The 142,675-nt window shown below is 42.0% G+C and overlaps 8 protein-coding genes across 12 annotated transcripts; 2 read left to right on the top strand and 6 right to left on the bottom strand.

Moving 5' to 3' along the window:
- Positions 1-36,859: 36,859 nt before the first annotated feature.
- Positions 36,860-44,094, bottom strand: wnt11 (wingless-type MMTV integration site family, member 11). Its single transcript, XM_076102292.1, has 5 exons — positions 44,012-44,094; positions 42,123-42,367; positions 40,374-40,651; positions 39,505-39,797; positions 36,860-37,034 (listed from the first exon to the last, which is right to left on the bottom strand). Exons 1-5 carry the CDS (start codon positions 44,092-44,094, stop codon positions 36,860-36,862), a joined length of 1,074 nt encoding a protein of 357 aa, XP_075958407.1.
- Positions 44,095-52,939: 8,845 nt separating this feature from the next.
- Positions 52,940-64,593, bottom strand: LOC142959725 (uncharacterized). 3 transcript variants are annotated; one of them, XM_076101127.1, is made up of 11 exons: positions 64,515-64,593; positions 62,430-62,550; positions 61,678-61,785; positions 61,538-61,574; positions 59,594-61,386; positions 59,474-59,504; positions 57,413-59,184; positions 57,253-57,301; positions 55,321-57,119; positions 55,173-55,209; positions 52,940-55,053 (listed from the first exon to the last, which is right to left on the bottom strand). In XM_076101127.1, the coding sequence occupies exons 2-11, from the start codon at positions 62,442-62,444 to the stop codon at positions 53,516-53,518; spliced, it is 7,179 nt and encodes a 2,392-aa protein (XP_075957242.1). In that variant the 5' UTR covers positions 62,445-62,550; positions 64,515-64,593; the 3' UTR covers positions 52,940-53,515. The 3 variants fall into 3 exon arrangements, with proteins under 3 accessions (XP_075957242.1, XP_075957240.1, XP_075957241.1); XM_076101125.1 differs by having other exon boundaries at positions 64,234-64,592; XM_076101126.1 differs by having other exon boundaries at positions 52,940-55,050; positions 64,234-64,592.
- A 2,394-nt stretch (positions 64,594-66,987) lies between these two features.
- Positions 66,988-71,821, bottom strand: thap12a (THAP domain containing 12a). Of its 2 annotated transcripts, XM_076101129.1 has the most exons (6): positions 71,613-71,742; positions 71,123-71,194; positions 70,291-70,408; positions 69,911-70,009; positions 69,762-69,798; positions 66,988-69,642 (listed from the first exon to the last, which is right to left on the bottom strand). In XM_076101129.1, exons 3-6 carry the CDS (start codon positions 70,300-70,302, stop codon positions 67,826-67,828), a joined length of 1,965 nt encoding a protein of 654 aa, XP_075957244.1. In that variant the 5' UTR covers positions 70,303-70,408; positions 71,123-71,194; positions 71,613-71,742; the 3' UTR covers positions 66,988-67,825. The 2 variants fall into 2 exon arrangements, with proteins under 2 accessions (XP_075957244.1, XP_075957243.1); XM_076101128.1 differs by lacking the exon at positions 71,123-71,194 and having other exon boundaries at positions 71,613-71,821.
- Positions 71,822-77,239: 5,418 nt separating this feature from the next.
- On the top strand, positions 77,240-79,674 carry LOC142960440 (cytoskeleton-associated protein 2). The gene is made up of 6 exons (XM_076102281.1): positions 77,240-77,322; positions 77,403-78,178; positions 78,275-78,560; positions 78,644-78,701; positions 78,858-79,053; positions 79,177-79,674. The coding sequence occupies exons 1-6, from the start codon at positions 77,278-77,280 to the stop codon at positions 79,433-79,435; spliced, it is 1,620 nt and encodes a 539-aa protein (XP_075958396.1). The 5' UTR covers positions 77,240-77,277; the 3' UTR covers positions 79,436-79,674.
- A 1,691-nt stretch (positions 79,675-81,365) lies between these two features.
- Positions 81,366-88,803, bottom strand: stt3a (STT3 oligosaccharyltransferase complex catalytic subunit A). 2 transcript variants are annotated; one of them, XM_076101319.1, is made up of 18 exons: positions 88,729-88,803; positions 87,890-88,010; positions 87,744-87,804; positions 87,525-87,646; positions 87,180-87,325; positions 86,398-86,488; positions 86,204-86,310; positions 85,955-86,119; positions 85,579-85,759; positions 85,286-85,441; positions 85,075-85,166; positions 84,669-84,824; positions 83,384-83,572; positions 83,110-83,226; positions 82,929-83,031; positions 82,315-82,503; positions 82,074-82,189; positions 81,366-81,729 (listed from the first exon to the last, which is right to left on the bottom strand). In XM_076101319.1, exons 2-18 carry the CDS (start codon positions 87,975-87,977, stop codon positions 81,691-81,693), a joined length of 2,118 nt encoding a protein of 705 aa, XP_075957434.1. In that variant the 5' UTR covers positions 87,978-88,010; positions 88,729-88,803; the 3' UTR covers positions 81,366-81,690. The 2 variants fall into 2 exon arrangements, with proteins under 2 accessions (XP_075957434.1, XP_075957435.1); XM_076101320.1 differs by lacking the exon at positions 88,729-88,803 and adding an exon at positions 88,607-88,625.
- A 722-nt stretch (positions 88,804-89,525) lies between these two features.
- On the bottom strand, positions 89,526-98,674 carry ei24 (EI24 autophagy associated transmembrane protein). The gene is made up of 11 exons (XM_076101322.1): positions 98,544-98,674; positions 97,271-97,407; positions 95,345-95,490; positions 94,683-94,743; positions 94,356-94,422; positions 94,161-94,285; positions 93,189-93,308; positions 92,629-92,740; positions 92,427-92,538; positions 91,103-91,177; positions 89,526-91,002 (listed from the first exon to the last, which is right to left on the bottom strand). Exons 2-11 carry the CDS (start codon positions 97,310-97,312, stop codon positions 90,840-90,842), a joined length of 1,023 nt encoding a protein of 340 aa, XP_075957437.1. The 5' UTR covers positions 97,313-97,407; positions 98,544-98,674; the 3' UTR covers positions 89,526-90,839.
- LOC142959833 (beta-galactosidase-1-like protein 2) lies at positions 98,015-107,754 on the top strand. The gene is made up of 19 exons (XM_076101321.1): positions 98,015-99,411; positions 99,930-100,115; positions 100,190-100,258; positions 100,689-100,784; positions 101,161-101,269; positions 101,364-101,456; positions 101,588-101,669; positions 101,769-101,833; positions 101,963-102,047; positions 103,055-103,192; positions 103,394-103,474; positions 103,570-103,679; positions 103,784-103,930; positions 105,102-105,173; positions 105,293-105,371; positions 105,474-105,561; positions 105,648-105,759; positions 105,873-105,989; positions 106,654-107,754. The coding sequence occupies exons 1-19, from the start codon at positions 99,320-99,322 to the stop codon at positions 106,738-106,740; spliced, it is 1,908 nt and encodes a 635-aa protein (XP_075957436.1). The 5' UTR covers positions 98,015-99,319; the 3' UTR covers positions 106,741-107,754.
- Positions 107,755-109,130: 1,376 nt separating this feature from the next.
- Positions 109,131-111,458, bottom strand: b3gat1b (beta-1,3-glucuronyltransferase 1 (glucuronosyltransferase P) b). Its single transcript, XM_076102324.1, has 4 exons — positions 111,347-111,458; positions 110,030-110,541; positions 109,565-109,861; positions 109,131-109,217 (listed from the first exon to the last, which is right to left on the bottom strand). The coding sequence occupies exons 1-4, from the start codon at positions 111,456-111,458 to the stop codon at positions 109,131-109,133; spliced, it is 1,008 nt and encodes a 335-aa protein (XP_075958439.1).
- Between the last annotated feature and the right edge of the window lie 31,217 nt (positions 111,459-142,675).

The following is a 142,675-nucleotide window of genomic DNA, read 5'->3' as shown; positions in this document are numbered from 1 at the left end:
AATTTCAAAGGATGAAACAGCTGCACTATATTCACATCTAATGAATGTACAAATGACAATAAGATGGTAATAAAAAAATAAAAAAACATTCGGTTATAATAATACAACTTATAGGATCAATTTGACCCATCGCCATTAGGTTTCCACCATAGAACTCAACTGAAACCGACACTTCCACTTGGTTATTTAAAGCTGCCTCCCAATCCATGACGTGTATAAACATTAATGACATCTGGTCTGTAAGACGGAGCAACAATTTTTGCAACCCATTAAAGTCTAAATTTCTCTCACAGACAAACAATGGCCTTCTGAGCTCTCTGAGTGTCCTGCCTGTAAAGTGTGAATGCCTTTTCAGCAGGTCATCCGTTGGCACTACATTTTATAGTCCTCTTCCTGTTCCACATTTTCACAGCCAATTCCTGTCAGCTTCATCGCACCTCCATTGTGCTCCCTTGAATTCAGTCCATACAGTGTAAGCAACGATTGACAAATCAGAGGCCTGGTCAGTATTCCTGTGCTTTGCTGTGATCAGCAATAGATTTAGATACTAAGTGTGAGTGAGAAAAACGGTACGTTTACGTGCACGGAATGTTCCAAAGAGAATATCCAGTCATCTGTGTGAAACTGGACAAGCAATGACTGGTCCCCGGTTGCAAATTAAGCTATCAACATTAAGACTTGACATATTGTAAACCTTTAATAACCTCTAGGAAACAAGCTGTGAACACAGCACTGACATATTATTGCCTCATAAAGTTGGCCAACTTGGCAAACGGACGCTCATTTACACGGAGCACCATTAGCAGTTATTTGGAGCGGCGTCTCTGTGAATGTAGGTATCTACTCTCTAGTATTTACTCTCTCTATTTCGCTCCATATTTGGTTTCCACCGACCCCTAAAAAAATATCGGGCTCTTTCGCAAAGTGATCCTTCCACGATGTTCCCTCGCTAGCTAACTTTGACTGTCTGCTGTCTGGTGCTGGGTATGTAGCGTACACTCACACACTGAGAGCTTTATTGGTGGAAAAAGATGCTGATGAGAATTGTCAGACTGAATCGAAAAACTGAAGTGGCAAGCTGTAAAACTAAAACAATGAGCTGAAACATGCTTATAAGCTCTGTAGAGCCACTGCAACCTCTTTCACATACACGTAGTGGTAATTATTGTTATTGATTATGGCTGCTTTAAAGGAAAGCAGTGTGTGCAGGACTTTTACCGTGTCGTTCACTATTGATGGTGTATGAGTGGCCCCTTTCTACCACTGCCAATACCAACAGTCCCAGTTAGAGAAAGGGTGAAGAGTAAAGCAAGACGGAGTTTGCCTGGGGCCCTCAAATCACTAAATCTGCCCCCGAAAAATACACTAAGTCAGGGTTACTCGCAGTGAAATACACATAGCAGAGGTAATATCCAAATATTAGTATTAGTGCTTTGACATGACCACTGCGGTTTAAAGTAGAGCATGGATTTAGTTAGCAGAGGTATTTTGCTGGCGGTAACGGTATTAGTGGTATAAGTTAGTATCAACTTTTACACCGAGGAAATACAGTCTTACCCACCCGAGTCGCCGCTCACGCACATTCGCAGAGGTTAATTAGACTTTGGTTCGATTCTACATCTAGTTGGCTATCCACTCGTGTTGACTTCAGGGAAGAGTTCAGTTGTAAAGTCAACTGCAGACAATGAGCCACATTAGTCTGCCAGCCATGCGGACGACATGCTGGACTGCAGAGCCCTGGAGCGCCGCCCCCGCTGCTACACACAGCGTTGTTCGCTTGTCTATTCAAAGTTTATTTATATAACGTGTCGTGTGTCCAAATTGCCCCCACTTCGACAAAGCACTCCCTTGGGTCCCGAGCAATACACCCAGAATGGATGGTATGCTGGGATTGAGGTTGGGTTAGTTGGTTCTTAGAGGGTCTTGCTGTGAATTCCCTAGTGTGTCAGAACTCTTACTTCTTAACTTCTAACGTGGATTAAGTGCATCCTAGAAGTCAGTGAAGGGGTTGGTTGGTCAGTTTGGCATGTTTAAGCAGCTGAAGTCATGGAGAAAAGTATTCAATTATTATTAAGTATATGGTTTCGGTCAGTGTTGGCCTTGGTTCCAGACCTCTGACCATCCACGTCTTGGATTTTATGAAATAATTCTAGAAATGTCCGTTCAGTCTGTATATCAGACTGGGTCAGCGTCGGATTTGCACCATAGTTCCAAGGGATCATGAACACTGATTGTCCTGGAAACCTTTTGGACATTTTAGGAACATTTCTGGCCTCTTGTCCTCTACTAGAAACACAGCCAAGTCAGATCGGAGTTAGAACTGGAAAAACAATAGCTATTGGTACCATATGCGTTTTTGGAGCTGCAGTCAGTTTGAGAGTGTTATAAGGTATTCATTTCAAAATATTTGATTTTATGGTGGGAGCTCAGATTTTTGTGATAAATCATGGCCTTTTTTATGGAGAAAATCAATTCCTATGGAGGTATTAGTTTAGGGTTTGACAAGTGCGGTTTTTAAACAGGGCTCTGCTTCTTACTAAGTCAGTGTGGGGAACTCTCTCCTTCCACAGCAAGTACTCATCATACAGTGTCCTTAGTAAGGCATTTAACTCCAACTGCTCCAGTCAGCAGGAACAGGTTTAAATCTTGTGGGAAAGCGGTTAGGAGTTCGATGAATATACAAAACCGTCCCCTGACACCATTGTTGAGAATAATATTCAGGCTGCAGCATTATTGGTCCCAATACCTGAGATACATGAGAGCGCCCCTCTGAAATAAAGGTAGCAAATACTTTTACAATCTGTAAAAACGCTTCACCTCTAGTCTACCTCAGAGCCAGACATGTTTCCACTCTTTACCATCCCTGCTTTTTAATACGGTCCCTCCGAAGCTGTTCTCCGAGATTCTTTTCCTCCATTTGTATTTTCCTCTTCAACAGAAAGAGGTATCACCTAACGCCCGACATGGCGTTTAAGGGACCAGCTGCAGGAAAGAGAAGAGGTCACGTCTGGATATGACCTGCAGCAGTGGCGGAGATATAGACCAGATCCGCCATCGTGCTGCCAAAGACAGGCGTGGTGTCCGTCTCTCAGCTCCCCAGTGACTTCTGGGTAGAAAGAAGCATTTTTGGTCTTTTTCAACATGGTAATGGAATCTGTTCTCATGTCCACTCGTTTATTTAAGTTCCTCTCCAGACATTTAGGAGTGACATTGAGTCAACTAAAACGGTTTATTTGTAGATTTATATTTGTAGTGTTGGAATGGTATTGGTCCAAACATTACTTCTGCACACACCCTCAACCTTTTTACCCTTATCACAAAATAACAACATGTCCCGTATGTCCCGTGACCGCTCTGTCTCCCTTTGACAAAAATGTGATAGGGTAATTATTCCAGGAGGAGCACTGTGGGCTCCTGTGCTCCTGCAGGCTGCACTCGGAGTCAGGGAGCACTAAATCTCTGGGGATTTTCTGTGCTGAGCTGTGCTGTGTCCTCCCTCAGAGCAGACCATGTACTTTTGGACGGGGATGAATCAGACTATTATTAATTATCCAGCACGCAGGTCAGCGGCACCATAAATAACCATTGACTGACAGACGGATTTTAACCAGAAAAACAGGCAGGGTTTAGGGGGACTGCAGGGTACGTGGTGAACTCTGAGAAATTTGGATTATACGGATATTGCTACAGTGAAACACTGTCTTTTTTGATGATTCTTGCTTTGACTGTAATCAGTAAAGAATGAGAGAGGTCAGCGAGAGGAGACACAAGATAAAGTAAACCTCTTACCCTGGGTTGAAACCTGTGATTATTAGGGATGCACCGATCTGACTTTTTCAGTCCATACCGATAGCTGGGCTTTGGATGTCTGGAAGGATCATTCTGTCATGTGGCAACACCAGACATCTTCACTTAAACATTTCTTTCCTAACTTTTTAAAAACAAAATTGAACAAATTTAGATTTATTTTTAAAGAAATCGAGCGCCAGCAACAAAAATCTTCAAAATCAACAGAAATTACAATACAAAGTGTAAACCTTTTTAATGCGGCACCAGATTGGTCAAAACTAAATCAGGAATTGAAATAGTAATCTAACATAATTGAATTGAAAAGAACGGCCCCCTTGTCACTGATACCCGATCCTGCTCTGTGAGTCCACATGGGCCCGACATCTGATATGGGTACCGGTGCATCCCTACACTCTAGTCTGTTACCTAAATAGCTTGTTTTTTTCTGCCTGGATTCAAAACTCTCACCAGAAAATGGAAACATTTCATCTTCAAAAACATTTTTTCTCTAGTCATATTAAAATCTTTTCATATAGAACTTTTTTATTGAATTGAAAACCTTAGTTTTAACTTCAACCTTGAAAGCGATGACTTTAAAAGTTCACCAGAGTCCACCAGAATACAGCTCTCTTAGAATATAGTGTGGTCAAATATTTCGAACCGCACCATTTAAAGGTTATTATACATTAATGAAGGACTCGCTTGTTTTGGATTTCTAGCTGGAATTCATGGCGGCCAGTACGATCTGAAATTTAAAAACCAACAGCGTCTTAGTGTTGTTGCTCCAAACCACCCCTGGGGTGGTTTTGTATTTTCCCCACCCACCAAGGCAAACAGAAGGCGTGGGGGACATCAAAGAGCCAAGATGCCCTCGGGGCACCCAGGGGCCACAGCATATCTGAGTTCAGGAACATTTCACCATCACACAGATCTCCTCCTCTTATCTTAGCTCTTTCCATAGCTGTCTATCATTTTCTGTAAAAAAAAAAAAAAAATGGCGACGACTGTGAGGTCAATACATCTATAAAGCAATAAGGGTATCAGCTCTGAGTGCGCAGCACAGAGAGACACAAATATACCCAGATATCCAGTTTGTTGACTTAGTCCAGGCTGTGATTTGTATGCCTGCTTATGGTCAGCACAAATCAAATATGAGGTCAGTATATTTTGAATCTCCAACCTCCATCTCAATAGCCCCTGAGCTGTGACAGGGCTTTCCGCTTTGGAGCTGGGAGTAAAATAAACAAATAACTCCATCCCTTTTTTGCCCCGAGGTGTTGCTCATCGTTATAAACGTTTAGTGACGGACGATTACGATTTTAATAAAATAAGTGTGAGAGGAGAGAGCCTGTTGGCCTCCTCTTGTCAAAACATTTATACGGCATGTAAAAGGGCCTGTGGTTTCAGCGGCGGTCATGGGAGAAAGAGTTGACTTTTATTTTAGTCCTCAGCCACACTGCCTCAGTCCTCCCAGGGTGGGACAGTGGGAGCATTTAGCGGAAGAGTTGCACGCGTGTGCGGTGGGATGATTCATACTGGGGAGGAGAGAATAAGAGATGGAACACCTGCACAATGTCATCATTGTGCCATCTTGCTAGCTGATAGTTGAGTTCCTCATGCAGGTCAAGGTTTGCTAAAGTAAAGTAAAACAGCACTGTCTTAAGTTACTAAAAACAAGACTTGTCATGCAGGATAGGTCATCAGAAGTGGACACTTCTTTTCCGGACTTTCAAAAAATGTCATGAAGAAACCATTTTAGTTTAAATATAAGTATACATTTATTACAAATTGGGGCTGAAAAATACTTACCGTACTCAGCTCAACTCAACTTTTTTATGTTTTCTTTGGCCACTTGTGGGCAGCAGAAACAAGTTGTGAACACAATGTTGAGACGACAAACTTGTTAGAAAACGTAAATGAATTGAATGAAAGATTGTTCAGCTTTGAGTGATAAGACAAAGTCAGTAACAAATTGAATGTATTATTGGATATTAATTTGAAGTTAAAGCTACCATGAGGAACTCTAAATTGTGTTGATTTTGGCGGCCCCTGTGGACAAAAGTGTCAGTGTTACCGAGCGCCAGAGTCCTGATGGTCATAGAGAAGCACCAGTATTTAATTAAAATTGCTTCATAACAGTGATCATTCATTTAGAGTCGTGTTTTCTGGCCAACTGGTGAGTGTCAGTCCAATAGTCGCTCACGTTTTTGGTCTCTCCATTGCTAAATGCTCCTCCATGGCAGGTAGAGGTGTGGCAATTTCTCGATTCTAAGATGCATCGCGGTGCAGACGTAAAGGATTCCGCATCAATGCAGTGACTCTGTGGGAGACTTAACTGTACTTTGCTCTCATTTACTACCACGCTTGTTTCTCTCCTCTTTTAGCGAGGGCGGAGATTAAATACACTCCATGTGCAGAGAGACGGCACTCGGCAGACCGCTAACTTGTTGCTCTCGCTAACAATGTTAGCCGCTCTGTTTCAACAATGCTCAGCAGAAGAAAAAAAAACGTGCACGCAAGCTGACATTCAACCGTGGTGTTGTTCTGTGTTGAGACTCAGTGGCTTAAACCAAGTAAGAGTAGAAGAGCCATGAGTAAGGAAAAGTCTGCTAGCCGCTAAGCTAATTTATGCAGCGCAAAATGCCATAGGCAGTGTGCTGTCAGTGCTGTCAGCCACAGCTGTATATGTGAAAACCTTATTTTTGTAGAATACAGCACACTTATGATGCACTGCAGAAGGATTTATGTTTTTTTATGTTTATGTATTGAGGTGGCTCACACAGATACTGGTAAGATGCATCTTTTTATATCATAGACTGTTTGAGTTCAGATTTATTTAAAATGCTTGATTGATGAAAAAGTAGCCATGTGTAGTGATTTATAAAATTGAGGATGTAATACATTGAGATGCATAGAGAATTTTCTGACATAATCCAAAATCTATTGGGAGAATGCCATTGACTTCTTTACAAGGGACCCAGGGCGATGTTAACCTCCGTGGTTGGCAGGCGGAAATACGTTGTCCCAGTGGCATTCTATGGCAGGTAATGTACAGTGGGTTTCTAGAGAACACTGCTTCTTTCATTGAGTCCTAAAAAATTATTTTCATGACTCAAGCCCAAAGATGGAGTGATATTCTTTGCCTATTTCCAACAACATCAAGGTTAATTCAATATTTTTCATTTCCTGTACTTGTTTTGTTGATCCTGGTACTTTGATGCGTCTTGTTCTGTCTTGTTTCGAAATTGCAGGATGTGAATAGAAGGATGTGTGTTGTGCAGTTTTGTACCCCGTGGCATTTCTTTGTTGTTCGCTAGCTTGCTTTGTTTAGTTTCTTCGGCAGTGTTCTCAATGATCCGCCGATCCCTACCTCTGTCTTTCTGTCTTTCATCTGTTCCCACAAATAGAGGCGAGAATAATCAGTCTGTGATCATAAATGATAGATTGTTTGGAGCAGCTTGAACCACAAATTCGCTAAAACGATGTCCACATTCCTGTGAAGTCAAACAACCCGTACTTGGATGAGCTGAAAATGAGCTGCAAGTGTTTAGAACACACCACCTCAAATGCCTTTTTATTTTGCGCAATTGATTGACAGCTGTTTACGGCATGCAAACTGATTATTGGTCTTCAGTGTGTTTCGTGGCAATTCTTCTGTGGGATCGCAGTAATTATGGAAGATCTCGTTCAAACAGCTATCCGTCAGTGTGCTGACAGCTCGTGCGTGGTGGGACCGATGCGAGTGGAGCCGGCTGCTTGATTGCTAGTAAGTTGATACAAGATTCTGGAATTGTGGTAACCAATCAATTTAATTCGTAAATCATCATTCTTTAAAATCTAATAAAATCTTTTTTTAATCAGCGACTCAGAATGCACTGTAAAAACAAAGCTGGACATTTTTTTCTTAATGATCCAATAACTATATCTATCTTTTTTTAATTTACAGCCTATTGTGTTTCTGCAATGTTCTCTATTATTCAGTCTTTGGTTTGCATAAAGTTTGGATCTCTTCTCTTCAGCTGTGAGGAAAGTATGATGAGCAGACAAGAAACACTAACAGCTCAACACTTGTCACTCTAACAGGCTGTGTACTTACCCAGTTATTCCGTTAGTCTAAGGAAACTCAGCACTATCTGAAAAGTAGACCTCTCACGCTCGTGGAAAGAGAAGGAAAATGGAAAACAGACAAAGCCTCTCTAAACAAACAGGAACAACTTGTGGGTCGATTGTACAACACAACGTCACACCAGAGCTGGCTGGCACTGTGTTATCATGAGCCTGCGAGATGTTTGGCCAAAGAAAATGAACCAGAATGGATTAAAGCCCAAGACGTGCCTGTTGAATTTTGTCTCTGTTCCATGGGAATGGACTGAACATATGGAGCTGTTGAAAAAACGGCGAAAAGCGTTTGAAATTTGACGCTCGCTCCTCCTTCAAAGAGCGGGGCACCACTGTTTCACGCTTCTGTCATTTTGAGTTCTTAGGATAGTGTTTTATTGTCATTTTATTTTTGTTAAATTTTGGAAATTATTAACAGATTCTGTTTTAGTTTTTTTAGGCCCCGAAGAAGACGTCAGAAACCAAGCATTCGTGTGAGAACATCATAATTGTCAGAATCAAGGCCACAGAGAAGCTGCATGTTCACCATGTGCTGGCAGCCATTTTGGGTGAAACTCCAGAGCTGTGATCCATTTGCACACTGTACTAATCCTGTAAAGTGAAAAGCATGTGCAAATGTTCATAGTCACATAGTCATATTTTGGCCGTTAGTACATAAGAAATCAACATTTATTTTACCGTTTTGTACGAGAGGAGTGTTGAATTTGGGAACATAGCAAAGAGAAAGCACTGCAAAATCAAACTTGTTTTTTTCCTCTGAGATGTTCCTGGAGCCGTCTCACCATTGTCCACTTTGTTTAAATGTTTTCCAGCTGTGAGTAGCCGCTCCATTTCTGTTGTGCATTACATTGTGGGACAATAGAGTCCAACAGCACTCCAGAAATAGTTCTTAAGATATGTGTCTTTATTGTTATATTCTGTTTTGTACTCTCTTATTTATTTATTTGACCACATTTGTAATTGTTTCGATCTGTTTTAGCACTTTGTATCTTATTTGCAACTTTTAGAAACTGATGTGTGGCTCTTCAAAAGCAGCTTTGCGGACCGTTATAGAATTAGAATATGGACGGGATGGAGGGAGCTTGTTAGCAGACTGTCACCCTCTTTTGTAACTAGTCAGTGCGTGAGTCGCAGTCATCGGTTTTCCAACAATATGCGTTACAAATTTCAATGTGTCTCCGTATCTTCAAAGAGCACGGTGAAAAGCGCTCAGAGCGAGCTGCTCTGCCCACTTTCACAAAACGTCAAATCAAAGCCTCAAATTCCTGCAGTTAATCTGTTTCCTGTAAAGTCGCTGCAAAGAACGGGGATGAGTAACACTTAAGAGGTGATGTCTTGTTTCGTGCTAACAAACAACTCCTGAATGGGACTAGATAATCCCATGCAGGTCTCTCACTTTGCCTCACCAGGATCCATTGTGAAAATGCTTCTTTGCGCTCCGGCTCCCCACAGCGGGGGACATTTTGCTGCAGCAGGGGGAACAGAACAGAGGAAGACCGGAGTAGCTGCAAATGTAATCCTCCGTAGCTCAGAGCCGAGATTGAGTCTAAGCTGATAAGACTGTCTTGGGGCTAACGACAGGCCACAGCAGGTACCCGGCCCATCCATTCTGCTGCAATAAAGCCTGACTTGCAGCCTGGTCCCCTGAGGCTTGAAAGAGTCAGCCCCTAGATCAGGCCGACCCTGCTGAGGGTCACAGCCACTGAAAAGAAATAAAGTTGCCAACAGCGGGAGATAGGTGACTGCTTGTATGTCTGGTCATCTATCCATCTCTCTGTTAATGACACCTGTAACATGTGCAGCTCCGCCAAGTGCCGTGGCCCTGATGGCCAAGGTAAAGAGGAGACATGAGGTGCTCCAGGGGTCAAGAGGTCAAGAGGGGAGGTTAGGAGGCTGTATTGATGTAGCTGCCCCCTGACCTTATGTCTTTAGAGGAGGTCGGGGTGCCATTCAGCTCCTGGCAGTGTGTGTCCACAGCCTGACCTGAAACCAAAGTCGTGCAATGGCCAAAGGTCTTCATCAGGCACCTCCTCATAGTGCTTCCAGGTTCCTCTGAACCCGACTCCACTCAGGACAGAACATACAGCTCCCGTTCAGTCCCTTTCTGAAGCGAAGTAAACACTGGGATTCTTACAGAGAAAGAGAGGGTGGCTGAAAGATGACAAAAAAAGGCAGGTTTTGACAAACCAGAGAGGAAATACGACTGTCTGATGAAGCTCTTTCAGGATATTGGGTGGTTGCCATGGTAGTCGGGAAAAGTCAGCCTGGTCTTTTCTTTAAAAAAAAAAAAAAACTTTATTAGGTGAATCATTTTGGTGTTTGTAAAGTCAACACTCAGGACTGACATGACAAATAGCAGACACGTTTTCTGCTACTTAACATTAACTTCCCCCTTTGGCAAAATATATCAGAGGTAGGAGACTTACTAATTATAATTTCCTTAAAAACAGACAGATAAGTCGAAAAATTCAAACAATAAAATATGAATTCAATGAACTCAAAAAAAGAAAAAAATTGTTTCTATTTTATTCCTGCTTTCTGTTTGTCGCTCATTTAGCAGAGTATCTCAAACATGTCCATAGATTTCAGTGAGATCGATGGAAATTTGGGTCATGGGCAAAGGTATGTGTGATTAGACTTTGTTTTGCATCCAGGATTTGCTTGCAGCACGGCTCTAAGGATGGCAATGTGGTCCGTCTGTCTGTGTACTACTTTGGTGCAGACTGAAATGTCTAAACAACTGTTTGATCAATCATCATGTAATTTGCAACAGATATTGAAGTTCCCTTGTGGATTAATCGTATAACTTTGGTGATCTCCTGACTTTTCACCTAACTACAAAGTCAAAATACTTTGTTTTCTTACCAAATACCAAAGACTGTAAATAAGAAGTGGACGTAGTCATTGTGACGTTACCCATTTGTTTTTTTGGACTACGATTTTGATGCCTCAATTTTGGCATTTTTGGTCGTGGCAATCTTGGTGTTTAGCCGTCACCATTTTGTTTGTTTTTTGCAACCAGAAGTGACACGAGAGAATGGAGCGAAGTACAACCAAGCGCTGAATGAGATATTTTTAGGAGACCAGAATGTTACAATTCACTTTTATCAACTAAAAACACTGCGAAAGGGTTAAAGTTGTTAGACTTTAACACGGACAACTCCCAGACCGGACAACGTCATGGTAGTTACATGTCAATCACAAGGTAGCCCCGCCCTAAAGCATACTCTGCTTTATGGTCTATTTGACTCTAAGTGGGACCATAATTTACTAAATGAAAATCATGCTGTATTGAAGAAGACTTGAGACCATAAACATATTTACTTTGTTTACTGAGGTAATAAATCAAGTGAGAAGTAGAGTCATTTTCTTAAAGACTTGCATACAACCAGACTTCTGATGTCTGAGAATGCTAAAGTTTAAGGCCCTACCACATCGGCTTCACTTTTCAGACCCGGAGGTTGCCGCCTGCCAAATAACTACTACTTGTGTTTAGTGCTAATTAGCTAATGTTAGCATGCTAACACACTAAACTAAAATTCTGAATATGGGGAACATTAAACTCGCTAAACATCAGCATGTTAGCATGCTGGCGTTAGCATTAAGCTCAAAGCACCACTCTGCCTGCGGCAAAAATAATTGCAGATCTATCCCATAATTGAGACGGCGTATAATTTGATGCCGATTCGGATGTAATAAAATAAAAAAAGAACAAATTCTATAATTATAATACCTTTTTGAGGAAGTGCAGCCTTGACAGAGGTATGCCATACTCGAGGTATGATTGCTCTCTAGTTTCAGCTCGGTATGCAGCCAGCTTTTTAATTCACAGAAAAAAAAAACAATTTCTCCATCAACACTGTGGCTACATGGCAATAACACGATGAAATTATAATGTAGTATTGCTCTGAAGAATAAACAAAGAACAAAAATAACACAGTCTGTCATACTGGGGTCCTTTTGACAGACTGCTGTGTCATGCACAGACAAACATTCTCTCTGCCATGTTATTTACGATGCATCATTTGGAGCATACAATTAGGACCTGTAAATTAGCTCCGAATTAGCGGAAGAGTCATATTTCGGGACGGAGGCAATGTCCACCAAGCGTGCAAGCGGAATTTGCACGTTTTTGGATTTTGCAATCGTGGGAAACCATTGATTCATACGTAACCGCATTGGATTTTATGATTTGACTCATATAGTGGTTGATGTTCCGTCACAAGGGACCAGTAAAGCTCTTTGTAAAAACTCCCACAGTTTATATAAGCTAAATTCTAGTGGTCTCTCCTGACCAGCAAGGCCTCCTACTCTGTTTTTCTCAGACCCTCGGTTCACCTTATAGAGAGAGTAATAAACGGAGAGGAGGAAGACAAAGAAAAAGGGGATATAACTAATCTTGTACAGATAGCAGAGCTGAGCCGTAGCTTAGAAACGCAGACACACAGGCTGGGTCCAAATTGGATCGGGTGGATTTTGACTTGCGAGTTTGGCAAACTCAAAGATTTGGACTGTATTCAGAAGAAAGAGAGAAGAAAATACAAACGTCAGGAACAATAGAAGATTAGAGACCACTGAAATGTTTGAGCTTTCTGTCTGCTGGAGTTAAACACCTGCTGGATTCAGTCCTGTGGCAGATGCTTACAGTTTCAGTGCATCTTTGTTTGATGAGTGAAGGATCACCGGTTGGTGACCCCTTTCTTCTGATCACTTCAAGCTAAACAAATCATCCCTAAATGTCAGTTCTGGGTGTTCTGGCTCACAAGGGCCAACAATTCTCTGCTAATAAGTCATATAACAGATGGAAAGACACGAAGGCTTGTGAAAGCAGGGAAAGCAAATTGGCAAGGCCTTAAAGCGGCACGGGCAAAAAGCTTCACTGTAAAAACACATCCGTCTGTAAGAGCAAAACTGCAGCATCCGGTGAGACGCTGCAGCCTGGCTAAATGATATTGTGCTGTCAGGTATGGACGCTCCACCCACCGAAGGTGACAAAATAAAAAAAAATTTTTTCTGCAGGTGTTTTTTCTTTTATCTTTGTCCTTTTCCACCGCAGTTATTGCTGCTCATGCTAACTATACATTTCCCTCTCCGATGCATTACAAATGTAAAAACACACCACTACCTGTGAACCACAGGACTTTGTGTTCAACAGAGCAAATGTAAAAGGTTCTCTGCACAGGATATTGGTTGTTTTCCAGCTTTAAAAACATGTTAGATTATTACCTTAAATAAAACGTTATTAGTGATAAAAAAATACAATAAAGTAGAGCTTCAGGAAGTCAGGGATACCAGTTTGCCTGGGACACCTGTGATATGTGTTTGCATCTTTCAGTGACAGTATTGCTTGAAGACACATTGTGCTGCAGAGGAATGTAAGGGGGGGAGGGGGGGAGGGGGGGAGCTTGACCTCCACAGCTCGCTCCAGCAGTGCAGATGGGTCTTCACCCCGTAATCCCACCACACCGGGGAGCGACAGGGACAGCTCAGGCGGCTCAGCCTCTGTAAAAGGCCAGAAACTCCCTGCAGGGACAGACTCCAATAAAATGTCTTTGTTCCCCCAGTGAGCGCTACATCTCAGGTCCTCATCAACGCTGCGGTTTGGGGTTTCAAGAGAAACAAAGTACCCTGTGGCTGCTTTCTCCTCGCGCTCTTTGTCAGCAGAGCGAAGGAAAGACTGGAGTGAGATTATGCTGCTCACAGAGCTCTGAGTTTTTAAAGCAGTCTTTTCACATTGACCTTTTCCTTCATTTATTTCCATTTATTTATTTATTTTTTTTATCTTGACTGTTGTGCTTGTGTCAATATACGTATATTACTTAGCACTCTAGGGCATTTAGGGATGCAGCCAACGATAATTTTATTATGATCAGTCAATCTACATATTTTCTCAATTAATGAGTTAGTTGATTGTTCTATAAAAATGGGCATCACAAGCTCCCAGGGCCCACGGTGACATAACCAAATTGCTTCTTCTCTCTGACCAACATTCTCAAACACTATTCAGTTTATTATAATAGAAGGGAAAAAACAGTGGCTAAAATAAAAGCGAAATAAAAAGATGAGTTTACGGATTTTATGAATAATCAAGTATCGCAATAAAGTTTGGTATCAATTGGCTCAGTGTATCCCCATACAATGGTTCATATGACATCTTATGATAAGTTAGTTTACATTCTCCTACGAATGTCCATTAACACGAGTGATCAGTGTCCCTGCACAAACCCCGGCAGTGCAGAACCTGTTTAGGCAACAAAACTACTTGGACAGCATTGTGTTTTGGGTTCAAATAAGTATGTTTGTTAGGTAAAATAAGAATGTTTGATACGTAAAATAAGCTTGTTTGCTAGTGGAAATAATTTTATTTTTGCGTAAAATAAGCTCGTTACGTAAAATAAGCTCTTTTGTTATGTAGAATAAGTTAGTTTGTTACTTAAAAAAAGGTTGTTTGTTATGTAGAATAAGTCAGTCACATAAAATAAGCTAGTTTGTTACGTAAAATAAGTTTGTTTCATAAAATAAGTACATTTTATAAGCAACTTATGTGTTTACGTAAGCCGTTAAGTACGCAACAAAACTAAGGTAGAATAAGTCTACATTAATCCAGTTTCACGAGGGACATGAACAGCAGTCTCTTGGGTGAATGTCTTGTTTGTTTGACCTGTCCATCCATCCCAATCTCTTCCCTAGATGCATTTTATCGCTCTTTATACTACATGACCTGACCTACTTGGAGGCAGCCTCGTGTGTCCCGGCTCTCAATAACGTGAGCTACTTACAAATTACAGTGCATTGCTTTTCTAGGTATAAGTATGAACAGTGGATGAGAACACCCTAATTGACTAATCTTTTCATCTGTAGTTATGTTAAAGCTTAAGTTTGTTGAACAAAATGTCAAGGAATACTAAGTGTATTCATACTAAAAAGATAATAAATAAGGAATCAGGGAACATTGCCACATAACGTATTGTGTTGTTGTTCACCTCGACTCTGAGGTCATACAGAGAGAATAATATTTGCCGGATGCAATATGTCTCTTGCAATCAATTTGACAAAAGCTGTAAAACAAGTCCCTGCTGTGTATTCTGACAATGACGTTATTTCACCGTCCTCAGGTTTTTCACAGCTATTAAAAAATAATCCCTTGCAGGTAGAGAAGTTTGTAATCACACGCTGTCATCACACTATATGTGTGTGATTACAGAGAAACGTGACTTCTCTGTCTGGTAATTTTTAAATGACGGTTTATTTGTTTCCGTTGCTATGGAGGTGAAAGAAAAGAGCGTTTGTAGATGAATAAAGTCACGGCCTTATCGGCTGCATAGTTTGAGTCGACTACTACCTTCTAATTAGCACTTCCGCCTCTTGGAAGCACTTTTGGGAACACAAGAGGAATTTGATTCGACAGCATGAATTATGGTAATATTTGTTCTGCTACTAAGTACTGCGTGCTATCCTGTAATGATCTTGTGGATGTCAAACGTCTAAATCAGCTGTGAATATATCCTTGTCCGTATCGTTCCCATGGAAACGTATTTTAGAGAGACGGCTCTCCGTGGCCCATTGTGTCAGAGAGGACCAAACGAAGGGGAAAATAGCCTTTCACACTGCCAAATCCCAATTGTTAATGATTCTTCAGATGAATCTGTTTACATCTATCAGATGCCTCAGCATGTGAGAGAGGAGAGAACAATGGGGAGAGTAAATATTTGATCCATCTTTCTTCTCCGCTCTGTCTAGCTGTCATTACAAATAGAGAGCGAGATGCAAAAGATTGCATGGCTCGGGAGCATAATGACTCATAAACAGCTTGTGCGAGAAGTGAAATATGATTTTAATTGAAGTATAAATGTTTGCGACAGTAGAAGAAACATCAAAGCCGTGGCTGAGATGGTGTATACAGCTGTGGCTGCTATCAGAGACCGCTGATAATGTTTACCTCAGTTGATGACCAGAATTTCATTGTTGCATCTCTTAAAGCAAACAAGCACCACTTTTTGAACGGTTGTCCGTCAGTGCGGAGTGTCTCAACATCCACTTCTCATTATTCAGGCCAGATTCCATCCAACTGAGGAGCAATCAGAGAATCCAAGATGGCAGCAGACCCCAACCCACAAGTATAGAGGAACGCATTAACGTAAAGCAACAATCAGCAGCAGCATGTTTCAGGCCCTGATTCACTGAAACAGCGAGACAAAAAGAAGAAGTGAACCAGAGAAAGGCATGGCTGCAAATCACAGGTCAAAAACAAAAAGCCTCTTTGTTCTAGTTAGAGCAATATTCACCTCAAGAGACACTTGCGGCTCATGTGCCTCTGATTTGGAATCATTTTCTAGATTATGAAACCTTTTCAAAATCGTTGAAAGTCCCCCTCCGCTCAAAAATGTGTTTTGCTTATTGTTAATTCGCTGTGCAGAATGATGCATGTGCAGAGTTTCACACATTTGTGTGCTTAAAGTTTCTCTGTGCTCTCTCACAAGGTCATAAACTGGATTTTGTGATGTCACAACCAGCGTGGCAGACAATCGTGGTTCAATATCCAACTTACAGAATTGTGATGCAAGTGTAGCGGGGCCTGGGGGGGGGGGGGGGAGAATGAAAGGGAACCAACAACGCCACCTGGGGAATTACACCCCGGGAAATATAAACTTAACGACCCTAATATATGGTGTAGAATTTGTTACTGGCACACAGATTCGTTACTGATATTTGGACGGAGACGCGTTTCGTAAAAATGAACATAATATTTATTAAAGGAATCAATGAAAATCATCAAAACATGCAGAACAGAAGCAAAATGGAGGCAAAACAAGCAGACAAAATGGAGGCAACAAAACAGCAGCAGGCGAACCTACAAACGATAAACAGAGATTTAAAGGGTGCACCATGCTGCAAAATAATACAAGTTAAGATTGTGACTACTTACCACCTCACACATGGGGTAAGTAGTCAGACGGCAACAAGAGGAGGAACATGTCTGAAAACCACCATGAGCCACCACAGCACCAGGACGAGCCAAAAACGAGTGAGGACAGGACCACAGGTGCGTTTTATCTGCTGGCACTGATTGGGGGGAGGAGCCTAGCATGAGGGCTGAGTTCACAACCCTACACTTCCTTCTCTGGGGAGCATTCCCCACTACATAAGCAAACATTTGTTGTGTGTCATCTAGTAACTACATTATAACCGCAAAGCGAGTTGTGTCGGGATTTGATTCAGCAGATATTGCACGTTCACAAATTCTTTTTCCTCTGACCTATAGCCGGCCCTCGTCAACCGATCAGTAACCGTTAACCGTCAGGATTAGTGTTTGAGTTGAAGAGCCCAACAAGCCGCCCGGCTGCAACGATAACCTGTAATAATCATTTATCTCCAGCTGAGTTAGCAGCCACAATGTTGAGTTAAGCAATCTGGAGGATCGCTTTGGACTCAAGTCAATTCAATGGAAATTAAATGAATTAACAAAATAATTAAGAAAATAACAGAAAATAAAAAGACAAATCAATCCTGAAAATACTTGCTAGCTGAATTCCTTACACAATACATTTCCCCAAAAAGTTAATTACATTATATATTTTTGTCATCAGCGTAAGGATAACGATGATGATAAAATAATCCAAAACAGGATCATGTTTAAATATTATTTAGCAACATAATGTCACTGAAAATAACTATCAGATATAGCTGGCACCAATCCCTCATTTTATCATTATTTTTAATTAGATTAATTAATATGATGTTGCTGTTATTGGTGATCATGAAACCATGGCAGGCTCCCAGCTTCACTGACGATGATACGATGGTGTATAAATTGTATAGATTTAACAAAACACAGCTGTAAACACCACATTGTGCTGAAGCAGTATCAGTATGTTGGAACACAAAGTGTGTTTTGCAGAGGAGACTCTGTCAGGGCCATTTAACATGGAAGCTCCTCTAAGGTGCAGCAAATGCTCTGCAAAAATATTTGATTCAGAACGGCTGCTATTAAGGTTTCACGCGACGAACGACGATGAAAAGAGACATTTTTTCCAATAATCTCAAACCAGATCAGAGGACGCTCCAGTTAACAAGCGGCTTTAGAGTTCTGAGGAGTAGTTTCATGTCTGTAATTGGTGATGAAAGGGGGCTGTTTTTCATCCACAGCACTTTGTTTTGAGCGCTTTTGTGCTGCAAGACTTAATGGACAATTTTGTTAAAAAAAACAAGATAGCTTTGTGCGTGTGAGGAACAGCAGGGCGGTCTGGCATCACAACAACACTCTAAGTGACATCCAAAGACCCAGTCAGACTTGATCCCTGAAGACGCAGGGGGCCATTTGAGTGATATCTCCTTATGTTTGAAGTCAAGATGATTTCACAATACGTGTAAGATCTGAGTACAGCTGATAGACGTGGACACACGTACAGTTCTCTGTCCTACGCTGACATCCTCTCCCGGACACAGACCCGACACACACTGAGCGTCCTCTTCGCATATGCATTTGTTGCTGTGCAGCTTCTGGCGTCTACCAAGGTTTTATTTTCCCAGAAGTGTGGAGTTATTTCCATGAGCATGTGGGCAACCACGTGACCACGAGAGTGCTCAGATTACTGTCAATTTGTTACGCTGTCCAGGTAGCCTACAAGTACGTCAGCATTAACGTGCAGCTCAGCATTAACGTGCGGTGTGATTGGTCGGTGGGCTAGCGTGACTGTTGTGAAGCTGAAAGCTAGCTAGCAGAACTTTGTAGTAGTAAGAGTTAAAGTTTAAAGATATGTAAGAAGTTTTTACGTGACATTACATTTTTAGCGTTTTGGCATGTTGGGCGGTGACAACCCCAATATCTGCTGCCTCTGTCGAGCGGACATTTTCAGCCCTCAAACGCATTAAAACGTATTCAAGAAATACAACTGGGGGGGCTCGACTGTCATCACTGGCGTCCATGAATCGAGAAGGACTTCTTGCTGGAACTGAAAGATGTTCTGTATAACCGTGTCATTAAACTCTTTGTAAACAAAGAAAGGAGGATGGACTTTGTCTTTAAATAGTGAACAGCAGCTTTGGTAAGTGAACTGCTTTTGTTTTTACATCTGCAGTAGCATTACTACTGTGTTCATTTTTCTATCGTGTCGTTTTTATGATATGGTTAATATTGTTCCCTCTGATGTGAATAATATCTGAATGGTGCCCTTGAGTGTGAGACGGAATGCGTGTTTTAGCGCTGCAGTTTTGCTGGAATGTGCAGAGGCCTGTTGAATTGTGTTATTTGGGTTTTATTGTATTCTACCTGCTTTGTTGTCATATAAATATATGTGACTGGTTCTTGTGAGTTTGTTCTTGTCATTGTGTTAATTACATTGATTTTGACTAGTGCTGGGCAAGTTAATGCGTTATTATCGCGTTAACGCATTCATTCATTAACGCCGACAATTATTTTATCGCGCGTTAACGGAGTCTTTTTTTATTATTAAGCGGACATTTTTAACACAAGAACCGGGCAGCGAGCGGTGAACAGCTGTGTTTGTGTGGCGTCACTTCCTGCTGCTGCTGCTGCATGATATGTATTTAGTTATCGCTACTGAGAATTTATCAAACATTAAAAAAAAGGGAAAAAACATGACACAGATGGGTTTGCAGTTTTCAAGGTGTATATTTCAAATTGCATCTCTTACACACGTGAAAATAAAGTTGTGAACAGCGGCTGAATATCTATTATCAGAATCATTATAACTGTATTTTAACTGCTACTGTGTAAAGAGAATACTGCTGTTAAAAATAACCTTATGTGTTAAAAGTGTTTGCAAACCAAATGTTATTGCACTTTTGTTCAAATAGCAGTACTTTTGAATTCTTTATTGAACTTTGCGCATAACAATGTGATTAATCGCAAAAAAGTCATGCGATTAATCGGGATTAAAAATTGTAATCGTTGCCCAGCACTAATTTTGACTATATGCATTGTCCGTTAATAACGAAGCATCCCATCATGCGTGTTTTCATGTATCTGTACTCTGCAGTTGGTGTCCTTGTAGCCCTCATAGGTGTTGAGCTTCATGTAACATTTTATTTCACTTGAATATGCGTTTTTTACACGAAACAAATAATAACCTGTAGCTGTGGCATCATAATGAGGTTATTAGGAGCTGGTTCAACTGTAGTAGGACAGCACTGAAGGCCCAGGTATACAATGCACGGCCCGCCACTGTTCTAAAGCTGTTTCTCTCGTCCCTCAGATAAACTCTGGTGCCAGCTAGCATCTCTGGTAAGTGAGCAAGCTAGTTAGGCAACTTTCCCTTTGGGATTAAATGAATAACTGAAATTAACTTTGAGTTGAACTATCCGACTTTGTGAGTATTTCTATTGCCTCTCAACCGCTCATAAAATTGCTAGCTCGCAGCTAACAGTGCAAATTACTAGGAAAGTGCTGACAGAGCTAACGGTAAAATTATATACTGAACAGATCACCAAATTAATGTTTGTAATGATGTATGGTAGACAAACCTTGATTATTATTTATATGTTTCAGAGACTGCATTAAAATTTAGAAGCAAAGGGTTGTTCGGGGAATTTTAGGTGGCGGCATCTTAAAGCACGTGTGACCTGACGCCACTTACATACCTGTTTAATACAACTAATCCTCTTCCTGTGTGGAACTATTTAAGTTGTTATAAACTAAACTGATACAAAATATAAAGAATACAATATCACAGTACATGCTATGTCATATTACTGTAGCTATATTATAATAGAAGTATCACAGGGACACTTGAATAGAATGGAGCCTTTGTTGATGATGTGCTTTTCCTACTTTGACAAGTCAAAATATCTGCATGGAAATGGTCTGTTGAAAGTATCACTACCATAATATGAAATACTCCATATCATGCATTTTGAATAATAAAAGTGCAGATGTTTTATCAGCAAATTAAGTGCTCATTACATAGTTGAATAGTTGTCACTGTTGTATTTTTATATTTAGTATATTGTTTTAGTTTTTGCTGATTCATTAACATGTGACTATTGGCCAGTTAAATGCAAGTTATATAATGTTGACAATGCGTCCTATGTTTTGTATGTAAAATCCTAATGTGTAAAGGGACTATCTGTACTATATCAAATGAGTTTAGCAAGGTAAAACAAGTACAATAATATAGTATAAGTAAATGTGGGAGTAACATTATTAGCCACAGACTACATCAGTATTCCATTATATTTCATGTCTTTACGCCCCTTGTCATAATATTTCCAAGTCACTCTCTATTGGGCTGTTCCATGTCAGCTTCTGCATGTGTTGTGATATTATTTAGACTGCTGTCATTTCAACAACATCCAAATGGTGCTTGCTAATTTCATGTACTTCATAGTTTTAATGTATTGCATTTCATTTTACAGAGCTTGGACCAAAAGCACATGTCACTTTTCACAGTTTTTATATAACTCAGAGTGAAACAAACGTGGAGAAACAAAACCCCCAATGTCCATCGGGTAATCATTTTCACTGTAAAAGTGATTTTTCTCCCACTGTTGGCAGGCAGCAAGCAGGCAGAGTGCAGCCAGGGGGATTAGAGCCACTGTCAGCAAGAGAAAGGGCAGAGGGGCGCACAGGAAATGATCACGGCCCCATGGAGGCTAGTCAGAGGCCAGAGCCACCAGTCTAAGCTGCTGCAACCTCGGTGCTGAGTGAAACGAGGAAAGTGCAAGGTCAGTAGAGCATTCAGAGAAAGAGCCACAAGAGAAATACTCGGAGAGGCCGACATGTGGAGAGAGGAGAGAAGTTAAAAAAGAAAAGAAAAACACACAGCACGCAGGAGCTTCATGACCTAGATCAGTGGTTCTCAAATGGGGGTATACGTGAACCCCTGGGGGTACGTGCGATTTAAAAAAAAATATATTTAAAATTAGCATCCATTCAAAAATCCTTGAAAAATAGTTATTTATTAAATATTCAATACAATATAAGTGTAAGTTCATAAACTGAATTTTATATTCAGTAGGCTATTCAATTTCATTATCCTAAACAGTGTTGACAGTTTAATAAATCAGACACTGATGATATTTTCAACCAAAAATGCTTTGTGCTGGTTAGGGGGTACTTGGCTGAAAAAATATTTCACAGGGGGTACATCACTGAAAAAGATTGAGAACCACTGACCTAGATACTGATGTTGAGTTTGAGGATTTAGATTTGTTAAGTAACCTTGTCCTCTTGGCTCTACGTGGTCAGGCAGGGGAGGTCGGCGCATAGGTGCTCATAAATCATACGTGCCGGCGATGGCTGCTCAGACATATTGCTCAGGCATGTGGAGAAGGAGGAAGTACGCCAGTCTGATTCCCCGGCACGTCCCTCCATGTAGAACCAAGGCTTTCTACTGACCCGTTGAGCCTTTATTAGCAGCAGCCGCGGCTCCGGAGGTGCTAATTGATTCTGGCAGAAGAGCTATGGCTCACAGTTAGACCGACATCTAAATGTAAACAAGTGGATTATTTTTATTATTTGATACGGCCATTGAAAGGATCACGGCAATAACAGAAAGTCAAAGAGATGGTCTCCAGGTCCGTCATCTTCCACTCAGCCGGCACAGTTTCAGCTCTCCTACATGAACGCGTCAGATATGAAAGAACGGGCAGAACTAAAATAAATTCCATATCTGTCATCTATCAAGACAAAAACAGAAAACAAATAAACAAAGATGCCATTTGAGACACGGAAAGCGCAAACATGAAATAGTTCCTCCCAGCCGAGGCCCAGAAATGATTAAAGTAAAAAGTTTTTCATGTGGGGAAACAAGGGGACCATCTCATGCGCTCATCTCAGCTTTCATGCTTTCCTCTGACTAACGGCGACGCGGACAGACAATTCCTTCCGCTATACCCTCCCCCCCCCCGACCAACAGTTCAGCTCGGGACTAAAAGTGACATTACAAATAATTAGTTTCTCGCTGCTGCTGCCACAACTAACGAAACCCTGGTCTCGTTTGGCAGAGAAGAGGACGAATCTGTGAGCAATTGAGGTCTTGGTACTTTACGGAATTACGGCCCAGAGAAGATTTCCGACCTCCTCCTTCTCGGAATCTGTTCACCTTCGGCAGAAATCAACTGACTCGCAGCTAAGGGAGGAATTTCCTTCGCCAAGGTTCTCAGGCGCAGATGTTGGATTCAAATTTTTTACAAATTGCAACAAATGCATGCTGATGGAGCAACAAGCTGAAAGAGTTGAGGAGGATAATTGAATGATCGCTCTTTTGAAGAAGGACTTCCAACAGAGTGTGATGAACGGAAAGCAGGATTTCTAGTCCTCCTCGGGCAGTCCAAACGATCTCCAGTCCTCCATTCGTCCCCCCGTTAATCAGCTTCTATTAGAGTCATTTATGTGGCATCTGCGCTCTGACCTTCACCTCCATATAAAACCAGCCAATCGAAAGTGTCTGCACATGTGTGTGTGTGTGTGTGTGTGTGTGTGTGTGTGTGTGTGTGTGTGTGACAAAGAGAGCTTGAAGAGTGCACACGCAAAAATAGAAGCTTTTAACCATTCCCATTCTTTTTAGACACCTCTCGTGTCTGCATGCACACCCTGGCTAAGTCATTGTGATGGACCAAAGACGTATCCGTGAAACACTGCAAGGATGAATGATTCAGAGATCCATTCCACGGTCCTCATCAAAGCCTCCTCAAGCACCCCAGTCAAAATAGAGCCGGACACACAGCTGCTCCTCGTTGAGGAGCCGGGCTGATTTAATCTGCGCTAAACATTATCTAATTTAAAGCTAATATGGCCCTTGTGTGGTCGAAAGTGCTGCACAACTTCAGACAATCAAACTGATAAGAAGAAGTGACCTCCGTTGAAAGGCCGCCAAGGGCAACATTCCTCCGTTCCTCATGAATGCCTGGCACCCGCTTCTCCAGACCCTTTTGTTTGTTCGGGTTTGTCAGGTTTGTTTAGTCCGTACTCTCTAACGAGGATAAAATGTGTCCATCCCGGGGCATTTTTTTATTGTGTGCACATATAGATGGGTCTCCTACTGAGCACAAAGTGGCACCTCCAAGCATCAGAAGAGGATGATCCACCTGTCACAGCCAGTAACTGTTGAGCAGAAGTAATCGTTCCACGCTGGCATGAAAGCCCACAGGAAATCCCTCCAACAAAACGCCCGCCAGGCTGGAATGTTGGCACCCCGCGGTACTCGGATCTCTCGGCCTCTGGGCAAGCTTCGGCCGAGCATCGAGGGCCATGTGATGCAGCGAGGAATGCCGGAGGCCGACGTTGGGTCGTAAGTGAGGTTCGCTGGCTGAAGGGTAGCGCTGGAGGACCGCCAAGGTTAGCTGAGGAATCGGGAAGGGGGGGTGGGATTTGGGGCCAGCAGCCGAGGCAGTGGCGCTAATCCCCAGTTGGCAGGCCGAGGAGAAGTGTGAGCGCTTCTGGGATTGAAGAGGCAGTCCATCACTGTGAAGTGCTCTGAGTCCTTTCTGTCAAACGCTCTTGGAGTGAGGTGTGTCTCACTCCAGGTAGAGGTACACGACAAGAAGCCGAATGATGGAGAGGTTGGGATAAAATCTTTCATTTTAGATTAGAAAGAACTGAAAAGAAAGAAGGCACTTCCTAAAAGAAAAGTTTTTTTGCAAAGCACCTCTATTCTGAACGTCACTTGATACACATTTTTCTTCATGAAAAGTTAATACATTATACATACTCATATGACATGTATAGGTATGTTAAGCTGATTCTGGTAAACCCTCATCCTATTAGCATATTTAATATTCAAGGATTTCAGAATAAACACCTGTAGGAAACAACCTTCTTAGCAAAATGTCAATGTGTAACGTCATCTGAAAAGAAGCTGATTTATTTTTGGAAAATTACAGCTAATTTGCATATTACGTGAAATGAAATTAGACGGAGCACATTTGGCCTCCCTTGTTTGTTTTTCATGACATAAAACGCTGTCATCAAAGAGGTTATGGTGACCAAGTGCTGAACCACTACAGCTGTGCATTGCGCTGAAACGGGGAACGAAGATTGTGATGCGAATTCTCGAGGGAACCGATTTGTGTTGGAATGCACTGTGATCAAGACAATAATCTGATTCCACCGCAGAGGAGAGAGAGGGGAAGAAGGAGAAGTGTAAAACGAGAAAAAATCAGTCTCTTGTCTTCATCTCAATTTGTCAGATGTAATAATAAACACACTACGTGGCAAAACTGTACGCTGGACAATCACATACACACACACTTAACTGAGAGACTTGACATGGCGTTCATCTGCGGACCATTCTAAACAGCAGATGGTTAATATTTGATCTTTGTTTGTTAGTGAGACTTTGGTGTCGACAGAAAAAAAAGCTTCCTTAATCATTTACTCTGCGTAGCATTAACCTAAAACGTGACTGCATTGCACACCGCTAAATGGCTGGTTGTGGAATCTCAACTCTATTTGATGTTCTTGTCATTCTGCTGTGAAGTTCCTCGGTCACGCTGCTTTCTGAACAACAGCAGCAAGGATGGACAATAGAAGACTAAATGCTACAATGGTGGCACACAGATTAGTGACTCCATAATACATCAAACTAATAACTAGGATTTTCTGGCTGTGTTCTTCTGGTGCTATGGTCAGCAGCAACATCCTCCAGGTCCTCGGTCTGTTCTTGCACTTCTTCATCTGATCCCCATGGCACTACCTCTGCCATGATGTAGCCGAAACGGTGGCATCCTTATCACGTGATCACGGCCTCAATACTTGCAGTCGGCCTTTACAAGTATTTTGGTGTGAGGCAGTACAGTACATTTTCCACCAAAACAACACAAGCTCTGCTGTTCTCAGAATTAGCTGCATGAGTTATTTTGTGGGTTAACTGGCAAGCTGGGGTCACACACACACACACACACACACACACACACACACAGCTTCGTAATACAAACACCAACCCGACAAACAAGACCGCTCCCGTCAGTCCACAGCCGCGCCCCTCCACAAAGTCACACAAGGCCCTGAAAGGGACAAATGTTTGTTTCCCTCTGCAGAAATAATGAGGGCATCAGTTCCTGCCACCTCCACTCTCCCCTGCACCGACAGACTGCGCCCAGCCACCGCTCTGCCTGGGCTTGAAAAGCGAGAAGTAAATATTAGGACTTGACTATTTAGAAAAGAGCTGGAAATGTGAAGCCCCGCAGCAGGGCCATGAGAAGGGCAGCGGGAGAAACCACTGGCAGGGCATCGGAAAAGCTGCTCCCGGCAGCATGTGACAGAGACGTGCGCTAATTGCTTTAACCCTTCACACCTACTCGCTCCTTCCAGCCATTCCTCTTCAAATTCAGATTAATCTCCCCTCGCCTACACACACACAGGCTACTGCATTTGTTTCATTTTAATAAGAGTGTGATTGGCTAACTCTGAGAACAGTAACAAGGGTCAGCTCCATAGACTGTATATAAGAAGTGAGCGTAGTCATCGTGATGTCACCCATTGGTTTGTGGACTGACGTTTTGAAGCCTTGAGTTCGACGATTTCGGCGTCATTTTGGATTACAGCCGTGGCCATGTTGTTTTATCGCAGTCAATGAATGGAAGTTACCATATTTGGAATGTGGAGGAGAGACGTAGAGACGCCGTATGAGGCTCTGGTAGTAGCAGCGACCTGTCAATCACAGTAAGCCCGCCCTAAAGCATACCCTGCTTTATGATCTATTTGACTCTAAATGGATCATAATGTACTAAATGAACATCATGCTGTATTGAAGAAGACTTGAAACTAGAGATTGAGACCATAAACTCATGTTTACAATGTTTACTGAGGTAATAAATCAAGAGAGAAGTAGAGTCATTTTCTCATAGACTTCTATACAATCAGACTTCTTTTTGCAACCAGAGGAGTCACTCCCTGCTGGTCAGTAGAGAGAATACTAGTTTTAAGACACCTCCGCATTGGCTTCACTCGGCAGAACCGCCTTGATGGCTCATACGTTTAGTGAGCAAAGCAATTGGACTCCTACAGTTGCAGAGCATCTTACTGCATGTGAATTTATTGTCTGATCAGAGCGAGCTTAGCAGCCCGTGAATGGCACAGAACAATAATATTGCTAAAAAGAACATGTGATGAAACAGAGGCCATGTTTAGACCTGGCTAGCTACTTTGTATTGTGTCTGAGCTGGATTGCACGCGGTTAACTCAAGATCCTGTGTCTGCTTCTGAGCGATTTCTCCCCCCAATTAACACACCAAGAAAACATCGACTCTACAATGTGTCTTCATCGCCGATTTGAAACCGTTCACTGAAATCCATGTTGTCTTGTTGTAATTAAATTGCATTGTAGACTTTTCCTTTCCTTTTCCTTGTGAGGGTCCACCGTTGCTCCATCTCTTGCATTCTCTGTAGTTCCGCCTTTGATTGTGTCTTTTGTCAGTATGCCTCTACTCACACAGATAACATGTGTGTCTCTAACGTGGCCAGGAAGTACACTATTCATTCACATCACACTAACAATGCAGTCGTACGTGTCCATGACCACCTCCGAATGTGCTCGGATTCTCAGTGCGCCCGCCCTGTATGTGTTCCAACCTGTATTTTTAACTGCACTCTTTTCATTTGGAGGACCCGAGACAGACGTTCATGCCAGACCTGAAAAAGGCCCACCCAAACAGCGGTGAAGCTATTTGTATCTAGAGAGCGCATTTCCAGGAGTGTTTGTGTTGTGCGAGCGTGTCGGCAGAGTGGATTGGAATGGAGCAGGTTAGTAAGGAGAAGCACTGTGTGTGTGTGTGTGTGTGTGTGTGTGTGTGTGTGTGTGTGTGTGTCTGGGAGTGGTGGAGGTGAGGCCGAGTGCAGCAACAGTGACTGCTTCCCTCTTGGCTACATCAGCGTGTAGATTTAACAGCCCAGCCGAGGGTTGAGTCCATTCCAGCTCTAATGGAGGCCAGTGAATTAGGCTGGCGTCAGACTGCAGGTATAATATAGTGGACCTGTGGCCTGTGGCTGAGGTCTCTGGGTCAGAGGCAGCACGGCGGACGGGTGTCTGCGACATCATCGCTCTTCAGGCCTCCGCCCACAATCGCTTGTAGAAGAAGTCGCTCCCCTCCAGTGAAAAGGAAAAATTTCCCCTCTGGATTAGTAAAGTACTGGTCCTTACTAAAGTTACAAAAGTCATTTAGAAATACATGTGTATACAAGTAAATATAATTTATTTTGAATGTTTTTAATGCTAAGTTCTTAAAGGAATACTAAAATAATTACCATTTGTCGATCCACTACTCTCCCTGTGTTACCTTGACATTTTCGTATACCCCCACGTTGAGCGGAGAGTCAAAAAACAGAGAAGTCTTCACGAATTAAAGTAAATAATGGCCGCATTTAAAAACCGGTGCAGTATAATCAAAGTCTTATTTATCCAGTCGTGTGCTTATACTTCCCAAACACATGCATCTTCTCTAAAACCATACCATTCAAAACACTCACACAGACGAGCAACGCGCCTGAGCAAGCGTGACTGTTTACGCAAAAGCCTTTTAAATTGTAAGGTTTTGGCGAAGATGCATGAGTTGTGGTAGTGGTGAGCATACGAGTGATGAATGACACTTGGATTAGACTGCACGAGTTGTGTGAGTGTTGTTAGTTTTTTAAGAACTCAAGTCAATACAGGTGAGTAACTTATATACAAATGGTCATTTTGGGGGTGAAGTATTATATTTCTGGTTGATTACATCTTGGGTCTCATTTTCATATTTTTTGGCAAAACTTGACAACATTTTGTAAATGCACATACATTTTAAGTAAAGTATGTAAGAGTACCTTAAAAGCAAAAGTAGATATAAAGTAAGCATACCCTATAACTGCTAAATTGTATTTATTTCCACTGTTATTGGGACAAAAAAATATATAAAAATATATAAATTATTGTTTTACAATAAAGAGGAACCACAAAAGCAAAACCAAAGTTGTACTAAACTGAAATGACTATTTAATTTAAATACAGCATCCTTTTTCTTTTTTAAGCATAACATTGTTCAAATAGAATATCACTTATTTTTCTATTATAAAGGAAAAAAATTCTAAGGCGGGAAATGACGGATATTTTAATGCTCAATATCAGCACAAAATATCAGCCAAGATGTATGTTTGCTGATTTGGCCTTTCAAAGCCAGTGGAGCTTAAATATTTCAGCACCTGTTTCACTTTCAGTAGCAGGTTATTGATGATTGATGGTGGCACATAGTTTCCAGCTGGGTATTCTTAAATTGAAAAAAAAAAAAAAAACTCTTTTCCCACAGGCCGTGTCACCAATCAAACAATTCACAAATCAAATCAGTGTTGCAAACAGTGCTAATCACACATAATGGCTTTGCTGGCTGCCCTTCCCACCCACTATTTTGCCAAATAAATGGTATTACCTCATTCAGGCTGAGAAATGTGGGAACAATTAAAGGGGGGGGGGGGGGGGGGGGGGGGGGTAATCTGGCGACCATTCAACATCACCCTTATGTTACATATCAAGGAGAGGTTGAAACAAATATGCGTGTGTATAAAGTCCGTTCCCTCCTTCACATCCATTGCCTTTTCCTCCAATAAAAAATAGTTATTTTAAACCAGAGCTCAAGGTGGAAGATTTGCAAGCTCAAAAGATTGATTCACTACGATGCGCTTGAGCTGCAGCAAGAGAAGAGACGTCTGATCGTTGTGCCTCGGCCATTCATTCGGGCGACTTGAGAGAGCGACGGCGTTTAAGAAGATCAGGGGGAGGGATTGGAGCTCATGTGGTCCATCTGCCTCGAGCCAAGGAGCCGTGTGTACCTTTCAGCCACTCAACAACTGTGACTGTCGAAGGAAGCGGAGGAGCTCTTCTAGCACTTAGGCCTGAACTTGTCCTGGCGCTCCAGCGTTCATCCTGAGCTGTCTGGGTTAACAGAATACTGCAACGAAGCCGAACAGTGATCAGCAGCAGCCTCACGGAGTTAACTGACGCAGTATGAAAACCCCGAAGAAGAATTATTCTCACACATAACCTTTGGGCCGCCGTCACTACGAGAGTGGAATATTTATTAAAAATAAGCAGGGCCCACATCTGTTCTCAATCTATCAATATATGTGACAAACAAAGCCCGTTTCCAACAATATCCACTTGCACATTCATTTTCCACAACTGGACACTGAAACAAAAGGAGCACACAAGCTGTGCTTCAGATGAAGCGGGACACTTAGCTCATTCCAAACGTTTCTACATTTGTGTCTCGTTGAACAATGAACTCATAAAATATTAAAACTAGAATAAATGATTTAACAATACACATCTGTGACACATCAAACGATGTTATTGTAAATCTGGCATACGCCGCTTCCTCTGCACCGACAGATGGAGAAGACAAGTATTAATACGACTAAAAATAACAAGTCTTGCGTAAAATCTTCGTTGTCATGTTTTCCTCAATATTTCTTATTCATATCTGCCATTAACCGGATCCCTTTGATGTGTTTTGCATGACATCAGTCAACTTGGCAGCGCGTGACAGCTGACTGTTAGATGAGCTTATTAGCAGGGGGGGAAAAATGCTTCATGCAGGGTGATGAAATGCAAAGCCAATTGGCCTGATGCCTTGACTGATCTGCGGTCAGCGCGCGGGAGGCGAGCCCGCTGCATTTATCAGATCATCGCGGCTCATCCTAATGCTGCCGAATGGGTGAATGTTTTTCCTCACTGGTCCTCTCGCTCGGGCCTTAAGCAGTGTCTGAAACAGTCTCCGCCATATTCTCCACACACACACACACACACACACACTCTAGTTGAAAACCCTCTAAAACTGTGAATGTGAAGTCGTCTTTACATGTGCGACCCCGATTTCTCTGCTTGAATTTTAGCCTGTTTGCATTGTGTAAGTCCGCCAGACTACTGAGTAAACATGGCGGCGTTTCACTGATCTTCACGTGAATAAAGCAGCCCCACTGCCCTCTTTAACCCCTCTCAGTAATGGTGGTTAGCTCGCTGTTTTTTTCTTCTTTCTTCGGGTTTGTTGACTCCTGGACTGAGGGCGCAGCCTGCTCCATCGGCCCCCCTGGACAGATTTACTGTGATTACGCGGACCAGTGTTTACTTTTCCCAGCGTGCTTAGCCCGCTGCTTCTTTTATTCTTATTAATTCAGTCTCGCTCTTTCTCTCCGCGGCTCTTTTCATCTGTCCCTTCCCTTGATAGCTTATACTGATGATGGTCTGCCATCCAGATACGCACTTTATTCACTGTGCTGTATGTTGAGATTATGGAAGCATACATTTATCTGTTGCAGCGGTTTAAAGTCGAGTTTAGTCTGAAGACAAACAAATTTGTTTTATCCCAAACAATGTGGCATGTATATTAGCTAACATAAACTGAAGCGCTTTTGCTTTTATCAATGTTTAAGTCAAACAAATAAGTTGCTTTGATTTAGTTTCACAGAGTTTTCAAACACGACAGAAAGAATGTGATAGAGATGTTTAACTAGATATGTAAATTGAAGGAATTATCAAAGATAATTCTGGCTTTGCTGTTGGGGTTCAGCTTTAAAAGTTCAGTGTGATACATGTGCGTATATACTGTATGGCCAAGATGTTCAGCTGTCCGCTGGGCCGACCTTAGTCACATACATCCGTTCCTGATTTGTGCGCTGTATTAAATTGTAGCCTTATTGCGATTCGAACAGCTTCTTCCCGTCCGCAGTCGGGCTCATTAACAGAGCCCGGGTCCCCCACTGACTCTGTCATCCCCAGGACAATTTCCTTCCCTCGCTACTACTCCCCTCACATCCCTTCATATTTAAATACACTTGTCACTTTTACATTACACTTGTTTACAGTCCTGTTATCTGTTTGTCGTGCACTTTATTTTATATTCTTTTAAATTATATTGTAAATTGTAATATGTCTCTATTTCTTGCACTGTTGATTGTTGTTATTGTTCAATGTTATTGTCTAATGTTATGCACCACCTGCCATGACTAATTCCTTGTACGTTACATACATTGGCAATAAACGGTTCTGATTCTGATTCTGATTACCTTGAGAGACTCACTGTGACTCATTACAAAAAACTGAAGGACTGCGCTGGAGCTCAGCTCCCGTTTGAAATGTGGAGTATAGTGGTCGTAAAAATAAAAGTGATTCTATTTTAAGGGGAAAAAAGAGTTTACCAAATGAAATCCCATTTAAACTATAATGTATCAATCACATGTTGGCATAGGTTTCATGTTTATTACAGTATATTAGTGCTGGGCAACGATTAAAATATTTAATCGCGATTAATTGCATGGATTTTTTGCATTAATTGCATTGTTATGGCAAAGTTCAATAATGGATTCAAAAGTAGTGTATTGCGCACTTTTATTTTAAAAGTACTGCTATATGAACAAAAGGGCAATAACATTTGGTTCACGAGATGCAGGTAGCATGTTTTATACTTAATGTGAATATAATTCATACTTTGTTGGCATCTTATTCTGAAAACCGGATGTTCGTCTGAAGAAACCGGATGTTGTCTCACGTTAATGTTTCCGCTAACTTTCAAAGTCCTTCGCTCGCTCCCGATCTGTGCCGTTTAAATGCGTTTACCGTGAATTTCAGCATATAGGTGCACTAACATGTAAGTGTCTGCTGAGTTGACCACAGAGATCTGAGTGTCTGCTGACTTTACCGCAGCGATGTCCAGTAGTCTCCAGGGAGAGCAACAGCTGGTGCGTCTCTCTTTATTTCTGCCCCCCCCCCCCCCCCCCCCCTCGACCAGAAGCGGAAGTCGCCTTTTCTCTACGGCAACCCTGAAGGGACATCATATCTCCAATACAAAACGATAAACATTAGACAGTCTGTTACAATAATAATAAATTAAAAATACTTACCTGTTTTTTTTTGTTGTTGTTTTTTAATTATTATTATTATTTTTATTTTTTTTCCCATCTCAAAAGGCTCAAGGACACACACACACACACACACACACACACACACACACAACTGACTATAGGATGTTTGCTGGCTTTTATCCCACTGTTCTTGTCATCCTCTTGTTGTTATGTATATGTATTGTCTCTTGTCTTTCAATTTAAAAAATTATAATAAATTTAAAAAATGCGTTAACGCACAATAAAATAATTGTCGGCGTTAATTAATGAATGCGTTAACGTGAAATTAACTCGTTAACTTGCCCAGCACTACAGTATATATATATATTTTTTATCTCTCCTTTTGCAATATATTCAAGATAGATGACTTGTCATTTTTTTGTCATTATTACAACATACTTTCCAGGATTTGTTTTCAGTGTTAAGCAATCTAAAAGAGTACAAATGAAGGCAAAGCTTTGGTTTACACATAACTCATGTGTCCACATATTCACAGAACAACAGACAGAAGGACACATGGGCCTGGACATGCAGGGAGGAAAATAAATAATCAAATATAATATAACAAGCTATAAATAGAATAAAACACAAACAATATGTTGTGCATAAAATCAAAGGAAGAAATTAAAAGTTAACATAAATGATTTCCACAGTGAAATGTTAAATCTTTATTTGAATTCACTTTGGCCAAATTAGTTTCCGACTAAGCTCCCAGTGGTGTTGCTGTCTGCTCCTCAGCCGTCCGCTTGGTTTGTCTTTATCTGGAGAAAGGTGCATGCTTTGCATGATCTGCTATCTCCCAGCAACATGCCTGAGGACACACACACACTCACCAAAACAAAAAAATGGCCTTTAACAGCACATACTGCTTGGTTCCTATTTAGAGGCTGGAGGGTGAGGGTGGAGGTGGAGGTGGGGTCCACAAAAGTCAATTTACAGTACGGGTCAGTTCATCTGAAAGCCTTTACCACTTCAGCCAAATTCTTTGTCTCCTTCATTCACAGCTAGTTATCCGGACCGCAGGCTTCACAAAGGCAATTGGCATTATATTGTCCGGGCTGACACTAACCCCTGATATTTTCACTGCTCTCCATTAAAGTCCTCTTTTCCTTCTCAATTACCAGGCAATTCCCACAGAGCGGGGGGGTCACGCCAACCACAGAGAGATAATTAGATACTTTCTGACAAAGACAGAAAGAAAGAAAAGAAACATAAACTGCAGCGGCGATTAGTTCCGTTTTTTTTGGTTTTGTTTTGTCGTCGTTTTGGACACAAAGGCCCTTAACAGCCCAGATAAGGGCCGCTCTTAAGCCGTTTTTTAACCTCATACCCGACAAAATGAGCCCATTCATGACCTATTTTCTACGCGGTCACTCTTCTGCCCTGCCGCGGCTTTGTGTCGAAAGAAATACGGAAGAATGTGGACCGAATCAATGTTTACAGCAGGTTCGTATTGTTCGCACACGCAGGCCTCACCTGACATGTTTTATAGTGCGGACTTCATCCAAGTGAGATATTTCACAAGGGTTAGACTGGGGTCGGCTGAATAGTCGCACGGCTTAATGATAGCAATGGTTGCTCAGAGGGTCAGTTGGCATTTCCAGACGGAAGCAGGTCGGACGATCTAATCTGCGGCGGGAAGAAACCGCTCTGTCATGTTTAGTTTACGTCATGAAAATTTCACATGGTATTGTGCGACAAAGAATTTTTCAACCTGATCTCAACATTTACATAAGCACAATTTCGTAATTTAGCACATTTCTAGAACTGACTAGAAGATGAAAAATGTAATTTTGTGAGACATATCCCGGTTCTTAGTGCTTTAGATGGTCACAAGAGTTCTCAATGTCTCAAAATTGGCTCAATGTCTGCACTTATTTAAAAGTGCTTTAAACAGTCCAGGGACTATTTCACATGCTTAAGATTTGCCAAATGTGTTAGAGTACCATCTTGCACACTCGGCCACACCAACATGGCTTTGGTGTCATCAGTAGCCCTTTTTCATCCACTGCTAGTCCTTCGTCTCTGACTGAGCCACCTGTATCTGAGGACAGCGTGAGAGTCCTCAATCAGTCGGTGAGGCGTCACATTTCTGCAGCAGTGAACCCAGTGACAGACTCACACACACATACCAGACCCCTATGCTCTCTAACTGCCAGGCTGAGGAATGCCAGTGAGTGAGGAGTCCTTGAGGCTGTCGACGGACGGGCCTTGGTTCAGGCAGAGCAGACCCCCACTCACCTGCAGACCCTCCCTGCCCCCGAAACCGATAGACCACAGTCCACTGTGTCCGACCTTTTCTGCTTTTAGACTGCTGCTACACAACAACATCCTCTGATCAAATCCTTGTAAGACTTCATGGTTTGGTTACTCCCCTCAGCCGCACTGTCACCATGCGTCGTCATGCATAACCTTAAATAGACGTGCCCGATTAAGCTTTCTTTGCATCCAAAAATGAAATTAAAGTCCAGCATCATGAAAATGGCCTCTAAAATTGAAATGACTGGTGATAATATTCCCCTAAGGCCTTGTTGTTCCAGAGCACGGATTGTTTTGGCTGTTTCCGTGTGCACAGGCTAGGTAGAGGTCAGGGAGTGTTACAGCTCCAGTGAGCGTGCAGCTCGCGCAGGCCGGTGCTGCGATGCATCATGTGAGCTCACAGCATGGGGCCCTACACCCTCCACAGCTATTTCTGTCAGCGTAGAATCATGAGAACCACTTTAACCAACACACGGCTGGCCAGAGGGTAATATCTCAGCTGTACGCAGCGCCAAGTCTGCTTTCGTCCGACAGGCCAACCGTCTGACTATATGCTCCAAATAAATTCGATTTCTGCCTTTGTTTTTTTTGTTTTTTATTTAATGTTTGTTCATTGGAGGTCTGGCGCCAGACAGATGGGTGTTTGAGTGTGATAGGAGTGACAAAAATCCCTTTGCAATGGCCTTTGTGAGGAGGAGGAATGTCCAAACAAACACTTTCCCAGGGTTTGGGTGATTCAGAGAGCAATTCCCGACAGGCTGTCAGGTTGAACCCTGCAGCTCCTACTGACTGGGCTGAGTTACAATCACGGTGTGCTATAAGTTGTGGCAAACTCCTATTTCATAACACATTACAATAAATGTTGCTCAGCTTTGGCAATAATTAGCCTTGGAGGTTATGGATTTGTCTTTGCCAAAATTCTGTAAGAAGAGCCACACGGTACGTCCTTAAAGGCGCAGTTCACAGTAAAAGAGAAAAAAAACATGCAAGTTCCATGTGAAATAATTATTTTATAAATACTTCTTTCTTTATTTCAGTATACAAAATAACAGTATGTACACCCACCCAACAGTGGTTTACAAAATCCATGAGTTCAGCTCATACGCTCTGAAAAATAGAATATATTTTGAACTGCATGTCAGACATGAAGGAGATAATGCACCATTTCACAAAGTCCTTAATAGTCGTCTCTCAGTCCACAGGGATGCAGGCACGTCTAGATCCGCACGGGACACATGGCGAGAGTCCAAACCGTCAACCACAAAAATGTTCCATGATTGAAAAGTACTTTGAAGTTCCCTTTTGTGTTCCTTTTTTACCCCTATTGTCCATTGTTGCAGAGTAAAAGAGGTTTTAATAGTACCTTTAAAAAAAAGTACCACGCAGATCCATCAGAACCCTTTGATTTCCGTGAAATGAAGTCAAACACAAGTCTCTGTCTAGTGAGGGGGAAAGACAGAAATCCCTCTCCTCCAGCATAAAATCCTATATTATTTATTTTTATTAGAGATATAATAAAATAGACTTTCAACATCCCTGTTAGGGGGATTTATAATTATTAACAAGAAAAAGGAAATACCCAGGAGGACGGCGGTCACCACCTGAACTGGCACAGTCGCCACACTCTCCACCTCCAGGTTTTGTGAAGCGGAGAAAAAAGCTCAGAAGCCCAATCGGCAGTTTGGAGATTCTATACAAAAAATGATACTGACACGAGAATAGACCAGGTCTCGTTGAGTTAAACATGCTAAAGCTTAAGACAAAAGTAAGCCTTCTCCATATTGTAGTGCTTTGGTTAATCTGTAGCCTCGGGGGAGACTGGGTACAAGTAGAGGGCAGCTGGCGGGTGGGCCGGTCGGCGGCACACACTCATTTGCAGACATATCTCTCCACGATCCGCTCACACTTCTTGCAGGTGACGTAGCAGCACCAGTGGTACTTGCAGTGGCAGCGCTCCACCAGCTTCTCCATGTACGGGTTGTAGCCACGGCCGCAGCACATCAGGTCGCAGCTGTCGCTGCCGAGGGAGGTTTTGTTGCACTGCCTGAAATTAGACAAAAAAAGGTTTAATGTTCAATCAGACATTTAGTTTTTGTTACAACTATACATATTTACTTCAACAAGATGAAGAAAAAGTACTCTGGAGGACTGAATAACCAGCTATGAATGTTCAGATATTCAGTGTGGTTTCCTGCCTAAAACAATTACGTTTACAGCTTCATTCAAAAGTATTCTGTACGAAGCACACAATAGTCCTTTTAAAAGAGCCGTCCTGTGTGCCTCAACCTTTTGAGCGTTTCAGAAGCCTAAAGCCTCTTGAATGAGCAGAGAATAGCCCCGCCGTAAATCACACTGAATACACAGGGCTGCCCCTCCCTTTCTTTAGCTTGTCTTCTCCACATAATTGCATTGTTTTATGATGGCAGAGTGTTAATGACCAGCGTGTTGAGGGAGACACTGAGGCGGCTGCGGGAGCGAAGGAGATGGAGGAAGACAGGTTTATTACATTGGTGGGAGCCGGGAAGCACGCAAAAGGAGCGAGATGATTTTGTTATATCACTTCCGTGCTGTGAATGGAGAAAGAAGACAGCACTGTGCGTTCTGAAGTTCACATCTGCTGGTTGACGCAGAGGCACAGTAATTTAAGACCAAAGCACAAGCTTCAATAGCGCGTCTCTTCCCAATGCCGTGACACTTTTTCCGTATCAGTGATCACATTTTATCCATCAGGAACTGCTGCTAAAATGAACTTTGGCTGTCCCACATTCTCTCGTTCTATCCACAGCTGTCAGGTCTTGTGAATGGGTCAGAGCTAACAATGTAGACAGCAGCGGGGTCAGTTCAAGTGTAAATAACGATAAAAAGTGGCCATCAGTGAGATGATATTGTGTGAGTGAGTGTTAGAACGCAGGGAGGTTTGAGAAACCCGAGAGCATCGGTCTAGACCAGGGGTCGGCAGCGTCTTTGATATGAAGTGCTAGTTTTTAATTCTCTTGTTAATCAGTGTGCCTTATCAACATTAAGATTAATATTAAGTTTAATTATGACCACATCAACATTTAAATCTCCAAAGGATTTGTAATTTCATTCAGTCCAGAAAGGTAACCTGCGTAGCAACATTTTTCAACATCCACATCTGAGTTGAAGTTATTGACCTACCAAACTTCCACCAATCTGGTTCATCAGCAATAAACTTAACGAATTCAACACAGAAGTCAACAAGTTCTAGCCAATCAGAGGCAGAGTAGGGCGGGTCTTAGCTGAATGCAAGGTTAGGAAACAAATCAATCAAACTACCATAAATAAAAGGCCACACAATGGCAATGGCACAATACATTTCCAAAAAACTCTCTTGCAAACGTTGTGTGCCATTGATTAAGCCGCAGCTTGACAATGGTGGCACGTATAGCTAAGGTTGCCCTAGTTGAGACATATGGGAACAATCGATTCCCACGCATGTTCACTCACACTTACTCAAACACAAACATTAGCGTCACGCGTTCATGTAATAGCGGCAGCAAAGCGGGCGCCTCCTGATTTGGCCAAAGCTCCGATGTAGCGGGATTTGCGAGTCTGCCGCGTTATCAGGCTGCAGACAGCGGACGCATCGAGCACAGCCAGTGTCCTTGACATGAAGCATGTCTTCTGGTTATCTGGAGAGTGGCCCAATGGCTGAGGGACACATGATATGACAGTCATATTTAGTGGAGCTTTTTATCCTCAGGGGCTTACTCAACTGTTAAAGTCTGGTTAAACAGATGATCAGCGGGGTGATGTTAGTGAAATTACACAGGATCGAGTTTTAATACTAACAGAGAAACTTCAGCAAACTAACTAGTCATCCTCATAATTTGCCTTTAAATTCAAAGCTAGACTGTAAAGCCTTAGAAACAAGCTGTCCTTTTCTGCATCTCAGTTATGGAAAATTGAGAAATTTAACAAGCTTGCAAGCTAGTGCTGCATATTTGTGCCCAAGTCCTCTGATAGTGTTTAGACCGATCTCCGCCTGAGTCAGGCCCTCAGACAAATGGACTCCTTGCTGCCCACCAGCTTCTCACGGAGCACAAAGCAGCAGCACCTAACACTGTCCCAACCAGCGGCGCAAATAAACCGTTATCTTTGGCGGACTATTTCCTCATTTGTGTGGCCCCCTCCAACCGATATCAGCTCGAGTCCACTCAGTCCTAAGAATAACGGCATTAGTCATTAGATAGCGAGACGACGACTCCAGTCGCAGTGGCGTTTTCAGTGACACATGCTCAGACAAGCCACAGACGGAGCACTCTCAGGGGCCGCTGGTTGTTATCAGCCGGCCTGCAAACGAAACGGGACCACCAGACAGGACAGCACTTCGCTAGAGTCAGCATCCTGGACGAGCAGACATCCAGGATCAGTCACTTCCTCTTTCTCAGCTGAGTGAGTCGTGCTAACGAATCTAACACCATCACTGCTACCAAATATCCCCCTCTTTCTCATGCACGGTCAAACACAAGGAAGTGACGCGGCGCTCTCACCTGTCCTGGGTGCCAATGGAGCCCTGCTTTTCGTTCTTAGCACAGAAGTCCGAGGAGCTCTGCAGGTAGACCAGCTCGTTATCCCTCACCGGCCTGATGTCAATGTCTTTGGGCACCAGCTGCTTGCGCGTCCCCATGGGCCGGTGAACCACTTTGGTGGCCGACAGGTACTTGATCTTCAGGTCCATGGCGATCTCCCTCAGGTCTTCCAGGCCTCTCCAGCAGGTTCTTATGGAGCAGGAGCCGGACACACCATGACATTTACACTTCATCACCAGCGCCTCTCTCAATGCCTAGACATGACGACATATAAGAGAGTACATGTCAGTCAAATAACATTACAGATGTTTACCGATTCCAGTTCTCCCTTCATGATACCGATTTCGATACCTGAACTTGCGTATCGACAGATACTAAGTACCGATCCGATACCAGTGCGTTAATATAACGTTTACTAGCTCTCCTTTTTGTTGTTCACGATGTAGCAATATGAGGAAGAAAACGTGCACAGGAGTGTTTAACCCCAGGCGTGTAGTACTAGTTTACACATGTGCAGTAGCGATAGGGCAGGCTGTACGGATCAGGTTGTTGTTCCTGTGTAGCGCTAATCAGCTGTTAAATGAAATGATAACGTGATATTGAATCACGTACTCGCTGATACGCGATCCAGTGTTTCAGGCTGTAACGAAGGCATTTTGTTTACTGGTATCGGTGTTGGAACACCTCTATAATAAATTGTACACAAATACATTTACAATTTAAAATGAGGTGCCCATTATAAAAAAAAAAATTTAAAACATATTAGGAAACATTTATTTGCATTTTTGCACTTATTTTTAAACGAGCAAAAGTACGGCCACATCGCTTACCTGTCTTCCGACTTCACTGTTGTGTAGGTGCATCAGTTTGTTGGCGTGGGAGCCCGCACGCTTCATCCTCATGGGCGCGTCAGAGAACTTGGAGCCCATGATCAATCCGTAGTGCAGGTTGTCAGCACAGCCGCCCCAGCGATAGCCCGGTTCGGGGATCTCCGCAGGAACAGGGCCACACGCGCACAGCCGCAGATCTCCGGAGGTGCAGGCCCGTGCTATGGTGTGGCTGATGGTCGCTGCAGACAGGGCATAGACAAATGCAGACTCTCTGGTTCCTGTCGACACAAAGAAGATAAAAACTAAATTATGGTAAAATAAAGGAAGACCTGGTCCTAGTCCCCGAATGTTTTGGTCTGTCTGTTAAATATCACAATATAGTGAAGTTTTCTGTCACAATATCCCACAAACCTAGATGATGTTATCTTATTTTGTCCAACAAACGGTCCAAAACTCAAGCTTGCTGTCACACAAGACAAAGAAAAGCAACAAATCCTCACATTTTAGAAGCTGTTAGAAGGTGTTTAAGCATTTTTTCTTTGAAAATGACTTAAATAATTAATCAATTATTGCAATACTTGCAATTATTTTGCTGTTTGATTGATTAATTGACTAATCATTTCAGCTCTAGCAGTAATTAGTAGCAAAGCAGTAGATTCAGAAATGTAATACATTAAATCATATTTACGCAATATAAGGAGCTAACAGTATATTTCGTTTAGGTTTTGTGAGATTAGTTTGTTTTTTTATGGTTGTCAGAATGTTATCATTTGTCATAATGTATTTTTTGAGCCTTAGCATGAGGCGTGTAATGGACAGCTTTAATTTATGTTGGTTCCGGTTGGTTCCAACGGTCTCAAAGCACTTCTGCTGTATAATCGACTTCTCTGAACTCCATCTGTCCCGTTTGCCTCTCAGAGCTCTCAGTGAACAAAAAAAGAACAACGAAATTGAGTGCACAAAATGAAACGATCAAACATAGTCCATCAGTCCTCTCGTGGTAACGCAGAGTGAGCGCTGATGTAAGTGGGGGTGATGTGAGCACACAGGAAAGCACATATGTTAAAGGCCGGGGAGCAATTTGGAAGTAAGGGAAGAAATCACGTATGACCGTGGGCTGGTTAGATCAAAGCCATCCCCGGACAGAGATGAGCCATTTCCTGTTTGGTGCAGACTGTTCATTTGGCAAATGGCAGCCATGCCCCCCCCCCCCCCACAAGACAGCAACTGCCTCTGGCTGACTCAAGGTCTTTTTGGGCATTAGACAGAGCTAAGACGGACTGCAAAGCAAACAGATAATGCTGTGGATTTTGGTAATCAAAAATGCTATTTCATTATCATGCAGAATGAACGCATGTTGTATGTGGGGGTCTCATTTAAAAACAGCTTCAGTACTAGTTCCTGGTTAAAGCTCCTCGGGAATAAATGATGGAATAATTTGGCTGGCCGGAAGAAAGAGGAAAGATGAGGCAATCATCTTTGAAAAGGACATTTGTCTGTATCAAAGCTCTTTATGTGGCAGTCATGTTAATACATGCAGATGTTAAAGGGCCTAAGGATCATTTCACCAGTTTCTGAACTGCAGTAAATGCAGCACTTAACAACCTCGGTTTTGGCTATTCATTGAATGTCAATCATGACCAATAACATCAGACTCTTGCGGGTAAAAAAGAAAAAAACTTGGAGCGGCTCTTTAGAAACAAAAGCATCCGCGCCGTCCTTCCAAACGGTTTATAATAATGGCCGTACCGCGGTCGAGATCCGGCCGATACTTCTGAGTGTCGACGGGGATGTCGATGGAGGAGCAGTTCCAGCGCATATCAGCAAAGGTCTTCTGACACGTCTTCTTGACTTCGCGGGCAGCCGTGATGATGGTTTGCATGAGCTCCAGGTTGCTGCGGCACAGCTGAGCTTGGGAGGACACCAGGCCGGGCAGAAGCTTACAGTGCTGGGTCTGGTTGATGTGTAAGGACGCAGGGGCCTGTGATATCGACCTGTAGGGGAAGGGATGAACACAAGGAAGAGGTATGCGTTTTACAATACTATCAAGCAGTGTTGATGTCATTGCTGAGTTGTAAAATGATCACGTTTACGCTGCTCAGAAAGAGTTTTAGTTACAGAGCTGTGTTTGCCGCTCTAGTTTCTTGCGTACACACATTTCAAGCCCCTGAGACGCATCAGGAACAAACAATTGAAAAATTCAAAGAGATAATGCTTCAGGCGGGGAAACATTTTGGCATGTGTTGCGGAGAAGAACCATGTTATCGCAGTGAAAATCCCGAAGGAACGTCAAGCCGAGGATTCATAAAATTCAAGTGACACGTTCTTGGCACAGCGCTTTTGTTTTGTTAAAGCACAGAAGAGGCCTCAAGATATTCCAGGAAATATAAAAAAATCCCACTGAATTCAGATCCACAGTCAGATGAGAAACTACATAGATTTGCCACCACAGAAAGCGCCGTCCTCTGTGGCCCCAGTTTGACATGAATCATCCGTTTACGCACTATTAAGAGGGTGTACTTTTTGATTTTAAGCGTTCTAAAGTTATTGAGTATTAACTTAATAGAGAAACCGCAGGCGGAGCAGGTTAGCTCTGCTCTCTGCTCTCCGTGTCTGCAGAGAGCTCGTGAGAACCAGGCGGCGCAGCCTGCACCTCGGCCTGTTTTGCATTAAGGGGGCCGAGGGGGCCGCCGCTCGGTGCCCAATGATAAGCTGTGACTCCGCTGGGTTGGTGGTAACCCGGCACTCACAGGTGTTTACAGCCGCATCTGTTTTGCGTTGCGCATTGTGCATTATGAGGACTGTAAGAGGGCTTCGATTTAGCACATGCCATCCCCAGCTCTCATGGGCACATCTGCTTAAGTCCTCCCGCTGTGAGACTTACAAGCACTCACTCTGATAAGAGGCCATGGAAGCACAAGCAGAAAGTTTAGTCTTTTTAAGAGCTCAGACGTGAGGCACGGGGATAAAAAAAAAAACCAAAGCGTTTATGAGAACAGCAACCAAAACCATGCAAAACATTCAATTGAAACATAAGCAAATTCGAAAAATAGCTTGGGAATTTTACGGACTTTCCAAAATGATTGTTTACTTTTACTGTATCATAAAAACAGCGTGGTGCTCAGTACAGGCAACATTTCAGGTCAACATTTACAGCATCCCTCTGCAGCACACTATTTTTACACTGATTGAGGCCGAACTAGACTACACACAATGGCACTGTCTGCACCGCCATGACGCCCCGTCACCTCCGCCTTATTCTCTATTCTCATCTTCTTCATATTAAACAGCTGGTGTGTGTGTGTGTGTGTGGGGGGGGGCTTTTGATCTGAGATCTTAGAGCTCCTTTTACTGAAATGTTTTCCCTTCATATCTCTCGGAAACCCTCGCTAATCTACTGTCCCCTTCATCAGATACACATGTACAGAACGCAATGGCCTCTCCCTTGATCAGGAGCAACTAGAGGAATGCTGGGGCCCATTTCTAAGCTGCCAAGGGCCCCTCCACTCTCCATAAAACACAGAAGCACACGGACGCATAATATAATATTGCGTATCTTCATGACGTCGTCTGTTTGGACGCTGTTTGAATGCGAAGGCCCAGAAGAACGAGACGGCGCCCCTCCTGAGAATACTTACAGCCATTTGATGCCGGAGCAGACCTGAGACAGCAGCAGAGCTGCGAGCACACCAAGAGGCAGGACACGAGAGCTGCTCCTCATGGTGGGACGGTGGCTCCAGTTCACACACAGGACACGAACACAAAGGGGGCCGTTCGGGCTTCTCGGCTCAGACTGGAAAGTCAACTCTCATGGCACGGCCTCCTCTTCTAAACCCTGCAATTAATAACATAAATAACGTCAAGGACTTGGCAATGCAGATTTTTTTAAGCATTTCTTTCCCGATGAGCTGAATGCGGCGTGGAAGCCTTTTGCGCGCGCTCGGAAAGCTTACAAGGTTATACACGAAGATTTAGAAACAGACCAAATCTGACCACAGGAATACTCAGATGATGGAATATTATTTTACTTTTACATCGACAATCTCGAACATTATGCGCACATTAAATAAAGAAAAACTATGTGATAGAAAAAAGGGGAAAGGTAGTGCTTTTCAGTTCACCAACACTATTGTAGGAGTTCAAGCACACTGTAGAACAAATCCATGATGCAACGCTTCAACCTCCTTCTACATGCAAATAAACACAAGGAACCAGTAATTCCAATGAAACCTTAAGACAAAGACATCTCTTGCATTTTAATGAGGGGTCCAAAGCTGTAGGCCTACCTGCAGATTGTGTCAGTAGGCACAAGTCTGACTTTACTCTGTGAATGTGAAATGGCTTCATACTGCTGTCTGTTGTTTTTTGGTCACCCGGTATTTCTAAAAAGCAAAAACCTTGCGCCAGAAGCTTTCAGGCCAACAGGGTTTATTCCCTGCTATTCAACTGTATTTACCAGCTTCTGTAAGTCGGTTCTAGTTGTCGCCTCACGCTCCACTCGGGGACACGTGAAGAATTTAGCAGAAAGAGCGGCAGCAGCGGGATCAACGCGGTAATCTTCCGTCAGAGCATCGGGACATTATCTGATAGCGCTGAGCTGTCGATAAGCAACTCTTTGAAGAGAGCTTAAACAGACCGCATTAAAACTACTGATAATGGGACTCTTTTTTTTTCTTCTAAAGCGCCAGTTCCGCTGAAACTGTGAGATATTAATTATTTAAATGAGCTGAGGTGAAACTCGTCTCACTTGGCCAACTGCTTTGCGAGCACTCTGACCTGGAGGCTCATATAATAAACTCAGGCAGCCTTCCATACAGCCTACTATTGGTTACAATAAGATATCCACTGAGCATTTAGCCTACAGTCTTTATTTGCCGCTTGGCGTCGCGTCTGTTTAGTCGGTTTAACTGTTTAAATTTACATTTGGCCGAAGTGGGCTGAATGGCAGCTCCTGTTTCCCCCCTGAAAGATAAAGACTGATAGCCTCACACGCGCACACACACACACACACACACACACACACACACACACACACACACACCATCCGATGTGTGTCTATCACCGAGCCAAGATAAGCTGGGCAGGGACCGGGCACACAAAGTGGACTGCTCATCATATTTCCCTAACGATTGAATCAGTGGAGATTAACTGACACAAGGTCGGACAAGGATATATAAATATTTAATAATAACCTTTGTAATAGTGTTGTTTGCCGAGATGTGAGAATGAGAGAAGTATTCATGAGGAGAAAGTCACTTTAAATACAAAAAGAAGCAGCTTGTATGGAAGTTGTTATAATAATAACAATAAATGATAATAATAGGCCAATCTGTTATGATAATAACATAAATCAAACATGCATCATTGTAATATAAAGGCAGTTATTTCTCCTATCCTTAACTTCCCACACGTATCTTTAATTATCAGCAGATAACCTCGGCTTTTTACTCACTCAACAATCCCAAACCTGTTATACATCGCTCACTAACAGCAGCAGAACAAAACTGTTCCTCCGACCAAAGGGGTTTCTCCTCACCTTTGCCGCGCGCGCTGCTTTTCACCGTTGGAACTAAACCAGACAAGAAGAAGAAGAAGAATTAAAAAAAAAAATCTCGGAATATCCTCTCAGAGTGAGTCGTCTGTTGTCGCTATCAGCCAGACGCACGAGTAAAATCCAGCACGGGGTGGTGGAGTAGCTCCGGACAGGTACGCATGGTGTTGGTGAGTGCGAGCGGGACAGAGAGGGCTGAGAGAGTGACTGAGCCTGAGGGGGGGGGGGGGGGGGCAGACTCAGCTTTAAAAGTACTACCCACTGCCCTGCTTTGATCTCACTGCTGATGTCAGACCAGCATTAGCATAAGAACGCACGGGAGCAGAGTTTAGCTACTCGGACATATACGCGCATAAAGAAACACCGTTTTTCAGTTGGATCGGTACCCTAGTTCAAATAGAATAGAGCCGTGATGTTCCCACAGAGTAGTGGAGTGAGTTATAGTGCGTCCGTGATGATGAATAGTCCAAACACTGACCTTATTTTATTTGCATTTTGTTTTATAGCTGCTCTGGTATCATACTGCCATTAAAATGCCAGATTCTCAAAGAACACTTTGTTGTGACCTTATCATTACACTTAATAGTAGCCAACATTTTCATGACACCAATCAGTCATACAGGGTATATTGCACGACTGTAAAATGAATAGAACAGAATATACAACCTATTAAATGGTGTGTAATAGATTATTTCATAAACCAAAAACATCTCAGTTAAGTATAGTTTTCAATCGTCTTTATAAATAGTTATACTGCCTTTCTATATCAATTTTAGCACCACAACAATTGCTATAATTATAACAATAGTGTTAAAAGGACAACATTCAATACCAAACGTTATTTCATATTTAATTCTTAAGATTAAAAAAGGATTCACAGATATGGTGTTGGTATAATGGAGGGCAAAGTGCCACTATTGTTAAAAAAAACCTGAAATGACACAAGACATGTAGGCTACTGTATCCATTGATTTCAAACGTGCAGCCATTTGGCGAACAAATATGAAATAATTGAATAATTCTTAAAATTGAAAAGGTCCCTCGTACTTTTCATCCAAATCCATTGAGGTCTGTGGTAAAACTCTGCCCTGCACAGTGACTTCATAATAGATGTTTCTAAGAGTATAGGCACAGACACACCCTTTTATCTGCACTGATATATTATCGGTTTTTTAGATACGGGAATAATTTCCAATTTGAAATGTGAACATGCTCTGACTTCCCAACGACACTCTTTTTATTAATTTGTGAAAATACCATATAATAGTTACAAGGTACTGTAATACAATGTGACATGATAATGCGGTATTCTAAGCGCACACACGCGCTTGCTAATGCTACCAAACATGTATTCTTTACATTTTTTCAAAATAAAACCTTCTTAAAGTCACATCTAATTTTCCTGCACCGGCTGATTTCCTTAAATATGAACCACACTGTAAGTGATACGCTGCAGAGCCAGCTGTGGGGAAAGTAACGTGCAGTTTCCCAGAGAATCTGCCGCACCTCCAGCGCTCAGACAAAGGCAATAGTGAGCTGTTGTCCAGACCTTGACCTTGAGACTGGTGTAGCTAACACGGCTGGCCCTCGTGCACTGCTAGCTGCTCCGCCCGGGGAAACAGCAGATCAGGTGTTGTCGTGCCGTCTCTGGAGCGGACACATTTACAGATCACAACAAGCCCTCTTCCTCTGGGGAACACCCGGATCGTGTGCTGGAATCTGTTGGCCAAACAGGGTCCACTGTTACGTTTTACACACGGTACGAGAGCTCCATGTTTACAGTGGGGCTGTGATCCCGGGGTTCCAGTGTTTTACATGGCAGTCAACTGCGAATGGGCACAGGTCGGAGCGTGTGTGTGTGTGTGTGTGTGTGTGTGTGTGTGTGTGTGTGTGTGTGAGTCGTTGGAGCTTCCAGCAGGACCGGGCCCGTCCTACCCGAGAGACTTTTTACACTCAGGCTCTCCATTCCTGAGCTAGGGTCAACACACAGCCCCTTGATCTTCACATCTCACCTTCTAAGCAACGCGGTGGAGGTGAACACCTTCTGAGGGAGACGGAGGGGGGGATAAGCGAGCCGCTGGAGTTCATGAAAATGAAATAATTCATGTCACATAATGGCAGAATCAGAGCTGCGTTTAGGATCAAACCCGTCTCTACGGAGATAAAGTTACATTGTCCTTTTTAACTGTCACGATAATCTGCTTTCGACATGGTGGGATTACTGGAGGAAAACCTACAATGTGCATGAAAAGTTGCCCTATTATATTAACAGTAAAAACATTTCAAAGTTTCCAAAACTTACATTCTATTTCTATTTCTACTTTTCTTCTTTTTCTCGGCACACTGTTGTTTGATCCAGATGTGGTTTGAGGCTGAGCTGGAAGTTTTTTTTCAAATGAGTTTCAATCAGTAAATTAGATAAATCCCTTTAAATTATGGGATATCATAACCCCAATGAAATATTTCAAGAACACAAACTGTAAATGCACATAAATAGAAACAGTACTTTATTTGCCTTTGGTAAAACGCTGCATGTGCAAAATTGGATATCACAATTCTTGTGTTGCAAAAGTGTCACGGTTTAAATGTTTAGGAAAAAATATACAGTTTTTAAAGTTGCTTGAATAAAGAATGGCGTTTGCCCAGCTCTGGCATAATGTTTGAGAGCAATGAGTGCTCGGTCTCACCGCATTGAGCCATTGTGCCGCAGATCTCAAGAGGCTCGAGCCAATATGACAAATCTGGAGGCTCACGGAGTAAAAAGGGGGGGGGGGCACTCAACTTTCACCCAGGAGGATCAGAGACTGAATGGTGCAGAGTTACTATTATGCCCCTGGAAAATCCTCCCATGCTCCCATCGGGATTCAGATAAACCCAAACTGGGCTCCAATGATCAGCGCTAATATTTTCAAATAAAAATGTTGAATGTTTTAAATCTATTTTCTTTGCTCCTATAAATGTTTCAAGATTTAAAAGGGAGATGAAAGACGACGAAGTAGATGTATGTTCTAAACTTAGTTCAGTTTTAATGCCAAACCCTCGTCGGAAAAAAAGGTCATAATAAGCACACTGCCATCTTTTTATTTTTTAAATCTGAAAATCTCCCTTTTTATTTTGTCAATTTTTGATAAAATGACCACAATGATAAACTAATAAAGGTTCATCTCTGATGAGGTACGTTCATTCTGTCTGTTCTCGATTACCAACTCAACCCATTTGACCGTGGATAGATTTCCAATCAAAATCAAAGCCAGGATTTTGATTAACAGGCTCAACATAAATACAATAAAGCCAGAACTTAAAAGGGAATTTTCAAATGGAAACCATCGGTGAACCACATCCGTAACGGTTAGCTTTCATCCAGCCTCTTATCCCCAACCAAACGGTGAACGGTGCAGGGCTCTGCTGCCAGCTGATTATTGACAAATAACAAGAACGTTATGGATTACCAACGGTATTCCAAGGGTCAAATCAGACCTGCAGAGCGACAGCGACAGCTTTCGGATCAGCCATGTGAAAATCCAATCACCCTCCGGTGTCCCTCCTGTGAAAGCTCACAGTGGGGATCGCCTCAGAAACAACAAGCCTCGTCCAATCTGCCTGACTGGACCCACATCTTTCGTACGCCATTTGTTTACAACCTCTGTCTCTATTGTGCTTTGAGGACGGAGCCCCTTTCAAGTGACAGATGGGTGGCACTTTTGAACACGTCATGTGGTCCTACAGGGAGCCTGCACCAGGGCCTGTGTGCTCATGAAGCCCAGGAGTTCACCGGCACCGGAGGACCATTTCCCAAAAAAAAACCTAAAGGGTTACGAAAGGTTGCCTGCGTTGTGGGTTAACCAGCCAAGAGAGGAGAGGATTCCAGTAACACAAGTAATTAATCACATCACGGGCCTGTCATATCATCAGATTGTCATAAATCTGAGTTAAATGGGTCCATTCACTTCATGAGAACAAAACACGCTTTAAAGGGAAAATACACCCTAAAATAGAGCATTTTATTTGCATTTGTTTACTCCAGTGATGAAGTCATTTTAGAAGATCGAGACATTTGTTGATGATGTCATCGGGTGACAGGATTTGGATTTGTTTCATTGACACAATCAGTGACTGTATCAATAGATATAGTCCTCCAGTAAATTATATTTAAATGTAGAGCAGCGCTTACCATAAACCTATAATCCACTAAAATATCTTGGGATTATTATATTATATTAATATCTTGTTTTATTATTTACTGTCTGTGGAGCAGCTGCACGATATGTCTCGTGACATCATCTCCGTCTCTTTGACGTTCATCTGGTCCAAGTCGTGAATTATAAACCGAGCCATACATCACGGCAGAACAAACACATGTGAGTTATATTTCGGGGTGTATTTTCCCTATAAAGAGAGACATCGCTTCCAGCGTCAAGCGCTGTCTCACACAGGTCCTTCATCACGCCGTACGAAGCCACATCGCTGCGTCTGAGGAGGTGCTGCTGAAGAAGAGCAAGAGGTGTTGAGGGCAGAGGGGGTTGAGGTAAGCCATGTGGGTGGGGTGATGGCTTCAGCAGAGTCTGGGGGGTGGTCACCGATCGCACGTCCTGGTAAAGAAGAAGAGCGTTAGACGAATCACAAGGACAGGCATCAGCCCGCCTGCAGGCCTCCAGACAGTGCTATAGATGCATCTGGTTCTTATGAATTTGGCCCTTTAGATTGCGGTTGGTGGAGGCGTGAGAGCACCAGATCATCCTTATAAATGATTAAATCCTACTTCTTTGAGGATTACAAAAGCATTTGAAATACCAAGCTGCAAGTTTCAGGCCCAAATAAATGCATGCTTTTGCACAGGTACTGCTTTATGATCGGATAATCCCTTCTACACCTCAGTAGCGGTTAAACACACTCACCAAAGACAGCCCTTCACATTTCACTTACAGTTTAAATCCTGTAGCTTTATGGCAAGTACAAATGATGTGTTCTTAAAGAGAACAATCAACGAGCTGACATCTGAATAATTCAAACCAAAAGTTTTGCTCGTAATATGGCGAGGATCTGAATCCCGGCCTGTGCTGCCAATTTTCCCTGAAAGGGAACCTTGAAATAAAATCCACTTAAGCCCTGTGTCTTCCCCTCCAGAGTGTAGTTAAATCCTGGCTGTGTATGGACATGATTACGGAGTGCCACGGGTCTTACATCAGTGCAGAACCTTGACTTCCAGCAGGAAACCTGGTGCACGGGTCAATTATGGCAATACCTTGTTTTGCTTAAAGATGGAGGATGTGTTCTTCATGCTCAAGCACACCGGCTGCACCTGAGGATTTAAACCATAACAAAGTCCACCTCTGCATCCAACGTGTAAATAAATGAAACCCAGCTTGGAGGAGGCACGTCGCTCTTGGAGGAGAGAGCGTAGGGATGGGGTTACGAGACGATGCCTGTGTGCTGCATGTAGCCGCTGTGGGGCCCCGTGCACAGAGGAGACAGATCCGTTTGCTCAGCAGCTGAGCGGGGACACGGAGATGCTCCTTTTCACACTGAGCTGAGCACCGACAATCAGGGCTTTGTCAGGGAGGCATCTGCTGTTACAGCTCACAGGAAGAATACATGTTTCTATAAAAAAAAAGTGCACTCAGTGGGGTTAACGGTGTTAAAAGATAAGGCAGCTTCACGTCAACAAACACAGAGTTTATGTATGTGGAAGGGTTTTTAACAGCAGTGGTCTTTGTTTTCATGAAACCTGTAGAATATTTCAGGGGAAAACGGGGGGGAAATAAATCAATTTAGTCCTCTGGATCATGTATTTAACTTGAATTTAAAGTGACTTAAATAAGCCCTGGGGTATTGTGTCAGTATAGCCTCATTCAGTTAATAAGATCGGCATATTGCCAGCTGTTCTAGTGAAGAAAACTAGAATAAATCAGGAAAGCTATTGTAGCTATTTGTCATCAGCTTTAAATTCAGTATAACATTTGGGCAGACATTGGTATTGGCCTACAGTTATATGAAAGAAAACGCATGGCTTATTTAAAACAAGGCCGTACACACTAACGTCTAACAGGCCCTTGCTTTTGAAATCATCAGTTCAAAAGCTGTGTGTTATTGCAATTCCTCTCATGAAGGCTTATACACCAGATTGGAATTCATAGCAAATAATTGACAAGAAAGCCAGACACCGTGCCACAGCACTCACAGAATACACTTGTTCTTAAAATTACATATTAACAGAGCCACAATGGAGCCCCGAAGCCTCGATTTGCATTACTGGCAAATACGAGTTGAACCGGTCTCTCTCGCATACCCAGCATTGCAGAAGCCTTACACTTTGAGGACAAAAGGTAATTGTAAAATAAATATTTACCAGGTATCTTGAGATAATACAGTGGTTGTATGACCTTAACAACCCTCCCTCCAAACCCACATCCTTGTTGATCGGTGAGTGAATCATGAAAGTTTTAATTTTTTTTTAATTTAATACAGATTATGCCCAAGAGGGTGAACTGCCAGCCAGCAATCATTAACACCGGCAGACTGTATTGAACACGATTGGAATGCCCCATAAGCTTATCGCAGCAAATTATACTTTAGCTTAAAAAAAAACATTCAAAACTCATATAGGTTGTTTGCAGTTGTGCATTTTTTAGTTTACCAAAAGAGTAATACTAAACAGAATAACTGCACGTGGACTTCCATCTGCCCAGCTGGACTTCATTACCAGGACTACCTGGCAGAAGAGATCTAGTATCTCAATGGGACCTTCTTGGATCAATTAAAAAATTGAATTACTGCAAAACCGTTCCTGCAGGTATTATGATTCAACATTTACAAATTACATTTAGTGATAAACTGGCAGGTATATTCATGTATTTAGAGAAACACATCTGACCAGATCCAGTTATTTCCTCTTCAGGCCATTTACAGCCCCACTGCGCCATCTTGTGTTGACTTACAGACATGACTACATATGGAGGACGACTGTACATCCATCTTTCAAAAAGAAAAGAAAAAAAGACAAACAGAAGCCAAAAAATATTTTTGGAGAATTTTATTACTTTTTTTGACAAATATATATGAAGGTTTTCCTATTGAGGAAACATTCTTTCAAAAGATACGTTTACAGCAAATTCATTCCTGCAAAGAGACAGGAAACATGAGAAATCATCAGAAGACATGATGGAACTAACCATTTCTATTTGTGCCCAGGAAAGGTTAAGGGTGCATTTAATCATAATAATAAGGTCATGACCGCGATACAGAAGTCAGCCAACGCCAATGGGACATTATTCAACATCTGAATTATCATGATACATGGGGTGAATTATTCGTTTCGCATCAAGGCACACAAGCATTGCTCTTTTTTTTTGCCAAGACATTGGTCCCATTGAGCAGTAAAACTGTACAAACTACAGGATAAAAAAAAAAAAAATGAACATAGGGCTTAGTTTGCATGATAACAACAAAAGGAAATCTCAAAGAACTCAGATCAATAATGTACACAGAAATATTGAGTTCAGAACATGGGACCTCAATTAGGGTTGAGACACATTAGTTCTTAGGTATGGTTGGCGCTCAAATCTGCCAGCTAGTGACGGAAGACCTGCATCTCTTACAGAGGATGTAGCTCAGTGAGGGGTCGCTTTTCCTGCTGTATGAACTCCTGTAAGCTTCTTTTTCCCTGCCTAAAGTTGCTCTCCCTCCTTGAAAACGGCAAGATGACCTGGAGTCTGAGGAGAGTTTCAATGTTACTGAAACTTCTTATCTGCGACGTCTTGAGCGTATCGAGCACGGTAGTCGGGAGATAGCCTGCCAGGGGATCCAACCATTTCTCCTTCCACGACTTCATCTCAGTGTGAAGCGAGACCTGATCTGGCAAATCCTCCTTGTACAGGCGGAACACAAGACCGCTAAGAATGCTGGTTTCTACTTTGGACATTGCGTAAGGCACAATCTCCAGACACCTCAAGGTATCCAATACCTTTTCTGTGAAGAGGTCGTCAATTTCTGCTATTGAGTGCTCTACGACCTTCATGCTTACTGATTCCTTGTAAAACTCACTCAATGGCTCTAGAAGCACTGAATGCATCATTGTTACATGGAGTTTAGAGGCCAGCGCAGTGGCTTCCTCAAACCAGGCCTTGTGATGGGTGTCAATATCACTCTTCAGTTTACTGAGGGATGCTTTGAGGTCAGGCAAATGATTCACAGCAAGCAACATGTCTAAGGGTTTTCCCAGCAGGGACTGACTTAGCTTTTTAGTGACACTCAAGATGTTCTTCTGCACCACGGCTGACAGGATGAACTCAAAGTTTCGGATCGCATCGAACAACTGCGATGCTTGCTGCCGGTTCGAAGCACTTCCCTCCCCTTTCAGCTCATTCAAACAGAGCATGACAGCTTCTAAAACCTCCACCATCACCTCGTGCATGTCATGACTCTTCTCCCAGTTTTTGATGAGCTTGTCCCTCAGCTCGTTGCCCTTTACCTCATCCTGCTGGAACACGTGAATGATCATGTCTTCCAGTTTGTTCTGGCGTTCTACATCCTCTGTGAGCCAATGCAATATTTTACCTATGAGAACTGCTCCGTCCGCTGCTTCTACAGCGGGAGACGACCTAGCCAGCCATACATTAAGAGACAACGCAGAGCTGACTGTTCTTACAGCTTGGGGGTATTTCTGAGCTATGGCTAAACTTACAGCCCTCATCTGAGCTCCGACTTCACCAACACTCAGCAAGGCCTGCCCTCTACAGTACTCCATGTTGAGCCCCCACTTCTCAGACAGGGCACTCTCAATAGCATCTGCCAAGACAACTGTGTCTTCGCCAAAAGGGATGAAAGCCAGTGTTTCCTCACACTGGATGTCCTCTTTGTTTAAGTACCTGATGCACAACGGGACGTAGAGCTCGCCGTCAATTACGACAGCTTGCTCAGTTATAACTGTAAAGAACTGAGAGTCCCAGAGTTCCTTGAGGATTTGTTCACGCAGTTGTGGCTCATAGAAAGACACTGCTTTTCTTGGTCCCTGTGCGACCTCCAGTATCACTTCATTATCAGCCGATTTCACCTCTCCACCAGGAGGCTTCTCGGCTACGATGGAGGCGTGCGATTCTGTTGGTGGTGCTGGTTCTGCTTTAAAGCCCCCTGCTTTAAAAAATGAAAATAAATGTTCATGCCTCACATACAAATGCATTTTTTTGTCATCTCATAATTACAATCAAAGACAATTGGATTCTTGATAATAAAGTTGCCATGAATGGACTTACCGCTGTCCAAATTCAGTCTTTGCAAGGTTCCCATCACCTAAAAGAACATGTGGTGATGATTAGAATGGCTGTTAAAATGTTCTAACTTTGTTTTCTTTTACAACATGGTCAAGAAACAAAGAACATTCTTAAATCATTGTTAATTTACCTGGGATAGACATGGACTGCTCTCTGGATCAACCTCCATACACTTCTCAATGACCTCGGGCAGTCTCTGCAGAGTTGTGCAGTGAGAGAGGAGCACCACGTGGTCCTTTCTGCTGCCTTTGCATACAGTGTTTTTTAACAGATCCTTCATGGAATTCAGAGTGGTCTTCATCAGGTCCCACTCCATACTGACACTGGGCAGGACCGCTACTAGCCTAAGCAGTGAGGTAACAGTTGGGTGGCTTATCGACTCAGGATGGACTAGTGTTTCAGCGATGGATGATGGAGGAGCAGCATCCTGGTATTTCTCTTCCCAGACTGTGGCCCATGCGTTGATTTCCTGCTCGGCTGCTTCCGGCTCAGAGAGATCTGCAAGGTAGAGGCTGAATGGCTTGTCTGTGGTCTCCGGCACAATGGGCTGTGGATTGCAGGAGGGCAGTAAGGACAGGACCGACAGGGCCTTTAAGTGGCTGTCTGAGAAGCTGTACTTCATTTCGTCTACAAGACTTTTGAGGAGAGGGACGCTCAGATTCTCTCTGTAGTAGATCTCAGGAGATTCATAGCTGTTGGCTTCCTCTGAGAAGCACACTTGTTCAGGAGCTACCTTGGTTGCTAGCTGGAATGCCTGCTCAAACCAAGTGGAGTGCAGAGTGCTCACATTGTCTAACATCTTGTTAAGAGTCTCTATGATCGAGGGGATTTTTTCCACTTCACAGAGAATATCAGCAGGGTTTCCACAGCGGAAGACAGTGCTACAGTTACGTAGGGGAGCACAAGCATTCTTCAAAATCACCAGGGTGACAATGAAATCCAGATTTCTCAGAGCGGTGGAGAGAACTTGTGCATGCATTGACTTGGCACCTATGGCACTCGAGCTAACAGCATCAAGGCAGCTGAGGATGCCCTCTAATGTGTCAGCGAGTATGTCAAAGAAGTCCTCTCTCTTTTTCCACCTCGAGCAACATGTTTCTGGCATTTCCTCCAGGGCCTCTCTTGGCAAATTCAATAGCTCATCAACAGCTTGTGCCAGCTGTCCCTCCAGACAAGGAGATTCATCAAAGAACAGCAGCAGGTCTTCTGTGATGTCCAACATTTTTGCTACTGAAGGGCAAGGCACACTTCCTGCCAGCCAATGGGCAAGGCCGCAAGACTCGCTGGGTGTCACAACAGCGAGAGGATAGCTCATGAGGAAATCCAAAGACATTTTCTTCAGGCTTTGATAACCTGAGCCCAAGTGCATGAATGCTTGTCCACGACACTGAGACATTGGTAAGCCCCAGTCTTCGGTGAGAATCTTTGCGAGGTTATTCGCTTGTGTATCAACATGACAGCTTTCATCAAATGGTAAGAAACCCATGAGCTCTACTTTTGGAGCCGATTCTCCAACAAACCTGACAAAAACAGGCAGGTGGATCTTGTCGTCAATCTTAACAGGTTTGTCCGTGATAAGTGAGAAGAACGGTGATTCCTGTATCTCCTTGAGTATGACATCTCTGATTCCATTTATGAGGAGGTTCACCATTTCATCGTCACCTATAGAAGGCGCCCATTTGCCCTCATTTCCAAACCAGTGGCACATGCTGAGCTCCTGGATGAAAAGCTCTCGGTCCTCCTCCGAGAGGTCAGAGAGACCGCTATTCTTTTTCCCCAGAAGTGTGGCCAGTTTGAATACCGTGGCGAGACTTTGACGATTATCTCCCGAGTGCCCATTCTCATCTGCTGGTTTCATGTCCTGGTCCTCAACTTTGTCAGGAGATTGATTCATTTTAGGCTCTTCAGCTTCCTCCTTGACACAATCAACTAAATATATCAGGGGGGGGGGGGAGAAAACATAACAGTGGTTATGACAAACATTGAAATTATGGAGAAAAAAAAGTTAGTGTACTAAATGTAATAATATAAAAATAAAAAAAACATATGTAAACAATCATACCTTCCATATTGTTTTCAGAGTTTCTGTTGAAACTTTTGGATTCCTTGTCCTGTGAATACACCGAGGGAAATACAAATTAGTCCGGCATTCAGAATTAATAAAATATCGGGAATGAATATGTAACACACTGCCATTTCTATGAAAGAACACAAGCACGTACCAGACATATACCCTCCAAAGCTTGTGGAGTAACCTTCAAACACTGGGTCACCATGCGGTCCAGGTCTCTGCTGAAGTCCGTGCCCACCTGCAGCATAGCCAAGCACGGGGACCTGTTTTTGGGATTTGTGTTTCTCAGATACTCTTTGAACTTCTTATGGCGCATTATGACACCGCAGTCCTCCAGCGCTGTGCTTGGTAGCACGGACATGATCCTCAGCAGGGCATTGATGTTGCCAAAGTACTGCATGAGTGGCAGGCGCAGGGTGTGAAATATTGAGCCTGGGATGGTCACGGACGCAACTTTGGTCTTCCATGTTACTCTCCAACAGCACAGCTCTGTGAAGAAGTTGTCAGCATCAGGAAGATCACCGCTGTAGAGAGGAGGCTTCGACTTCAGGCTCTCAAACATGTAACTCACTGTGACTGAGCATGGAACGAGGGAGAGGAAGTTGAGAGCTTCTTTGTGGTCCTCTGAAAAATGATCCTTTACGGCATTGATGAGGTTATCTACTAGAGGTACACTTAAGCCATCTTTGTAAAAACCGACTGGCTTCATCATGCCGTCTCTTGCCGTCTGCACGGCATTTTCAGGCACTTCAATCTGCACTCTTAGACTCTGTGCCATTGCACAGGCCTCGTCAAACCAGTTCTGATGGAACACCTTCATATTTGTTTTTACTCGGTTCAGAGTGGCCACGATTCCACTGATTTGGCAAAGTTGGGATGCGGCACTGAAGTGGTCCTTCTGGAGACCTGCACTCAGCTCTCTGGTGAAAGAGGATGTATTCTTCAGGACCACCATGGCAATGATGAAATCAAATTCCATTACCTTGCGGAGGAGTGCCACAGCTTGGTCGGACACAAAGGCTTTCCATCTCTGTGGGTTATTTTTGATTTTCTCCAGACATTCAACCAGGGGCTCCAGCATCTGCACAAACACCTCATACGAGTCATGCTTCTCTTGCCAAAGGGCACAGAACTTCCCCTGTAGCTCTTGGACCTTTTCATAGCTCTCTCTCAGACCAAACGCTATCACATGGTCGAGCTGTTTTTGTAGAGTAGCGCTGCTGCCAAAAAACATCAAAACCTCTTCGAATGTATCCAGGGCTCTCTTAACAGCAGGCACTGGGATGGATTTTGACCACCATGTGTTGAAAGAGTAAGAAGAGCAGTGTGTGCTTATAGCAAGAGGATGATTCTCCTGGACTTTGCAGGCAAAGGCTTTCAGCTTGTAGGAAACATCACCAGAGCCCAAGTATGCTTGACCTCTACAGTTTTTCAAATCAAGACGCCACTCAACGGTTACTATTTCCAGCAGACGCTGTACCATGGCATCAACATCAAGATCTGCCTCAAGGAATCCCATCAACTCCAATCGCATGACATCAAAACTGTCCACAAACCTCAGGAAGAGTGGAAGATAGTCTTTCTCCCCAAACTTCACAACGCAGTCGATGAACAAGGAAAAAAATGACGTCCCCACTTCCAAGAGGATTCCCTCCCTGACGGCCTTCTCGCACACAGTGAGAACTTCTTTCATTTCAGACTTGGTCACATACTCGGCTTCTCCCTCCTGAGCAGAAGCATCACCATGTTGCCTGCTTTGGCTGCTGTATGCAGCGGTCACTGCAGCTTGCAAAGCAGATTTAAGAGAATCTCGGTCAGTCTCTGCGCACTTCAGCTCCACAAGCCTTTCGGCATCCATCTCTAGGTTTAGGAACTGTAATTCTTCTTCAGTGTCCTTTTCAGCATGGTTCCCATGGGATGCAACTGAAATGAGTGGAAAAAGGTCTAGTGAGTTGACATCACAGTTTAACACATTAGTAAATAAGCTAATTGGCATATTTAAGATTGTAGTTTAATGAAATTATCATTAAACTTGCCCAAGTTGTTTCCACTTGAGTACAATGGTAATTTAGATCAAAAACACATTTTTAAATGTCTAGAGCTTTATTTTGGGAACATTCCCCTTGGTGTATTATGTGATAGAATAGCTGTGTGATTCACCAAAATGGCTGCACGCTGAAATGTTAAAGAAATTATTTCAAAGGCATCTCACCTTGGGGAGGCTTCTCCTTTGTGTCATCATCCTGTAAAACACACACAAAGTAGAATGTCATTTCAGGGAGAACAGTTGTTTTATCACTGAAGAGGGTAATGCTAATGAAAATCGACTAACCGTTTGCAGCAATTGCAGGATGTCTGGATGCTTCTGGACATACGAGTCCACCATTTGTTCGACATTGAAGTGCACATCTTGGTTCACGTAGACGTATGCCATGCTGCATTGTCTTTGGTCCTCTGGTGTGGCTCTCAGGTAGGAGTGGCACCGCTCCAGTACCATATGGTATTGACCATACACATCTGCCTCTGCATTTACACATGGAACAGTGCCCAACACCCGCAGCAGGCTCTGCACATTCGGGTAGAACCCAATATCTGGAATCTTGAGTGTTGCGAACACTGTGGTCGGTAGGATTCTGCGCTTGCTCGCATGCCTCCACTTCACCTCCCAGCAACCAAGCTCTTCGTAGAATGTGTCAGGCCTTGCGAGGTTGTTCAAGTTGGCGTCTGCTACTTTATCTCTGCGAATGCTGAAATTGTGGTCAGCCATGTAAGATGGCACTAACGAGAGCCAGCGGAGAATCCTCACCATCTCTGTGCTGAACACTCTCTTCACCTCTGCAACAAGATACTGCAAGATAGGCCGGCTCAGAGTTTCTCTGTAAAGGTCCTCCAGTGGCGTTTCGGCCGTGTCTCCTTGGTCCGTCTCTGGCTTGATGACCTCCACTCCCAGCTTCTTTGCCCTGCCAATTGCATCTGAAAACCATTTCCTGTGGAATATTGCAAGCTCCTGTTGGTATTTGCTTACCAGCTTTAAGGCATTGGAAATCGTGTACTGCAACGTACTGCTGATGCTAATTATTCCCCTGAGACTCGAGTTGAGTATGCTCACACAACAGAGGGTGTTCTTCAGAACAACAAGTGTGATGATGAAATTGAAATTCTTCAGAACTGGCTTGAGCTTGGCCATCTGCTCAGCAGTATCTTCGTCTACCTTTGAAATCATCTCGTTGATGCAGTTCAGGAACGGCTCCAGGATGTCCAACATGGTCTGGAAGGCATCGGTGCCATATTCCCAATTCTCAGCGACGGCTGCCTTGATCCTGTCCACTTCCCCTTTCATATGCCCATATGTCATCTGGATCTTTCCTTCCAATCTTTTGCACAGTTCTGGTGTTCTCCTGAGTATCGAGGCCACCTCCTCTACAGTGTTAGCAACGCTTTGAATAGAGGGCACGGGCATGCAGCGAATAATCCATATGTTGAAGGCATATGGGTCGCTTGGTGACAGAACTACTTGGGGGAACTCCTGCAGAATCCTGGAGGTAAGGTCTCGCATTTTCTGACACATGCTGCCTGTGACCAGATAAGTCAGTCCTCTGCAGTGCTCCATCCTCAGACCCCACTTGTTTCGCAACTCTGACAGAAGCATGTAAAACAGATTCTCTGTATCCATGTCGCATGGTAAGAACCCGATGAGGTGCTTTTGTGGGTACCCTTCTACTGTGACAGACCTGATGAAAACTGGGATCTGATCCTTGCCCTCTATACTCGTCACATCCTGAAGCAGAATGGAAAAGAATCGTGCCTGCCTGAGGCTGTTTTGGATCTCCTCCCGCATGAGGTCTTCGCTGAACTGGAGGATTTCTTTCTTGTCAATTTTCTCCACGCAGATACGATTGAAAGCCTGCTGTCCTCTCGTACCTCCGATCGGCTCATCAGTGCTGCTGTTTGCACCATTTATGCTGAAGCCAGTAAGTGCCAGGATTTCCTTGAAATAGACTTTCAGAGTCTCTTTTGCTTTAGAGCTGGCTCCATCCTCTTGGGTTTGGTTCTCGATTTGCAGTTCAGGCACTGCAGCAGGTACTTCTCTCCTCTCCTCTGTCACCTCTGTTGTGGCTGTGTTTTCTGATGGGAAAGAGAAAACCTGAATGAAAGGCTGAGATGATTATTAAAAAAATGCTAATTCAATCTGTGAATAAATATATAATATATATACATTATATTCTAACGTAGACTACAACTGAAAGGGCTTAATGAAGTGAGCCAGTTACGGTACCTTTTGTTTTCTTCACAGAGGTAGGATCCTCTTCAGACTATGAAGGTGGAAAGGATGATTAAATGTTTGCATTTTTAGTGTCGTATTGGCTGATGAAAAGTGTTCAGAAGAGACATTTAAAGAGTGAATGAAACACTTACAGGATCTCTAGCTCGCTTCCTGTTGCAGGTTGATTGATTATTCACAGGCATTGTTGAGTCAAAGACTGTTGGAACAGCATCCTCCCTTAAGACACAACTGGAGGCGCTCTGAAAGACAAAAAGGCGCTAATCCTCAATATTCTATGTGAAACAGGGATTTCTAATCGACTTACTACACGTGATTTTGGGCTTAAATATACAGTTGCACTGGGCATCATTTGGTACACAAATATTAAATTGAACAGCTGTTTAATAAAAATGTGACTTTTTCTGACCCACATCTTTGCATTAACAAACCCTCTAATGAAGCAAAGTGTTTTAGTTGCCGGTTTAAAGGAAGTTGGTGTCATTTTAAACCTAACCACATCAGCAATATATAGCAATAAAAACCTCCAACTTGTGTTATACATCGAGTTGCATGTGATTGCATTGCATTGCATTGATTAATGGCACAGATGTGTTTCTAACATGCGCCCCACCGTGTGCATGTACACAAGGAACATCAGAATCATTGTGTGTTTTAACCTTATAAGCTTCACAAAGATTGGCATCATTACTTGGCTGTTGTATTAAAGTGCATTAGATCGATCAGGTGTACCCTAATAAACTGGTAATGTTATGGAAATATATAGTATTTGCTCACTAGGAACAGCACTGGAGGTACTATAATAACAAAACAGGGGGCAAAATGAAAATTATTAGTATCATTATTACATTCACAAAGGGTAATGGGCAAGAGATTTGCTTCTTACCTGATGAGTGATCATAGAGGGCTCAAAGTGCTTTGCACACAGTCTGTACAGCTTATGCAGCTGCTCAGGAGGTTCTGACGCCAGATCTTGGCGATGACAGTTGTTCAACCATAGCTGGCATCTGAAAAATCCAGGAGGAAAGGTGTCACAACCATAATATGCAAACTAATTAGTCCAAACGCTTGTGCATCAATATTCTGTACTCTCATATTAAATAATGACTTGACAAACATTCACAAGCTCTTCAAAAGTTTGTGAAACGGTTTGCTTCAATTTAAGAACTGTTCATTGTGATGAACATGGGTGAGCGTGGTGACTCTCTGCACTCCTAAATGCCACCACTAAACTGTTCCCAGAGTAGAAGGTCTAAATGGTAAATATAGATAACTGACATGGCTGCTTGAGCTAGGCTGCTTACTTGATCTAGTTTGTAACAGTATAACAAATGATTATTAATGTTAGTAATATAGTGTTTGCAGACACTATTACTACATTGGTCCAAACCACTGTACTGGCTAGTTTGAACTAAAACTGCCATTTGCTGTGGCTAGATTGCTAGGCTTCATCACTGTGCAAATACAAGTTCAAATACATTTTTAGACAGACATAACATCCATACACAACTCTGTGAGAGACGTGCACGCTGTGGTTATGCTTCAAGAGGTCAGAACTGCTACAATTACGTGGATTAGGTACAAACACGCGATACAAATATATAATAAGAAAGAACAAAAGGTGTGACTGATTGCTAAAAAGCTTTCATGAGTCAAATGAGCTCTTTGCTTTCATTATTTCAACTTTCATAATAAAATTCCTCCTCTTTCTTTCAACTGATTTTATTATATATGCACAGAATAAAGGTGGGTGGATTTGCCCACAAGAAAATGAGATTTACGTCTCTCAATTTAACACGATATTGGGTGGGTGGCGGGTGCAAGATTAAAAAGACTACACAAAGCAGAAAGGAGGGGACAAAAAAAAGACAAACTCATTGCAGGGCTGGAGTGCAACACTCAGACTGTGATCTAGTAGTTTCTCCTGTGGCTTGGAGGTTACATTTCCTGTCCACGCGCTCACTACTGCGATACAGCCGGATAAAATGCAGCCGCCATTCAATCACGGCCCTTAAATCAATTCTTTAGTTTTTATGTAACATAACATCCCTATTGCACAATACTACAGCAATCGCAGAGCGAAAAAAAACAGCGAGTTGAGAGGTAACAGCGGGATAAAAGGGGGCGCTAGATTGCTACTTATTCATGGCGACATCACCTGTTAAAACTACGTTCATATAAGTTTCAATTGCTATTGTTCAGTGAGCTGTACATTAAAATGCAATGTAATTGATGCAGTTTGGAAGCCACAATAAGGCCAAATAGCTGTATCAATGGAGAGTATTTTAATTTAGCTAAGCTAACATCAGCGCCTCTCATAACGCCAGCACACTACCGAGGTGGTCGGTGTCGTGTGCTGATGGCAATTTAAATTACAGCACAAAAAAGTTTTAAACTATGTTTTCTCTTTGTTTGTGAAATAACTGGACGCAAATAGAAACAGATATCAGCCAAAATCGCACTTTGGTGTCGGTCTCCGAGCCGGAATGAGTGAGCGGAGTCTATTTCACACGGACTTTTCTTTCAAGAGTAACGTTAGTCTGCGCCATTTTCCACAGAGTTGTGTCACTGTTAGCCAACATGGTGTTAAGCTAGCGCCAGTGCTAACCGTGGACGGCTAACACATTCATTTTGCATGCTCAGAGGCTCGTTTTAAACCCACGTCTCAATGAAATAAGCACAGCTCTTACCGCTCTGGATCCAAGGGAAAGCTGAAAAGTGGAGGAGAGTTTTCGGATCCCCCTTGCTGATAATCACAGTTCGCTGCGGCGCAGCAGTCAGTCATTTTGGACTGCAATGTTGCTAGCTAGCGAGTTAGCTAGCTTTGCTGGCGGTTGCAAGCTGGCAAGCCTACTGTGAGCAAACCTGCTGGAGTCTACAGAGCCATGCCTTGGGCAAAACCTGCATCCGACACAGTTGAGTTTCAACGTTATTCTTCGCTTAATGTCTCTTTGGTAAACTAAGAACCTACTTATTCCATGCTTTTAAAAGTTGATGTTGCGTGGTGAGCAAAGAGTCGCCGAAAGCGTGTTATCCCATCAACCAGGAACTACACCGTGCAGTAGAAAATGTTAACCAGCAGAGGGCAGAATGTCACGGTCGGGCCTGGCCAAAGAGTTTAACTGTCAAGATAGTTCACATCCTATTCCAGGCGTGCAAGTTCCTTAGAAATCCAGGGTACCCCGAAAGCCTTGACGAAAGCTTTGTCAACTGGTTTTGCTGGACTTTTTTGGAAATTTGGTAGTATGCACAACCAAAGCAAAGTACCAACTAAAAAACTCCTCGTAGGTATATCCGTCCATGAATTATTGTGTCGTTATGAAAAGCTACACTCTTCTAGTGTGTATGTTTATGTAGGCAACCAATTTATGTAATTTACTCAAGAATTACAAAATGACAAAAGTACGCTCTTTACTTTTCTCAATTTCTGGTATTTATTTATTTTTTTGCCAAAATACTACAGTGACAAATCAATACATAAATGCCAGCGTATTAATGGTCTATATTGAAGCTCTTGTTTCGGCTGTTGAAGGAACGCCTTAACTTTGTGGTTCAATAGAAATACTTTTCACGGCAAATATAGTTAGGTATTCATTGATCATACCTGGCATTACTCAAGCACAGTGGCGGGCCGTGCATTTTATACCTGGGCCTTCACTGCTGACCTGCAGCTGAAACACAGCTACGGTTATTATTTGTTTTGTGTAGAAATGAAGCTCAACACCTATAGATACACTAACTGCAGAGAATACGCCGAGACTGTGTCTCCTCTCTGACTGCTGCGCGAGGCTTCTGTGAGAGTACCCGCCTGTGAGTGCTTTGGTGCGGCGGAGCGGCTCACGGCAGCTTTAACGTGAGCTTTAACGTCAGAGTCACAACACCAGAAAAGTCTCCAACAACACCAGAACAAGTCGCTAGATTTGTCGCTAGTAGCTTTTGACAAAAAAAGTCTCCATGAGGGTTTTGGAAAGTCGCCAGATTTAGCGAGAAAGTCGGCAAGTTGGCAACACTGGCACCGGCTAAATATGTCCCCAGAGCAACGTAGGACGTAACAATGGTTCCTATCACATATAAAACCAAACAAAAATCCATCTTCATAAAAACAAGTTGTACAAATAATATATAAACAAGCATATTAAAGCTACTGCAGATGTACAAACAAACACATTTAACTTACCAGAGCTGCTGTTCACTATTTAAAGACAAAGTCCATCCTCCTTTCTTTGTTAACAAAGAGTTTAATCTCACGGTTGTTCAGTACATCCGTGTGTTTTAGTTCCAGTAAGAAGTCTTTCTCGATTCATGGACGCCAGTGAAGACAGTCGAGCCTCCCTAGTTGTATTTCTTGAATACGTTTTAATGCGTTTGAGGCTGAAAATGTCGCTCCACAGAGGCAGCAGATATTGGGATTGTCACCGCCCAACATGTCACGCTAGCCCACTGACCAATCACGTAGTTGTAGGCCAGCTAGCAGGCTCTGACACGTCTAAGAATACGCCCAACATGTCAAACTAAAGATCTGATTGGTTGAACACTGACAATCAACAATATCGTCCCCATTCACTTAAACTGCACATGGATTCACGTGTGAGTCTGCAGGCCTCGGGCCTCTCTTCTTACCTAGAGACACAGAGGTGAAATCTGATTGGATAAAAGCTCTACTTAAAACAAGCTGCATTGGAAGCAGAGCAACTGAGAGCAAACTATCTATAACTTTGTGATTGTGTCAGGGCCAGCAGAGAAGGCCTTGCAGGCCCTGACGGCCCACCACTGCTCAATCAATAAGCAGAAACGTTTGATAAACATTTAAACTATCTATAGTTCTGACAGTTACGTCAATATCTTGAAGTGCAGCACTGCTCTTGTTTTGACTTGAGACTCTCTGATTTGGATCGCATCTCCCTCTTGTTCACACTTTGTGAAATAGATTTGGTGAATTTCATTCTTACTGTTGCCCTCCGTAGACCCTGGATACACATCTATTCTTCAGTAGACTATTTAAATTTGTCTGACCATGTATTCTTAATCCCACCTAGCAATCTTTTTGTCATCTCAAACAGTCGGCATCAGGTTTTCCGTCATCCGTTATATTATTTTTGTTAACGTGTCTTGGCAGAAAAGAACAATGTGTACATTGACTGGACCTACAGTATAGGAAGTAATTTGCTTTTATTTATATTTTAAATTGAAATGTCTGATAGAAATACATTAACTGGCAACAGTCTAGAAATGTCTTACATAAACATGCACAGTATGAATATGTTTGACCTGCCACAGTGACTAGTGAAAAACACACAACAGGCCTATAGCAATCTTGCTCAGGGCCCAGGAACTGGAATGCATAATGATATACAGCTATCATCAGTCACAGCTGTGCTTTTCCTGCTACAATATAAAATGTCTACAGTGAAAGGGTCTAAATCATTCAAGAGATGAATCAGCTGAATCATTTATGGCTTTATTATACAAAAGAACAGTTATGCATCCAAATTATAGAAAGTTATTTTCTAAACCCTTGCAGTATTCTGCACATAAAGTGTAATTCATACAAGTATTTAGCTGCAGATGATTGGCTGTTGTGATGCCACATTTCATTAAATAGAGAAAAAAAAAAACAGATGAGATAACAGCTCCCATCGGAGAACAACCTCCTGAAGAAAAGGGAGGGCAACAAGAAACAATTCAACTCAAAAATGTAACTTTGTACATGTAGTGGAGAAGGAAACATGGCTGAAAGGGCATTTTATTATTATTCGTCCACTGAAGCAGACAGTAAGTAGTCCAAATGGTTTTAGTCTTCAATCATATCAGATTTGATTAACACCAAACACTATGGTGGAAATTTGAGTCTCAGAGCAGACGGGGACTCAGCTGTCTAGTGACACGCATACACTCCATTTGCAGATATAATACCCAAATGAGCAAGCTGGATAGTGACAGAGCACGGGTGTAGCTGAGAATTGTGGGCCTTATTCACAGGAGGAGACTTTAATCCTCACACTACTTTGTCCTGATCTCCAACTCACCATGAACGCAACACTCCCCAAAACACAACATGAAAACAGCATGAAGGACGAGCGTAGAAAAAACTTAATTTGAAGATGTTTGGTATTCACCACTCAATTAAAGCCATTCTTTCTTTCTTTCATTTACACTCTACATTTTTATAACAAAAAACTAAAACAGCCTACAGAAGATGCTAACTCAGAAAGAGGGCTAGATAATACGTTAACATAGCTGTGGGTCACCTGTGTGGAGGTTTAGCTACCATATCACAACTGACTAAGACACATCCTCCCTGTCGGGGTATGCCTTCATGTAGACCTCAACCATTGAGTCCAGGTCAAACACAACATCATAGTTCATGTTCAAAAGAGCGAGACTTTTTGATTTGAATTTGTCAGGCGTGTTCTCCATGTACATCTGGAAGCGCTTGTATGCCACATCGCAGCCGTCCTCCAGAGCCAAGGTTGGCACGATGCCGACCAGCCTCAGCACCGCGAGCATGTTTGGGAAGAACTTCACATCGGCCAGCTGCAGCGTCTCACACAGACTGGACGGGAAGGTCTCGCCTTTGCCCTTTTTGCTCCATTTAACCCACCAGCAGTGCAGCTCGGCGGAGAGGGTTCCTGCATTGGGGATGTCGCTTTTAAACACTTGCACACTCTCTTCCTCGGGTTTCGTGGACTTGTTCTGCTCTATGAGAGTGGGGACCAGTGACAGACATCTCAGAACCTTCAGGTGGTCCTCGCAGAAGATTTCGGTCATTTCTTTGATGACGTGCTCCACCACGGGAACGGACAGGTGCTCCCTGTAGTGACTCTCCGGCAGTATGGCTCCAGCCTCTAACTCGTGCTTTCTCAGGAATGACCGAGGAACCTTGACTGGGATCTCCATCGCAGCGGCTAAGTTGACGGCCTCATCGTTCCAGAACTCATGATACACGTCGATGTTGTCAGACACTTCCTTCAGGGTGTGCAATACAGCTTTTAAACTGGTTGTAGCAAAGTGGGCATCTGCTGTTGGCCCTTGCAAGTTCTTCCCAAAGGCGTGCGTCAGTGTCAGGGCGTTTTTCAGCACGACCAGCGCCATGACAAATTCAAAATCAGCCAGTGCTTTTGAAATCTCTAAGGCGTTGTGTGTGACTTGATCGTTCCACCTCATGTCCTCATTGTCGTGAACGCTGTCCACGCAGAGTAGTAACGCCTCCAGGATTTCCACAGCCACCTCAAACGCATCATGTCGCCTGGTCCAGCTGGTTCCACAGATCTCCTTCAGTTCCTTTGCCTTCTCCTCTTTGTCCGGGTAGAAAATCGCAATGGCGTGCTCCAACTCCAACACCAGTAAAGGGGACTGACTGAAGAAAGCCTCGATCTTCTTAAAGGTGGACAAGACAAGCTGAACCCCTGACAAAGCCATGCCATTTGCCAGGGACAGGTTCAATGTACGAGTAGATCTTTGTGTAAGCACCACCGTAGGAAACCTCTCCGTCAGTTTGGCAGCAAATGTTTTCATTTTACCAAAATGTGTCCCCGAGCAGGAGTGGGCTTGGCCTCGACACTGCTCCATATCCAAGCCCCATTTTTCAGTCATTTCAGACAGCAGTGTCTCTGCTAAGGCATCTCCGTCTCCTTCAAAGGACAAGAATCCAACAAACCTCTCCCGCTGGCAGTTAGACTGATCCACGTAACGGAGAAAGACGGGGAGGAACCATTCTCCCGAGATCTTCACCAAGTCGTCAGTAAGTAATGAGAAATGGCCATTTTGTCGAACCTCCTCCACCAACTTACTGCGGATGCATTTCTCGCACACCTCAATCAACTGGTTCAGCAGAGCCGGGGAGCAGCACTCCTGGTTCACGTCGTGCCTCTTCTTGAGGACTTCATCTCCGCAATTCATGCGATTTTCCAACAATGCCTGAAAGTTGCTTGACCTCAGGCCATCCTGTTTGTCGTCCCCAGGCCCCGTCGGAGGAATGCTTTGCTCTCCCAGCAGTACGAGAACTTCAAATAACGACTTGAGATACTCTTTGTGTTCGTCTTCCTCTGGGAGTGTCTGGACATCTGTCTCAGCGGTGTCTGCTTCAGACTTCTTGGTTTCTAAAAAGGGAAAGAGAAATGATTGCAAGACGGAAACCAAATCAATTATGTGACCAACGATGAAGTCATTTTTTTCACCGTCAAGTAATAAGCATGTGTGCGCGTTGATATTTACTTACTTTTTCTCCCCTTGCTGTCCTTTTCATCATCTTTGGTCTGCAATAATAAATAGTCAAATAAAAAAAATGTGATTACATAGAAACTATAAAAATCAAATCATACAAATTATTTCACCCCATTTAAATCAATTAAGATTTTTTTTACTCACCGTCTCTTTACTGCGCTTCACCGGTCCATTCTGAGGTTGGCTCGGTACATCAAAGATAGTCGGTATGGCATCATCTTTCAACACTGTACTCTGAGCGTTCTGAAAGCAAAGTTAAGCCAGAAAGGTTCATTTTACATCACCTATGAGAAATTTGACTTATGTTGAACCTGTATTAAAACCTATGTTACCTACATGAAGCACTACATAACATGATCTATTAATTGAATAATTTGTGAAATAATATGCAAGGCTGGATTAACTGCTTTTCACATTTGACTTTAAGTTTGGCAATTCCATTAAAAGTTCTGCTATGTCTGGAGTCGCATTGTCCTCTGCAATTCCATCAAAAAAAGCAGATGTAACTTGCAAACATAACTTACCCTTTCGACCATAGATGTTTCAAAATGTTTTCCACAAAGTCTGTAGTATCTGTACAGCTGGCCGGGTGACTTGTCTATGATGTCTTGCTTCTGGCATTTTTCAACCCACTTCTTGGACCTGAAAGGAGAAGTTAAACCAACATGAAAAGCAAGTTTAAAGGTCAATGGAACTTTTTAGCTTTGAGATTCAGTATTGGTTCAGTGTGCTATGTCCATTCAACAACCGCAACATGCTGCCCTCTTCCCCCCCTCATCTTTAATTACTAGTAACTGAGAATCTAATGGTCAACAACACCTCAAAAGACAAAAGCATAGAACGTATTTAAATAAATCCTAAAACTGAATGGCTGGACACTCATCTCTGGTTAGTAGGGAATGATGTTCCTTTAACTGAGGGTAGCATGAGCTATTATAAACCACACCACCTGTTGACTGTTACACAAGTTCCAATGTGTTAACAATAAGTGACTCTTTTGTTTGATTCACAAATGCATGTTCCTGTGGATGCAATGAATATGCAACGTATGGATGGACACAGACGCTTATTGTGTAGTGAAATACACCAACAAGTAAAGTCACTAAAGCAGCCAAGTAGAGACGAATACAATCATACACCAGTAGTTTTGCAAAGTGTCCTAATTGATCTTTTTAGGGCAGACATTTTGACTTGTTATGGCAGAAAGAGACAACGTGAAAGGCATGTTATTCACGATGGCTTTGTTCCTTGAAGTGTACCAATAATCCATGCTAGTCAGCCAGCATTCACGATACGACGACCCATTAACCAGCTCACCTAACTGGTTACCGTTGTTGTCAATGTTATTAATCACACCTGTGCGTTTCCTGCTATGGAGAAGGTCAAATGTTATGGACATGCCCTTCCAGGATATTAGGTCGGCATCCGCTGCAGATGTTGGAATTAGAGCATAACTACATGCAACTGCAGAAATAGTTTTAGTGTTAAATGAGTAGTATTTTTTAACACCACCGTTTTCCAAATTGCCAAACTTCTTATGATGTGCCTCCTACGTTTAGCAAGAAGCAAGCGCACGTGAGCCTGGGGAACTTTTGAATTGAATATGCGTGTTGAAAGATAAATAGCGACTTCTTTATATTTTGTAATATGTTTAATAAACGATGAGCAACAGGGCAAATGCATTAAATGTTCAACAAAACTTCCACAAGTCAACCAAAGTTGCCCTCGATTTCAAATGCATGCCAAGTCGTATTTTACGTAAGATTACAAACAAACACGCCGTTTGGGGTAACGTAAGTTAGCTTGAGAGCTTCCTGTTTGCTTTAGCATCTTTAGCAATAGTTACCTTTCTGGATCATGCGGGAACCTGAAGAGTGGCGGAGGGTCGGATTTACCACTAGTACAGTTCGGCACAGCGCAGTGGTTCTGCATTATACGTTTAAGAATATATTCGGGTTTTTTTTGCGGTGAAACCCTTTTCAGGGTAGCCTACTATGTTGCTAACGCTAGTTAGCTGTCAAGTATGATACGTCTAATAGCAGTATCCGTTTTATTTCTTTCAAAGTAAAGTACGTGTTATTTGGACAACTAAATATAGAACTTCATAATGTAAAAACTCACTTCCTTCTTTTGCTAAATATTCCAAGGTATGACATTTCATTAGTCATAACCCCCCTAAAAATGTTCCTATGCCAACTAGTCTGTTAGGTTGTCACGCTTGTATGGCAAACACATAAGTTATAGTTATGCTGGCTACCGAACAAGTCCAAATGATCGCTATTGTTTTGTCCTTTTTATAAGCAGCCTACAATTGTTCTTGGACGACAAAGATAAATAATAGAGTGCATACATGTTTTGTGAATTGTAACTTGATTTTATTTTGAAGGGTGTTCGCTTGCTTGTTAAAACAAATTAGTGAGGCTTGATGTATTTAACAACGTGCACCAAATGGCGCGCTGCACTTCTTTCCCATAATCCTTAGCAGTGTTTTCGAAGCTCAAAGGTTCAAATCATGCAACGTTTCTGAACCGTCTCTGCCATGGTGTATTTCCAAATTCACATCATACGTACGTTTTGTGAAGTTTGAGTCATAATGAATAACACGCACACAGTCATTCACACTTATTGCTATCATTCAAATACAAGCCGTTGCATTGTTTTCACTTGTGCAGAAAATATTGATCTTACAGATATTTTATTTATTCAATATATTCTATCATATATGTGTTGATAACTTTGTAATTCTCTTTTTCTTCAGGCAACAATCTGGGACATCATCTTTTTTTAAATCCAGAATATTAAAGTAAAATGTCTGACCTGGTCGTCACTGCAGCATGGACACTGTCTGCAGGCTGCAGGCTTCCTGTCTCTCTCTGCCCGGCCTGCACTGACTCTCCTTTCTCTCCAGTAGTCGTAGTCTCGCAGGTGGATCGGCTATAAAACACTCGCATGTTAGAATGAGGCTTCACAAGTACAGGAAATGCAACAAACACCACTGAAGAATGTGAACTTCATGTCACAATGTTCTGCAGTACAATTAAAAATGTCCCCTGAAAGATGGCATTAGTTTTCACAACCATGTTGCCTGTTAGTCCTGTCAACACATGGAGTTCTGTTCCCTAAAATGTCCCCATAAAAGGGTCATAATAACCTGCCAGGGGGCCCGGAGACAAAAACGTGCTACTGGTCCTCTATTAACCTCTGATCTTCACACTCTGATGAGTGTGTTCAGTTTATTTGTGCTCATGTATCACCTGGACCCAGATTTGCTGGTTTCTGGGTTTGAGGAACACTAATGAAGCTACCATGTACAGTGGTCTGTGTGCTCTGTACTTGATGGGGACTTCACTTAGGCAGCAGGTTCATAATCATGCAGAGAGGACGGGAAGTGGGGGTCATGAGTCGGGGTCCAGCAGTAATCTTTTTCTCTCAACAGGTTCATCTGACTGCATGAGCTTTATACAGAAATCCTGCTGAAGTCTTTCATTAATTACATTTTATTCAGTCAACAAAGGTCACCTTCCCTTGTTTCCATCACTATGATCCCTATTTGGAGAAGCGCCGCTCCTTCAGGACGTCGTAGCAGACCTCCACCACCTGAGGGCGCTGCAGAACAAGACTTGTCAGGGAGAGAAGAGTTAAAGCAAAATCTGAACAGAAGAGGATTGAGAGCAGATGCATACCTACCTTGATGAAGGATTTCAGTGGAAGAACCCTTTAATGACCTCTTAACATTCATATCTGCAGACCTGATGGCTCGTTGTAAAACTAGAGACTCGTGATTCTTTTTGATGATCTACTTAATTCACTTTCTAAAGAGCCAAAGAGCTTTTTCACAGCAGACATGTTGAGTGCTCACAGTGTCTGATCTTAGTAGGAAGAGCACAGGTGTTACTGACATTAACATGGCTGTGTTTTGTTCAAGTGTCCCAGAGAGCCGTCATTCACTGTCTTCTGTGTAAAAGGTCCATCAAGTCAAAACCGTTATGGTCAGAGCAACTTACGTGGTCTAAAGAGTGAGATAGTCCACACAGGGTGTGCAGGTGTGGGGTGGGGGGTCAACGGGTTGAATAAACACAGGGCTTTTGTCCAAGTGGCCGCTGTTTGAGTCCCGTACAAAACTAAAAGTAAATGTTCACATTTTTTCACGTCGGTCATTAGTTATGTGAGACTAGACACTAACGACTGGTCACGTGACTTGTTTGTCCCCCGCTAGTCATGTGAGCTGATAGTATAGCATGTCGAATAAAAATCATAGTATGTCGAATAAAGTCATAGTATAGCATGTTGAATAAAGTAATAGTATAGCATGTTGAATAAAGTCATAGTATAGCATGTTGAATAAAGTCATAGTATAGCATGTTGAATAAAGTCATAGTATAGCATGTTGAATAAAGTCATAGTATAGCATGTTGAATAAAGTCATAGTATAGCATGTTGAATAAAGTCACAGTATAGCATGTTGAATAAAGTCATAGTATAGCATGTTGAATAAAGTCATAGTATAGCATGTTGAATAAAGTCATAGTATAGCATGTTGAATAAAGTCATAGTATAGCATGTTGAATAAAGTCATAGTATAGCATGTCGAATAAAGTCACAGTATAGCATGTCGAATAAAGTCAGTAGTAAAATGAAAATTGGGTAATCTTTTCTTCCAATCAGAGCAGTGAAACGTGCCACGTAAACAAAAAAATAATTAATAGAAAGACTCATTATTTATCTTAATATGATATTTGATGTTTATGGTTAATTTGCAACCTCCTAGTTGTATGCATCATGTATTTACTTGTTATATTTATGTCATTTAAGAACTAAACATACCTACACAGAGGAGTGAGCATGTGTTGATCACGAGACAATAAATAATGACAGTTGAAAAATAAAGAGATGTTTTGTTTATTCTTATTAAACATTATACATAATTGAACTACCTCGTTGATTTATTTGTCACACTTAAATCTTGAATTGAATGGTTCAACAGAAGAGGTCAAAGGGCCAAGATGAGAAGATATAATGTTGGTCAAATGCTGTGGTCCAAATATAATGACTTCAGTTTTATTACCATTGAGATACAGAAAGTTTGACTCTACAACATTTTCAATTTGTTTCCTAATCTCACAAGACAAGAGCAAAAACCAGATTCATGGGTTCTCTTTTCTTCTTTGCCACCATGTTACCCGTCTCGTAAATCCTCAGATTAATCTCTGGAGCTCCAGGGGGACGCAGACCATCACATTTGTTACTATTTTGAAAATAGTCAAACTTAAGTTATCACTGATTGTGTTTAGTTCCACCTCGAAGACAGATTTTAGGTCAGCTTCTCGAATGCACAGAATTAGAACAATTTTATTTCAAAGAGAAAACCATTGTTAAAGATTAAAACCTTATTATAGGGAAGGGGATAGTTACTTGGCCAAAGAGGGATGCCCAAAAAAACTGTCCACAGACCTTTTGCTTGATGCATCAGTGGCTGCAGACTGGTATGAACAAGAGGTGGGCTCAATGACACAAGTGTCACACTTTGGCAGCAACAGGACCAGGAAGCTGCAGGGAGGGAATTTGCTCTGCAGTGCCCAGAAGTGAGTGTACTGCTGGACCATGCTGTCAATAATCTGCCACAAATTTTTAAAGATGGACTCAAATGTTAAAATGTCAACATTTTTTATTTTATCTCATTTATCTACTTGTAAATAGATCAAATATATAATGTGAAATGGACACATTGCATTGTGATTACATTCCTGTATTTGACTTGTACTGAGGATGGATTCAGTCTTCTCTCCGACCCCGGACACTTCACTGACGATAATCATTTTTGGACAGCAGAGTGCTGTGTTTTGGAACAGCTCTTGTAAGCCAAAACTGTGACGATTGAAATAATGTGAGCAGATTAACTGCAGACAGAAGAATCAGAAGACTTGAGATACAGCAATACAAGTCAAATACAGGAATGTAATCACAATGCAACTATTCTGAAGGTTTCTGCTTTTAGGGAAGTATTAAACTTGTGCTTGACATTAACTCATATAGTCAACTCCTACAACAGTGTTCACACACAAGCACAGTGAGAAATCATTCTTTAGACCAAATTGCTTACATTATGATGACGTGATTTTGTCAGAGGTGCTAAGATGCTGACAGCAGAGTTACAACAGAACAGGTTAGAGGTTAATGATGATGCAGTTATGATATAGTAATGAAGGTAAAAATGGGAAGCACATGTGGTGCTATGACTGGGTGGTACCTGAAACAAGGTCCACTGAAGGCTGTTTAATCAGAATAAACCAAATGTCTCTTTATTTTTCAACTGTCATTATTTATGGCCTCGTGATCAACACATGCTCACGCTTCCATGTAGATATGTTTAGTTTAAGAGGTTAAATTACATAAACATAACAAGTAAATACATGATGTATAGAACTAGGTTGCAAATTAACCATGAACATCAAATATCAGATAAAATAAACAGCATTAAATACATATGTATCAATAACCTAGATAATTAGCAAATACACAGGAAAATATAACTAAATGTATGGTTTAAATACACTTATACTGTCATCTAGTGGTAGAAAGGGAAATCACTTTTACTCTTTGTGTCCTTCTACTGTATTGCATCAAACAATCCACAGATTAATTGAAAAGTTGATTATTGCTGTGTACATGGATACATTAATATTAAACCACCTGTAGTCAACTACTGTTGCAAACATACTCCCATTGGCCCAGATTTATTTATTTATATTCATTCATTTATTTTTCTTGTTACCCTTGTATGTGCTTGCATCATGGACTCTAAATAAGATTTGCTTGTACACGGACCCCTAAATCATGTAAATGTCAGGCCTGGTTAAACTGCAAACACTTGTTTGGCCGCAGTTGTAGTTATTTGGTCCCAAGAAAGTCTCACAAAGATAAACCTTCGCCATGACCACCGACATGACATTATTTGTATTTGCACGTCTTGAAAATGAAATCCAGTTGTAAGCAGCTGTTATAGACTGTAAACGGGGCAATACAACTTTAACAGGCTGCCGCGCGTTCCCGCGAGCGGCAATCACTTTTTGGCACGAGGGCCGAGCCAGTATTCGTGGAATCCTATTTGGGTTCAAACTTTCAAACCAGAGAGGAAGCAAACGTGTGGATGAGAGAACGTAGTCTCCTCCCACTCTCGTTCTTAGTTTGAGACACTCCATTGGTCAATCCTATTGTCTCGCGATACTAGTGTAACCAACCGCAGCGCAGCAACCCCAACTTAAATCGAATGTTTTTCTTCTGCCGGCTGGTTAGCGACGTATTTTGCTCTTGAGTTGTGCTGCTCGGATGGACGCTCTCCTCATACTGTAACTTACGACAACATTGGCAGCAAGGTAAGTTATCGCTTCTAACTTTACTTAAATATAGCGTTAGGTATAGATACAGCGAGTACACGGGACTCGTTCTCTCGTAACATTGTATATTTCGCCTTTCAGAAATCTCCGTTGATTTAACCTGGTCGAGAGTTAACCATGGACAACGTCGCAGTTTCTAGACGAAACCACACCTTTAAGAAAGTAAGTTAGTTACGCCAATGAATATCGTATGAAATACTACTACAATGAGTTTATTTTAACCCACGTTGTAATTGTATTAGGGAAACAAGGAAAATGCTCAGCCTGCATATGGAAGCAAGTCCTTCATCAGAAGAGACAAAATGTCCGCTGCTCCCTTCCAACTGACAAACGATAAAAATGAGGACCCACGGTCAACATCTGGTGAGGCTCTAAAAAAGGCAAAGACTGTGCAGAAAGAGGGGAAAGGAGCTGCTGCTGCGTTTGATGTCAAACCACGTCAAACACACAGCCGGTGCTTCCTCACTGAACAGATTCTGAAACACAAAAAAATAGTTGCAGAAGCTCCAAAGCCACCGGCCCCTGGTCCGTCATCAAAATCCACTCTCGGCATGTACAAAGGCAAGATTGTCCAGTCAAAAATTGGATCCATTTGGAAGTCAACCGCCACCGTGGGCGGGGCAGACCCCAAACCATCAGCACCCAGAACAGGGGGTCAAATGGTTGGAAATGAGATGAAAAGAAGGTCCAAATCGGTTGCTGACCTGCCTGGACACGGCGTGTGGAAACCTGTGCAGACAAGGTCCAAGTCAGTGACGGATAGACCGGCTCAGGTGACCAAGCCTGCTGTCGCCAGCCGTCCTGTTGGATTCCACTCTGCTCGTCTTCCTGTCAGGACCGTCCCGACAACACTAGCCAGTACCAGCTCCAGAAACGCCAAAGTGGCTCACACCAAGGGAAGTGGGGCTCACAACGCAAAGCCAAAGATTCCAGTGACAAACAAGCAGGTCAACAAACCTCTTGTCTCAAGTGCCCTCAGTCAGTACAGATATACCATGGAGACTGCCGAGGAGAGAAGGTAACGTCTTCACCCACATTCACACACTTGACATTTTCTTTGGTGCTACTGTGCATCAGAAATGTTGAAAACATATTTTTGTGTTCCCTCCTGCAGGGCGAAGCTGGCCGAGTGGCAAGCCTCCAAGGGAAAGGCCTTCAAGAGACCAGCTATGACGACCGCAGAACCCTCTAAGACCAGACTCTCTGTGAAACCTGAAGCGGATCTCAATCCACAGCCTCAGCCGGCTATGCAGTGCAACCCCGAACCCAGACTGGAAGCCCGCAAGCCAGACTCTGAGGGAGCAGTGTTAAAAACGCACAGCCGAACCCCGGTGATCATGAACACCACTCTGGACCTGCTCGACAACTCTGACGTTGACCCGCAGGACAGCGTGGATGATGTAAGGAGACATGCAGTGTTTCTGTTTCTGTTTTAGATATTACAGTGTTAAACAATAATCTTTTCTTTGTTTCATTCTGACAGATTGTTGTAAACCTGTGTGAGGCTTTGGAAGCCATGGAGACGCCCTCTAGATCTGATGGTAAGTCCACCAGTGGCTGTTCACTATGAGTTTGTTTTTGAAGTTTAGAGTGGTATTCATCCACTCGGGTCACTGGGTGAATGTATTCGGACTGCTGTTGTTGTAACAGGATTCACACAAACTCACACAAACGCATGTCATTATTGTGTCCATTAGAGCTTTCACAGGGGACGGATGTGCACGAAGGAGACCAGAAGGAGGAGATGCCTCAGGATGTTGAGCAAGTGAAGGACGGAGTAGAAGAAAGTGAGGAAGGAGAAAGTGAAGAAGAGTGTGTGATGGAGACTATGCCACCGATGGAGAATGCTTCAGTAATAAAGTACAGTGTGAAGACTACTCCATACCTGCAAAGGTGAGTCCATCCACTTTTTTACATCTGCAATCCTTTCAATCAGCTGTGTATTTAAACAATGGCAAAGTTCTTTCTCTTCACTTGTGACTGAAGTATTATTTCCTTCAAATGTTCCTCGTTTAGTGTCAAGAAGACAATTGAAGAGGAGGCCAGCACGAGCCGGTCCAGGAGAAAGAACAACATCAAAGATCTGAAGTTTCTCACGCCGGTTCGCCGTTCCTGCCGCATCGAGCGAAAAGCCTCCCGCCTGCCGCCGATGCTGGTTGATCCGGATCCTTGCGTGTCGTCGCTGGCCGAGCTGCTGAAGCTGGATGACGATTCCAACGCTTACATCTACAGAAAAAACCACGCCTTCCCTAAAGATGTGCAAGGGGCTCTGTAAATGTGTGATGTGCAATTTAAAAAAACAAACTTAAATGTATGGGACTGGAGCTAATGGACACTTTATACTGATGTTTTATGTTCTTTTAATAATCGTTATCGTAATGGGAGGGCAATGCTCCTGTCTGTTGTTTTTCATATGAATTTATTAGACTATCCCTAACACTATTGTTCATTTCAATATAAGTTGACATGTATTGCCAAGTGCACTACAATAAAAGAATATTGCCTTTTCTTAAATAGTTTTGGTTTGTTTTTACTCTTGAAATCTTCAAAGTCTTGAATGTGTCTTTATCCTAAAGCCTACATACTGTGAGACTAAAGTGTTAAGGTCCAGATCCATCAAGCTGATTTTGGGAGCACATTGAGCTCATAACCACATGCTGTAGGCTGAATTAAGCAAATCATTGCTCGGTAATGACATCAGAAACACTGAGGAAAAACAGCCACTGGATTCTACTTGATTCTGAAAGTTACATCTTTGATTCAACTAATTGATGAATTCCTAAATGTAATGACTTAGCAAGTTATCCTTTCAGCAACTTTGTCACCATCTGGGGTCTCTAGATTCCAAGGGTTAATACCAATGTCCCCCTAAAGCCTCAAGGATTCACTGACACCTGTTAAATGTTTGAGTGAGACTGAAATGGTGTCGATAGGAATGGAACAGCACTTTGCTGCAACATATCACGTTACCATGATGTCAAATTGTGCAATTGTGGGTACTTTGAAGCAGTCATTCAAATTAGGAAGTAAAAGCATGACTAAATATCCTGATTTCATGTTTTTTTTTGTTTAATCTTTGTGTACAATGATTGGAAATCACCGCTCAGCTTCAATCACTGATAAAACCACAAACCAAGCCAGAACTCTAGGTGTAGTTATGGATTCAGACCTCAACCTGAACAGCCATATCAAGACAATTACATAATCAGCCTCCTATCACCTGAAGAATATATCAAGGATTAGAGGACTTATGTCTCAACAGGATTTGGAAAAACTTGTCCATGCATTCATCTTCAGTAGACTGGACTACTGTAACGGTGTGTTTACAGGTCTCTGTAAAAGGTCTGTCAGAAAGCTGCAGCTCGAGTCCTCACTAAGACCAAGAAAGTGGATCACATCCCTCCAGTTCTGAGGTGTTTGCACTGGCTTCCTGTCCAACAAAGAATTGACTTTAAAGTCCTGCTGTTGGTTTATAAAGCACTGAATGGTTTAGGGCCAAAATACATCTCTGATCTGCTGCTACCTTATGAACCATCCTGACCCCTTAGGTCGTCTGGGACAGGTCTACTTTCTGTTCCCAGAGTCAGAACTAAACATGGAGAAGCAGCGTTCAGTGTTTCTGCTCCACATATCTGGAACAAAGTCCCAGAAAGCTGCAGGTCTGCTGAGACCCTCAGCTCCTTTAAATCAAGACTGAAGACTTGTTTGCTGCTGCCTTTAATTAAACCAGATTCAATTAATATATTAATCAATTTCCTGTATTTTATTTCTTACACTATTTTTTAATGTTTTAATGAGTTTTTATTGTTTCAATGAATGTTCTTAATTGTTTTTAAATCTCCTTTTATTTTGCCTTATGTTTTGATGCTTTTATGTGAAGCACTTTGAATTACCTTGTTGTTGAAATGTGCTATACAAATAAACTTGCCTTGCCTTACATTTAATGACAGGCTGAACAGACGTGCTGTCCTGTTTAGCACCCCATTGCAATGAATTGTCTGCATCTAATGCTGACTTATGCAAAGGGTTCATAAAGGGCTCAAAGTGTTTGTGAGAGAGCCCTCAAACACTCGACGATTTAACAGTGGGATAGAACTAAAGTGTGGAGATTGGGCCATGAACTGCTCTGACTAGTTCAACTTCATGAAGTTCTCAAATGAATTGTATCAATGTTTTCTGTGCAGATGTGGAAAGAAAAGACAGCATCATGTTTAATCCCACTTTAATAGACCACATTGTAAAAACCCAAAGCACTTTCTTTTGACCGCTTCACGGCGCATTACGCTTCCTGACATCAGACTGGACATGTTGACACCAGCTCCCTCTGATCTCAGATGAGGCGTTTCATTATAACAAAAGAAAAAAAGAAAATCATTCACAAAACCCCCCCAAAAAAATCTCTTTGATGCAATTTTCTTCACCCCAAAACAAAAGTATAAAAAGTACTCTTTTGCCACTCATCTGCAGACCACAGGGGAAGGTGTTCAGTGCTGTGCGCTAAAAGGCGGTTTTCACCCACGTCTGAAGGTTCTATGTCCTTGAAAGACCCCGATTGTCCAGATCTTTGACCTGAAATAAAGAAAAATCAAATTTTCAATTCACTACATTGTAAGACCAAAAAAGTGGTGAACTCTCACATGGCACCATGTTATTGCTTAATATTGATAAAAACAATTCATAATCCAAATAGTCAGAGTTATTGATTATAATTGTTGCAGCTCTAATTCCAAGTTTAAGTTGTAAAGAAATGTAATTTATACTTCTGTTGTTCTAATTTCCCCTCAATCTGTTATTTTACTTAACATTTCCTACATTGCCCCAAAGAAATTGTTTCAGAAGATCTGTTCTTGACCAGCAAACCAACTTGTGGTTCCCAACAGACCGATCCATAATGACGAGTCGGGCATTTTTACCTTGTATATCCTAACGAGCCAGTGCTCTGTTGTGTAGGCCTCCTCCAACACATCCAGCTCGAAGTCTTTGTTCCCGATCTCAGCGTTCCTCACTCTGTCATAACCAGGTGGTCGCTCTGCAGAGAAGATCAGTAAGATCATCAGAATTACAGCACAAAAGGCTGCAGTTTCATATTATTGAGAAACTCTACAAGTTTTGACAAAAGTATGATCACACGAGAGCTGCTGTCGAGTTACTCACTGGCCTCCGTGTAGACCTGGCCGAAGCGGTAGTAGCACATCTTGTACATGAGGCAGTTGAGCAGGACGGGCGAGCCCTCGCGGTCCACTCTGAACTCTCCGGTGGGAGTGTAGTAGTCGTGCTCCTTGATGTGTTTGCCCGTGTCCGTGCTCCCGCCGATACGCACCATCCACAGAAACTTGTTGATGTCTGAGGAGAGCGGATGGATGAATTAGAGAACAAGCGGTGCTAAAAAAAAAATGCTGTAGAAAATATTACGCAATATTTTTTGCCCCGCTTTATCTGCGACATTCAATGACAAATATCATTACTTTATGCAAATCACTGAAAAACAACTCCATAAAACTTAAAATACCTGTTTGGCAGCTTATTACACAGTAAACTTAAGAAAGAGGGGGACGTATACTAAGCAGTGGAGTCAGTGTGGTGGAAATATAGACCTGCTGCTTAGTGGCTTAGTGCAGAAGAGATATTAAAGAAGAACTTTCTTTGAATTAGCCTTCATTTAAGGAGACATCAATCATCTAAAAACACTACTTAAGGGAGGACATTTACACCTGGTAACTGAAATAAATGATGGGGGGGTCTGGTAACATTCATAGCACGTGACGTACCATCTGAAGAATAGCCCGTCAGTCCTCCGAAGATGACCAGCACATAACTGACATCCAGCTCCCTCATAATCTCATAGGCCCTCTCCTCTGTGGACGCCATGGCCTACAGAACAAACAGTCCAGTCAGCTCAGCAGCACTCCATAAAGCATGATCCCCCCCCCTGAAGGTTACCCAGCTCACCTGTCCAACTCTGGAGATGTGCGTGTTGTTCCATGTGTTGTTGTCCACTAGAATGGTTCGATTTGCCATGGCAGTTATCTGGTAGCCATAATCCCACCATGACATGACTTTGGCATCCTGGAAACACAAAGTTACACGCTAATTGTTAGAGTGGAGGTTCTTACATCTAATGGTGCATAACTCATAACTCCGTCTACAGCTCAGATTATTCAAAACCCTAGTGAAGAACTCAACATCGATTTACTTATTCTTTATGTATTTGGGTGTGACTGACCTCAGGGGTGTTGTGGCGGAGCCAGTAGTAGGCCTCTCTGAAGTCATCGAAGATGATGCGGCTGCCGTCGCCTCCGCGGGCCGACAGGACAATTGAGGGGGAGGAGTAGGCTTCGCTGGTCACCCAGGTAGAGTGGAAGGTGTATGTAATGAGGAAGAAGGCCATGACCAGAATCATCCCACTGGCAACCTGGTAGGAATACGCAGCACAGGTTGTCATCAGCGTTCACCTGTCTGTCCGTGGGACCATGGACATGCTTTTATTTGGACTACTGAAATAAAAGATGGTGGGTGGTATGCTTCTCATTGCATTGTATTAGTAAGAGAGAACACATGTGACCAAGAGAGACTTTCAACATTACCACAACATTAAAAAAAACACTGGATTACAAGTAAAAGTCCTGTATTTAAAATTCTACACAAGTAAAAGTAAAGAAGTACTCTCAACAAAATGTGCAGAGAAAGATCTCCTGTGAGATATATATATATATATATATATATGACATTATAGGATTGTTAATAGCGTCTTAAAGTTGTAGCTGGTTGAGGTGGAGCTACTCTTAACTTCTTTATATACACTTAGGTAGTTTAGTCCTGTGGGCCACGATAGGAGTCCAGTCCCCTCCAAAGGGCCAGGACAAGGCTGAGGGGTTGTGACATAATCAATGGGACAGAACGCGTTCACGTACTTTACTGCACTTTGTTGTAATCACTAAACTACACAATAAAAAATATTTTAAAAAAGGCTGGGGACCACTGGTTTAATCTTCAACATTGCATTTTTTAAGATTATCATATGCATTATGTTTTTTATGCTGTAATCTAACCTGAAAAATGTATTGGAGTAGAAGTATAAAGTAGCATACAATGTAAATACCTCAAACTGTACTTAGGTTAAAAATGACAAAAATGACAAAAATAACTAAAATATATTCATGGTCTTTGCAACCCTATTCTAACACTAAAAAGGCAACATGTAGCTTTGTACAACATCTATTTTTTGTTAAGCATCAACTCCAACTCCCGACTTGACCGAGGTCATGACCATGGAAGTATTATCGAGAGCTGGCAGAAGTGTTTTCTATTTTATCTGGATAAATAGTGACATCTCAATACTAGGATTATCATCATCATGCATGCTGCTGGTGCTGGATCACAATGATGACGTTCAACCAGTTTGAATTGAATGATATTTCATGTCCAAACGTGTGCACGGTATACAAAATATCACCCGACTACGGGTGACCACCCTCTAACAGCTATGACAACTCCCTCAGGCCCCCTACCTCATTTTTGATGGGGTAGGTGGCGTCATGCTGCTTCTTGCTCTTCTTGTCCGGCCGGGTGACATCCAAATTCTTCATGTATGTGGTTAGCACCTGGGACACGCCGATCCCTGACAGGATGCACATTACTGGAGCCAGAACCAACATCAGACGCACCTGAGAAGGCAACACGCAGTATTTTTAATTTACTTTGTTATTAACCCAAATGAGGTATAAAGTAAAAACAATAATCACTTTCTTAAACACAGGTTTTTCCATGTACTTTGTTAAATGTACTTTGTTAAATGGCGTGAGTGTGCCATCTTCCGGTGACACTGTTGAAATGTCACGAATCACGAGAGCAAACAAATCAACTGCTCTCTGGAGAGTCCTTTGAGATGCGTGTACGGCTCTCTACAGGACGTACCATGACAGCTGAGAAGTACATGCTGGTGACTCCATACATGATGATGAAGATCCTGGCGTCCGACAGGTTGTTGAAACAGTAATACAGACCAACTGTGAGGAAAGGGAAGGTAACTGTCAGTCAAAACCCAACTGGAACATACCGAGCTGTGTGCTTAATTTGCATGAAACCCCCGTGTTTCTCCGTGTGTTTCTGCTGAGTGGGCACTTGCCTGGGAACATGAAGACCAGCAGCTGGAGGTCAAAGTAGTACGAGGACCAGGTCGTGGGCTGGTGCTCAGAGACGGAGGCGATGATGGGAATGTTGTTCTTGGCATAGGAGGGATCCAGCAGAGAGTAGAAGCGACCCGTCCACGGAGAGATCTTACCTGAGGGAGAGATATACTTTCGGTCAGTCCAAAGCAAAAACAACTTATGATCAGTTTCTCACAAGAGGAAAGGAGAAGGAGTGGAGGAAACATTTTCTGCTAACATATCTACTGGTGCACCTTGTCCACCCTCTTACCAGTCAGCATGAGAACAGTGCCCACAGACAGCATGACGAAGCCCACCAGGGAGATGACGCTCTTGAACAGCACCTCAAACTGCTGGGTATTGAGTTTGCTGCGCAGGTAGTCCACAAAGGCGTGAATCTGGCACAAGCCAAACACACCGAAGGCTGCCATGTGCTCCGACGACTGCACCGGCTGGTTTATGAGAGAAGAGAGACATGCACACGTGTCGTGAATCCGACGGCAATTTTGCGTGCTCGCTTATTTTGTGCGCAAAGTAGAAACATTCCAATGCAACAGACTAGTGAATGAGGCCCAATGGCTTTTGTATTGCTGAGGTATTGCGCAGTATCAGAGTACCTCGTATAAGATAGTACGTTTTCACCATACCTGGAAACCAACAAATGAGATCTGCATGGACAGGATGGTGCCCAGGCAGTAGACTGTGCAGTAAGCCACGTAGATTCGGTGAGAGAATCGGCCTGTGAGCATCAGCATCAGGACGTGGAGGGGGATGAGGTTGATCAGGAACACGTAGCCACCCCAGGAGGAGACCTAGATGCACACAAAAGCCATATCAGGACCTCTGTAAACTCTGAATCAATTCAATAAAACACATGCATTTTTAGTTCTCCTCACCATGTAGAAGTAGGCCAGTGCGCACACGGACGACCAGTACACCGACCCCGTTTTGACAGCCTTGATCCACATGTAATAGGTCAACAGCATGCAGAAGATGGCAATACCTGAGTAGGACAGCACAGAGGGATTTCATTAACTACCTTTTTGTTTTGTTATATTAACATAACGTGTTATGCTCATCACGTGCAAACCTTCATTATCATAGGAGCCAGCAACAGAACGGGAGATATAACCAGGTACCACTGCAATCATGGCGGCAGCCAGGAGTCCAGCACCGGCATCCTACAGAGACAACAGGTGTACATCCTTATATCAGTAAAAGCATATTGAACTTGTTTTGTATTTGTGTCTTTGTTTTATTCTGCTGGGTTTGTTTCTTCTGTAAAGCACATTGAAACCGTTTGAAGAAAAGAGCCAAGTAAATAAAGTGTATTATTTGTACATACTAATATGATTCTAAACGGGCACTGCACTCTACAAGATAGGATTATTTACAATCACAAGAAACACTAGTAACCCGTGAAATCAGTTGTACAACGTCTTCTGCAGCTTTGGAAGTAACATTCTTATGTTGGAGAAAATAACCCTGATGATGTAATTATTCTAAAATTTTGAGCTGAAAAAAAACGAATATTAAACAAAAAAAAAACCTGTGTTACCATGTGGAGTTTAAAAGATGTGGGCATTTACCAGGAAAGGAGAGCCTAACGAGGACACTAGTGAGATGCATTATGGGAATCGTATGATCCAGTGCTTTTGGAGTTAAGTCATACTAATAACAACAAGTCACGATATCTCTGCTGCTTTGATATTTACCACTTTCTTTTTCAAATCTGACTCTTACGAGTCCCTTGATTTAATACAAGTGTAAATCTCTGGAGTTCCCCTTTAAAGAAACATAGGTTTGCATTTTATTAAGAATTCATAACCTTAATAAAATTGATCTTGGTGTATCTTATTATGCATTTTCTACCTTCAACTCCTTGGTGAAGTGGTAGGTGACGATGGTGGTGAAGGAGGAGAACAAGGGAGCCAGGAAGACACAGACATTACGGATGTCAATGGTGATGTGGAAAAAATGTAAGACGTGGTACAGGACGGCAGAGGTGATCATCAGCCCTGAGAGAAGAGACAAGAGGTGTCCAAGTAAGCTTTGCACTCGTGCCCAAAAATAAAGCAGACATGAATCTCTCTTCTGAAACTTAAATAACACTTGTACTGCTCTACTTTTGGCATCAAACAACCCAGAATAAAGTTAATATGCTCTCATTCATCATTCACTTTGTACTGTGATATTTCATTTTTCCCCGATTCCTACCTGGATAAATGGTACCACCAATGATCCTCCCCAGAGGATACCATGCCCTGTCGTCAAACCAGTTGTGAAACTTATAAAATCCTTCTTCTGTCAGGAAGCGGGTGGTACGGTAGTTAAAGTACCTGCAGGTGAGATGACGGCGTAGGTGAGACATCACATACAGAGAGGTAAAAACGAGTAACAATCCTTGGAAATAACCATGACACAAGCAGAACTTACGGATCAAACTCATGGATGACACTTTCAAACCTCAAGACGGAAAAGAGTCTGGTGGAGAACGCTGAAGAGAAAGAAAAGCACATGGATCAATGTGCTGGTTTTTAGTATTAGCCAGACCAGGCTTCTTGTGTGAAGGGAGGACTCACAGAGGATAGCAGCCATAGACAGGATGAGCAGCTTCAGCAGCGTGTCCTGCTTCTCATAGGACAAACGGAGGAAGCCCAGCTTGGTCATTTTGGCGAGGTTAGGGATAGCTCACCGTACTACCTAACGGAGGAAGACAAGCACTGTAAGACCCAACATTGCCTAATATAAGTAAATAAGAACATCTTTTAAATGACCTGCTTTAAGCAAGTCAGATAACTGTTACTCATAAAATCAAAGTCGTAACAACTGTAGTGAGTCAACATCCATCTCCAGCCCAACCAGATTAGGCCACGCACTACGATGTGGCGTCGGGAACCAGGAAGCACCCACACTGGGAAACTTGCAGACTTCTGCCCGTCTTCTTCAGATTTTGTACACTTTTGCAAAGCTAAAACTCAAACTATCACGCTCAGCTGAGCTCTATTGAATGCTAACTTTGAGAGTTAGCTTCTTTTTTTTAGTACTGGCAACCGTTCCAACATCACAGGGCAACGAAATGAACAGCAGACAGTATTGTTTCACCGCGTTACCTACTAACATGCATTATGTGCACGTTTACAATGAACGGAGGCATTGTTATAGCCAAGACAGCATCTTATAGTTACTCAGCATCAGGCCGGCTAATGTTGACGGTGCTTCCATCCTGTTTAAAGTGTTTGAGTAGCTATCGAAGCTAAGCTGCTAGCTACTGTATAATGAATACCCCAGCCCCGCACCTCTTCTCTGGATTATTTTGGTGGTATCAGCGACACCTTCACATATAGCAGCAGGACAACAGCCCAAAATAAAAAATGGTGCACTTAAATGAGTTTCACGTTTTATTTTCAGCAAGACTCACCCGCTCCGTTCCTGTTACTCATACACTATTCACACACAACCGTCACCGTGTACTAACCCCGCCCCCACAACGCTATACTGCGCGTTTATTGGTTGAGCGTCACTCAACAGTAATCCTACTTGAATCTGATTGGTTCTTTGGCTGTCATTCACATTTGGTTTCCTACCTTGCCGCTGTCCTGTAGTGACGTGTCCTTAGCGAGTAGAGCAAACGTGTCGTCCCCTAGTGGTGACAAACTCTCAAGATACTGCTAAAAGAATAAATCAGCGGCGCAACCAAAGCCTAAAATAGTAAATATCAATTGTTAACAACTATACGGCAACACACCATTAATAATTGGTTCGATAGTTTAAAATTATTCGTTTACAATCTGAAAGCTGTCAGTTTCTCCTTGAGTTCAGATCAGATGGCTTTCCTTAGTGCAGTAAAAATTCACAATAAATCTGTTTATCAATTATGCAGATGTACTGCTTCTTAACATATAGCATTTTGCAAACTCACCATATCTGCATATTTTCACCCTGCTCCATTATTGTACTGAATGCACACATTTATTTAAAATTAGTGGAAAACAACATCCACTTTCCTCTGCAGTTAAAACATTACAATACTTTGTTTATTAATAGCTTTTCAATGTGAGCACTAACTTTGGTGAGATCTCAAACCAACTCTAACTGCCCCCCCCCCCCCCCCGCCGACTTGTCCCACCTTCCACCTCATCTTTTCACTGTTGAGTTTGAATGTCCTGACTACTCCTCACCATGGTATCAAAAGCCCCAAACACAGTGATCAAAATATTGAATACTGACCAATTTTATTGAAATTAGACGTATTACTTTTACAAAACCTCACTCACATACATCAGTCTGCACAAACACTATGCTCTTCTTACAATAATCGCACATCGTTTTCAAAAATCATGGCCCCTCCCCGTGGCCATGAGCTCTGATGAGTGAGAGAAAGCTCGGTGACTGAGTGGCTGCGTGGTGGTGGGCTTCTGGTTGAACATTCGGGGTGTATTAATATTATGTACAGCACAGAAATCGAACAGCCGATGATCCGTAGGGACCAATTATATTTGCTTCAGCTCTCTAGGGGGGAAACTAGAGCAAGCGGGTCAAGGCTGATCACCCATTTGTTAAGATAAAAAGACGTTAACTATCCTTCCATTATTACAGAGCTTAGCATTGTAGTGGTTGAAGTGAAATAAACAGAACATAGAAGCAACAGTTTGGCAGTGTCATCTCTCCTATCACCTACTCGACTCACACAGACTGAAAACGCTCTGGCAGCTTTTCTTTTGCTGGCGTCACCTCGTGATTTGCAACATGCACATCTCATCGGACGGTAGAGATTCAATTTGGGATGAGACACCAAGTTAACCTTCAGTCAACACGCGACAAGAGTGACTTTGTTACTTGGTTTCCATGACTAAGGTCACCAATCCTTTTTCATAGCAGCTCCTGAACTGGTTTGTAAATTCTACTAAAAACAAAGCTCTTACAGGATAAAAAAAGCCTCCCTTTTCTTTTTTTCTTTACTTTCCAAGATTATTTCTGGAACAGCAAGGACACCATCATTTGACATAAAAACATGTGCAACAAAACATTCAACCTGCGAGGAAGGAATGTGACTTGCAACATGATGCACACATGTACTGTGGGTACAACAAGACTGTGCTTTGCTTCTGAATACAAACAAGCCCCTTCAGTTAAAAAAAATCCTTTCCTCACACGTTTGCTCAAACATATTAAAACTAAAAGATTTCTTGTGCTGTAATTTACTAAAGGAGAGTCACTCAAATGGCACATTATACAAAAAAAAACAAAAAAACAATGACAGAAAATTCAAAAGAGAAAACAAGTCAAGGGCGGAGTCTATAATGTGTTTTGAGTGTGAGGCACGGGGCAGTCGATTTTTTGTGTCACACTGAAAACGTGTCTGGTGGGCTCTGCAAACGAATAACCAAAGGGAGATTAGATTAAAAAACAAACATGTAAACCCTTTGTCCAACACCACATATCTTCAATTAAGGAAATCCACCTGGAAGAATCACTGTTTCATACTGCTTTCACACACGGGGCTTTTCCTATCTCCTTCAAGTGGATCCATCATTGGGTGAGGAGCGGTCTCTGGCGGGCCGGTGAGGTGTGGGGGGATGACAGCCTCTCTGTGGAGGTGGACGACGTCAGGGAGGACTGCAGGTGCACCGTCTTGTGGAAAAACTTGTTGCTAATCAGAACGACCAGGGAGAAGAGACGTAGCTGGAAGTGGCTGAAAGAGTGGGGAAAACCCAAATGTGATCAGCGGCTCATGCATTACAAGAAACTCGTTCTTTTAAAAAAAAGGAAAATTGTCTTTATTTCCCACTCACTAGAGCTTTGATGGCGTCTTGGCCTCATTAGCGCTGATGATGAATAGAGGGAAGAGGATGGAGAACAAGCAGCCACTAGGTAGAGAATAAAGAACATAAACATTGCATACGGTAAACGCAGGAAAGGAGAACATGAGGTCCGTCTTCCAGAGTGCACTCCTGTTCTTTTAGTACTTCAGCCGTGTTATGTGGTATTTGTTTTTAAATACATACAGGAGTGCATACATCTTTACCTGTGTTACCCACACCCTATAACAACTATATAATCATTATTTGAATCTATTTCATGATTGACATTTAAAAAACATTTTAGGCTGGAGAGAGGATCCTAACCCTGGATGATGTTAGTGATTCTCCAGATGTGCTGCATACCTGCATTTAAGACGTTTTTAAGAATCCCATGGATCTGAAGTCATAAATTGACGTTTTGTAAATATGTGAGCTGAGATTATTTTGTTATATATTCTGTTCCCAATGGTCAAGAATGAACTTCCAAATTAGGAAAATTGCCTCTCCCTCACTATTTGTCTTGTGACTGAAGGCACAGACATAAAAGCTGCATATGAATTTGAACAAAAAAGAAATTCACAAAAAATGCAATTTCTAGGTCTGTCGAAATATTCATGGCCACATCTTGATGAATTATGTTAAACATATTTTAGAGTTTTCAAGAGTTAAAAAAAGTACAGTAGATCATAAAGTAACCTGTTTCTATGACGATGATGTGTTAAAAAAACACATCTGTAGGAGAGCTGGAGAATGGACCCAACACACACAATCAGAAATGTAAAAAAGCAAGGCTGCACCCAAAGATTATCTTCAAAATCAATTAACATTTGGGTTATTCTCTTTCTTTCTTTTTACAATGTGATAAAGGCAAAACAATACACATAACAAACCCAACACTATGATGACATGACAATAGAACCTCACAAAAAAGAAGAAAAAAACCCCAACAAAACCATTGGACAAAATTAAAAAAGAATAAGTTAAGAGATCAAATGAAATGAACAGGATGCTTTCAGTAATTCAAATCATTAGGTTGAGAGTACTGATACATTTAGAAAGGTAGAGAGTTTATATTGTGTTTTATACAGCCTCATTCTTGCATCTTCTGCACTTCATCTTGTGTTTTTTCAAAAAGAAATTAGCTTCGGACTGTATTTTTTGTTTTTAAGAAACTTGTAGAGTATATTGTAGAGTAGGAATCACTTGTTTTGTAAATTGTTCCAAAAGATTCTTTCCAAGGTGTCAAAATATGAAATTGATCTTGTCAGAAGGAACTGTATGAGGGGAAAGCAGTCAGGCCTCCACTGAGTCTTACCTGATGATGTATGAGGAGGGCAGGGCGGTCAGCAGAGCCATGGGCAAACCAAAGCCAAAGTAATAGGGCCAGTTCCTCTCGATATTGGACAGCCGTTGGTGCATCTCAATGCCTTAAACAAACATTAACAGTCTCAGTTTTCTTTGAGCTCTCCATTCAATGGAGATGATCTGGGTGTAGAATGTGACTGTGAGTATCTCACCGTGGTTGAACCAGCGATACTCAAAGCAGTACAGGGAGTAGAGCAGCGACATGTGGAGGAGGCTAACCATCTGTCCAATGGCATCGATGGGGAAGAGGCTAACAATCATGCCCTAGAGGACCATGAGAACACACAACACAATGACATTCACCAGGAGGAGAGACATCTTCATGCTTTAACTTAGAGAGTAGAGATTTAGATGTTTGTATGATTTATTAGAAATGAATCCAGATCAGCTGTGGTGCAAAATCTGGTTTGGAATTGTTTGCCTGACATGCTGGAGAACTCTGGTTCAGGAACGGCACGACTTTGTCAGTCAGACAAGCGATAACAATTGCACACCGAGCAAACATTTGGTGAATCTGAGCCTAAAGTGACAACAGCTTTACTCCAACACTCAACTCAAACACTCTGTGAGACGACTGGAGAGCATCAGATGCAGAAGTTCTGGGTAAATGCACTACAGTGTGATTTTATAGCGCTGACAAACAGAGAAGCACCGACAGGGTCGTTATTTTTAAAGGAAGACAAAGCAAAGTACCAGTCTACATAACATGTACCTGAATGAGGAAGAGTGCCTGGAGAAGAAGGTTGAAGAGCATGTCTGCGATGATCTTACTGACGCTGGGGAACGGCTGCGCTTTACATCCAGACACTTCAAATGCTAAGTCGGCTATATCCTGCAACAGAGAACAACACCTGTGTCAACAAAGCATATGAAAATAAAACACAACATTGTAAACATAAAGATTTGGGACGCAGTCTTGAGCTTTGTGATGGCAATATATCACGACAGGAGCTAGACGTTTACTAGAAACAAATGTAATGAAACTATATCAGTAGTGATCCTCTCGCATACGTTCCATTTACTACATTAACTTACGTTTTCCAACAACCTGCGTGAGCTAGAGTTTCAGGCCAATTCAAAGACCTCTGTGTATGCCCGCTGTGTGCTTGCAGATGTGTCATATAAAGAATAAGCTCCAGTGATGCCTCATTGTCTCATACCTTGTTTTCATCACATTTCCAGCAGCTGAAATGTGTTTATTGTGAGTCACAGGGCTCCAGTTTAATGGTGTGACTTCTCTCATCTCTGAAAATCTAGATCTATAGCTACAGGATATTTCAGTTTTTTTGTTTATTGTTGATAAAGGATCAGTTTTGACATATCACAGGAAGAATGGACTTGCTCACAACGTATGGGAAAGGCAGAGCTGGTTTTATCAATCCCAGCAATTTTGATAATACGGCTCATTTGTGAAGTAAGCTGTGTTTCACTGCAACCAAAGAGAGGTCAAAACCACAGCAACAATTGTAGTTGAGTCTTGACCTCTTCAGACTTCTTCCCTTCTCCATGCACCTTGGAAGTAGGACTTCCACTTTGCTTCTACTCTATTCCAAAAACTCACAACCCAGTGACAATAACAGCATGTTATAGGACTTCCACTTTGTGGATATGGCATGTCAGACTATGTGATGGGATCTATGCGTAGATCACATCATTACAGCCTAGCGAAGCAGCAGGGCCTGACCTGGAACCAGATGGCGTTGACTATCTTGCTGAGGACGAACAGAGGGAGAACCCAGAGAGCGCTGAAGACGGAAGTCAGGATGAACTCTAACCAGGACCACACACTGCCATGGAGGGAGGGGTCACCTGGAGCAAAAACAGCTTGTTCACTGACTGGTTCCTACCGCGAGCCAGATTCACTAGCAGCCATACATACCGATGATTTTTGCTGTGAGAGTCTGCAGCAGTGGGATAAACACCCGGTAGAAGAGAAACAGACTGAGCTGGAGAGAGAAATGACACACAACAGGGTTGACATCTTAAGATTGTTTTGGAGGGGGGCTGCAGAGAGTCATTTTAACACACAACATGGTGGCATGTTGGTTATCTGAGAGACAAAGTCTTCAGCTGACATTTACAAGAGGGACTTTAGTTCTAAGTTTCCAGAAGTTAAAAGATAAGTTGGGGACATGTTGCACGTTGTAAAGTTTTCAGTAGTGCATGAGACGAGGATGTACTGTAATCAGTAAGTTCAATATCTCACCCAGAACACTCCTCCATTCCAGGCACAGCACTGAAAAATCCTGCTGGCTACTTTGGGGTCACTGAAAGAGAAAATAAAATAACGTCAATGTGCATCACTGTTGAATATTATATGTGTAGTTTGGTTTTACTTAAACTTGACTTCTCTCCCTTAACGGATGCTGTAAACACGTCTCCGTTTGCAGACTGGAGGTATTTGGAACAGTGGATTTCGATCAACTTCAATTGAACAACATGTTGTATTTACACAATTATAAAGTCATTTTCATTATCGACAGTGACATGAGCATACGGAGAAAATTCCAACCCCTTCTTGTTTTGGCGTGTAAAGAGCCACGTTGACCTGAGTTCAGCGCTTACTTTCAAGCCGTGTAAACTCCTGCTCTTTAGCGAGGAATGCCAGAAGAACCTCTTGTCTCAAGGTAAATATAGCCACTTGACTGGTGGAACTAGTAGTAACCGCATACAGGAAGTTCTCCTGAGATTATCATGTCAGGAGGAGTTGCAACTTTCCAACGTTTTTAGAAGAGCTGCTATAAATCCCACAAACAGCAATGATGTAGGCAGACACATAAAGCAATATCTATGAGCATATCTGACTCTGGCCGAGTAAGAAAATCAGCAGCAGTGCAACCAGAATATGCAGCTTCTTCTTTGGCCTACTTGTCCGGTTTGCGCTCCTCACTCTGTGCCCGTCTCTGTGCCAGGGCCCCGCTGGCCCTTCTCCTCCGCTGCTCTTCCCTTTTCTGCTGGATGCGGGCATCCAGCTTGGAGATTGTTCCAATCCCCAATATGGAGTCCTTGATCCCCTAGAGAAGCCAGAGCGAGAGAGAACATACATACAGTGATTGTTTCTAACTTGTAAAAATGGCCACTGTGATGATGGAGCTTTGCAACGTCTCCTATTGACAGATCCCATTGACAATATTTTAATTCAATTCAATTTATTTTTGTATAGCCCAAAATCACAAATTTGCCTAATTTTAGAACTCGATGGTTTTGAGGATGTTTTATGTCATGCATTGACCCAGAACTATATTATGTATTACTTAGTGCTATTAAAACCACACATATGTTCTGCTGTCTGCAGATGACTAGTTATAACTGAAGTTATTTTAGCGTCAGAAAGATTTCACGACAGGTCGAAATCAATAATTGAAGAGATTATTGAGATTCAACTCTTTTTATTGTTGTGAAATGTTATTTATGCTTTAACAGGACAAAATGCTGGTTTTATTTCATCATGGTATTTTCCCCAATAAAACTATTTCTCCGGTTCACTCTTTATTTCACACTTTTCATGACAGTGGTGTTGTCACCGCCCTCTCACCTTTCAGCCAATCCCTGGCCTCTTAAGCAACGAGCTCACCAACTGCTACCCATTTAGTAAACAGAGGCAGAAACTAACATCTGTTCTTATTTATTTAGCTTGACAGGGCTGGCTGTCACCTCACCAGGCTGTGTAACTAGCTGGGTATAGCTGTGAGCTGGGTTGAAATGACAGTTTTAGCAGCAGCAGCTAATGTTGAACTGGATTACTTAGATTAGTCACCGTTTTTTCAAATTCACCAATTGCTGATTTATTTATATTCACAATTTATTCATATGAGAATTTATTTCATTATGTCTTGTTTATTTATTGAATATTGAACACAACATATGATGGCTCCACAAAGTCTATTCTGCTATATGCAGGTAGCGGAATGACACATTAATGGGATAACAAAAGAGACATCTGGAAGACAAACATTATCTTTGGACTCTGTTGGAGTACAGCCAGCACACACATTCAAGCCGACGGTACAAAATGATAAAATTCAAGGTAAAAAATAGTAAATTAAGCTCTACCGTCCCCATTTACCCTTCAAACACCACACATACATTAGTCAGAGAATGATATGGTGGAGTTCTTGTAGATAATCTCTGCGGACTCTACAACAAATATATGACATGGTAGTCTTCATTAGGGTAGCATTTACATCAGGGTTATTGTATAAAAGGGATTTATAATGAGAAGATGTTGCTTTAGTTGTGTTCACCCCCTTTAAATGTGGACATATGCCACCTGTGTTGGTGGACTGCATGAGGATTAAATGTTTTGGGAACATTATATTAAAAAGCACAGAATACATTATTTTCCAGCATCTTTCTGAGTTAGATTTGTCAGTGGATACATGTCCTACAAACAGACTACACTCACTACTTACTTTATTAGGTATACATGTACAGTCTAATGCAATTAGATTCCACATACCTGCCATCAATTTTCATGAAGCTCGCACTGTCAGAAATGTGATTACTAGTGTTGTGCTGTCCTGAATTACATCAAAGGTATCTGTAACATTGTATACACCCCATTCACATACATGAGGGTTGCAACATATAATAAACACCTTTGGATATAGGTGTACCTAATAAAGTGGCCATTGAGTGTATGTCTCTGCTATTTCAACAGAACACTGCATTTTGAATTCATGGATCTGTTTCACTGTCAATGAACTACACCCTTGTGCGTCATGTCATAGCTCATGTGCGAGTACACTCTGTGTGTGTGTGTGTGTGTGTGTGTGTGTGTGTGTGTGTGCTGACCGTCGCAACATTGCGGAGGAAGGCCCTGACGCTGTCTGTCATCTCTGGACCAGCTGCAGATCCATCAACTGCAGAAGGAGGGGGGGCTGGCGACCTGGTGGTCAGCACTCATGGCAGGGAGGGGCTCACCCAGTAACCTGCCACAACCCAGAACCAAAGGATTAAAGTGAGGGCAGGAGCTAGAAATGAACAATAACCTTTAAAATGCAGATCTAACCAGCACAAGACTCACTTTGGTATGCTGGGAGATACCATTTTGTTCACTTAATTTCCCCACCCATGTCAGCTTGATCCAACATCATTAGTAGAATTCAGCTCACTCATGCAAAAATAATGACCTGTCCTTTTAACGTAGCGATCTTGGCATTTCTAAATGTGGTAGTTTTTCATGCATACATGAAAATCAAAGCTTCTAGTATTACATAGTTATTATTTTACTTCAAAGAATAACTACAAAAATCCTTCTGGGTGTGACACGTCTCTCTAAAAAGTATTTTCTTTGTCTTGGGCACTATACTATGATGCCACGAAAAATTGTCGGGATCCTTTAAGTGCAGTTTAAATGAGATCACAAAAGGAAAAACAGAAAACAAACTAGTTTCCAACTTCATTAATAATGTGTTATAAAGAGAGAGAGAGAGAGAGAGAGAGAGAGAGGGGGGTCGAACAGGATCTGATGTTATTGACTATCCTAACTGAAATTAGGAATTCATAACTAATATTTGCTTAATATAGGCTGCTTTTGTCCGTTGCTTGTTGAACACACCCATTGATGTGTCTGCTTGGTAACGTTATAAAACAACACGTCACCTCTTCTTATTCTCAAACGGACTGGGTCTCGGTCGATTACACACGTTTTATAACAAGGTGACGGTGAAAACGTTAATTCAGCCCGTTTCTCTCGACAATAACGTTACTATTTGTGTAAGTTAGCCCGTTAGCAAGCTTAGGGGGTTAACGTTAGCCCAAGAAAGGTGGTAGCGAAGAGTCAACGTTAGACGGCTCGTTATTGCCAGAAAAATTCATTTCACTTTTACATGTGAAGACACTCGTTATGTAGCTAGTCTGGCTAGCATGATGTCTCTGGTCTCATAATCGTTTGACTTTCCTTGGTTTGTTTAGTGCTCTGCTAGCTTGTCTGTCTGTGTTGCTAGCTAACCTAACTGTTAACGCTCAACAACTAATTTAACTGTGGTGTTTTCTGTCAGGACAACACCTCAACAAGCGTGTAAAGCCAGACAGAGAACACGGTTCACCGCGGTATCGTCCTTACCTCATGCAACAGGCCCGGGGTTATGTTAACTTCGTTAATTCTTTCTTTTGCCCCCTTAACGTGACAACAACAACAACAACCACACAGACACTACCAGCAGCCAGGGCCGTGCAAAACATATTGCGCAAGCTCCGACCTCTAAGGAACATGGGAATTGTAGTCTTCGTTATTGGAGGATGAAGGGAGATGAATAGAACGTCTCATTTATCTCAAAACAGTGCATTGCAAAAATGATTGGAAATGTTTGTGTACGCCCTATGTGTGTATTATTTTTTATATTATTGAATATGCCTTCAGTCGAGAATATAATATATAATCAAACTGCATTTATTATGCACCACCATAGTTGCCATATCTGATGTTAAACACCCACTATTATAAACTCAAGATATGTTGATAGTCTATACAAAATGTTTTCAAATAGGTTCATACTTCGATGGCCCAATATAATCAAAATATTAGACACTATTTTCTAACCTATAAACCTTTTAAGTTTAAAAGTTATGTATTTTTAAACCAATATTTCTATCAAGAAAATAATTGTATTGGAGGAACTATTTCGTCATCCTCACCTATACATTTTACGAACCAAGAGGTAACACACACGCCTGCTATATTAAGAGGTGTGTTCGATTTCCATGGCTTCGCACAAGGGGCACTCCCACGAGGCGGTGCGCTGTTCAAGTCAGCATCATGCGTTCATCTGTGCTCAGATGCTGCTGTGAAGTTAACTCCACTGCTGCCTGAGTCAGAGGAGAAGATCTGCTCATGCACCGATGGTTGTCTTGACCATAAGAAATGCTCACAAAAGGAAATATGCACTTATCTGCCTGTGCATTGTTGGCTTCATCGTGTACAGATATTTCGGGTAAGTAAAGTTATTAATGTTAAATTGATTCAGTTAGAGCAACTTGGAGACTGCAACTAATTCAGTTCCTCATTGGTCGAAAGTGAATGAATGATTCGCTAAGATAGAAATGCTGCAAGTCTGTGTGCACAGACACTATGTCGTATACATTGTTATATTGGTATATTATAATGATGTGATGATATTAGGTAAAGCTACTATGAAGTGTAATGTACTCATGATACAGTATCACTGTTGTTCATAGAATGTGTTTCTCTGGGGGGGAAATGTAGACTCTTAACTAACTATAGCATAAAGGATGCTATAGAGTGAAAAAGTATATGTAACATTTTAATATGGAGTACTAAACTAAATCTGTTGAAGTGCATCTTGCCTCTAAACTCAAATATGTTCCTGCTGTGTTTGCCAACGAAGAGACGCCTGCAAATTCCCATTGGGCATGTCATGTGGTCTATTCAGGCACAATAGCCTGTGTGCTATGCTATGTGAGTGTGACACAATTGAACTCCTCTTCCAAGCATGCCGGCGGGGGGACGGAGGATGAGCAGGAAGATGGGCCTGAGTGCCAACTCGTCCCAGTTCACCCTGGAGAGAGAGCCCTTCAGCGTCCTCGGGGGATCCATCCACTACTTCCGTGTGCCCAGGGCCTACTGGAGGGACCGCCTGATGAAGATGAAGGCCTGTGGCATCAACACCCTCACAACGTACGGGAAAACTACCGTGGATGTGTTTTGTCTCCCAAGATTGGCTTGAATGTTAACATCCTGCATCTTTGCAGGTACGTGCCGTGGAATCTGCACCAGCCAGAGAGAGCGGTTTTCAACTTCCACTCACAGCTGGATTTAGTGTAAGGAGTGGTACTCATGATTGTTTGTGGCACTACACCAAATACGCAACCGACACACATCCAAAATAAGAATGAAAACACCTTGCACCACCTTGCTAGCTGTGTAATATGCTACAATATTACCTGCTCTAAGGGTGTGTTGGGGAATACTCTCCTCTCCCTCTTATTATCTAAGCCCCGGTGCTCTAGGGAGAAGCCGGAGGCAGAGAGGTCCCACCTGACGACGGCAGCATCTCCCCAACAACAGCAGCTTATCAAGCAATTAATGACACAGTCGGTGATAAGTGAGGAGTGAGTGTGACCGTTGTTGCCAAGCACGTCTCACACTCCTCAAACAACGAGATACGCGGTCTCGCTTGGGGGTCTAAACTTTGCGTTTGCACGGATAGAAAAAAGTGCTTTTTCATTGTCTTCTCCGTCTGGGTTTCAGAGCTTATATCAACCTTGCTGCTGAATTGGGATTGTGGGTGATTTTGCGTCCAGGGCCCTACATTTCCTCTGAGCTGGACCTGGGAGGACTGCCAAGGTAGTGCTAGTATTCTTATAGTTATTGGAATAAAAATGTTATTATTGCATATAGAAACCCAGATTTTATGTGTTTGTATTGAAGTAGGAAGCAGATTTAAACCCCAAAGCCTGTCCAATTCTTTCTTTAACTAGCTCTCACTATTTTGTCCCTGAATAAATGAAATTACATCTGTAAGCGACTTTAACTCAACAGCACAAAAGCAACTTGATCTGAGCCACAAAGTTTCACTTTTTGTTGAGTGCAATCAGGGTTAAAAAAAGGTCACATGTTGCTGGAAGGGAAGCCTCACCCAGTGTGTGCATCTGTGTCCAGTACTGTGCCTCTGTTGTACTCACAACTCTGTGACATCTTGTTTTTTTCTGTCTCGTTGCAGCTGGCTCCTCCGTGACGGCAGCATGAGGCTGAGGACGACTCACCCAGGCTTTACTCAGGCCGTCAATACTTTTTTTGACAAACTTATACCAAAAGTGGTTCCACTGCAGGTCACTTTATTTGTTACCAAAGCTAAAAACAAGTCTGTTGCAGCTCCAGGTTGTTTCACTTCACTTGAAATATATGTTTGTTTATGTTTTTTAGTTCAAGAAAGGAGGTCCCATCATTGCAGTGCAGGTTGAAAACGAGTATGGATCCTTTGCAAAGGATGAAAGCTACATGCTTTTCATTAAAGAGGTGATGTAATAGGCTTGGTTGATTAAAATGCCATCTGAAACTGAAATAAAAACACACACGTATAAAAAGAGATTGATAGAATAGATCAATTGGATGACGTTCATAGCTCCCGTTCTGTTTTATTTTCAAAGGCCTTACAGTCCAAAGGGATCAGCGAGCTCCTGCTCACATCAGATTACCACAACACATTAAAGTATGGGGGTGTGGACGGAGGTACAGTCTTTTATTAGTGCACACACATACACACACACACACACACACACACACACACACACACACACACAGCTTACCTTGTGATCCCCCATCTTGTAGCCATCAGATCAGTGAAGCTGCAGAAGCTGAATCAGAGGGACATCCAGGATCTGAACGCTATCCAGGTGTGTATCTTACCTCTCCAAACCGTTTCACTCTCTGGCACTGAACGACGTAACGTAGACAGGCAATGAAACACTGGACAGTGAGCTGTGTGAGCTGATGGCGTGGCCCTTTTCTGTGCTGTCTGTCAGCCCAACGGCCCCACCATGGTGATGGACTACTGGACCGGCTGGTATGATGTGTGGGGCGACCTCCACCATGTGCTTCCCCCAGAGGGTAAGGAAGGTTTCACCTTGTCACCTTTCTGTCGATGCTAACCTCTTATTCTTAATTAGTCTAGCTGTGGTGCCTTTGTTGCACGACTTCCCCCTTTTTCTTTTCCCGCTTTCCTGTTTTCTCACCATCAACTATAACCTTTATAATAAAGGTTTTAATGAGTTAACACATTCTTTAAAAGTATATTGGGATACATGTATTAGATCTGTGGAAGGTCCCCCCATCACAGTTGTTTAAATAAAATGCCTGAAAACCTGCAATGAAATGTTATTTATTTTGGTAAGTTTCATTTTGTCACGAATTGTTCAGTGCTGCTTCTTAATATAAAGGTGGTCGCGTATCCCAATATTTCTTACTGTTGTGTAGGTGGCCATGCACATTTCACATTTATTCTGGATCAAAAATAATTTTATATTAATGGGGTTAGTGGAGTTCGTCTAGGTCCAAATGCTGTTTGTGGCTCTTTGACTGACAATACTTTTAAATCTGCAGATTTACTTTAGAAATACTGGTCTTCGCTTCGAAAAACACATGACAGTAAGACCCAATTCTGCATCAAATCAGAACCACCTAACGTAAGGCGGTTTTCAGTTTAAATGCTAACTTTGGTTTCTCACACCCATAAACCGACGAGTGACTCTCTGTCCTTTGTTAAAGCCACTGACTCCCTTCATAAAATAATATTTTTTGTTTAACACACCAGCAATATTAACGTCAAGTCACTTTGTAAACAAATGCTTTGTAGCTCATTCCCTAGTTTGCATTATATTTATTTTCCTACCACTTTGCTTTTTGCATAAAGAACGCCAGCTACGTGCCAACAATGCAAATGCAAACGTGACCTACTTTTGAATTATTGCAGCCTCTGAATACGAGCTCAGCAGAGACAAAAAAGATGTCAGTGGCTTGATTTAAGGACTATATTATGACTTCCCTGTTGCAGGGACCTTTATGTTTTTAAGGAGTAAATTTGTTGAACAGTGTGAACGTGTTGAACTTTTTGTCAGATATGGTGTCCACCGTGAGAGAGATTCTGAGGCGGGGCATGTCTGTCAACCTCTACATGTTCCACGGAGGCTCCAGTTTTGGCTTCATGAGCGGAGCACGCGCTGACCCTTCCTACAAAGCGCTGGTCCCCAGCTACGGTTGGTTCCTCTGTGTCACAAACAAACTAGCGGTGTCATTGATGCAAATTTACATGTCATTTTTTTATGATAATGAAGAAGCACTGCCATGTCAGAGCCGGAGAATATGCTCCTTGCTGTCTACAGAACAGCATTGAGTTTAAGACCCAGCAGGTGGCAGCAGATGATAGTTAATCTATGTCACACTATGATGCTTTTCAGATTATGATGCTCCCTTGTCTGAGGCAGGGGAGTACACTCCCAAGTACCACCTCCTCAGGGATTTACTTTCTCGATACAACAGTAAGTTAACGCTAAATTTAAATGAGGAGGAAGTATGTGGTTACATGCTGTGACTAACCTCTACGTCTGATGTTGTCCTTGACCTTTCTGTGCAGGAGAAGGCAGTTTCCCTGACATGCCAACCCTGCATTACAGGGAGTCTTATGAACCTGCTATCATGTACCAGCACCTGTCATTATGGGATGCTTTGAGCTTCACTGAGGGAGTACGTTTTATGTAAGATTATCTGTTGCCTATATGTGTAAAAAAACAAAGCAAATTTTGCTTTTCTATCCAGTAGATCAATTTATTTTCTTTCGTTTTCTACAGCCATTTAAGTCACCCAAGCCAGTAAGCATGGAGAATCTACCTGTGAACAACGGGAACGGCCAGTCCTATGGATACACGCTGTATGAGGCTACCATCACCAGTGGAGGATTACTGAAGTCTAGAGACAATGTCCGAGACCGTGCTCTGGTGAGTCCTCATGGTACATGATGGCATGATCTCACTCCATCACGTAGCCCAGTGCACGGTTGCAGCAAACACGTGGTTACGTGTGAAGTCAACGAAAACACTTTGTTTAGGCAACAAAACAACTTCATTAGGTTAAGGAAAAACATCAAGGTTGGGCTTTAAATAAGTATGTAAATTAAGTAAAACTTAAATAACCTTACAAAAGTACAGAAATCACGGCACAAACATCACTAACGTAACTTCAAAATAACTCAACAACACTGAGGGACACGAACACTGGGCTTTTCCCTGAGCATCTAAAAATGACGCGGATGCGTTTTCATTCTCGTTACTGGAGTCTGGTGCGTGTCATACAAATGCAAAAGGGTGCCTTGTGTGTCGGTATCAGATGCCGAGGGGCGTGACAAAGTGTCTGTATTTTACACCCTGGGAAGGAGAACCGGCTGCTCACTCCCCTTGTCCTTATGCAGTAAATATGTGATTGGCCTTTGTTAAATAATGTCATACATTATCATCCTTGATATGTTTGTAGTTGCTGAAACTAAACCGAAAATAGATTTTGGGAAATATTCTTTTTTTATCGCAATTTAGACGATAAATCGCTACATCTCTTCAAGGCCGATATACAGTATGTACACAAAATATGTAGCCAGCAGCCGGTTAGCTTAGCATACAAACTGCAAGAGAGCTCGCCAAAGAAAAGAGTGACAAGTTAGTGGTTTACAGAAGATTATGTGTCAAACAAAGACTTCAGATATAAGATATAATGTGATTGTTAGTGAAAATTAGAAGTGGTGGGAGGCAGGTTTTGTTACCATCGAACAGAGTCAGGCTAACAGTTTACCCACGGTTCCAGTCTTTTTGCTAAGCTAACTGTCTGATAGATATGAAAGTGGTAACAATCTTCTCATTCTCAAAGCGAAAAGTTGTATTTCAAAATTGTTGAACTATTCCTTTAATATGAGACAGGGCTATCAGTGATCACTCCATGTTGTTGGTATGCCCACAGTACACATTTCAGAACATACAGCACACGGAAGTTAGGGTGATGACTGTGGTGATAGCTAGCAAAAATAAAAGCCACCTTTGAGATATTTCATTCAAGTGAAGCAGAGTTTATGTGTTGTGTAAGATAATATTACCTATTTGACAGCGATATTTGTCCTCCTAGGTGTTTGTAGACAGAAGCTTCATTGGCCTTTTCAAGCGCCGAAGCCTGGAGCTGGCGGTTCCTGATGGTAAGGTATGACATCAAGTTGGACATTGTCCAATAAACGTCATTCAGAGTTATCGAGCGTGATGGATACTGAAGTGTTGGCTGTTAAGACTTGCAAAAGACATAAAAGCAATCAATCCCTACAGGGACGGCGTACTTTGAGTTTATTGGTGGAAAACTGTGGACGAGTTCACCAGGGAAGGGACCTTGACAAACAACGTAAAGGTGATCGACAGAGAATATGAAGTTCATTGCTATGCCTGCTGTTAAATCACTCAAGCACTCAGTGGGTAGTGTATAAGCCAATTTTGATTTGTGTTCCTGCAGGCCTTGTGGGAGACATTTTATTAAACAATACTCCCTTGCGTGATTTTACAATATACAGCCTGGATATGAAACCAAGCTTTATTGATAGGTTTGTATGCTATATTGAATCTAAAGCATTGCATATCCCTTTCATTATGCCGTAATAGTGTGTTTGAAGCGGTTGCCTTATTTCAGTCTTTATCAGGCACCTTGGAAATCTCTCCCCGACACTCCCAGCTTCCCTGGATTTTTCATGGGGAGGCTGTTTGCCTACGGGTATCCGAGTGACACGTTTGTGAAGCTGCTTGTAAGTGAAATGAAACGTGTAGTTTTTGTGCTATGTACATTTTGTTTTTGCACGTTATGAAAAATACTTCATGTATACATTGTGAAACCATGAAATTATCTTTGGGTCCACAGGGCTGGGAGAAAGGTGTTGTGTTTGTCAATGGGCTGAATCTGGGCCGCTACTGGTCAATTGGCCCCCAGCAGGCTCTCTACCTCCCTGGTCCCTTTCTCAACAGTGGAATAAACCAGGTACAGCTGTGCACAAACCAGCATTTGTAAGAGGAATAATTACATTTTCTTGCTGAGAGTTAGATGTGACGATTGCTGCAACTCTCATGTGTGCACTCGAGGCTGCCGTTAGCCTAGCTTAGCATAAAGACTAGAAACAGGGGGAAACAGCTAGCTTTGCTCTGTGTGGTATGTAAACTTCCTAACAACTCCTCTAAAGCTCATTGATTAACACGTTATGTGTAGTTTGTCTCATCCGTAGTCACTGCGCCCTTCTAAGAAATAGTTTGTCAAAACCGCAACAAATTGTTGTTGTTAATTGAGGTTTTTGTACGGATTAAACAAAGATTTATAACATGTTAATAAGAGAGCTTTAGAGATGCTGGTGCGAGATTATTTTAACCTGAGCCAAGCTAGCTAGCTATTTCCCCCTATACCCAGTCTTTATGCTAAGCTAAGCTAACCTAACTGGCTGCTGGTTCTAGCTTCAGAACAGACATGAGAGTGGTATCAATCTTCTTATTTCACTCCAGGCACTCTGTTTTTTTCCCTTGCATTATGATGGACTTGGAAGATTAATTTTAAATTTAACTTACAATGTGTGAAAATGCAGCAAGAGTTGAGTCTCAAAGCGCTAACTCTCTTCTTCTTTGCCTTTCTTTTTTTTTCTGTTGAAATGAATAAGGTCGTTGTGTTTGAAGAGCAGGAGGGTGACTACAAGGTCCACTTTGAGGATACGCCTGATCTTGGCATGACAGCCGACATCCAATGATCTCCATCCCTGTGTGTATGGGCATTGTTTTTTGTGTAAAATGTGTCTTTTGACAAAGTGCTTATTACATCAGGTCAAACCATCAAACTCAGGGATATTAATATTATTTATATCATGGCCCTTGTCTGATATGATACCTTAAAATTTACATATACACAGATAAATTAAATCAGAGAAGGCATGTTTGTATGGGAGCAGTGTATAGCTATATACATACAGTACCTTGAGATACAGTGACTCTTTACACATAGAGAAACATTTCCAAGTATATTCTCTTACCCGTGGATTTCCACTTAAAGGGCAATACATTTGTATTTGATATTTCTGTTAGATTTGCTTTGCTTGTGTGAATATACTGCAGAGTGCAGTTAATGACATTTTCTGTGAAACAAAAAAAATGGTTTATGGGACAACCTGAGCTGAGGCAGGAGGGATGTGAACAGCTTTCAAATGAAACACAAGCAGCATTGTAGCATATCAGACCCCAATCTTTGAGTGAAAGTTTCGGATGCCTGACACATCGATAACTGACCAAACTCCTAACAGCCACAGAGTCTGAGAACATCAGCGTTTGTAAGCAGTGCCACTGCAAGTCAATGGGGTATGAAATCGTCACTTGCGAGCCAGCCATCCATGGTGGGAATAATTAGATTGTGTAATACAGCTATTTGAAAGGCTGCACATCAAATTTTTAGATTAATGGCTTCGTATCCCATCGACTCGCACATACAGTACATAGCTCACGACTAACAAGTGAATGGTACCGGTTACACTGAAACAATAAATAATTCTGCTGAGAAACCATCAGCTCACTCAGTGGGATCTTAATTAGCTTATATGCAGATGACTGTGAGGTGAACAGGCCGCTAGGGATATTGAATCTTCTTTTCAAATAGCAGTAGACCTCAGTAGTGTTACAGCATGTCAGGAATAAACAAGAGCTTGGAGTAAATGACTGTAAGAGAAGACGTTGCTGTTATACTGTAATAAATCATTGCTCCGTGCTCTTCAGTGCATGTGTGTCCGTGTGCTCACTGTGTGCAGTGTGACAGCTGAGCATGTGTGAATGTGTGTTGGGGAGTAACAGGACTCCTAATTAGTGCTGGGTTCAGGGTGCTATCTAAATAGCTCAGTGTTGTACAGTACAAGTGTGGGGGGGGGGGGGGGGGGGGGGGGGCTCAGATCCCCTCACTGCAGTCAGTCAGTGCTGACTCACTTAAGACAAGGGCCCCTTTTGTTCCTCCATGCAGCCCTGTGCCCGACAGCCAGCTCGCCTCAGAACAAAAGGGCCCTATTTAATGCTGATTGGATGGTTGGCTGGTGTTGTCTGCGCTCAGAGGGCTCTTTATTGCTTGCTGTGCCATCTCTTCCTGCAGTTAAAATCACGTAGCATCCTTTGTCTCAGCTCTCCGAGGAGACCTCAGTGGGCAAGCTCCTTTTGGCAACTCTTACCGGTGTCTCGCATCAGCCAGTGCTCTGAGCAGCACGTTTTTTTGTGCAGTTGTGCTTTGATACTCTGTGTTCTGTTCAAGCACACGCCGTGTGCTGCCTCCTGGGGCGGACAGGTGTGCCTCCGTTGATGGAGTACGGCTACTGTGCTGTGCTGTGATGATATTTTGGACCCCTGAATATTACTGGAAGGAGCTCTGAGTTTGGTTTGAATCCGAGTAGAATCCAATGGAGAAATGCCCCTAAAGGAACAGACAAGCAAACAAGACACATGTTAGTATTTTTTATGAACAACAGGGAGCGTACAGCCACGCTGTGAGCTAAAGGCTAACTACAGCACGCTAACACGCTATTTAGCACTGAATACAAAGTGCAGTTGAGGCTGATGGAAATACCATTAAAAACCAAATTATTGGACAAATTCAAATTTTGACCTTATGATGTCGCTAGAGGAAAAGTCATAAGATCACCAAAGTCATTAGGAATTATTCTCTGAGGACCATGAACGCTTGTACAAAATATTAAATCCATCCAGTAGACAATGAGATATTTCACTAAAAAATAAAAATGTCAACCTCATGGTGGTGCTATATGAAAGGTCAGGAGGTCATCAAAGTCAGTAGGATTCATCCTCTGAATGTCTGTACAAGCATTTACAGGAATCCATCCAATATTAGTCTGGGCCAAAGTGACTCACGGAGCAACATTGCTACCTTTACAGCCACGCCGCTAGTGTGGCTAAAAACAAAATCTGCAGGAGACAATCTTTAAAACAAATGTTCTGTAAAGGTCAGACATCTATTTCACATAATGTCCATATCTCACCGTGCACATATGAGTGAAGATGCTCTCCTTTGGCTCATCCCCCAGAATAATCAGTGTGGAAATACATCAATTTGCATTTCTAAATCTCTGCCATTACCTGTGTCAGATGAAGTATGTCATATCTCCACATTAGAGTCTGTAAATCCCTTCTTGCCCTCATTTACGAGCACAGGCTTCTCTGTCCGCGTGTGCCATACTAATACCTGCGGGTAAAGAAGAAATAAATAAATAAATGGATGGAGACAAGCAGAAATAGAGCCAGTATGATGAAACACTAAAACTTACATTTTGGCTAGCGGTGCAGTTGTAATACGTTACATCATACTTGCTACACAATGTCTAGAGGCAGAATGTAGCATATTTTAAATGAGCTGGAAGCATACAAGAGTTGGCTGTAAGCTGACAGTTTATTGACTTTAAGAACAAGTTGTCATGACGGCCAAGGATCTCAAGAAACATTCTCTTACACCACCAGCATTTACAGAGGCAGCTTGTTTCATTGCCAATTCGCAGGGGGTCGCACAACATGCAGAGAGCCTCGTTTTCCTACCTTAGTGCAGTTAGCAGCTTTAGGCTCCAAATCGCTGAGAGTGACCAGCTCCTTTAACAAACTGCTCTCCTGATAACCTCCCTTCACTCCACGTAGCTTGAAATAAGCCTGAGGTTTGGACAGAATGAGGCGCAGGTTCACAGCAAACCCAGCCATGTCGATGGCGAAGGGCCGGTGTGGGTCGAACACAGTCTTCCAGCCGTACACCTTGCCCAAGGTGTTTACTTTAGGGGACTCGTATCGTAGGCCACCCACAAAGGCCACGGGCCACACTGACACCTTTTTGGTGGAACGCATCTGGTTGAAAACAGAGACAGGGATCAGTCATTTGAGGCGTTTTTAAAGTCCATGAATCCCGAAATGTAAAGTAAGACGTCCGTGAAAGGATGACGAGGTGGGGACATTGCATTATTATAGAGAAATTAAGCTCTGCATCATGTTTTGCTTTGCAACATACATCCTTACCTCCTCAAACAGCTCCAGACTGTACGTGTTGTCATCATCTGCAAAGTAGACAATCCCAGACTGGCTGCTGTTTATGCCAAAAGTCTCCCTGAGCCACCGCAGGGCCAGGTTCCTCTGTATGGTACCCCGAGGTATGCGGGGGTCCCGAGTGTCCCCGCGTACCTTATAGTTCCTGGGCGTCTCCACGTTCAGGTGGGTGTAGTTGAGTCCCGTCTCCTGGAGGAGACGGCCGACCAGAGTGGTCCTCCTCTGGGAGTCCTCCACCAGGATCCAGTGCAGGTTGGGCACGTGCAGCAAGGTGTTGGACAGACGTGTCAGCTCTGCCTTCTGCACCGGCCGGCTGTAGGTGGGAGTGATGACGTGGACCGTGGGCAGGACGTCGGACCACGGCGGGGGCCGGCTGTAGACGTACTCAGTGCGCACCACCTCCATGATGTCCCTGTTCTGAAGGGAGCAGGACTCCTTGAGGGCAAAAGTATTCCTTGAGTTGGAGCGACCATCCCGTCTGTCATCTAGCCAGGAGGGGAAATGATAACAATGAGCCTCTGTGTGCTGACAACTACTGATGGGACTGTGTGCTACATGAAGACATTGTACATTCAGATTCATGTTTGTCCTACATGAGACAGTGTGGACTCTCTTTAATCCGTAGATAATTTGATGCTAAAGAGTAATCCTCTGTGTATTACACAGAGGATTTCATCAAAATGTGACATTTTTCCCTGAGATTAGAACACACTGACGCAGATTCATCAGGGCTCCAGAATAACAGATTTTTTGGCACCAGTGCACCTAACTTCTTCATTTGGGTGCACCAGCACATAATGTAATTGCACCCAAATTTGAACTCCATCGAAGATGGATCGGGCATCTAACTGGTAAGCGGTGGTGGAGCGGTAACTGCCACTGATGATGTTGGGTCTGCGGAGAGGAGTACACAGCGCAATTTCACACACAGTGGTGCCGCCACAATATTTTCATATTCCAAAATCCAATGGAAAAAAATCCCATTGACTTTTTATTGAGGGATCCAGAGATGTGTTAACTTCTGGGTTAGTAGCTACTGGGGGGGTCCCTGGGCCCCCCTTGGCGGCACCACGGCTCACGCACACATGCTTTATTTTTTGTCACGGTCAGTGCCAATCAGAGGTAGAGCAAGTGGGCGGGTCTTTACAGTTGGGGGAAAAACAACGCTACACACATACCGGTGCGACCAATGAAAATGTTTTGTAGCACTTGATTTTTAGTCGCACCTTTGTTGCATAGTGCTACTACAAATACTAATGTAAAACAATGTTCACGATATTTTACCCTTACCCTTTCGTGTAGCGAGCAGAGGAGTGATGGCGCTTTGGTGCCAAACAGTAATGAGCAGTGTCCAAGGCAGCACGATCAACACAATGGCGACGATGTCTCGTCTCTTCGGCATCTCCAGTATCAGACCTGAGTCATGCCTCTACCTGCAACGCACATAAAACATGATGTGGTGCACAATCATAAGAACCAGAGAGCTGTGAAATGACCAACAAGCTAAAACAAGCATCTTTTGGAAATGTTGTTTTAAATGTTATAGTCACAGTTATATCTCTTATATCATATTATATCCAATTACTGTTTAAGTTTTGTACATTTTATTATTATTTTTGGGAATTTCTTTAATTCAGTTAATAACATTTTAAGGTGTTTTTATTTATTTATTTTCATAGACGGGAACATATTTAGAATGTGTCATTCTTTTAGAATGCTGTATAATATAATGTGTTTGAAATCATTTTTGTTGCTCATGCTGTCAGACACACGGACATGATGTGAAAAGTGTCTTTCACCAGAATCCATTCAGTCATTCCTTATTATAAGGAAAAGATTCACTGCTTCTAGAGTTATATTTAGCACGCTGTCTTTAGCCCTTGAATGAGGGATGAGCTGGTTGACTGAGTTTCCCAATCTAATGGCCCATCGCTATATCTGAATTGCATTTTGAAGTCCATATATGGTGGTCGTCTATTGAGCGTCAACACACTGCGGCTGCAGGGCACAAACTAGGAGGGAGGCATTGTGTTAGAAAGCAGTCTCAGCCTGCTGAGAAAATAGGTCAGAAAATGCTCAGCTTTCTGTTATTTTCCTCTCATTTGAAAGCATACTGGTGTATTACAGAGAACGTTTCAGCTCATAATTTAAAGAGGGCTTCGGTGGGGCCCTTTCCTGTCTGTAAACGGGTGGACAGAGGTAGGCCTATAGATGTTGTGGATTCACTCTTCTGTAGGTTCCGTTAAACCTTACAGTAGCTTGATACAACTAAGGTCTATATGTTCTTTATAGTAATATACTGTAAATTCACGAATAGAAATAGATAGCCAGGCCTTTATCTGGGCTTATATTACAGACATGCCTTTATTTCTAATTTCCCGTTCCCCAGTGGATGCAAACTCCATCCTCGGCTCCTCTTGCTCACATGTCCACGTGCTCTTTAGCGAGACACTGAACCCCACATTTCACCTGATGGTTCGGGCGCTGCTTTGCTACGGGAGCTCACTCTGGATATAAAAGCGCTAATACGTAAATAGAATCCACATTATCATACCTATGTTTATAGCATACACACATGGTCAGTTCAAGGACGGAGGCTCTGTCTGTATGAAGAGGGCTGGAGAAGAGGAGAGTGCGTGTCCCGGTGGTCCAGTTCAGCCAATGATCCCTGCAGAGAGAAAACACACCAAGGATTAGAATCTGTCAGTCATTTATCTCGGGAGAAGCAACGCAGATATGACGCAACGTTTTCTGTAGATGTTTCTGTCTCTGTTAAATGTTGTTCTCGTGGTCATGTGACCTGCCCGGAGGTTACAGTGTGAACGATGATGAGTCTATGATCGGGTCCGTCTAGACAGAATTTGAGGGGCAAATATTTCATATTCAGCTGTTTATCTGTGTTTGTGGGCTTTTGGTATGATTCATTACCAAAGGTCATTCGTGTTGCAGTGAGTTTCAGGCAGTTTTCAGCCAGGCAGTCTATAAATGGTTCAGCTGATATTTGTTTGGGTCGTACAGGCTTTTGTGTGGATGAAGGTCAGAAAAAAGAAATGCTGATAGAAGACATTTCACACATTGGGCCTCATGCAGGAAGCAATATGAGAACAAATGTCCTTTTATATTTGTTCTAATTTTGTTAGTGATTTCTGGGATTCACTTCTGTTTAATTATTCTTGCTCTTCTAACGTTACGACAGCTATTTTACAAGAGGTAATAAAAAACATCTTGTTTTCACAGTCCACAAAGTGTTTTAAATTTGAGGAAAATAAAAAAGGCATGAATATCATACAAGCAACTTTAGATTATTATATGTTTCAGACTATTTATAATTATTGGACTATTAAAGAAATACTCTTGGTCCACTGATCCCATTGAAGACTATAAAATCCTTGGATGATATAGTGTGCGTTCAGCTTCTGAAAGGCTTACATACTGTTCTACGTAGGCCTACTGACGCTCTGGAAAATCATGTTTACGTTTTTTTTAACAGAACCTTGATTTCACTCCTGCTGAGGTTCTTTGTCTTCGCTCCAATTGTAATTGAGTATTTGCACATGGCACAACACCTGCCTTATATAGTGTTTAGGGGGCGTCATGCTAATAATGAACAATCTGCCACACGCCTCCAATATATGGTCAGGTGGGATTCATCATTCAGCACACCTGGGGAAGAGCAGATTTGGATGGTTGAGAACGTTGGTGCATCTCGAGTAGAAAATGAAGAGAAGATATAAGAGAACGTTAAAAGAACGTTTCTGCATGTGTGTGCGTGTTCATGCTTAGTGAGGGTCAGCTGTTTCTCGCAGCTTTCGAGCTACAGCACAGACACATGCGATCACAATAATGCCGGCTCCAATCGCTCCGTGTGCTTTTGTTTCCCCTTCTCTTCAAAAGTCTCTTCATGAGACAGCTGCTCTGCCGGTTAATCACAAAGCTTTAGCCGTAACTAATCCTCGATTAAAAAGGATCAACCCCAGTCTGAGATCAAAGGTAGTGCTAGCTAATTAACACATCGGGATAGGTTTAACAGGGCCATGTATCAACAGTGTGTTATTGCTTTGGAAAAGCTAATTATCTCCTCGCATCATGTTGAAAAGCGGCGAGTCGCTCTCCACCTCCTCATCATTTTGCACACCCATTTTAAGGTTAATTATGTCATAACTGAGAGCAACAACAACAGTTTGGAATGATGTGCTCTCATCTACATTACACGCAGATTCTGATAAAACAACAATCTAAATGTGTTACTGAGTATTTTGCTGAAAATGTTGAATTTAGCTGCTTGCATCTGCATCCAAATACACACAGTATCATGCTGATTTTGTGGGGAACGCTTATATCCCGTGAATGTTACGTTAAAGGATGAGCTACAGGCAAAATGCCATCAATTTTAGCAGCATTGCCTGCAGTCGATATGTGCACCTGTTACCTAAATTTGGTTCCGCATATAAAATGCGTCACAACAATTTAAGATATAAAGAGGCCATGCCAGCAAGAAATTGGCATCCATTCAATAAAATAGGTCAAACAACTTCTTTTGGGCTCATCCAAATATGTAAAGAAGCCAATTTGGTGAAAATTGGATGCAAATTATAGGAAATGTGTTGAAAAAAACTATCTATGTTGAAATTCTATATAAACAAATAAATAACTAAATATTATATGTTGGAAAAGGAGTTGGATGTAAGCACTTATAAGGTCCTGTCCATTTCTGTAACTAAAATAACTTCAACATTGGCTATTAATTTATATTTATATTTATCACATATACACATAAACAATTATCTTAGTATAAAAAATACAATAACAACAACAACCAGGAGCGTTACAGTCCTGAGAGAAACGAGGCCCCCTCCTCCTCCCTGTACCTCTTCATGTTCTTACATGGATATACTTTTGTATTTTTATTTTCTTAATCTGAACCATTTCGTAAATTCACCCTGCAAATTGAAATACACATAGTCTTCCTAGTGGTAGAAATTATGTTTTTGTTTTGAAAAATGAATTCCTTCTGTGTGAGGGTCAACTTCAAAGCATGTGACTTACCATCCTCATGGCTATTTTTTGTAATAAGCATAACCACTCCTCCACTCTAATTTAGATGCGATAATACAACTTTATGATCCAGAATGTGCCTTGTTTGTCCCAGAACTGCAACGCTCCTTGCTATCTTTGCTTGCACATATCTTTAATAAAATTTCTAGAAGATGTTTTGGTGTAAAATCAAACCCAGACGTTTATTTCGATATACTCTTTCTATATTAACATTGTCTATCATAACTTGTACATCAGTGTTTATCTCACAATTTCCGAACAGCATAAGCTTGGTTTTGTTCAAATTTAATGATAATTTTGATATGTCAAGTCACTGTTGGTGACTGTGGTCATTCTGTGTCTCAATGTAGTCATTTTGAGTCTCTCTGTAGTTGCTTTGTTTCTCTTTTTTGTTGTTTTGAGGCTCTTTGTAGACATTTTGTGTCTCTTTGTTGTTGTTTTGAGTTTCTTTGTAGTTGCTTTGTGTCTTTTTGTAGTTTCTTTGTGGCTCTTTGTTGTTGTTTTTCCCATTTTCATAGTTGCTGTGAGTCTATTTGTAGCTGTTTTGCATCTCTTTGTAGTTGTTTTGGTTACTTTGCAGTCTTTGTGGTCATCTTGAGTCTCTTTGAATGATATTTGGTACGTGAAGGCCAGGGGGCCCTCGTACATTTTGGGCCCTTTGGCCTGTGCACAGTAGGGCTGTTCAGTAATCCATCCATAATTGTGATCACCTTCAAATGCTGCAGTCAATTCTCCCCTGAACAAAAACAATATTAGAGCTATCCGCTTATGAAATAAATTTCTGAATTTTTTCTACATACACACCACAAGTAATATGTGGATTTAAGATCAGCTATGTCACCTATATGTGCGTGGCCTATGGAGATTTTTAGTGTTGAACAAAGGAATCCAGGGAAAACTAAATGTGTCTACACTTCACAGTTCAGGAGTTATGAGCAAAAATCAGAAACTAATCAGTGCTTCTTCTTTCTGCAAAATCTCACTTGTTAAGAAGCAGTATCAATGTGCTAAGTAGTTTTTCTTTCGCCAACAGACAAGCAAACAGACAAATGGGAAAACAAAACTTTTTGGCTGTATTCCTGACAGATGTGCTGCAATAAAACACAACTATCCTTGTCAGTCAAATTCAGTGAGCTTAAGGTGCATGATCTCCGTCAGAGTACTGATTGGACCACAGGTTTCCTGTACTTCAAGCACATGAGAGAAGTTTGCCTTCAGGGATTTCTGGGGTTTATTTGAACCCAAACCACAATATTTTCCTAAACATAATCAAATAGGATTGATGGCAGAAAGCCCTGAAGGCAAACTTCTCCCATGTGCAACCAGCAGCAGCTGTCTGGATATCCGGTGGCACAACTATGACATGACTTAATTTAGACACTAGTGTGACACATCTTTATAACTGGGACAAAAGTTTAGATTAGATTACAATATTGTAGATACCAGTATGATGACAACACTTTCCATTGTCAAATCTTTGATTCACCTTTGTCTTTACATAAAGACAGCATTGCAATCAGCCACATCTAAACATTTGAGGACTTCTACTGACCCAACCTGCACAAAGTTAATGAATTATTAGCAGGCAACAAAAACCAGAATTCCTCTGTACAGTATAACACTGGCTCTAAACATCTTTTATTGCAGATTGACAATGAATCTGTTCAGACTGCACTATGGCCCATAACAACATCCAAAACTCATCCTCCTATTGTTTTTAAATGTAGCAATTGAAGCAGTTCAGCACAAGTCGATGTACTTGCATAATTCTAGTAACTTTTGGTTTGTATCCATGTAGTTGAATGCACAGATTGGAAGTCGCTTTGGATAAAAACTAAGTAAATGTAATGTAACAATTAACTTAAAATAAGTATAGTTTTCGTAGCCAATACAAAGTGGCTGACAAAGTGAAAACTGATCTTTGAACTATCAAAATGTACAAAGATCGCACAGCCCCCGGTTATTGGCACAGTAAACACAATACAGGCCAACGCAACAGGTGTAGATCATAAGATAGCAGTGTTATTTTAGCAGTTAGGTCGAATATTCTTGCTCTGCTGTTAGTACTCATTTAGCTTTTTTATTTTTATAATGACACTGTAAATCTAGATTGTATAGACCCAGCAGAGCTAAGATGCTGCCCCCTATTGGTTTGGAGCACGTGCCCACATCTTACAAATTGCCCCTTTAAATGACACACAACTGACCTGCACACATTTACGTGCCATTGAATATTTAACTTTGAGTACACAGTCAGCTTGTGTCCAATCCTTTGATTGTGCTCTCCAACGCTGCTCTCTTTAATACAAAGGGTGTCATTCTGTTGTTGTGGCTTTTTTAATGGCTTCATAAGAAACGGCCAAACTGCCATAAATAACCAGCACAGGTACACATACACAGACCTGCCAGGCTCCGGCCTACATCACAGACCTAATGCTTCCAACCCAGTGCTCGCTAATGATGGACCTCGACTGCATCAAAGAGCCAGGAGTTGAAGGAGGACAAGTGGAAGATGGAGCCAGCCTCACTTAGAGCTTAAAAAGATCGAAAGCTTCTCGCTGTGTGTTTAAAATGTATGGCAGAGAATACTACAAATAGGTCTCTTAAGATATCAAACATCTTATAGACGTGTCTTATAGTTCCTGTCCCAGCGGGGTAAATCTATATTAATGTTGTCTGTGCTGACAGTCAAATGGATACGAACTGAAGGATGAGACATCCTTGATTTAAAAGGTAACAAGCCTGGAGAGTGCTGCGCGGAACATGAGACAGATACGCCTGTGAAACGGGATCCAGGTAGATGGCTTCAGAGATGCTGCGCAACAACGCTAGTGAACAAACATTTGAATTTATATTCTTTTTACTGTGTGTTCAACCTCCAACTCATCAACCCTGTCTTTGACACCACGAACTGTATCCAGGGTGAACCCTCATTACAGCAGAGCCGTTCCTCGGGACATGTGCCAGACCGAGTCACAAACAATAAAAAAATTGAAATCCCATTGTCATGGGAACGTGATTTCCTTTCGTTTAGTCCTAATTGCTGCCATCTGAATCCAGCCAACTGTTATTAATCCCTTAAATCCTAGCGGTGACCGGCGCATGTGTCTGTATTCGATAGGCAGCTGCAGGTAATCTGATGTATTCCTGTTCCTGGTGTTTGATGTCCTGATGCTTGCGCTATCCCTTTCAACTGGTTGGAGATGTAAAAGTTGAGCCCGGTGCCTCGGTGCGCGGCTGGTTTGGAATTCTAATGTTCAGGTGCTGTGGGATTTTAGGGATGAGTCTCACTGAAATAGTTTTATTCCACAGTATCTTTTCGTCTCATCTTTTCTCCTCCTGGTGCTGCTCAACTTTTGTATTGTGCTGTGCTTTTGTGGCCAAGGGAAAAGTTGTTTAATTTCATTGTTAGCCCGCTGTTTAACAGTAACAATATAACTGAGCACTTTTGTATTATAGTTAATTAAATCAACTACAATACAATTCAAATTCAATCATACAAAATAATAATTATAAAGTGCATGAGATGTTTACTTACACAAATTAGCGATGATCCACTGACTCTAATCCTGTTGTGCTGTGCTAATGCTTAAGGTGCTGATAATGGTGCCGGGCCTTGATGTGTCAGCTGTGGTGAACAGAGGGATCCATCAAGTTGTCTTCCAGGGGAAGGAGAGCGTGTTTGGTGCACATATGAGCACCAGAGTCGGGGTGACAACTCCCGGATTTGGTTCGCAGCATCCGGTGGGGTGCTATCCAATCCCCGGGTAGGGTCGCGTCGTCAGTGCCAGCCCCTGTAGAGACAGAGGAGGTCATCCCTCTGGAAGAATGTTGCTTCTCATTGCAAAAACAAAGGCCGGGATTGTCAAAACTGATGGCAAGGGGACGGGGCGGAGGGGCAGCCATGGCCCGAGGACTTAGGACAATAGAATAAATCACATGAAAATGTCACAGCCGCACAAATGGAATTCTTACTTGGGGATGAAGTGGGATTGGAGAAATTGAGGGAGCCATGCATAACGTGGGTGTTGTTTATCCGAGGCATAAACAGCTATAGTCACATGGTCCACTAGACAGACAGTAAGGGCATTTCTATTAATTTTGCTTTCATTTCCTGACAGGCATATGAAAGGAGTGCATTCTGAATGGACTCCTATGCTTGAAAATTCTAATACTGGGTTAGAATAAAAAAGGCTGTAATCTAAATAACTCTACCGATGAAGAGGAGGCAGCTGTGTGAAAGGCATTACAGCTCATACCAGTAATTAAAGAGGATGGTTATATATTGGTATGTGACAAAGTGCAGTGGCTGTAAATTATGCTTCTTATAGCCGGGTGGTTTAGATGAGTGACTATGACATTTCAAGCTAGTGGAACGAGTTGAAATAACACCTAGTGTATCAAAGTCAGAGAAATGTTCACTCGTGTAATGCCATGTTCACATCATGTTGTTCCGATACAAGCAGCAGAGGGGGGGGGGGGGGGAAACCATTCATGTCAGAGTCCGACGAGTAATTCCGAATCAGAAATATTGGATTTCAGACAGTGACGATATCTTCCACTCCAACAAACAAGTGAAAAGTCAAGCTACAAAACCATCATTTTGCTACCGTTGGACAGAGTCAGGATAGCTGTTTCCAGTCTTTGTGCTAAACTAATCAAACTGACTGAAGCTCCACATTTACTGAACAGACATGAGGGGTATCAAACTCATCCTGACAAGACTGTGAAATAAACGTATTTCCCAAAATGTCAAACTAAAGTGCGTTCATCAATATAAAATCAACAGTACAATATAATAGCAAAAATATGTGAACTTTATTTAGGGTGGTTATTTATATGTAATGTTAAAGCTGCTAAATTCAAAATTCAGAGCATATCTAGTGCCTCAACATGGCGAAGGCTAGCTAGTAGGGCACGCTCACATGCACAAACATGCTCTAAAAGGCGCACGTGGTCGGCCCGCTATGTAAGCAAAGCAGGCAGGTAGATATTACTCCACTATATCTATATACATAGTAACTAGTTGTTTGATGCTATCTTAATTCTCTGAGTATCGTATAGAGAACCTTTAAAGAGGTCGCTGACAGAATCTTGTCAGCGTTATATTGCTTTGTGTTTAACCACAAATGTCCAGTACAAAGCATGTCTGCAGTCTTATGCTAACCAACAGTATCATCAACACGATGGATTGTCACATATTCTATAAATAACTGACTTTGTATCTCAAATGATCTGCAATTATGCATCTGCCAGACATGGAATCAGTATTCGTCCTTAAATTTCAACCTCTGCCTCCTCTGTTTACTTCTCCATTCCCCTTCCTCCGACGTGTCAACCGTCCCGACCCTCAATTTCCCCATTCCATTTCCTTGAGCACAAGCACCATGATGTGTTATCATTATGCCAGTGATTCGAATCAGTCATCATCAATATTTCTAACATATTAAAAAGGCTATTTAAATATGTATGCATCTGATCACCTCTGTGGGTTTTGTTCATTGCCTGAGTCAACTGAATCTTCCTCAGGAAATATTCTGTTTATTCATGCATATGTTATCAGGGAGCCAAATAAGACGGTAAGCTCAAATGCAGCCTTTCATGACCAAGAGTATGAGCTGCATTGTGATCTGCGGTGCTATTAGAGTAACGCGTGCACGTGAACAGATTCACTGTAAAAGAATAATTTAGCTCAATACCTCTTCTCTGACTGGTGTCTTTGTATCCAGCAGAAACACCTTTCGTCCCATTTCTAAACAACTTTGTCGTTTTGCTGCCTTGTCCTCACATGACACTACGGAGAAAGAAATTCAGCTAGACATTTTGCTCGATAAGAGGACCTTTTGAGTGAGATAAACCTGAAGTTTGCACTCGAAATGATGATGGTTTTCCTTACTCTCTCACTCTTCTCCTATTTAATCACTTTCATCAATCAATATTCTGTCTGCATCTGTTTATGTGCTGAGGCTCAGAGGAATGCCATGCAGTGTTTTTGACAGATGGGCGCTTAATGAGACGGCAGTGCTCTTCCAACGGTGTTACATATCAGAAGGAGGTGTAGGTGTGCTATTAAAATGCAAATCGTTAAAATTCAAACTCAATTAATAGCTGCTTAAGCTGGCAATATTGATGTGTATGTGATGGAAACACCTTGAAGCGCAACTCCTGTATTTTCCAGTGCGGTGGGTCCTTTGAAAATCATCTGGGTGATAATTAGTGGCTTTTCACTGCGACAGCTCTATCTCGGCTGGTGTCATTTCTCACATCCTGCAGAATATGACACAACATGGCACAATCAGTGTTGCTTTTTGGAACCTGGCTTCAATGTTCTTGCTCTTCAATGTTCAGACAGTGCGTGCCTCATTAGTTTTAGCTTTCTTGGTCGCATTCAGAAGCTTAGATCTTTTATTTTCTATCAAAATTATAAATTGCAACCATAATAAACCCATAATATGACCTTTCAAAATCGGGACCAAATTCCTGACACATGTCAATCACCTAAGCATAACCTAAAAACAAACTATTGTTTAAAACTTAAAGAGAGATATGTGACTTTTGGGATAGTTTGCCAACAGGTGCTATTTAGCATACAACACAGCAAAGGCTGATGGGATGGGAATGCCATTCGTTTTGCAGGTATTTCGTCATAAAACAAAGTATTGGACAAATTAAAATGATGACCAGATGGTGGCATTACACAAGAAGTGAGATGATCACCAAAGTGAATACAATTCATCCTGAGAGGAACATGAACAGCAAACCACCCAATTGTCAGTGGTCAAAACAACATAGATAATGGTGGAGGAAAGGAAAAGGAAAAGGTCAGACGATCACCAAATTCAGCAGGATTCATCATCTGGGGACCATGAATGTCTGTCCAAAATGCCATGGGAATATATCTGTGTTGTGGAGATACCTCAGTATGGACCAAAGTGGTGGACGGATACTCAGTGTTGAGGGTAAATACTGCGTCCTGTGAGCACAGTGAATGATGTTTGATATTCCCATCTGGCTTCCAGTGGAAGAGAATATTCATCTCACTGTCGGCAAGTTGCAATGTTCTCATGTCTAGATAAATATTGAATGAACTTGTCAAACATTAAATGCTCACACAGAGGGAACTTGGAACTTCCATACTTGGAAACCTTCCTGTGTTTTGTGGCAGCAGTTTTCCATAAATAAGGAATGATGATGTTAAGGTGAATGGACAACAAGGAAGCACTGATGAACTGATGACAGGGCTACCAATGTAATACTGATGAAGGTGATGTCAAGCATCATGATGTTTAGAAATTTTACACAAGCCACCTTTAACTGATCTGGTGCAGCGGCATCGTGCTGATTTCTGTCTGAGTTTGATGATGTATGCATCTTATAGACTTGTGTTAGTTGCCCCTCCACTATTCAGTTCCCAGCAGGTCCTTTTTTGTCAAGTGGATGCTCCAGAATTGATCTATTTTGATTTGTCCAAAGCAGTCATCATGCACTCAGCTAAGACATGTAAATGTAAGACTATTTAAGCTAAACGCATATCAAGAACTATGATATTTAGTGTTCAAATTGAATTCATGGCTTCAGGATAAAACATGGGTAGAACGTCAAACTTTGTTTCAAAAAGTAACTGCTACAACTACTATCTGAGAAATAGATTAATGCCCTCTTTAAAAATGGAGTTCATGAAAACGAAGTATATTGAGTGAGTGAGATGGTTGAATAATTTGATATGTGGGCGTATGCAATTACAGCTTTCTACTGTGAGTGTTGGCAAGCATGAACAGCGCGAAGTCTGACATTTCAATGAAAGTGTTAATGAGTACCGCACAACACTGTGCCAGCAATGCATTTCACAGCTCAGACGGGGAAACAGCACAGTTTGCTATTAGAATCGTCTTGTGTCTACATTGGCTCGATTTAATAAACAGCAACAACAACAATAACAACTCTGGAACCATCACTGGACAAAAATCTGAAAGTTAATCAGCCAACTGTAAAAAAAAAATTGGAATAGTGGTAAAAACAATAACCTAAAGCGAAACTATGAGACTTTATCAAACAACACATTATGCCTTTTACAAATGAAAAGTTAAATGTGCAATAAACGACATCCGCTGGCCGGTTGGTCGTACTTTAAGTGCCTGACTGATTAGCTCATGAACGCCGCTCTGCACTGCTCTCACACGGCGGATACAGCTATGACGGCATCCCGACAGATGGCGTCCTGGTGGGAGCGCATAGCCACAGATAAACACTTTGAGCTTTGTCGGCACGTTTTGCCATAGTTTGTACTGTTAGCACTGATAGCACCGTTAGCTACAAGCAGCCAGCTCTGGCGTTGCCACGTTGAGAGGCAATCGAAAGGCTCCTAATGTGGTGGTATGCACCTTAAAATTCATAAGCAATAAAACACACCACTACTACCGCCTTACTTATGACCAGTAGCTAATGTTAGCAAACTTTAGGGAAATAATGCTCTATAATTACTGGGTCAGTGTGCCGACTTAGTGACTCTTCTCTACTTGCACTACTGTTACAATAGCTTAGCATTTTACCTAAATGCTAAATGGCAGTTTACACTCAAGGTCTTATTTTACTTACATCAGCACAATTACTCAAAAGTTTGTACATGTATGCCACAAAACCATTGTATTAATTTTGCTGTCATTCAAAAGATTGAATGCAGATAGTACAATTCATTCACTCAGTAATGTGCAGATATATTCCAACAAAAACAGCAGTTTTGCATGTTACACCTTAGACTTGAAGAGGAGAGAGATAAAATGGCATAATATTGGTAGGAATATTTACATATACATATTATATTTCCCAGTCCTCGCATAATGTGGCGGCCTTGAAATACAGTCTTAATAAAATATAATATCCTCCAGTGATTTATTGCAGTCATTTGAATAAAATGTGCTTTTAGATTGTGGTGTTAAACTGTTGTGCAGATGAGGAGTAAAAACAGTGTCGCGCTGAACTGCCCTGACTCTCTTCATGCACAAGGAGTCCCATCTTACAAAAATAATTTTTTCATTGTCAAAGTTATATCACGGTTGTTGGTTGTTTCGCAACTTCCCATATTGTGCTCTCAGGTGAGAATCATATTATATCGCCCTCTTAAACACTGCTGCACTGGAGACTAACTCAATTTAAAAGTTTTGAACTTTGTGTTAAACACAAATTACATCACCTATTTCAAACTTTTTATTACTGTTCGTATGCAGCCAGTATCATTCACTATATCTTTGGTTATGGGCACACATTAATCTAATTACTGCATGTACTTTAGAGTTTGAGAATAATTTGATCAAGCTGTTCCTTATGTAAATATTCTCGTTTTTCTGCTATTTTGCATACTGCATTTGTTGATGTAGTAAATAATGATGTGCTTGTTTTACTTGAGGCAATCAGCATTCCTCAAAATGCAAGCTTTGTCACAATATCAATTTACTAAATACGACCATAATCAAAGTAATTATTATGCTAAGATGCCTATATGACCATGTCGTAATTGCTCGATTCTTGCAATAGAATTCAAATCAGCAGCTACAGGCAAATGACAATCAGCTCCATCGAAAATCACAGTGTATACACGGTTACTGAGCACAAGTGTACTATTCTGCTGGGCATGTAATTAGCTTAATCCAATTATTCTCATGATCAAAGCGAGAAACAACAATTCTGTGCAAGTTGTCACAGTTAATGGAGCAGCATCTCATTTTGCCTGGAAGTGACATCAGAATGTTCCCATTTCTACATTTAAACATAAATGTGGTAATATTCACCAATAGGTTTGTGGGTAATTAACACATTTAGTTGAAGAAACACACACTGCTGCTTTTTCTCTTTCTTTTGTCCTCAATCATGAGGCTCCATTCCACTGACAGGCCAACTGATGGAGGTATTCAGCAATCGATCTGTTGCTGCAATGCTTAATATAATTCTACATGAATGTCAGGTGTTCACCAGGTGTTTGTTTATTCCTCCTGAACAGATTGACGTCCAAGATGTCCACCACTGCATGTGAGAATAAGAGACAGAATCACAGAAAGTGCGTTTTACGGGTGGAAATGCCACACACCACATTTGGTCGGCGCAGTGTTTAAATATTTTAAATGTTTTACCGTCGTGGCACACAGCCTAGCCGAGTAGACTCTTCCTGGCATCAGTGAACGGCCTGCTTTCAAGGTCTCTATTTGGAGACGAGGTCTTTGTCTGCACCTACCGTTTGCAAGCTCCTGCCTCAAAGCGTGTTAAAAAAAAACTCCTCGCTTGTGCCGTTTGCTGTCGACACAAAAGCCACTCACATTCATGCAGAGGTCCGATGTCTGGGAAGTGTGAAGCTCATTAACTCATCAAGAATCTGCAGTGGGGACATGCTGTATCTCCTTGCCCTTGGCATTTAGTGTGGCTTGAATCACAGCGACTCTGGACACATTTCTTTCCATGCAGGTGGAAAATGCAGCACAAATTCCAATATCATTTCAGAGTAATTAGGAATAGGAGTCGTCCTATGCTGCTTCATATACAAAGTGCATTCATGATCACTGATTTACAAATGTTTTCTGCTGCTGACGCCTACTTAGTTCAAGACATTTGCCTGACAAGTAAGGATGTAAGTAAACACATCATTACAGTGCATCTACAGCCACGTGATGCCAAATTCTTGCTTGTCTGCGGACTGGATACTTGAAATAATTATTAAATCTATCTATCCGTCATTCATCACACACTCCCACGGTTGGCATTGATGATACTGTTCCTGTTTGACTACAGTGGGAACTTCAGAGGAGTCAGCATACTGCTCCGTAGGATGATGGTGCTGGTTTTCGCCAGGAGCCTCTCTGAGTATTGATCTGCTCATGCAGCATTCCTTTCGCTTGAAGCCAGAACTTGCCTCTGATCTGAACCAGCTTTCAAGTGGGCAAAAACAACCTCAAACAATCTGACTCAAAGGCGTTTTTTCTTTTTTTTTATGTACATCAAGAGCACAGCGGAGTATGTAGATGAGAAAAAAGAAGAAAATAACAGCAAGCCTGCAGAGCTCAAAGCGTAATGATTTTCTCTTGAATAGCTTTCTGAGGCACTCTCAATTCTGCTGAGACGCATTCGATCTAGATTACACAGGAACCGATGCAGAATCAAAATTGTTGGGAAGGATTTCAAATGCTTGAATGCCCTCTGATGAATCTCCAAGCAGCAGCTCTTAATTCCAAATCAAACCATTTCAACAAGCACCATTTGTTAGCAATTTGTTAATGAGCAGACCAGTCAGTAGAGAGCAAATCTGAAAGTTAAATCTTCAAACCAAATGTCTATAAAGCTATGATCACACAGCAATGATCCACAGCTGGTGCAGTCATGGAATATGTAGCTGTATGCAGCACAGGTTCATGTTTTACACCGGGAACGGGCGAGAGTTTGTTTTCTTCACAAAAAAAGATTTGCGGAATTCTCTCACTTTCTGAAGTGCAAAAACACTTGCAATTCACACATTTTAATTAGAAAACAATATCTATTTTTAGGTACTCTGGTACAGTCTAGTCATATTTTTTTGGTATGTTCAGAACTCTCGCTCGCTCGAGGGGTATTTCACAATGAGTAAAGAGTTAATCTTCTGTGCTGATCATTAAGACCAACTGGGCTTTACACTGCAGTCAAGAAGCAGTTACTGTAAAACAGCACAGTTCATGCTGCTGTTAATGTCTGAATCAAGGATGCAGAGGTCTGTCTACAAGTCTCTCTGGCCACGGTTTGTAAAGCTGCTGTCAGTAGTATCCCTATTGGCAATTTTATTTGCAACTAATCTGTGAGTGTTAATCAAGAACACTCTGATTTACACTATGTGCTGGGCTTAAGCAACATCACTAGAATATCCCTATGGTAGGAGATCTCATTAAGTTGTCTCAGATTTTGTACATATATTGGCGTTGCTGATGATTTAAAAAAAAACAGTTTATTGGGCTGTTTTTAATATTGAGACGAAGACAAATGTCCTGCTAGTGGGACAGTAATGTTCTATTCTAAATCAATGTCAGCTATTGTATGAAAAAAACGACTTATGTGGCAATACGTAACACAAATAGATGAAAATGTTTTAGTATTTTGAGAAAGAATTGTTTGTGCACTGTACTCCAGACAGTTTGGCAGCAACGTGCCAAAAAGACCTCTTGAAGATCATCCAAAGTCTAATTTCAAAAATGTGCACCTCAGTAATGCTGAGCAGAGCCGGGAATGACACATCTCAGGAAACTAAAGTTGGCTCTATAAAACACAAATGATATTACTGTAGTGAGTACTTCACCAGTTAGATGATATTTCATGCTGTGAAACTGCAAAGGAACAAGAAATAAGCTCATATCCTAACAAATGTATCTATACAGTCATCTTACTTTTTATCCATGTGAAAGTTCTCTGTAATTCCCCCAGATAGATAGCAGAGGGTCTGACCAACTCATCTCTTGTCCTTGCTCAACATACACTCTGATAGTAGACCCGGGAAAGCATTAGAAAAGCCTCCGTAAGCAGCGTGTCCTGTCTCCGTACTGCACATTTCAAAAGGGCTGACAGATCAAAAGGAGGGATGGAGGGATGGGGGGTCCAGACCTTAACGCGGTAGACTCAGCATCCACTTCTCCGCATGTCGCCTTCTCCTCCGCCGCCACCGCCTCTGCCCCCGAGCTCACAGGATTTCATCAGGACAGATTGATGCTCAGATTGACGCTCTTCGCTGCCGTGAAACGTGTCGTCGGCGTCGCTGCCATTCACGCGCGTGGATGCTGCTCTCCCTGGATGAATGAATGGGGCTTACAGGTGCACATGTCGGGACTGCGCTCCGGTGCTGCACAGACTGAGATGATGGGAGAAGAGAGGGCGGCTTATCTGGCACTCAACCCTCCCTCCCTCCCTCCCGTCGCTCTTCCTCTCCTTTATTCCGCTATTCCACTTTACCTTTTATTGATGCCCCCGTTTAGCTCCCAGCGTGCCCCTCCAATGAATACCCCGGTGCTTCCTGTTTTTTTTGCTGTTGGTATTAATGCTAGAAATGTTCTGATTCCTGCAGGTGTGAAAGACATCTGTGACATGTGAGTGAGTGTGTTTATGTGGGACTGAGAGAGTCTCTGCTTTTGAGGGCAGGACCAACCCCCCCCCATCCTTAACAACAAGCAGTTATATTAGGGTATTACCAGAGAGGGGTCGACAGCCCGCACGAGCACAAGAGGAGGAGAAGGGAAGGCAACATCATTTAATTAGATGTGTGCGTTGGGGGGGGGGGGGGGGGGGGGGGTAGTAAAAAGGGGTAGAGTATCTCATAGCCACTGATTAAAACGAGCACACATAATCACCTTCAAACGCGTGGGACGCAAATACATATTTTTTACATGAAAAGATCACCCCCCTCCCCCGCCCCGAGGAACCATTAAGTGCTACTTTTCCTCTTTTTGAAAGGAGTGACATTTCGAAGAAATGCTAATCAACTGGGGGGTAATCCACCAAACTTGAGCCTAACCTTTACTAAATAATGGTTTGTGGCTACGCATCATGAGACACCTCTGTAATTAAAAAAAAGAAATCCTCACTGTAAGAGGTTATACATTAGTATAGACTCTGTAATGTACTGTGATTAATGGCAGAGAAAACAGTGTTGTTTCAAGTAAGACGTGCACCTCAGTCAAGAAAGTGCTGAAGTAAAAGAACGCCCTCTGAAGCCATCAATCATATTTTTGAAATGTTTCCTCTCCAGCACTGTGACAGAGCTAAGATGTACACCATCTGGCTGGAAGCCTATTATATACCTTCTCTTTAAAGCTGCTGTAGGCAATTTTTTATTCCGTGTCATGTGGGAAAAATTCCATAATAACCTTTCAGTATATTGTTATTCACATAGCCTGAGAGAAAACTAGACTTCTGCACTCCCTCTTGGCTCTGTCTTCAGGCTTTAGAAAATCCAGCCGTGACGGGAGACTTTGGCCAATCACAGTGCATTTCAGAGAGAGGGGGCGTTCCTATTGGCTGTTCAACAAATGCTCCCTTTAGATGGTGAAAGTCTGATTGAACTGTGGGAAAATCCTGCTGGAAAAGTTGCTATTCCAACGTTGACAACAACTGCCTTCACTGCAAAGCAACCCAAAAAAGGAAGACAGACTTATCAAAAAGAGACATGTCAGTATCGTCGAAGCGTTTTAGAGATGGAGAGAAAATGTTGCTAATAGTTTAGACTTCTGTATAGCCAGACACTCACTGCTGTGGCTAATTCAGGTTCATGTTCATATAGAGCCCTGAATCACAGTGTGTCTTCTCAAAGGGCTTTACAGGCCCACAAGTTTGGAAAGAAAACAGGACTGCAATTTTCTTACAGTTGAAGGTATATATCTGCATCAGGATCACAATCATCATTGGGATGATATTTGAAATGAATGACTAGTACTAATACAGGTTACTGTATGAAGAACGATGTATGGAATTAATGACTACTTGTTAGTGCTGAATTTTTCACATTTATGAAATTATACCGCCGAACGGCATGCTGGGTACAGCTCGCTAGCCCGCTAGCACAACAGTCTGTTAACAGCGAGAGGCTCCGTCGCTACAGTAACATTACATTAAATAACAGAAAAGAGCGATGCAGGATGAACAAAGACAGACCGGAGATGCACCGATAGAGTCTGTGCCCAAGAGAGGAGCTGGGTCTGCTGTTTGGAAGTGTTTTGGTTTAAAAAAATCCGACATTTTGCGAGTTTGTCGAGCCACTGTTGTTGCCGCTGGTGATAACACGAGCAACTTACTCCATCACCTCAGCAGAAAACATGTGTTGGAATACCAAGAGTGTGGTGACGGCCGTCGGATTCGAGGCCGTCAACCAGTAATGTTAACGCGAGTGAAACAGTGAAGCCGAAGGGTCAGACATCGCTTTAAGAGGCATTTGCTCGAGGCACTGCATATGACAAGAAAAGCAAGCGGTGGAGCGACATTACGAACGCAATAACGATCCACCTCTGCAAGGACATGGTCCCGCTACAGACAGTCGAGAGACAGCACTACTACTTTATATGTTACTGTATGAAGAACGATGTATGAAATGAATGACTAGTACTCGTACATGTTACTGTATGAAGTGTGAATATGCCTGAGTTTGTCTGGTGGGAGGGGCTTATGACAGGGAGGGGAGAGAGGAGAGCCGCAGGATGAGGGCTGTATTTTCAAATTCTGCCGTTTTTGATTGCCTTTTTCCAGAAAACTGCTTACCCCAGCTTTAAGAGCCTTAGTGATGTTTCTATATAGTTCTATATAAGTATTGCTTTATTTCTACAATCTTGCTAATGCACTGGAAAGATCAATATCTAAGGGCGCTTATATCCATTTACTTTATATACAAGCAGAGTTTTTCTGTAAATAAATGTGTTTTTCTGTTTCTCGAGGCAGTCCGTAAAACAAGACGCATATCATCCCTCCGAGCTTCATCACAATGAGTCCTGAGGGTGCACCAGCTGTGCCCTTTCAAAGTTGGAAATTTGAGCTTTACATTTTTGTCCCCAATCATGGCAATTTAGGCTGGATGTTAGGCGTTTTGCTTATTTTTTTAGAAGTGTTGCAAGCTTTAGTGGAGAGAAAAAAGAAAGAAATTGAAACTGCAGTCATTATTGTGTTTTTCCTCGTTAAGGCGCCGTTATGGAGCTATATATCAGATTGCCCCGAATGCACCATGCCCCAGCTCAAACAACAATAAGCCCCTCATTTATTTCTGATCTGTCAAGTATTTCATGCATTTTAATGATTTTGATAATGTTGATTTTTCGCAATTGTCAGAAATGGGCGAATTGGCTAAAATAAAAAACAGCAGCAAAGCCTTATCTGATCAGCATTTGCAGATCCAATTATCTTGGTGTTATTTTGAATCTAAATGAACATTTGTCTTTTATCTCACTCTTAAAAAATGAAAAAGGCAGAGTGGGAAGCTTGTTGTACACTAATGCGGTGTGTGTTGCCTTGATTTTAGTGAACTCAGTTTTTCACTGATTTTGGATGTGGGTGCTGGCGGTGATGACGGGATGCTTTATAGTTGTGAACAACTGTTTCTGTACGTCTCCACAGTTTGCCTTGCAAGAGGAACAAGTAGGTCAAAGCGCCTCGGGACCCTTTCAGCATTTTGACAGACTTCCAGATCTCCTGGAAGTTGGTCTCCAGAGGGGCGACGGCAATATTTAGGGCAAAGCTCTGCGCAGTAGTCTCCTTCCTGCAGCTGGTGCATCAGAAAACGGGGAATATGAAAAATATTAAAGAGAAAAAGAAACAGAGAGGGAGAGACATTTTGTTTGTAATATTTAATAAGGGTAGGAGATCCATGATTCAGGCAGGTGTAATACTGCTGGTGAGATGATTGCTTTCAATGTGCTTAGTTTGGCTCGTAGGTTATTTTAAGTACAGTACAGTTATTGCATTTCCGAAGCAAGTCCCTTATGGGAAAGCATCATCAACCTCGTCACTGCCACTGTTACCAGACAGCAGCTTGCACAAACTGTAACAATGGTGGTAAAAAGGGGGCTAAGATAGAGAACAAGGCAAAGGAAGTTGCAAAAAAAAGGGCTCAGACAAGCTGAATGGACTGGGTATTTAGTCTCTGGGTGTCTCAATGGGCAGCCTACAATGTATGTTAATTCATCCTTCACAAAGAGCCTTGAAGCAAGGCTTTCCCAAACCAGCAAACAAATCACTTCCCTCGCTCTATTGGTATTCTGCGGCTGATTCTGCAGTCTTTGTGTTGTGAAATGAACAGCGTGGAATAACAAACAGATTGAAGTTGTAGGTGCGGTTCACTTACTCAGGGGTGACTTTGACTCAAACTACTCTTCAGGCACACACACACACACACACACACACACACACACACACACACAGAATCGTGTTTCCTTCCTTGCTGAGGCATTGGCTGTTAGTCTTCTATCACATGTAGATCACTGCTGCTTTAAACCCTTTTTCTTTTTGTAAACATGATGACGTATTTTTGTGGGCAGAGTGTAGGTGGAGGACGAACAATCATTTCAACACGTTGTTGGCTTGTTTTTTTAGAATGGTTCTCAATAGTAACTTACTTTGCGAGTGTAAATAAAACATGTGTAAAATAAAAGCATGGCTGAATTAGCAAGCTAGCTAAGTACCCAGCCTCCCGCTAGTTAGCTTGTTAACTCCACCACGCTTTGATGCTTTACTGCAGGGGTCTCAAACTCATTTTCACTCTGGGCCACATCAGCATCACGGTCGCCCACAAAGGGCCGGTTGAAAATGTAACTACTCCTAACATATTGGTAAATAACTGTCTCTGCATTTGATTATTGTTTATTCAAGTGTAAAAATATTGTACATGCAGTTATATAAATGTAAAAATATATTTAAGCACATTTCTGTTATTATAACTTAAATCCTTTTAATTTAGGGTTAAGAAACCCACATTACTCTATCAAAGATCAAACTATTAAAGAAAATAGCAAAGACAAATATCAAACAAGTTATTACAATAACTTTGTTCAATGCTTAAAATCCTTTCAAGGGTGCGTTTGCACAATCCCACATGAAGTATTTCATGTGTTTTAAAGCCAAGTTTAAAGTATCTTCAATGTACTCACAATACATTTATATGTCAAATGTACAGTAACCAGCCAAAGAGCTGCTTCTGTGACTGTGTGTTTAAGTATCTCATAATTTTGACTTTCTATCATAATTTTGACTTTCTATCTCATAACTTCGACTATGGGGATATTTTTATTATCAAGTCTAACTTAAAAAAAAAATTTAAATACATTTTCGTTTTTTTTATTTGCTCGTGGATTCGCGGGCCACATAAAATGACGTGGAGGGCCGGATTCGGCCCGCGGGCCGGGAGTTTGAGACCCCTGCTTTACTGGTTACAATAAGTCTGACAGTGACTGGACCGAGGGCTAAGAAGCGGGGTTAAAGGAAACAGTCCTTGTGCTGTGGGCCCATGGATCCTGAAGATCACTGGAAAATCTGGATAATTTTATTTGAATATTACACCATTGAGCAACTTTCTTAAGAATGAACAGGGCGCCACCTCCGACGCTGTATTCAGCTCTCTTTATACATCCACATTTCTTGGTTGCTATGGATGTGTAGGCGACTGATAAAATGTTAGCCATATCATCTTAAAAGGTGATAATCAAGGTTGCAGCTTCTTTCTGCTTTTACGGTCTAAGTTGCTGTTGGGCTACCTGGAACCAACTTATATGTTAAGTCTTGAGGCTACACCTCTGTGTTCTTTATGTTCCACATGTATGTTCTTTATGTTCCACATTTAAACAAGCAGGATGTTAAGTGGCTCTTTGTCTGAAGCCATTTCTTGGCACTCTAAATGCTTCTCTGAAGGGGAAATGGTGCTTTACTTTAAAGTAGAGCTATAAAAGGTTAAGTTCTATACTTTTATTGTTTGAGCAAGGTTATTTTATATCATAGTATGAATTATTGATGAACCAAATGGCCTTACTTCATTATTCAATAACAAATGGTATAAGACAACTGCCTTGTTCATGTTGATGTGTCATGGTTTTAGAGTCCTGTAACAATCCAGTAAGAGCCTTCACCGGGGACAATGAATATTTAATTGACGTAAAAAACAACAACTGAATTTTGAATTCATGGGGTTGTTGTTTTGCCTTTTTCCTACGACTTGTATTTTTTAATTGCATAGTTACATTTGATTTTTGATTTAGTTTTTAAAAACTACAAGCAAACAAACAGGACATTCACCCAGGAAGCCGCTGTTCTTGTCCTATGTAAATCCAAAAGTAAACATTGAGTTTACGCTTGCTACGTAGCGTTGTTATGCTTGTTACGTAATGTGACATAAGAAAGTAAGCTCAGGGGGGTTATTTATTTATGCTAGTTACGTTTTTTTATGTTATGTTGGAACATTAGGTTAAGTTATTATTTTATCGCAAACTACAATCTTTCCTCTAAACATAACCAAGTAGTTTTGTTGCCCAAACTTAACCAATAGTTTCACAACATTAACCACGTTGCATTGTGCATTTCTGGAAGCCTGATCCGAAGTTGACCTGAAACGTATTAATGAAACGTACTTTTGGTTCAGAAACATAGACATCCAGAGTATCCCGTAGTTGCTGAAACGTAATGCCAACATTTTTTGCTGGCTTTCTTGCTTGGCAAAGTGTTGCTTTAGCTAAGTGTTAATGTCAGCATGCTCACATGCTCAAAAATGCTAACTTTCTGATGTTTAGCAGGTAAAAGGTTGTGGTCACCATCTCTCAGCTCAGCGTATTAGCATGTTAACATCCTCCAGGTACCATCTCTGTACTAATGGTATGGTAATCCTCCAGTGACTGTTGAGATATGCCATGCTGGACCACCGACTGTTGGAGCGACTGATATGCCATTAGTAAGGCTAAAATTCTTCACCAGTTGGGTTCTGTTTATTATTGCTTTTGTTTAAAAAACTTTTTTTAGTGGAAGATTCACCATTTATATTCATGATCATTATGGTTCATGTATAGACTCTTGGATCAAAATGTTTGTGTGGTGACATCCTGCACATGCATGCATTCAATTCACTACTGCCTAGGCTCTCTGTAATTTCTGTGTTCTATATAATTAAAAATAGCACATATATCAATTGAACCTTTATTTGAAGTGATCTCCTTTTCACTTTTCTACAATATATGCTATTTTTTTATAGATCTTAACATTTCATTCACAAATATACTCTCATAAACTAAACACTGAAGATTACAATACTAAACAATTGTATGTTTCCTATATATGGGTGCATTTTTGATTTGGCCTTTTTCTATAATAAACAAGGTTTATTCAACTTTTTCCATTATCTCATATACTTTACACTTAGAATTAAAACATACCTCATGTAAATACACTTAGAATTAAAACATACCTCATGTAAATCATACACTAAAACATATTTAATAATTGATTCAAAGTGGACAGGGTTTAAATGTAAAGAATATTTAACAGAAGTGTTACTGCTTTGCGCGGCAGTCGTAAATAGTTGATGTTCTGCAGGCTCCTTCAGTGTTGCTTCGGTATCTTCCCCTTAACATCCCAGTTGTTAGTCACACTTTAACAGAACGATTACATCAACCTATCAACTGTGATTATTTGCCGTTTTAGCAAAATGCAGAGGTGCTGTAAAATCAACAGAAGCAGCATATCTTTATGCCTGTAAAATGATGATGGATGATGGATGTTTGGGTACTAAAGCTGCTACTGTTATTGTAGTGTAACTTTAAATTGGATTACACTGTCCTGAAAGAGAAGTGACCCAGCAAACTACATACTGGATCTCCCTTTTAATAATTCATCTGGATAAAGGGAAACACTGCAATGTTCACACACTGATACTACTTTCTGTCAGTTAGTGTGCGTTTGCAAATGTAATATAAATTCACGGTAAACACACATTTCCTCTCTTTTTCTGTGGATACAGGAACTTTATGTGGATTTAACTTTTACACACTCATTAATAAAACATATCTAAATGGTTCCTGCTTCTTGCTGGAATCAGGAAATATAATCTCATACATGAGCAAACAAAGCCTCCAAGCAAGCAGAATTTAATGCCGTGTCCATAGCGGGATTACTATGGATGCCATTTAAATGAAGGATTGGGCCAAGGAGAGATATTAAACAGTTTCACGGCTCAGAGAATGACATTTTCCAAGTGAACTAGACATTAAAAACGATCAGCATGCAGTTTGATTCAGCTTTCTGTAAAATTGGTCAACAACAGATGTTTTGTCCAAAGTTAACAAAATTCCACTAGATTCAAAGGCAAAGAGTGGTCAAGGGACAATTTGTCATCTTTTTTGTGGACGTCCAATCAGTGTTGATTAGTAAATGTAGTCAATTTGAAGCAAGAAATTACTCCGGGTGTGCTATATTGACCGAGAACGTTTTCGGAGCCGTGCCGGCAGAGCCTGCATGTACCAGGATGCACTGTGCGCAAAGCTTCCGACAACTGCCTGTAGTTCCTCCTTGCATTCAGCTACGTCACCGTCACGTCAAATGACGGCGACTAGATGCAGCTGTGTACTCAGCTTTCTGGGTCAATATAGCACGCACTGAGGAATTTATATGCTTCAATCGACTACATTTCCCATCAATACTGATTACACAGCCACATAAAAGGTGGCAAAATTGCACAGCTAATAGTGCTGAGGAAGACCCTGCATTGGATTACAATTTTTAAAATGAAGATTAAGCACCTTAAATACCCAATGGATACATGTTACTGTGTCTTCAGGAAATATTTTAGGTTCACTCATAATTCAGTCTTTAGTAAGTGGAAATGAAAGCAGCACCGGTCAACCTTGAAACTAGGAGAGATACAAAGACTGCAGGTCCAACAGAGCAGCAATGAGAAGACATTGTGTTATAGCCCGTTCTAAAAACTGGAAGCAACAAACAAAACAAATGGAGCACACAGAAGAGGCCACAGTATTAGGAGTTTGTATGACTCACTCTGAGGCTACATCCACACTAATACGTTTATTTTAAAACAAACAAAAACGATCTCCGTCCACACGGCGTTTCAGCATCATTCTCAAAATGATATACGTCCATACTAAAACGGCTGAAAACGAATATCACGTGACTATTCACGTACACTGGACATGCGGGTGGGTGCCGGTGTAAACAGGAAGTAGATTGGTTGCTTAGTTAAGAAAAATACAACAGAGTAATAAAGTAGTCTTTAATAATGAAAGGTCGTGATTGATACTTAAGATCTTCCTCTAAAATCTTCAAACACATTTCGTGTTTTATTTTTCCGACTTAGTTTCAACGCTGCGGGTCTTGCTCTCTCTCTCCCTCATATCAAATTTACTTTAAAATCAACACTTACACATAAAAGTTTACTAGATTATGGGTCTATAAATGTGGTCAAAACACGTCTTTCACTCGTTTCCTCCGTGTTGTTGTCTGTTCTCACTCGTAGCTCTGCTGGTGGCTGAAGTCTCTGTCCTACTGGAGAGCAATCATTGTTTTGTTCGTTTAGTTTATGTGTGTGGACTTCACAATAGATGTGCAGAACAAAATAAGCATTAATAAGAAAAGGAAAGTCCTCCGTTTTGTGTCCATCACCCTCCTCAAAGCCGTGAACCGGGAACCTTTAAACGTCCGCTCCGTAGGGCTGATAATGCCGCTGGACATGCAGCTCTCTAATCGCTCCAAGAACAGCTGCTTCTTTGGCAAAAATGCAGACTTTACCTGGACAACAACTGCTAGAAAAAAGACAACAAGACAACAAGGTCAGTAACACCTGTCCATGTTGAATTGACCTGGTAGACGATCGATAATCAAAGCTGTTGTTGTTTGTGATCTTCCGGGAAAGGGTCACATGATAGGAGCGTGACGAATCGGGGAAGGACACGTCGTGACTGCTAAGAACCAATCAAGTAGGGAACGTGGGTGTCTACGTCATCGTTTCCAAACTTATGCGTTTACGACCGTCCATACTAGGCGGTAACCCCTGGAGTTTTCAAACTTATCCGTCCTCAGGAGCGTTTTCAAACGTATCCGTTTTCGGTGCTCTGAAACTCTGCCATATAGTGTGGACGATCAGTGTAAACGTAGCAAAACATATGCGTTTTCACATGTTAACGTCGTAGTAGTGTGGACATGGCCTAAGTGTCCACATAGGCCACAGTCTTGATGGGAAGTGTAGTGTTAAAGTGCTTGTGTATTGCAACTCCCTTAGAAACAGTATTTTTAAAGGGTAACTTTAGTATTTTAGTATTCCACCTTGCCCTCTCCTGTTTTTGTGTCTGACTAATTGGTCCAGTATTGAGCGAGAGCGCTGCAGACGGCATCTGCTCACATGTATCGGGGCAAGCTGGCACCGTCATTTACGTCCACTAGAAGTGCTTGTTTTTGCCACTCAGATTGTTATTATAAGTGTCTGTGGAAAGTCTTGCTCAGGGGCAAGTCTCGTTCTAAAATCTCACAAGGTGTTTTGCCGGAAGACAACGACGGTGTAGCTCAGTGTTGTCTAGAAGATTTTAAAATGTCACGGCTGAATATTAAGATGATTTCGACACCGTGGATGAGGTCTTTGAATTCAAACGGCCGCCTGTATTTATTTAAGCAAAGATTATACGGATGACGAGCCACTACAAATTGGAGAGAGAGAGAGAGAGAGAGAGAGAGAGAGAGAGAGAGTGATAGAGAGAGAGAGAGAGAGAGAGAGATGCAAGGCCCTGAAGCTCTGGAGACTGGTGGTGTTCCTGTGGGGGCTGTGACCCGATGACCACTGAGGAAAAAAGAGTGGGACCTGCAAACTGAACTGAACAGACAAAGCAAAAGGTAAAGACAAACATTTTATTTTCCTGTTGTGTCCTTTACACTATGTACAATGATAATCTGATCAGTGGCAAAAACAAACACTTCTAGTGAACGTAACGTTATAATGGCACCTCGCAGTTTGTTTTTACGGCTGCTGGTTGCAGCAATTTCAAAAATTGTTGTCCCCATTAGTCACTTAGACACAAAAACAAAATAGGCACGAGGTTGAGAAATAATAAAACTGTATTAACTGCATTTTACATTTTATATCTGCCAGATGTTGCTCTATAAAAGACAAACAGCAGGAGGGGCGGTGACTGGGACAGTAGGAGGAAGTGGCGTGAGTTGTCTTCATCTCATCTGTTACAGTAGCTACTCGGCTAAGAATCACAATTCATCTGACAGCAGGGGTTCAAAACTGCTTGCACGGCATCTTTAAAAAGCCGGTGCACCAGCCGGCCGTCATCCTTTATTACCAGACAACAAAAACACACGGAAGCGTCTGCGGCCATTGCGCTCCTTAACTTGTGTTTGTTTGCTTGTTAAGTTATGCACATGTCCAAAATGAAGAAGCGCCACATTAAATCAAGCCCTCCGCTTTTATTTCCACGTCCTTCCACAACATAAGGAGACAAACAACCTTGTGTTTATTAATGGGAGCCCAAGCGAGAGGACCTTTATATCGGGAGGAGGCTGGGGAAATAATGTCAGTAATTAACTGAGCGTTACTCCTCAGCGAGACCTCCTGAGAACTCCCACAGCCATACCAGCCCTCGCTGTGCCATCTCCTCCTCTGCCTAAATTGACGCCACCGTCTAGTCTGACAGGCCTGCTCACAAACAACAGCTTCTGTTTTCAAAGACAAAACCATTTTCAGGAGCTGGAGCTTGTACATGCACTAAACGCAGCCCTCGATCGGTGCCGGAACTGAACGCCAATATTTTTCTTTTACGCCATTTTAATTCACTTCACTATCTGTCTCCAATACGGAGCTACTCTTAAAGAGTCACTCAAAATGGAAAAGCAGAATTTATCTTTGTGTTACGATCACTTTAATCATCACGCAGGCGTGGAAAGAGACAAATCGGCCCCGCACATAACTGTTTATTTATTGCTGGAACTTGAAAGGTGTTAATCGGAGTGCAGCGTATGTGTGTTCCGGGATTCCACTGTCAGACCCCAATAAATCATCACGCCGCAATCATTTATGAATACCAACAAAAAAGGGAGGCGTGATCATTATGCTTTGACAGCTCACCCATCCGCTATCCACAGCACATATATCAGATCGGCCAGGTTAACACCTTCATCTGGGCCCTTTTGCCATGACAGCAGGCAGCTGCAGGGCCCTTCAATAAGGACGGTAGTTTTCCTTTTTTTGGCCTTCATGTAGTAGTGGACACGGTATGTATGAGGATGCAGTATTGTCAAGTGCAGTATTAGGATATATTTTCTCCCTCTTGAGTTCTTGAATTCAAACTTACACAACCCTAATGTGTGCCTTCTGGTGGGAGTAATTCACGAAAAGAGCAGCTTGAGGTTGGCTTGAAATCAGCCGTCTAGACGCAGTTTACTTTTGACAGGACCAACCGCCCCTGCTGTTTTGCAAATGGCTCCGCCGTCAATGGTAAGAGCGGGTTCCGAAATCAACTTGACATTTTCCTCCTACTGCATGTGGCTTTCTGCTGGAACACATGTTCATCTTCCGCTGATTTGCATTATCATCGCCTAGGCTTCCTCTCATTGGACTTCCTGAAAACGGTTGATGCCGCTGAGCCTCACAGCTTGTGCTTTAATTGTCATTTCTATAGCATCCCTGGACTTATCGACTAGCATGATTCAACCCGTAGTATTTTTGTTGTATGTTGTAACAATCAGCCATTTTATGCAGCTGTCATATTGTGCATTAGGCCTATTTTAATATGAGAAAAATTATATATCACTAAAAACAAGCAATGCAATGTCTCTATATCACGCCTCAGTAAAGCTTGACTGTATCATGCTGGTAATGCATTAGTCCTCCTGATACTACAAGCTGAGGTGTATCAGTCAAATCAGAAGGAAGATCTCAGCCATACAAGCTCTCCCGACGCCCCCCCCCCCCTTCCATTACTGACTTGACCACAGACAGATACAGCAGATTTGACAGGTACGTCAAGAAATCCCACAGGGAAACAACAGAATTATTACTTTGCACTAAAAGTGGCTAAATAAAAAAACCCAGTGGTCAGAATTTCTTTTGCCATTGTACGTTTCTGCAAATCATGGGATACGTTTAATTTTTCAATTTGTGAAGCAAAAATATTTTTATGGATATGTTTCATATCAGCCTAGAATCACTCCAATTATTCCAGATTTGCACAATGCCCCGTGGTTAGGTTTTGGCAAAAAACAACAACTACTTGGTTATCGTAAGAGAAATCATTGTGGTTTGTGTTCAAACAATAATGTAAGAACGGTACATTACAACAATAACAATATTAACAAATAACAGCCACCCTTAGCTGACTTTCTTACATAACGTTCAGAACAAGTGTCAACTCCACATTTACTTTTGGTTTCATAAGGGACACAAAGCACGGCCTCCTGGGTGAAAGTCCTGCGTTTGTTTGACCCATCCTCCACCCCTCTATGTTGCATTTCCCGCTCTTTATACTCATTATTACACCACATAACTTTCAATAACAGCCGCTTTATATGCTACGGCACTTGTTCCATCCAAATGCAAAAACGACCACATAAAAAAAAAGTGGAAAAGTCCTGACTGGGATTATACATATTATCATGTACTCATGTCTGTCATTTGCAAAATGTAAGAGAACATTGATGAACAGGTTCTGGTCTGAACAATCAGTGCAGCATCTCTTGGTGGCTTTAGTTATGAAATTCAGCACGCATTAAACACGTAGTGATGATACAGATCATTTTAAATATACAGTATGTAAGATAAGATAAGATAAGATAGAACTGTATCAATCCCCAAGGACATTCTTCTGCCAGAGTTTCATTAAAGAACAGAAAAATATCAAAAAACAATAGAATAAAAATCAAAAAAACATATTTGAACACTAGAACAACAATTATTAATTGTAAAATAAATAATACTGACACCGTTGGGAAATATAATACAATAGCAAATATAGCAAGACTGAGGTAAATCAATTTAATAAATATATTAAATACAAGAGTAAACATACAAAGTGTATAAGAAGTGAATGGTCTTCATCCTGTGATAGTACTTATTTGCATATTTAATGTCTTGTTCTGGACCCCCAGTATCATGTATCTGCATCAACTTACAAATACTAATAAATACAAAATACAAATCGCTTCTTTAGAATACACTTGAGGTCAAGCAAAGCCAAAGTCAGCCTTCTGAACTGCTGTCATTCAGACAAAACGTAGTTCATATGGCCGTGTATCTGGGGACACTAGATTATGTGCGATCTTCACATATGTCATCCATTCTTCTCCACCTGACTGTCGGCCATGCCCGCTTGACGTATAACACTGTCGTTTGGAGGAAACTGGGAGAGCGATGGGCTCTGAGGAAACATGAAAACACATGTTTCAACGCAAAATAGTTAGGCGACAGGTGTGTGGGACTCGTTCCTACATGACAGAGATACCGCTTCATTGTGAGAATGATTCATCCGAGTGCTGACTGTGGCAGAAATCATGCCTGGGCTTTTAAATGTTACACAGAAAGCTTCTTAATGGCCATTAATAATGGCCACGGTGGAAGCTCTCTAATATAGCACCGTGTTATCCTGTTACTACTTGTGGCTGCATTAATAGGATGTGAACTTTAAGCGTACACACATGCCATCCAAGCACTTTTACTTTTACTTGTACTTACTGATTATTGATGATTATAGCACAGAGTCAGCTACCATCTTGGCATGCCTACAAAAAGACATATGTAGTGCCATGTGATGCATTTAAAATAGAAAATGGGGTCAATTTTTTATTGTATTGCTCATTATAAGATAATTTAATGGGCCAGCGTGTAGCATTTAGGTGTATGAATTGGCAGAAATTGAATATAATATTATTAAGTATTGTTTCTCTAGATATAATAAAGCATTTTTGTTTTTGTTACCCTAGAATGAGCTGTTTATATCATCATATGGGGCTTGTCCTCTTCCCTTGCCGCCATATTTATACAGTAGCCCAGAATGGCCAATGGACACGGGAGAAGTTTCAGTTGGTTTCAATCTGTAACCTCACCACTAGATG

This window comes from Anarhichas minor, unplaced genomic scaffold, assembly GCF_050575085.1.
Source record: "Anarhichas minor isolate MPS153535 unplaced genomic scaffold, ASM5057508v1 ptg000027l, whole genome shotgun sequence".
Lineage (NCBI taxonomy): Eukaryota > Metazoa > Chordata > Actinopteri > Perciformes > Anarhichadidae > Anarhichas > Anarhichas minor.
Note: the sequence above shows the minus strand (reverse complement) of the source record. Positions and strands in the feature narration are given on the sequence as shown.

Bases quoted from the DNA above. Each gene is read 5' to 3' on its own strand.
- ei24 (XM_076101322.1), bottom strand. From the start codon at position 97,312: ATGACAGACAGCGTCAGGGCCTTCCTCCGCAATGTTGCGACG. The intron at 95,491-97,270 runs GTCAGCACACAC...TGGCTTCTCTAG, and splicing joins TCCTCCGCAATGTTGCGACG to GGGATCAAGGACTCCATATT. The intron at 92,539-92,628 runs GTGAGATACTCA...TGTTTGTTTAAG, and splicing joins GTATCGCTGGTTCAACCACG to GCATTGAGATGCACCAACGG.
- b3gat1b (XM_076102324.1), bottom strand. From the start codon at position 111,458: ATGCCGAAGAGACGAGACATCGTCGCCATTGTGTTGATCGTGCTGCCT. The intron at 109,862-110,029 runs GTAAGGATGTAT...GTTTTCAACCAG, and splicing joins GTCTGGAGCTGTTTGAGGAG to ATGCGTTCCACCAAAAAGGT. The intron at 109,218-109,564 runs GTAGGAAAACGA...CTTTACCCGCAG, and splicing joins AAGCTGCTAACTGCACTAAG to GTATTAGTATGGCACACGCG.
- LOC142959725 (XM_076101125.1), bottom strand. From the start codon at position 64,328: ATGACTGACTGCTGCGCCGCAGCGAACTGTGATTATCAGCAAGGGGGA. The intron at 59,505-59,593 runs GTTAGTCGATTT...TGTGTTTTACAG, and splicing joins TCCTGCAATTGCTGCAAACG to GATGATGACACAAAGGAGAA. The intron at 59,185-59,473 runs GTGAGATGCCTT...CACTCATTTCAG, and splicing joins AAAGGAGAAGCCTCCCCAAG to TTGCATCCCATGGGAACCAT.
- thap12a (XM_076101128.1), bottom strand. From the start codon at position 71,698: ATGCAGAACCACTGCGCTGTGCCGAACTGTACTAGTGGTAAATCCGAC. The intron at 69,799-69,910 runs GTGAGTAAAAAA...TTATTATTGCAG, and splicing joins TGAAGCGCAGTAAAGAGACG to ACCAAAGATGATGAAAAGGA. The intron at 69,643-69,761 runs GTAAGTAAATAT...TTCCCTTTTTAG, and splicing joins GGACAGCAAGGGGAGAAAAA to AAACCAAGAAGTCTGAAGCA.
- stt3a (XM_076101319.1), bottom strand. From the start codon at position 87,977: ATGACCAAGCTGGGCTTCCTCCGTTTGTCCTATGAGAAGCAGGACACG. The intron at 87,647-87,743 runs GTAAGTTCTGCT...TCTCACCTGCAG, and splicing joins GTCATCCATGAGTTTGATCC to GTACTTTAACTACCGTACCA. The intron at 85,167-85,285 runs GCAAGTGCCCAC...CTTTCCTCACAG, and splicing joins GCTGGTCTTCATGTTCCCAG to TTGGTCTGTATTACTGTTTC.
- wnt11 (XM_076102292.1), bottom strand. From the start codon at position 44,094: ATGAGGAGCAGCTCTCGTGTCCTGCCTCTTGGTGTGCTCGCAGCTCTG. The intron at 40,652-42,122 runs GTACGGCCATTA...TTGTGTCGACAG, and splicing joins TCGGCCGGATCTCGACCGCG to GAACCAGAGAGTCTGCATTT. The intron at 39,798-40,373 runs GTAAGCGATGTG...CGTCATGTCTAG, and splicing joins ACAGTGAAGTCGGAAGACAG to GCATTGAGAGAGGCGCTGGT.
- LOC142960440 (XM_076102281.1), top strand. From the start codon at position 77,278: ATGGACAACGTCGCAGTTTCTAGACGAAACCACACCTTTAAGAAA. The intron at 78,702-78,857 runs GTAAGTCCACCA...TGTGTCCATTAG, and splicing joins GACGCCCTCTAGATCTGATG to AGCTTTCACAGGGGACGGAT. The intron at 79,054-79,176 runs GTGAGTCCATCC...TTCCTCGTTTAG, and splicing joins ACTACTCCATACCTGCAAAG to TGTCAAGAAGACAATTGAAG.
- LOC142959833 (XM_076101321.1), top strand. From the start codon at position 99,320: ATGGTTGTCTTGACCATAAGAAATGCTCACAAAAGGAAATATGCACTT. The intron at 101,457-101,587 runs GTGATGTAATAG...TTATTTTCAAAG, and splicing joins ACATGCTTTTCATTAAAGAG to GCCTTACAGTCCAAAGGGAT. The intron at 105,990-106,653 runs GTACAGCTGTGC...GAAATGAATAAG, and splicing joins TCAACAGTGGAATAAACCAG to GTCGTTGTGTTTGAAGAGCA.